General features: G+C 34.5%; 27 protein-coding genes and 1 pseudogene across 36 annotated transcripts; 14 read left to right on the forward strand and 14 right to left on the reverse strand.

The window, feature by feature from the left end:
* The first annotated feature begins 1,441 nt into the window (after positions 1–1,441).
* Positions 1,442–5,206, forward strand: LOC106394900 (beta-glucosidase 31). The gene is made up of 13 exons (XM_013835445.3): positions 1,442–2,094; positions 2,212–2,281; positions 2,446–2,501; positions 2,745–2,820; positions 2,947–3,024; positions 3,131–3,218; positions 3,336–3,591; positions 3,691–3,809; positions 3,888–4,105; positions 4,240–4,277; positions 4,378–4,480; positions 4,585–4,693; positions 4,786–5,206. Exons 1-13 carry the CDS (start codon positions 1,945–1,947, stop codon positions 5,024–5,026), a joined length of 1,602 nt encoding a protein of 533 aa, XP_013690899.1. The 5' UTR covers positions 1,442–1,944; the 3' UTR covers positions 5,027–5,206.
* A 2,281-nt stretch (positions 5,207–7,487) lies between these two features.
* Positions 7,488–10,638, forward strand: LOC106450792 (beta-glucosidase 26, peroxisomal). Its single transcript, XM_013892555.3, has 11 exons — positions 7,488–7,733; positions 7,814–7,904; positions 7,992–8,120; positions 8,209–8,284; positions 8,373–8,538; positions 8,627–8,882; positions 8,964–9,079; positions 9,171–9,388; positions 9,472–9,609; positions 9,697–9,811; positions 10,143–10,638. Exons 1-11 carry the CDS (start codon positions 7,726–7,728, stop codon positions 10,495–10,497), a joined length of 1,668 nt encoding a protein of 555 aa, XP_013748009.1. The 5' UTR covers positions 7,488–7,725; the 3' UTR covers positions 10,498–10,638.
* Positions 10,639–13,743: 3,105 nt separating this feature from the next.
* On the forward strand, positions 13,744–22,401 carry LOC106454579 (beta-glucosidase 27-like). The gene is made up of 15 exons (XM_013896697.3): positions 13,744–13,788; positions 13,921–14,008; positions 14,153–14,243; positions 14,372–14,441; positions 14,544–14,599; positions 14,674–14,749; positions 14,858–14,935; positions 15,025–15,112; positions 15,205–15,460; positions 15,700–15,815; positions 15,913–16,130; positions 16,282–16,316; positions 16,390–16,492; positions 16,588–16,696; positions 16,809–22,401. The coding sequence occupies exons 2-15, from the start codon at positions 14,001–14,003 to the stop codon at positions 17,035–17,037; spliced, it is 1,533 nt and encodes a 510-aa protein (XP_013752151.1). The 5' UTR covers positions 13,744–13,788; positions 13,921–14,000; the 3' UTR covers positions 17,038–22,401.
* Positions 22,402–26,641: 4,240 nt separating this feature from the next.
* Positions 26,642–29,235, forward strand: LOC106450791 (O-fucosyltransferase 20-like). Its single transcript, XM_048780431.1, has 3 exons — positions 26,642–27,589; positions 27,675–27,843; positions 28,123–29,235. The coding sequence occupies exons 1-3, from the start codon at positions 26,961–26,963 to the stop codon at positions 28,993–28,995; spliced, it is 1,671 nt and encodes a 556-aa protein (XP_048636388.1). The 5' UTR covers positions 26,642–26,960; the 3' UTR covers positions 28,996–29,235.
* A 2,065-nt stretch (positions 29,236–31,300) lies between these two features.
* LOC106450790 lies at positions 31,301–32,870 on the forward strand. The gene is made up of 5 exons (XM_048780432.1): positions 31,301–31,533; positions 31,609–31,725; positions 32,276–32,310; positions 32,415–32,515; positions 32,602–32,870. Exons 1-5 carry the CDS (start codon positions 31,361–31,363, stop codon positions 32,686–32,688), a joined length of 513 nt encoding a protein of 170 aa, XP_048636389.1. The 5' UTR covers positions 31,301–31,360; the 3' UTR covers positions 32,689–32,870.
* Positions 32,871–33,665: 795 nt separating this feature from the next.
* On the reverse strand, positions 33,666–35,542 carry LOC106450789 (endoglucanase 14). Its single transcript, XM_013892553.3, has 4 exons — positions 35,299–35,542; positions 34,565–35,218; positions 34,201–34,482; positions 33,666–34,101 (listed from the first exon to the last, which is right to left on the reverse strand). Exons 1-4 carry the CDS (start codon positions 35,512–35,514, stop codon positions 33,784–33,786), a joined length of 1,470 nt encoding a protein of 489 aa, XP_013748007.2. The 5' UTR covers positions 35,515–35,542; the 3' UTR covers positions 33,666–33,783.
* Positions 35,543–36,467: 925 nt separating this feature from the next.
* On the forward strand, positions 36,468–37,633 carry LOC106453364 (annotated as a pseudogene).
* A 320-nt stretch (positions 37,634–37,953) lies between these two features.
* Positions 37,954–39,850, reverse strand: LOC106454578 (endoglucanase 12). The gene is made up of 4 exons (XM_013896695.3): positions 39,578–39,850; positions 38,836–39,489; positions 38,476–38,757; positions 37,954–38,387 (listed from the first exon to the last, which is right to left on the reverse strand). Exons 1-4 carry the CDS (start codon positions 39,791–39,793, stop codon positions 38,070–38,072), a joined length of 1,470 nt encoding a protein of 489 aa, XP_013752149.1. The 5' UTR covers positions 39,794–39,850; the 3' UTR covers positions 37,954–38,069.
* A 2,464-nt stretch (positions 39,851–42,314) lies between these two features.
* Positions 42,315–45,970, reverse strand: LOC106454577 (endoglucanase 14-like). The gene is made up of 4 exons (XM_013896694.3): positions 44,173–45,970; positions 43,445–44,098; positions 43,088–43,369; positions 42,315–42,727 (listed from the first exon to the last, which is right to left on the reverse strand). Exons 1-4 carry the CDS (start codon positions 44,398–44,400, stop codon positions 42,410–42,412), a joined length of 1,482 nt encoding a protein of 493 aa, XP_013752148.2. The 5' UTR covers positions 44,401–45,970; the 3' UTR covers positions 42,315–42,409.
* A 4,855-nt stretch (positions 45,971–50,825) lies between these two features.
* On the reverse strand, positions 50,826–51,558 carry LOC106450788 (E3 ubiquitin-protein ligase EL5). The gene has a single exon (XM_048780433.1). It carries the CDS (start codon positions 51,468–51,470, stop codon positions 51,033–51,035), a length of 438 nt encoding a protein of 145 aa, XP_048636390.1. The 5' UTR covers positions 51,471–51,558; the 3' UTR covers positions 50,826–51,032.
* Positions 51,559–53,722: 2,164 nt separating this feature from the next.
* Positions 53,723–55,850, reverse strand: LOC106450787 (sister chromatid cohesion protein DCC1-like). Its single transcript, XM_013892551.3, has 3 exons — positions 55,533–55,850; positions 54,013–54,903; positions 53,723–53,938 (listed from the first exon to the last, which is right to left on the reverse strand). The coding sequence occupies exons 1-3, from the start codon at positions 55,688–55,690 to the stop codon at positions 53,836–53,838; spliced, it is 1,152 nt and encodes a 383-aa protein (XP_013748005.2). The 5' UTR covers positions 55,691–55,850; the 3' UTR covers positions 53,723–53,835.
* A 1,649-nt stretch (positions 55,851–57,499) lies between these two features.
* On the forward strand, positions 57,500–58,821 carry BNAA05G04170D. Its single transcript, XM_013896692.3, has one exon. The coding sequence runs from the start codon at positions 57,779–57,781 to the stop codon at positions 58,622–58,624; it is 846 nt and encodes a 281-aa protein (XP_013752146.2). The 5' UTR covers positions 57,500–57,778; the 3' UTR covers positions 58,625–58,821.
* Positions 58,822–60,874: 2,053 nt separating this feature from the next.
* Positions 60,875–63,458, reverse strand: LOC106450783 (ras-related protein RABH1b-like). The gene is made up of 6 exons (XM_013892546.3): positions 63,203–63,458; positions 62,490–62,560; positions 62,294–62,382; positions 62,042–62,153; positions 61,566–61,656; positions 60,875–61,312 (listed from the first exon to the last, which is right to left on the reverse strand). The coding sequence occupies exons 1-6, from the start codon at positions 63,317–63,319 to the stop codon at positions 61,166–61,168; spliced, it is 627 nt and encodes a 208-aa protein (XP_013748000.1). The 5' UTR covers positions 63,320–63,458; the 3' UTR covers positions 60,875–61,165.
* An 861-nt stretch (positions 63,459–64,319) lies between these two features.
* On the forward strand, positions 64,320–65,135 carry LOC106454573 (acyl carrier protein 1, mitochondrial). The gene is made up of 2 exons (XM_013896691.3): positions 64,320–64,578; positions 64,772–65,135. The coding sequence occupies exons 1-2, from the start codon at positions 64,378–64,380 to the stop codon at positions 64,946–64,948; spliced, it is 378 nt and encodes a 125-aa protein (XP_013752145.2). The 5' UTR covers positions 64,320–64,377; the 3' UTR covers positions 64,949–65,135.
* Positions 65,136–65,655: 520 nt separating this feature from the next.
* Positions 65,656–68,098, forward strand: LOC106450781 (protein TRIGALACTOSYLDIACYLGLYCEROL 4, chloroplastic). The gene is made up of 4 exons (XM_013892544.3): positions 65,656–65,995; positions 66,719–66,968; positions 67,040–67,720; positions 67,797–68,098. The coding sequence occupies exons 1-4, from the start codon at positions 65,724–65,726 to the stop codon at positions 67,986–67,988; spliced, it is 1,395 nt and encodes a 464-aa protein (XP_013747998.2). The 5' UTR covers positions 65,656–65,723; the 3' UTR covers positions 67,989–68,098.
* On the reverse strand, positions 68,056–69,459 carry LOC106450782 (10 kDa chaperonin 2, chloroplastic-like). Of its 2 annotated transcripts, XM_013892545.2 has the most exons (7): positions 69,279–69,459; positions 69,137–69,195; positions 69,021–69,071; positions 68,874–68,939; positions 68,738–68,788; positions 68,618–68,647; positions 68,056–68,244 (listed from the first exon to the last, which is right to left on the reverse strand). In XM_013892545.2, the coding sequence occupies exons 1-7, from the start codon at positions 69,370–69,372 to the stop codon at positions 68,176–68,178; spliced, it is 420 nt and encodes a 139-aa protein (XP_013747999.2). In that variant the 5' UTR covers positions 69,373–69,459; the 3' UTR covers positions 68,056–68,175. The 2 variants fall into 2 exon arrangements, with proteins under 2 accessions (XP_013747999.2, XP_048636391.1); XM_048780434.1 differs by having other exon boundaries at positions 68,618–68,788.
* Positions 69,460–71,087: 1,628 nt separating this feature from the next.
* Positions 71,088–73,436, reverse strand: LOC125609245 (probable dolichyl pyrophosphate Glc1Man9GlcNAc2 alpha-1,3-glucosyltransferase). Its single transcript, XM_048780435.1, has 3 exons — positions 72,611–73,436; positions 71,986–72,430; positions 71,088–71,630 (listed from the first exon to the last, which is right to left on the reverse strand). The coding sequence occupies exons 1-3, from the start codon at positions 73,325–73,327 to the stop codon at positions 71,278–71,280; spliced, it is 1,515 nt and encodes a 504-aa protein (XP_048636392.1). The 5' UTR covers positions 73,328–73,436; the 3' UTR covers positions 71,088–71,277.
* A 2,316-nt stretch (positions 73,437–75,752) lies between these two features.
* On the forward strand, positions 75,753–76,554 carry BNAA05G04220D (FCS-Like Zinc finger 3). The gene is made up of 2 exons (XM_013892543.3): positions 75,753–75,978; positions 76,083–76,554. Exons 1-2 carry the CDS (start codon positions 75,869–75,871, stop codon positions 76,246–76,248), a joined length of 276 nt encoding a protein of 91 aa, XP_013747997.2. The 5' UTR covers positions 75,753–75,868; the 3' UTR covers positions 76,249–76,554.
* A 440-nt stretch (positions 76,555–76,994) lies between these two features.
* On the reverse strand, positions 76,995–78,768 carry LOC106450778 (putative casein kinase II subunit beta-4). Of its 5 annotated transcripts, none has more exons than XM_013892541.3 (5): positions 78,441–78,767; positions 78,127–78,341; positions 77,932–78,041; positions 77,576–77,741; positions 76,995–77,473 (listed from the first exon to the last, which is right to left on the reverse strand). In XM_013892541.3, exons 1-5 carry the CDS (start codon positions 78,602–78,604, stop codon positions 77,340–77,342), a joined length of 789 nt encoding a protein of 262 aa, XP_013747995.2. In that variant the 5' UTR covers positions 78,605–78,767; the 3' UTR covers positions 76,995–77,339. The 5 variants fall into 5 exon arrangements, with proteins under 5 accessions (XP_013747995.2, XP_013747990.2, XP_013747993.2 ...); XM_013892536.3 differs by having other exon boundaries at positions 78,127–78,345; positions 78,424–78,767; XM_013892539.3 differs by having other exon boundaries at positions 78,127–78,339; positions 78,424–78,766.
* A 797-nt stretch (positions 78,769–79,565) lies between these two features.
* Positions 79,566–81,273, forward strand: LOC106450779 (rac-like GTP-binding protein ARAC9). The gene is made up of 7 exons (XM_013892542.3): positions 79,566–79,923; positions 80,017–80,104; positions 80,292–80,401; positions 80,500–80,563; positions 80,640–80,704; positions 80,793–80,858; positions 80,957–81,273. Exons 1-7 carry the CDS (start codon positions 79,783–79,785, stop codon positions 81,056–81,058), a joined length of 636 nt encoding a protein of 211 aa, XP_013747996.2. The 5' UTR covers positions 79,566–79,782; the 3' UTR covers positions 81,059–81,273.
* A 541-nt stretch (positions 81,274–81,814) lies between these two features.
* Positions 81,815–85,928, forward strand: LOC106450774 (RNA-binding motif protein, X chromosome). 5 transcript variants are annotated; one of them, XM_013892533.3, is made up of 12 exons: positions 81,815–82,166; positions 82,435–82,931; positions 83,011–83,100; positions 83,199–83,438; positions 83,688–83,909; positions 83,984–84,338; positions 84,421–84,743; positions 84,829–84,932; positions 85,005–85,111; positions 85,202–85,314; positions 85,390–85,530; positions 85,635–85,928. In XM_013892533.3, the coding sequence occupies exons 1-11, from the start codon at positions 81,899–81,901 to the stop codon at positions 85,480–85,482; spliced, it is 2,412 nt and encodes an 803-aa protein (XP_013747987.1). In that variant the 5' UTR covers positions 81,815–81,898; the 3' UTR covers positions 85,483–85,530; positions 85,635–85,928. The 5 variants fall into 5 exon arrangements, with proteins under 5 accessions (XP_013747987.1, XP_013747984.1, XP_022574767.1 ...); XM_013892530.3 differs by having other exon boundaries at positions 85,390–85,494; XM_022719046.2 differs by having other exon boundaries at positions 85,390–85,487.
* A 549-nt stretch (positions 85,929–86,477) lies between these two features.
* LOC106450777 (trihelix transcription factor ASIL2) lies at positions 86,478–88,104 on the reverse strand. Its single transcript, XM_013892535.3, has one exon. It carries the CDS (start codon positions 87,530–87,532, stop codon positions 86,621–86,623), a length of 912 nt encoding a protein of 303 aa, XP_013747989.2. The 5' UTR covers positions 87,533–88,104; the 3' UTR covers positions 86,478–86,620.
* A 228-nt stretch (positions 88,105–88,332) lies between these two features.
* LOC106453360 (ankyrin repeat-containing protein BDA1-like) lies at positions 88,333–92,080 on the forward strand. Its single transcript, XM_013895615.3, has 2 exons — positions 88,333–88,989; positions 90,837–92,080. The coding sequence occupies exons 1-2, from the start codon at positions 88,408–88,410 to the stop codon at positions 91,614–91,616; spliced, it is 1,362 nt and encodes a 453-aa protein (XP_013751069.1). The 5' UTR covers positions 88,333–88,407; the 3' UTR covers positions 91,617–92,080.
* Positions 92,081–98,638: 6,558 nt separating this feature from the next.
* LOC106453358 (ankyrin repeat-containing protein BDA1-like) lies at positions 98,639–100,092 on the forward strand. The gene is made up of 2 exons (XM_013895613.3): positions 98,639–99,052; positions 99,295–100,092. The coding sequence occupies exons 1-2, from the start codon at positions 98,639–98,641 to the stop codon at positions 100,090–100,092; spliced, it is 1,212 nt and encodes a 403-aa protein (XP_013751067.3).
* Positions 100,093–100,427: 335 nt separating this feature from the next.
* On the reverse strand, positions 100,428–102,055 carry LOC106454570 (cyclin-U4-1-like). Its single transcript, XM_013896688.3, has 2 exons — positions 101,565–102,055; positions 100,428–100,920 (listed from the first exon to the last, which is right to left on the reverse strand). Exons 1-2 carry the CDS (start codon positions 101,903–101,905, stop codon positions 100,659–100,661), a joined length of 603 nt encoding a protein of 200 aa, XP_013752142.1. The 5' UTR covers positions 101,906–102,055; the 3' UTR covers positions 100,428–100,658.
* A 3,183-nt stretch (positions 102,056–105,238) lies between these two features.
* LOC106454569 (probable WRKY transcription factor 12) lies at positions 105,239–107,021 on the reverse strand. Its single transcript, XM_013896687.3, has 4 exons — positions 106,680–107,021; positions 106,478–106,566; positions 106,030–106,200; positions 105,239–105,549 (listed from the first exon to the last, which is right to left on the reverse strand). The coding sequence occupies exons 1-4, from the start codon at positions 106,902–106,904 to the stop codon at positions 105,387–105,389; spliced, it is 648 nt and encodes a 215-aa protein (XP_013752141.1). The 5' UTR covers positions 106,905–107,021; the 3' UTR covers positions 105,239–105,386.
* A 4,182-nt stretch (positions 107,022–111,203) lies between these two features.
* On the reverse strand, positions 111,204–113,297 carry LOC106450773. The gene is made up of 5 exons (XM_013892529.3): positions 112,863–113,297; positions 112,419–112,778; positions 112,246–112,338; positions 111,849–111,988; positions 111,204–111,767 (listed from the first exon to the last, which is right to left on the reverse strand). The coding sequence occupies exons 1-5, from the start codon at positions 113,223–113,225 to the stop codon at positions 111,323–111,325; spliced, it is 1,401 nt and encodes a 466-aa protein (XP_013747983.1). The 5' UTR covers positions 113,226–113,297; the 3' UTR covers positions 111,204–111,322.
* Positions 113,298–114,930: 1,633 nt separating this feature from the next.
* Positions 114,931–116,187, reverse strand: LOC106454568 (uclacyanin-2-like). The gene is made up of 2 exons (XM_013896686.3): positions 115,923–116,187; positions 114,931–115,583 (listed from the first exon to the last, which is right to left on the reverse strand). Exons 1-2 carry the CDS (start codon positions 116,095–116,097, stop codon positions 115,138–115,140), a joined length of 621 nt encoding a protein of 206 aa, XP_013752140.1. The 5' UTR covers positions 116,098–116,187; the 3' UTR covers positions 114,931–115,137.
* Positions 116,188–119,104: the final 2,917 nt, after the last annotated feature.

Genomic DNA, 119,104 nt, shown 5'->3' on the forward strand with positions numbered 1-119,104 from the left:
CACTACGTTGCTTCCTCATATTTACTTTTTCTGACTGATTTATATTAATATAATTTATCTGGTATGACCAATTAATTTAATACTAGATTTTGACCCGTGCAACCGCACGGGTGTTCGTTTTCACTTTTCTATATATAAATTATTGTTTTAGAACATAAGTGATATATATTTTTAATGTTAATCATATACTTAAATATTTATATAACTATTTCAAATACGATAATTTTATAATTTACATGTTATTATTGTTTAAACTTTATGTATTTGCAACTTCTTATTATATATTTATCTTATTGTATTTGCATTTAGTTATTAAGCAAATTAATATATTCATGAGAAAATATATTTAAAAAATATTTTATATTTAATTTATGCTAAATTCTGACCCGTTTTTCAAAACTGGATTTTTTTTTACCAATATTTTTATGCTTATTCATTTTAGATAATTTATTATTGTATATATAAAAATATAATATATGTTAATTTTTAGACATGTATTATATAGTTTGTTAATTTTAAGTCGTTTGATCATCATATTATATTTTAAATAAATAGTTTATATTTATGAAAATAATATTTATAAATTTATCAATTGAATATAATTTTATCATATTTATTTTAGTATAATAATTATATTTTTACATGATCATGACTATAAAAGTAGATAAAATAGGATATAATTTATTTATTTTCATTTCTAAACGATAACTTAAAATACATTAAGTTACTGTTTAATTATTACACAGATTTATTAGAATTTTTAAAATATAATATATAAATATATATTATATTTAAAACGAAAATATATTGTGATTAAAGTAGTTACAAAGATTTTATATTATTAACTTAAAAGAAATACATGTTAATTTTTATACATGTATTATATAGTTTGATAATGTTAACCCATCTTACCAACATATTAGATTTTATTTTTGAACATACATATTTTATAATTTCAAAAATAAAATATATAAATTTAATATAATTTTATTATATTTAGCTCAATAAAATAATTTTAATTTAATATGATTGATTATGATTATATCATAACTAAAATATTATAGATTTTTTATTTTTCTTTTTATATAACTGAATATATTAATGTATAATAATATTTTAAACTAATTTCGAAATTATTGAAAATATTTAAATATAATTTCAAAAATGAAGATCTTGTAAAAATCTTTTTAAACAGATTTGTTTGAATTTTAAAATAAATATATTTATATTTAAAATGAAAAGATATCAAAAGATACTATGATTAAAATATTTTAAAAATTATATTTATTATTAGTCTGAATTAAAATATAGTATGAATTTCTATGAGTATGTCCATTAGGTCCATTTTTTTAAAAATCACACATGAATCAAGGTTGTGACTTCTATTTTAATATATAAGATGACCATCATCAATGACTATGCTAAAATAGACTCGAGAAGACTAATATCTGATGATAAGCTTGTTTAAAAAACATGTGACGATAATCTTGGGTTTCATTAAAAAAAAATTAATTATATTTAACTTTCATTCATGACAATTGGCGCATTGTGTACTTTCCACCTAACTCTTATATAGTGCTCAACAAACTCCGAAAATAAATCACATGTAAATATTAAAAAATGAGTCACATTAACGCTGGGGTTTGTCGTTCAGGATCTCCAGTGATATATAAAAAGTTTATATCACATGGAGTATTAATTAAAAATATTAAGTTTTTATCAAATAAAATAATAATAAGTCAATGAAAGCCAACTGGTTCACTCGGTAAAGATTATCAGTTCCATAGTCTAATAATCCCCACTCTTTACGTTAAAGCCCTAGCTTCCCCTCTCTCTATATATAAGCTATTCTAGCTACGGATCTTTTCAATTCTCAGAATACGATAAGCCCTAAATACTTTCTGCGTATTCATCATATTAGTTTTCTTAACTTGGCTTAGAAAAATGGCAATTAAGGTTGCACTTGTAGTCGCACTCTTTCTAATGTCATGCGCTATTTCAAAGGGAAGATCCCTTGGATTTTCGACCAAGCAACTTGATCGTTATAGTTTTCCTCCTAATTTCAGTTTTGGTGTTGGTTCTTCAGCTTATCAGGTTAGGTGGTTTTTACATTCTTTAACAATTTTATGACATTATATCTACTGCCTAACAATTTTACAAACTAGCTAGAGAAACTAATATTTTAATTATACCAAACGTTCATTGATGCAGTATGAAGGTGCAGTCGCAGAAGGAGGGAGGACGCAAAGCATTTGGGACAACTTCACACATGCATATCCAGGTCTACATTTAATCTCCTTACCTTTTCTCCAAAATATCAATCAATAAAACATTTTACTGTCTCCTGGGAGTTTTAGTTACAAATCTATCTTCGAACATGGTGATAAACTGTGAAATATTTTTGCTTTTATAAATAGTACGTGACACGGTAAATTAAACTTGCAGAAAGGACGAATATGGACAATGGAGATATAGCCGTTGATTTTTATCATCGATATAAGGTATGGTTTTACTTTTCTTTTTTTTAGTGAGTTTATTTTAATGTACTTTTTATTTTATTTTAATATACTTGCCCGCAACAAAATCATTTGGAACGTTTTTTACGAAAACAAATTCTTGAAAAGAGTAGGTGTGACTTTTCAAAAAAAAAAGTATATCGGACATCCCTAAAAATTAATCCAAACTTTGTCTTCTTTTGTGCGTTTAGCTAATATTTACCTTAAATTCCCGTAATAAACGAGCAGGATGACATCAAGTTGATCAAGGAAATGAATATGGATACTTTTAGATTTTCCATCTCTTGGTCAAGAATTTTACCAAGTGAGTACTACTTTAAATTTCGAAATTTATATATTGACAAATAATAACTTCATATTTCTATCTTATATGGATGCATATTTGTATATACTTAACCATTTGTTGATCTTTCAAATTTTGAATGTTCAGGTGGAAAACTAAGCGATGGGGTAAATAACGAAGGAATTCAATTCTACAAAAATCTCATTGATGAAATCCTAAAAAACGGTGAGAATCATATGCTCAAACCAGTGATTTCTGTCAAATGTTTATGTTCAAAATTTTCAATGATTTTTGATCATTAATCATTATATATATTCAAACATATACACAGGAATAAAACCTTTTGTAACTATCTATCATTGGGATATCCCTCAAGCTCTGGACGATGAGTACGGTGGATTTTTAAGCCCTCGAATCATGTAAGTAAAAAAGAAAAATATTCTACCAATAAAAAAAAAAAAAAAATATTCTACCATTACTTGCCAACGTAAGGTTATAATGTTTTAAAATAAATTTGTTGATGTTTTCGAAAACAGTGATGATTTCCGGAACTTTGCAAGAGTCTGCTTTCAAGAATTCGGTGACAAGGTCGATATGTGGATAACGTTCAACGAGCCTTATATTTATAGTGTTGCGGGTTATGACAAAGGCAATAAAGCAATGGGACGATGCTCAAAATGGGTAAACAGCTTATGTGTAGCTGGTGATTCGAGCACCGAACCTTATGTAGTCTCTCATCATCTTCTTCTAGCTCATGCTGCAGCTGTTGAAGAGTTTAGAAATTGTGACAAGGTATATATATTATCTGACTATGTTAATGGGTGGAAATATGTGTATAGTTAAATTTTGAAATCCTTTTGTGGTACTAATCAATTTGTTTTTGCAAAACAGATCTCCCAAGATGGTAAAATAGGCATAGTGTTATCACCATTTTGGGTCGAACCTTATGATGTTAATTCCCATGCTGATAAAGAAGCAGTTGAACGAGCTCTTGACTACTACCTTGGTTGGTAAGTTATCTCATTTACAATTTTTATTAATAACTTTTATTAATTCCCATTCTTTGTTTTTCTTTGTGATTTGTGTAGGCATCTCGATCCTCTAATCTTTGGAGACTATCCAAAAGCAATTAAAAGAAACGCTGGAAAAAGATTGCCTTCGTTCACCAGAAAACAGACTGAAATGATAAGAAACTCGTTTGATTTTATTGGAATAAATTACTACAGTGCTCGATATGTCACACGCCAGCTTCAGAGCGACCCTTCACGACTTCGTTTCACCACAGATCAACATGTGGAGTACAAAGGTGAGCACCTCGAATATTCAAAAATAATAAAAGAAAAACCGGCTAAGCAGTTTTCTAATTGGTAATGTATAATATATAGTAATTAGCCTAAACTTTTACTAAAACTGATAATATTTTTCTCCTTTTTCTATTAGTGACAAATCGTGACGGCGACTACATTTCCTCAGAATCGGTATGAACTACAACATCCCTCGAAAATATTCTTGGCCTATATGTACAATTTCCATGAACACAACTTAATTTAGATTTATTTTTTGATTTTTCAATTTCAGGATGAACTCAAATTTATCTATGTATATCCTGAGGGCCTACGAAAGCTTCTAAATCATATTAAAAATAAATACAACAACCCAACTATCTACATAACTGAAAATGGTAATATTTTAAAAATTACTCTCAGTTATCTTACTAATTGTCATCTAATTGTGAATTTCTTTATTTTATTAGTTCAGCTTAATAATCAAGTTAATAAAATGCAGGATATGATGACTACGATGTTGGGACAGTCCCACGTGAACAACTATTAAAAGACACAAAGAGAATAGAGTACCACGAGAAACATCTTCAAGAACTACATAAAGCCATCACGTAAGAAAACTTCAGTATCTATCAAAAATTGAATAAGTATAGTGACAACTAATCTTAATTGATAGTTAGCTAATATTAATAATGTATTGCAGTGAGGATGGGTGCGACGTTAGAGGCTATTCCGCATGGTCGTTGTTGGATAACTTCGAATGGGAACATGGATACACGATGAGATTTGGTCTATACTACGTTGATTATGCAGATGATCTAAAACGATATGCTAAAGATTCAGCCAAGTGGTTCAAAAAGTTCGTGGAGAGAAAGGAGCAAGCAACACCGTCGGATCTGTTCAAGAGCATCAAGAAATGGTGGTCTGCTTTGCAGATGGTCTAACTTCTTTGAAGAATGAATCAAAGCATGAGAAACAAACAACTAGAGTCCTTGTTCTATAGGAAATTATATATAGAAATTAGATATACATGTTTGCAACGTACACAATCATTCTTTTAAAAAGTTAATTTGTAATTTTTGTTGCAGTACTGCTCCAGACACAGTAAATATTGGATGTCTGTATAAGAATATACTACCGTGTTTTTTAACTTCCAAAATTTGTCTTTTCAATTTTGATAGTTTAATTTTTTATGTAGTTTTACTTTTATCTAATGAACTAAATTGGCTATATAATCTAATAAGAATCATTCTTTTTGTGGATAAAACAATTTTTTGCAAATAAGTTATTTAGATTAGTTAAGAGAATAAGAGTAATCGAACGGAAAATTAAGACAAACAAGTATAATTCCTTGTCTTGGTTAAGTCGCACAACTGATGTAAATAAAATTATGTTCCATACTACTAGATTTTAAACAAAAAAAAAGTTAAGCAAAAAATATATATTTAAAAAAGAAATAGAACATGTGAAAAAATAAAGTCAAATAAAATAAATGGAACCTAAATTTTTATAAAATGGAAATAGCGCACGAGTCATCTACACGGATTCACCCATAAAATAATAATAGTAAAAAAATTAATTATTGGTTTAGGACTTAAAAATAATAATAATGGGCTTTATTAAATGTTATTTCAAGTATGAGCTTCAATCAAATGTGGGTTTTTTAATTCCTTCCAGGGCCTCCCATTTTTATGTCTTGAACATATTTTAGGCATGGCCCAATCGTGCAACCAGTTCTCTATATGACCAGTAATTTCCTAGATTTTCTTAAATATTCAAAAACACTACTATAGAGGATCATAATTTTGTTGCATATATGAATCTATTATATAATTTCAAGATTGCCAATCACATTTTTGATAAAGAAACTCGCAGAACTAATAGGTCCTTTGATGTAGACTCTTTTGTACAAATGTTACTTGAAGAATCAAGAAAAGATTTCTAGTGTATAATCCAATCTAAGAAAATTTACTGGCTTGAGTAGGAGATACAATTTTTACAATTTATATATTAGATTCGTCACTGGTACATTGATCTAACCGAGTTATATATTTGATTTTTTAGTCTTCGGTTGTCGACGACCTGGAGATAAATTTATTTAGAGTTGGAGTCACCCACTTCTATGTACCATTTGATCAGCCATTATGAATACAACAACAATACACGAGGGATGAAATCATGAAACTGATCACGTCCCACAATTATTGACCTGTTTTGTAATTGTCTTTTTACAACAACAATACACGAGAGATGAAACTGATCACGTCCCACAATTATTGACCTGTTTTGTAATTGTCTTTTTCTTAAAAATCGCCGACGAGTTTGACCGGTTTAGAACCACGTCACCATCAAGACTGCTTCAAAATTGTCAAGTTACAAGTGGATCTCGCTAATACAGATCCAAGACAAAGTCCAAGACCAATAACATACTTACATACACCGTTGACTGTTCACGAACCTCTTCGAAATTACCAATATGCCCTCTTTTCTCAGTCTCTCGTGAACGATTCAAAGTCAACGACGATGCTCCTCTCGGCCCTTGTCCCAACGATTTCCTCTCCGTGTTTGTTCTCTAAATGAGAGAGCATTTTGAGCTTACTATATAATATAAAAACTGAGTGAGAGCATCAACTAGTAGAACATACATGATCATTCAGTATATGGATTATGGAGTGGACATAAGCTGAAATATGTTGTAAGCAATAGACGTGTAGAACGAGGAGGACTCTATGATATCTTCTTCACTGTTTTCAATGATAAGAATATCATTAGGCGCAAGCAAAAACGAAAAGGTTGGTAAGAGATTGAATGCTGTTACAATAGAAAACAGGAAAAGGTAGGTAAGTGAAATAAAGAAAGAAACAATTGTTTACCAAAAAAAAAGAAGAAAGAAACAATTTAAATTATGCATGGTTTTAAAGCATTTGCTTTTTTTCGTAACTTAAGTGGAAATTTAAGTTAAGAATCCATTCTATCAAGGATTAGGTGTAGTTGCGTGGGTCCAATTGAACTTATCTTCTGCCTTTTTATCGTAACACTAACATGTGCTGTTAAATTTGTTACTGCGGACTGAACATCGCTAACCTAAACCATGCTAATCAGAACCTAAACTGAAAACTGGTGGGTTTTACGCGGCATCTATAACATTGAAGAACTGCATTTTCAATTTAAAAATGGGGGGTGTGGACGAATTATTACAACGGGAGTAGACCATATTATAAAATAATGCGGTCCTTAATCAACTATATCGCCAAAAGACAAGTTTTAAAAAAAAAAATCGTGAAGAAATATATTAAAATTTTGCAAGTATTCTGAAAAATTGAAGTTGACTGACCTTATTGATATTTTTGTATTAGGCAAACGAGGAACGGTCTGCAATAGGACTCTCAATCAATTCGTTTCTTTTTTAACAATAATGCTGCATAAAAAAATACTTATAACCCCACTTTGACTTCTCAATTCTATATATCTCAATCACGCATTTATATATCATATCACTTTGAAGGCGCTTCTCAAGATCTATAAGCCAGAGAAGATTATTTCAAGATCTACCTCTTATCATCATTATTGTATCTTTCTTCTCCAAGAACAAATTTTAGAGAAAATAAATCTAAAGTTTCATACAAGACGAAACCCACCAAAGATGACACAGTAAGTGCTCTGTTTCTTTCTTTCTATTATCTCAATCATTCCAAGATTCATATTTAATGAATCTTGAAATTTATATGCAGTCTTCAAAGAACATATCCTACATCGATGTCAAAAGGTAGAGCTAGCTTTCCAAAAGGCTTTCTCTTTGGAACTGCTTCTTCTTCTTACCAGGTAACAAAAAATCAAGAAACTGAAAAGAAAAAAAAATATTACAAGATCAAATGATATTTACTTCAGTTTTCTGTTTTAATTATATAGTATGAAGGAGCAGTCACTGAAGGTGAGAGAGGTCAAAGCATGTGGGATCATTTCTCCAACAGATTTCCTCACAGAATCAGTGACCATAGTCATGGAAACGTTGCCGTCGATTTCTTCCATCGTTACAAGGTACTTTCTATCTTTAACCTTTTCGGTTTCTTGCTCCTCAAGGTAGTTAGTTACAATATTGAAGATCTATGATTAATTTCTTGTACAGGAAGATATAAAGAGAATGAAAGATATAAACATGGATTCTTTTAGGCTCTCCATTGCTTGGCCAAGAGTGATACCTTGTAAGTATATTAATATTTCTGAAACTTAATTATTGTGGACATTTATATCAATAAATATCCATGGTTGACTTTGTGAAAATCAAAACAGATGGCAAGAGAGAGAGAGGAGTTAGTGAAGAAGGGATTAAGTTTTACAATGATGTTATAGATGAACTCCTAGCCAATGAAATCACTCCTCTTGTTACCATCTTTCATTGGGACACTCCTCAGGATCTTGAAGATGAATATGGTGGTTTTCTAAGCGAGCAGATTATGTAAGCAAAATCGACTTTATTTGAAATTTTTAATATATGGTGAATGTATCTGTTCTAGAGATTAATGCTGGGTTATCTGCAACCACAGAGATGACTTTAGAGACTATGCGAGTCTCTGCTTCGAGAGGTTTGGGGATCGAGTGAGTCTATGGTGCACACTGAATGAACCATGGGTGTACAGTGTTGCGGGTTACGACACAGGGAGAAAAGCTCCAGGACGATGCTCCAAGTATGTTAATGGAGCTAGTGTTGCTGGTATGTCGGGATACGAGGCTTACATTGTGAGCCATAACATGCTTCTAGCACACGCAGAAGCAGTGCAAGTGTTTAGAAAATGTGACCATGTAAGTAGACTTTCTATAAATAGAACACAAGGAATCCACTGTTGTTTGTTGTTGTAGTGATCTGATTTAAATACTATGCAGATCAAAAATGGACAAATAGGCATTGCGCATAATCCACTTTGGTATGAGCCTTATGATCCAAGTGATCCAGATGATGTAGAAGGATGTAACCGAGCTATGGACTTCATGATTGGTTGGTAAGTGATTCAAAATGATAAATGAGTTAAGTCTTTTTGGTGTGAGACCGTTCTTGATTTGTTTTCTTCTTTGTCGTGGTGTTTCATACAGGCATCATCATCCAACAGCGTATGGAGACTATCCAGACACGATGAAGAAATCTGTAGGAGATAGGTTACCAAGTTTCACACCAGAACAATCCAAGAAGCTGATAGGCTCTTGTGATTACGTTGGTATAAACTATTACAGCTCGCTTTTCGTGAAGAGTATCAAACACGTGGATCCTACGCAACCCACTTGGAGAACTGATCAAGGCGTAGATTGGATGAGTATGTCTCTTGATGATAATAAATGATGATGATGATGGAAGCTTTGTGACTAACTTATGTCTCCTTACTAACACATGGTGCAGAAACAAACATTGATGGTAAACAAATAGCGAAACAAGGAGGATCAGAGTGGAGTTTCACATATCCAACAGGACTCAGAAACGTTTTGAAGTATATGAAGAAAAACTATGACAATCCTCGGATTCTCATAACGGAGAATGGTATTAACATCTTTTGGATGAGTATTTTGCATGTCTTCGCTGTTTCTGTATAGATCTTTAATGTAACATTGTCTATGATACTCTCAGGGTATGGTGAAGTAGCTGATCAGAGTCAGAGTCTGTTTATGTACAATCCTTCAATCGATACAGAGAGATTGGAGTACATAGAAGGACACATCCACGCCATTCATCAAGCTATTCAGTAAGTAACACATATGTTTAGAGCATAGACATGACCGTTTTTAGCATGTGTACGTGTAAGTAGAACGGTCGAATAAAGATCCAATACTAAAAAAGAAATTCTTATAATTTTAAATAAGTATAAAACCTTAAAAATTTATTTATAATTCTAAAGTTAAAACATATAATTATTAAAGAAAAACAAAATATGTATAGTCTCAACTATCAAAATTTTAAAACTTTATATTTATACCCTTATAAGTTTTTGAACAATGACTATAAATTATTTGAAACGGCACTATAGGTTAAGGGTGTTTAGTCACTTATGTGTTTGTTTTCATTAATATTAACAGTGAAGATGGAGTTAGAGTGGAAGGCTATTACGTATGGTCATTGCTGGATAACTTTGAGTGGAACAGTGGATATGGTGTGAGATACGGTTTGTATTACATTGATTACAAAGATGGACTTAGAAGATACCCGAAAATGTCTGCTTTGTGGTTGAAAGAATTCTTGAAGTTTGATCAAGAAGATGAGTCGTCTTCTTCTTCTGCGGAGTCTAAGAAGGAAGAGAAAAAGGAGAGCTATGGAAAACAGTTATTGCATTCTGTTCAAGATAGTGGTGCGCTACCTGCGGTTTTGGGGAGCTTGTTTGTTGTCACTGCAACTGTTGGCACTTCTCTGTTCTTCAAGGGATCCAATAACTGAAACAGATTGTTCTTAAAAAGTAAAACCTATAAAGCTGTTGCAAATTGTTGAAGATGAAGAATATTTTATGATTTGTAAACATTCCTTATGCTTGTTCAGTGTTATTGTAAACTTGTTTGATCTATAAGAGAATTTTACTTATTTTAGCATTTTCAAAATAAATCAAACGTCCTATTTCTCCTACGAGATATATTATATATCATATGTATCAGATGTCCACCGAACTATGATCTCTTACAAAATCTCCCCGAACTAAAAAGTATAGATCTATTTCTCCCTGAATTAATTGTTCGAAACTTAATTACCCATAAACCATGGTTTCCACTGGTTTATTATTAACCAAATAATTTCATCCAGCTAAACCAAAAAAAAAAAATCAAACCCAATAAATTTGTAACTTATATTAATTTTGTAACTTATAGGAACAATCCCGCACTTTGAAACCCAATAAATTTATAACTTATAGGAACAATCCAGTGTTTTGAAACTCAAATAAATTTGGTTAAATTATTTGGTTAATAATAAACTGGTTCAAACCATGGTTTATGGTTAAATAAGTTCTGAATTATCTATTCGGGAAGAAATAAGTCTGTACCTTTTAGTTTGGAAAATTTTAGAATGAGATCATAGTTTGGTGGACATCTAGTGCTATATGATAGTTTTAGTGGGAAATATAATTTTTATCCAAATAAATCTGTTACGTTATATTTTGGTTGAAATGTCTCCAATTGAGAGTCTCTTATTAGCGCTGTCAATATGGACTTAAACCATTAAGTTATTCTTAAAACTCACACATTGGTAGTAACTACAATCATGGGCTATATTATCTCTAAGATTGGAAATGACACCTTTCCCATTTTTTGATCTGCAGGGAGATGGAGAAAAATAGCTCATTTTTCAGTAATATTACTTGTTATATAAACTTTATTTATTGAAAAGTTTTTTAAATTTTATCGTATAAATTATAACCATAGTTGGAATTTAGGAGTAAAATTATTTATACGTAGGATTCGTAAGCACATCAATATAAAAACCCAAATTTGAAGTCTGTATTAAAAAGAGTTACAGCCCATATTGAGATGAGGCCTGAATATTTGTAGTCAAAGGCCCAACTTAATTATATAATACTATCTTAGAGAACTAAGATAGTTAATTAAGCAGCATGATGTGATGAAAAGTCTGATTCCTAATTCTTTGCCATCCTTTTTTTGGCACTTTTAGTTCTTATCAAACTCAGTTACAGACAGTAAGTCTTATTGCTGCTAGTGAAACTTCAAATCAAAACATAGTCAATTATTATAGGCAAGTGGGTTTTACTAATGTTGAGTTCTTTATGGAGTCGAATGAAATTTTACTTCTGTATGAGAGAGAGGGAGGGCGATGAAAGCAAAGTTTCCACGAATAATTTAAGACTACTCTACGGGGACAAACCAAATCAAGAGTACTACACTAGTACTTTTCTTTGAGTCAAGCTAAGTAATAAAGAAATAAAAAAATGTATATTTATATATTCAACATTCACGTTCCACGTTTCATGCTTCTACTGGTAGGCAGTCCAAATCGATGGGTGGAAATTGGCAACGTACAAAAAACGTTCGATACATCCGATTCCTTTTAAAGATATATTTTTTGGAAACGTTATCCGATATCTGTGCAGTTGTATTTTGACTGATAGACATCTATGCATGTAACATGTTCCCCCTATATTCAAGTTAAACAGGCGCAAAAAAAAAAAAAAAATTAAAATAGGCTCCGAGAATATTCACATTCAAACTCGAAAAGCGCGATACTTGGATATACATGTTTTTATTAATTCGTAAATAAGCATTTCATTTTTATTTTGTTTTTTGCTAAGAATAAATAAACATTCATCTTCACAGCTGGTGGTCATGCAGTTGATCTAGCCTTTCTAGCAGATATGAAGATAAGATAAAATAACATAAAATAAAAGAAAAAAATTAATTTTATTAAATCAAGTAAGACGGCGTTAAATAATCTACGACGCCATTCTATCAAGACTTTAATCTAGTTTGATTTTCACCTAGAGTTGCTTTTGTTATCTAAACTTTGTAATCTAAGTTATTAACAGGCATTAACTGGTTTATAATCTACCCCATGAAAAAAAGTCTAGAGAGCAAGACGGACCAAAGCTTTACAAGTTCCCGACTAATATATGTGTTTGTTCCATTAATCACGCCAGCGTCAACGACAATTGGAGACTATAGGATTATTGATATTTATGTAAACTTTATATATATATATATATTAATTATTGATTTAGGTTTATATAATTATATAGAATTCTATAAATTATTATTTTATCAAATTTTGTTATATTTATATTGATTCAATTTAAAACAAATAATTTTTTTTTTTGATAATTAGAGTGCTTTAACTTTCACCGAGATGAATGAGACTAGAGATCGAAACAATCACGAACCACACGGTGACCAGAGTCACACTAAAAATATAGGTTGTATTCGGTCTCGGGAGACTGCAGAACCGTATGTAAATACCACAGTAGTCAGAATTCAAATCTAAATGGTGAAACTCACAGTCGTGAATCTTTTACCATCAAAACCAAAAGTCTCGTATTTTTTTTAATTTATTGATTTATGAAATCACGATTGTACTGATTTTGTCTTATAATAAAGTTTCAATTGCAAACAGCTCGAATACGGGAGACTAGCTAGATTGGTTTTTGGTTTATAGATTTTTGAAATATACGAATCATTCTGTTATTTATGAAATTTGGTATATGGTTCTGTCTTGGTTCGATTATTTTAGTTTTTAGTTTGGTTCAGATAATAATATTACCCTAATACAATTATTTGAAGTAGATAATGAAGTCTCCTACCCAAAAAGGAAAGGACTATAATTCATTAACAGGGGTTTACATAATGAAGTAGACATGCATATTAGAAAAATTAAGATATTGCAGAGACTATAATTTTATATTAATAGTATTTAAATAAGTCTTATTAATTTTAATTGACATTTTATTAGGGTGGATTAATACAATTAAATAAAATCATAAAACATATATCTTTATGTAATAAATTCTTTAAAAAAAATATTTATCTTTTTAGAAAACAGAATGGGGGTAGTATATACGAACATTCTTAAACAACGTCAACAAACCGGTACATAATAATAGTAAACGCTGACGCTGGAGACAAAACACATTGCATAATAAACATTTTCCAAAAAAAAATTACTTTACCTCCGAGGTCTATAAATAGCTGCCCGGATCACATCATTTTCTCCCACTGACAGAAATCTTCGAATTTGGTATATATATCTTGCTTCAACATTTCTTAGATCCATGTTCATAAGCTGAACAGGACATTAGATACCAAGCCAACATTTAGTAAATTAGCTGTCACAACATATTATATATAACATATACATGTCTGTGTGCAGTTTAAAGAGCTAGCTTCTCCACATCAAAAGGCATTAAGTGAAACTCATTATCTCTTGAGAGAGTTCTACTGCTGTAAGCAATGAAACAGTAAGTGAATTTTGCGAGAGAGGATCGGTAGTATCATAATGTTGTTTATATATATATGTGTGTGTGTTTGTTTTTGTAACGTATGAGCATGCATGCAGTTTTAATAAATTTTTAACAATGTGTTTTTATACAACTTGTTAACAGAGGAAGGAAGAGTTGTGACCAAAAGAAATCATTCGTACGAGCTGATTTCCCCCAAGATTTCTTGTTTGGAACTGCTTCATCTGCTTACCAAGTAAGTAGTACACAATTATACGTTAAACGAATGCAATATTTAGAAACAGTTGAATGGGTGCGCCTACTGTCCACAGGACCACAACAATCGACTCAATCTCCGTGTTTTTATTTTTATTTTGATATAAGTATGAAGGAGCAGTGAAAGAAGGTTCCCGAGGAGAAAGTATGTGGGATGCTTTTGCTCGCAAGTATCCAGGTATCATCGACATCCCTTTAACTGATGATTGTTGCGTCAATCTTAAACAATCTGTAACACAAAAAATATATTTCATCTAATAATATTTGAATTATTTTTCAGAAAGAAATTGCCGCTCTAACGCGGACGAGACCGTTGATTTCTATCATCGTTACAAGGTGGGTATCATTACTTTGATGTGTTTAGATCTTAGTATCATCTAATTAAAATTAATAAATAATATGTGCGTCAGGAGGATATTCAAAGAATGAAGGATATAAATATGGATGCTTTCAGATTCTCCATCTCCTGGGTCCGGATATTACCTTGTAAGCTACAAACACATTTCTACTGATCTCTTTATTTAATTCCGATAATTAATGCAAAACATGGAATATGTATATCTCTAAAATTATTTTTATGTTCTAAATCACAAGATGGCAAACTAAGCAAGGGAGTGAACAAGGAAGGAATTAGATTCTACAATGAGCTCATTGACGAACTACTAGCCAATGGTAGATATATTGTGGTTCACTATAATACAATCAGTCAAATCATAAAATCAGTTAATCCAGTTCTTAATGACATCTTAAAACATCAACAGGAATTACACCTCTAGCAACTTTGTTTCATTGGGATACACCTCAAGCTCTAGAAGAAGAATATGGCGGATTTCTAAGCGAAAATATTGTGTGAGCTAAACTCCAAATATCTCGATAACATTGCTTTAAGCTAAAGTTATTTTATGTAATTTGATATGTATGTGGATGCTTATATTATGCAGAGTGGATTTCCGAGATTTTGCTACCATATGCTTTCAAGAATTTGGAGACCGAGTGAAGCTATGGTTAACAATAAATGAACCATGGGTCTATAGCGTAGGTGGCTATGATGCAGGAAGAAAAGCTCCAGGACGTGCCTCAAAATACATGAACGATGCAGCCATAGCTGGAAAATCCGGTCACGAGGCTTATATCGTTAGTCACAATCTTCTTCTGGCTCATGCCGAAGCCGTTGAAGCCTTCAGGAGTTGCCGTAATGTATGAACCACTAATCTTGTTTTCTCTTTTTTTTTTCCTGACTGTCGAAAATGATGGACCAAACAATTAACTCACACGATCAGTATGTTATATGGAGATATGGACCAAACAATATGTTTTGTTGACAAAAAAAATCAATACGTTATATGGTGAACATATGATATGTAGTGTCGATAAGTTAGTACTTTATTTGTATGTTAACATAGCATTATAATTCATTAATGCGTTTTCGTGTTCAGTGTAAAGATGGAAACATCGGTATGGCGCATTGTCCTTTGTGGTACGAGCCATATGATTTAGCTTGTGTTGAAGATAATGAAGCAGCCGAGCGAGCTATGGAGTTTATGTTTGGATGGTACGGTCGAGTATTAATTCTTTTTCTCATTATTATAATCAAAGTTTTTAATGAATTACGTGGATTACTAATACTTTTTCTCTTGTTAATTGTCTAGGCACATGAATCCAACGGTGTACGGAGATTATCCTGAAGTGATGAAGAAAATTGTAGGAAAGAGATTACCGTCTTTTACCGAAAGCCAATCAAGAAAGTTAAAAGGATCTTTTGACTTTATTGGTATTAACTATTATAGCTCTGTTTACGCTAAAAACGTTGCTGAAGTAGATCCCGACAAACCGTTTTGGAGAGCAGATCAACATGTTGAATGGAAAAGTATGTAGTCAATTAAAGATTAGTGAAGTTATATACGATACTATTATTTCTATGTTTAATTTAAAAATTCTTGAGAATTTTCTTCTTAGGGTTTGGTTCGTTTATTATGAGTATGACTCACAAACAATTTTTTTTTTGTATTTTAAAACAGAACAAAATAAAGCGGGAAAGGCCATAGGTGCACAGGTTAGTTCTCAAATAACTTCAAATTTATATAGCTTGTACTCTTTTACATACTTATTTAATTTTGCCTTCTCAGGGTGGGGTTGAGTGGAACTTGATGTATCCACAAGGATTACGAAAAGTTCTGAACTATGCCAAGAATAAATATGGAAACCCTAAATTTATAATCACTGAAAATGGTAAAATATAAAACTCGATCCATAGGCTTCAACTTGATCCCCAATATATTTCACAGTTCTTAATATTTAAAACAACTACAAATTTATTTGAGCAGGACATTGTGATGCATACGAAAAGAAGAAGCCAAAAATCTGTGAGTTGATGGATATGAAGAGGACTGATTATCACAAGAAACATATTAGCAACCTTCACAAGGCCATATAGTAAGCTCAGTTATTTTCAAAATTTATTTTCCTTACTCAAAGTAAAGTTAGTAATCCTAGCAAGATTTATATGTGGATCTTAATTGAAAAAAATAATGAAATACTTTTGTAGTGAGGACGGAGTCCAAGTAGGTGGATATTTTGCATGGTCATTGCTGGATAATTGTGAGTGGAATTGCGGATATGAAATACGGTATGGATTGTTCTACGTGGACTATGAAAATGGGCTTGAGCGTTATCCAAAAATGTCGGCGATGTGGTTCAAGGAGTTCTTGAAGAAAAGAGACGAAGACATGGTGAAAAGATCACAAGCGAAAAGGGTTAAGGTGTCGGAGTTTTAAAGCTAAGCAAGTGTAATGGAATAACCAATAAGGCTGATATGGCCGTTTGCTTACTACGTTAATGTTAATTTTCCTTTTTAATTTTGTATAGAAGGTGAAGAGTTTTCTCCTGCCTGAAATAAAATGTTTTCAAGATTCGGAATGAAATAAGATTTCAAAAGTTTCCTAATATGTATCGATTCAAACGAAACTTACTCTATTCTAGGTCGTGATCTATATTCACCAACTCAATGAATAAAATTGGCCTTGACGCAAGCATATGAAGCTCATTACGAGGATACATGTTCACTTCCAAGTCAATCCCATGATTTCATCACGTACAATTTTCACATTGATGTGCTTTTCTTATTCTAAAGTCACGATACGAAGCAATAAAGAGAAGTCATTAATATAGTTTGAAGAACGACTAGTATATTAATATAGTTTAAAGAACGACTAGTATATGTCAGAGCACTGATAGTTAGATTTCAGATAAAATATATATGTGAATCAGAATAAGATATTGCTTGGAAAAAATAACATATGAATACTTTGACTCTTCATAACGGTCATTAGCTTTGAACCAGCTGATCTAGATCAGGATTATCAGTTTGCAATTATTGCAAACTCTCTGTAGCAAGATAAAAGGGGGTACTGATACAATGCAATAAAGAAAGCACATGGGAAGTAAAGAGAAGACAAAGGTCACATGCCATAATTCTAGTGTTTGTTCCCTCTCTGCTAAGCCTCCATGCTTCTTGTTCCCTTCTTTCTTTCTTACTTTTCTTCTTATCTTCTTCCGTTTTTTGGACTTCTATTTTTTTTTAAATAGTTACTAAGAAACCATAGACATTTGTTTCTTTCTATATACTGTAATGATCTCTTATACAACACGTATATTTATACTGAAGTTGTTTTGTAATATATGGTTTGGTGACGATTTCCAGCGTCAAATCACTAATCCAAAATTGCCTTTAGAAATATAAAATAGCTAAAAGGGTAAACATGATTTAATTCTTGTTGGTCGTTAATAATAACAAAGCCAAACCTAAAACTTAGCAACAGAAAGGGACCCATATTAATGCCCCTAGGAATTAGGATGATAACATAACTTAATATATCGACAGAGCCAGATTCCTAGTCTAGTATCATTATGATGGATAAGACATTGTCGTCGGCTTTAAATGGGCCATGAACCCATATGCGAGACTCTCATGTGAGCCATCAAATTTTGGGACACCCTTTGTCTTTTTTTCTTTTACCTTTTCCTCCTTCATGCTGTTAAATTGTTAATGAATTCACATCTCTGCGTTGACCTTTTTAAATCTTCAAGTCAAAGGGCTTAATCGTCTTTTCCAAGAACAAGGGTAGAACTGGGAGAACAAATTAGTACAACAGTCGATGATGATGATGATGATGTGAGTGGCCGCCACTAAGTTTGGCCAATCGGCGTCTGTTAATGTCTTTGGTTTCCATATGATTGGCTTATTCTGAATGAGACCAAAAGACCAAAGCTTATATCTGTTTGGTCCATTCTATATAAAATTGGTTTATAACACTTATTACCTTTGCCTACTTAACAAGGCACCTTGTGGGGATCGTATTGGCCACCAATTATTCAGTTGTTACTCAATCCCTATATCAAGTATCATACAAAACGTGATTCTAATCTTCTTATCCACATAGACATTTAAGTGTGTAGTATATAATCATTCTTGGTATAGGTAGTTTACACAATACTTTGATGCTGTCCTGCTTAATTTGAGTTTAACTCCTAAAGTTTTCTTTTGTAACTACTGTTAAACTATTTTGTAGTTTTTGTTTCTGTTTAATCTTCATGAGGTAATCGTGTGTTAAACTGAATTGATCTTAATTATCTCATTAGGATGGATCTATACTTTTTTTCTTTTTTGTCAGAATTTATATCGATATTATTCCCATTAAAATAAAACATTTTTAACCATTATGTGTTAATGTGTAACGCATAGATCTGATCACTGAACAACTTACCATAATGTCCACATTATATCCTGAATAAATTAATAGAATGATAGAATAAACTAATAAAATGACACTACTACTTAAGTGTTTTTCTAAATTCATGATCTTCTCATCAATGTTATCTATAATATACAAAGCAAGTGAGAGCGATTCTACGATGGTGATAAGAGAAGAGAATGCTCAGTTTTTCTCACATGAGAATGGTCCCATCGTGTTTGCACATCTTTATTAAGAGTCTACCGAAACTTGGACCATCAACGTCTCGTCATAATGATATCATTATTTTTTCCGATCAAATTGAAACTTTGGATTTTGGGTTTAGTGGAAAGCCTTATCATATTTGTTTATTTCGTTGCAGTAATCATTTTCTAGTTACCCCAGCGATCGTGTTTACTTGTTTTTCAAGTTCTAAGTACCTTTGCACCTTTTTGTAGCTTTTACATTTACATCTACTTTTAATTTAGTTGTTTTCAGTCGTCACATCCAAGAAACTCCAAATTAAGCATGTGTTTTTGTTATCTCCAAAAACTCTGCGAATTTAAATGTACCACGTCGCACATTCCCACAAATCCACTGGACAAAGTAAACACGTAAGTATAAGTTTTTCATACGCAAAGAAACATCTCAAGTCCTCCATTCTCAGCTATGATTGCAATATTTGAACCCAATAGTGCTATTATTATTCGCAATTGAATTAAGAAGAATACAAAGCAATTACATACCAATATTTGAAATTATTTGCATCATCATTGTGTTTTTATTGTAATGTAAGGGGAAATCATGGTTACTCCATCATGTATATTTCACACGAACAAGTTTTACATATTTTTAGTCTACGTATTAACGATGGGCATGGATCAAATATCCAGATTTATGTACTATTCATGATTTGACATGTTTCGTCTAAACAATCAATTATTTGATTCGATTTGAATTTATTCGGATATTTTATATTAGATATCCTGTTTAATTTGTACCAATAAAATAAAAATTAAAAGAAATAAAAATAAAAATACAAAAGATTAGTAATTTATTTTAAAAATAAAAAAAGTATTTACTATTAAAATTGTAATAGCTAAAAATAAATTTAATAAATAAAATATTGTAAAACTTACATAAAATATGATAATTGTATAATTTATATAGATATATATTTTCAATATATATATATATGTGTGCATATAACATATAATCCATACGAGTATCTGGATTTTTCAGTTCAAATAAAAACAAATAAATAATCTAATAATTTTTTATGAATATTTTGCTTAGTCATTTACCAATACAAAGACATAGAAAAACTCAAGGTGTGTATGGATTTAATTTCTATTATTCAATAAAATAATCAACATCAAAGTCTTTATCAAACAGTGGCGCAATTAATATCTAATTGAGTTAATTTACTACTATATGAAGCTGTTTTTTTTTGAGAAAAATGAAGAAGCTGTTCTAGCCTAGAGGTCTAATAGAAAATGTCTTTGAGGTCATTACTGATCATTCAAAAGATTGCTACGTGAAACCCTCGATATCTTTCGAGCTACACTTATATGATATTGGTATATCAGTTATACCATGGCAGTAAATATAATTTAGAAAATTGAATATGTCGTCAAACATGGACATTATGAAACCACCACCCTTTCTTTATGATTTTCTTGGCCAAATTACTTTGAAATAGAAGACGGATCTTATAATAAGAAAGTCTATAGTTCGGACAGAATAAATTAAAATCAGAAGTCTTAATAGAGGTTTAACCATGGAAATGATGTCTTAATGGTGGTTCAACTTATGAACAAAAAAAGTCTTAATGGTGGTTCAACTCCTGGTTGTCATCGATATGTCCCATCGTAAATGCCTCAGCGCATCAGGCCAAGAGAAAATAATAATAATCCTAACTACACTTAATTCAAAGTTTGAGACTAAACCAATTAATTATTTGCAAACAAATAATTCCTAACTATAAGTTGATGTACGCATCCTCATCAATAACTTTATCCCTGTTGTATAATCTTAGATTTATTTTTTCTACCCTAAAACTTGATTTACCATGCATCTTCATCAACAACTTTATCCCTATTGTAGTTGATTATCCTAAAATACGTATTTATATAAATAAATCTAATCGGCATGCATATATAGATTTATTTTTATTTTATTTTGATCAAAAAAATAAATCTATATATGCATGCCGATTAGATGACTAAATGGCCGCTTGTGAAATTTAAATCATTTACAAAATTACACCTAATACTGTCACCAACCCAAGAACAAGAATTATAGTATTAATTGCGGATTATAGGAGTTGTTAAGCTAACTAAAATGGTTACAAATGACTGTTGAGTATAGAAATGAAAGAATTGGTATGATTAAGATAGCTTCGTCCTTATTGCTAAATAATTATGGTCTCGAGTCATCAGTTCTCTATAGTTAATTGATGAAAACCTCTGGAATTTTCTGTATCCGGTATACTATTATGTTGTTGAGACAGCGACATTGTACTAGCTTCGCTAGTGATCATAGGAGTCCTAGTTAGATGAATTTTTGTTTGTGGGAATACAAAAATCTTACTAAATTCTTGTAAAATGAAGTTTAATTCCCATATATACGATTCGGCTATTGCAATTATTACTAAGTCCTCTTTTATTTAGGCTGCTTAATGCAATGCATCTATGATCATAAGAATTCACAACTATTCAAAAAAAAAGTTGATTGATTGCGTCGATCAATATTTTTCATGATAAAACCGACAATTTGGATTGGTATCATTTTTTGGTGCATAGGTATACGTATGTGTGCACGCGTATGTATAACATGTCCGCGTACATATAAAATTGACTAGCTAAGCAGATTGTATGGAGCTAATGGGCATTAATTATTCAACTAAATTGCATATTTTATCGCATGTTATTTTCGTTTTTTTTTGCTTAAATTTAGGTTTTCGTATATTTTGTTGCACGTAAATAATACAAATACAATACCATAATGTTGCAGATTACCAATTTAAACCTGAATACGATAACGGTAGAATGGGAACATGAGGGCAGATCTGATAACACAGTAGCACAGGAAATCGTGATTAAACAACTAATATAATCATTTAGTGTGCTTTATAATCTTACGGTAAGATTCGCATTTTGTTGTAAGTTGAGGAAAAGGGGGTGTTGTACCGTTGTGCAACGTGATGACATTCTAAAACTCCAACAATTATAAGGTTCCCAAGAATTCCAACGAATATTAAAGAACGTAATATTCCTTGAACACAATTTTTTTCATCAACTTCGAATAAGTTCATTCGGATATGGATGAAGAAACATGGACTTATAGTCGTCTACCTCTCTCTGATCACAACGTAGTTAATACTAAACCAAAACAAAATTGTTGATCCTGTAAGGCTATAATTAAGGGTTCTATTATTAAATTTAATTATTTACTAGATTTTGACCCGTGCTTTTGAAGCGCGGGTTTTTTCGGTTAGTAAAAATGTTTAATTGATTTTGATATGCGTTATTAAGTTAAAAGTTGTATTATATCTAAGAAGTGAATGTTTTTTGTTTACGATTATATAATTGATCAATTTGTTTCTTTAAAATTTTGTATGTATATTCTATATTACAACATCATCTTTATATTTTGTGTGCATTTTATAAGAGTTATATATGTTGAGTAGGAACATATAATTTACACAACATATTATGGTCTAATTTAATGGTATAGATTTGTAGAGGTTTTAATAGTTTTTAGTCATGTTTTTGTAACCAACTCGAATCCGTGGTTGAACTGGTAAATCCTCGGACACATAGATAATTCAGTTCAAATATAGTTAAAATTCAATATTTAATAACCATATAAAACCCGGTAAAAACATAAAAACATGTCATTAACTCGAGATCCAGCCGGATTACCCCATAAAAACCCTTATAAATCGGATGACATTTTAAAAATATATTGAACTTTGAAATACTTTTAAAAATTACATAAATTTGTTTTGTGCTTTTTAAAAAAAAAATTGATAATGTTTTACAATATAACTTTAAAAAAATGAAGAAAATGGTTGTGGAAAAAAAAACTAAACTTTACTGTTATAATTCAATATTTTTATTGATAATATATTATAAAGTTGTCTATTTTTTTATATTAGATTTGGAAGTTTTTTTTATAATAAGTGTTATTTACTTATTTATATTATCAATAAAAATAATCTATTATAATTTTGTCTATTTTGTTTTACTATAGATAAACTATATTTTTGTGTTGGTATATTATTATCTAGTTTATATTAATAATGTACATATATGTATAATTGTATATATAGTTTTAATATATTATATATTATATTTTCCCCTTTTTATTTTATTGAAAATAAATTATTTTGGTTTAAAAGAATGTAATTTATATTGATGAAAATTAAATTGGTTAATCAATATATTTCGTCTATCTTGTATCAAATAAAATATTTTGTCCTTTTTAGTGGAACAACCTATAAAAATCAGTTATACTCACATTTGGATCAACTGAACAAACAATTATTTTTCCAGAAAACTCTATGTAAGACATGTCTTTCTAATCTAGATTTTCTGCAGAAACATATTATATCTTATAGATAAATTATAAAGTTAAATAACTAAAAATGAAACAGAAGATACGTTTGTTTTGCATGCATCCAAGTATTAGGGTATTATGTGATTGAATTGTTAAAAATATATTGTGTTTTATTTTAAAAGCACAGGTGGAAAGATATAACATTGAAAATAAAACATTTGAATCGTTAGATATAATTAATGTGGGTTAACAAAGATTTCATATTAATTTGAAATGATATGCTAAATTTATTTACGTAAATTTGGTTGATTATATTCCTTTGGAGAAAATGTAGTATATTTGATTGATTGTATTGTTAAATTAATTTATTATAGGACCAACAAATTAATAAATAGTAGTAGAGAGGTGTAACAATCTTGTATAAGTAGATTTTTTAAGAATGTTTCCCTTTTAATAGTATAGATACACGAGACGTTTGTACTCCTATATCTTAAAACTCGACTAATGTAAATTAACAGATAGATAAATTAGTTTTTTTTTTAATTATCTAAACGTCCTTCAGTTATGTCGTCGCAGATCAAACAATCAGGAAATATATTGTTTACGTAGAGGTATAGGCAAAATCAACTATTTGAGCATCTGAATTTAGCAACCAATATTAAACTAGCAGGTAAGCAAATTAGCTTCATTTTGGAAATATTAAGTATAGCTGTAATGAACAAACGCGAATCAAACTATAATAAAACAAATAACTTAATAAGAACAAAACATGTTGAGACAAATATTCATTTATAGTTTGAATATTATTATATGAATGAATAATTTTACAATTTTTAAATACATATTTATATCATCCTGAAAACCCTTAGGCCGTCTAAATTACACATTGTTTCTTTATTAACTATACGTATTTTATATTCTACGAAAGTAATATATTTTTGTTTTTGTAAAGTTTTAACTATTTTGCTTGTATATATATTATATATTGATATGCAAATGTTTATATTTTTACAAGAAAATACAAATGTTATATACTACATAAAAGTAACCAAATACTAAAATTAATTATTTCATAGCTCTCCATGACTCCATCCACTAAACCAGTCTGATTAGCTCATTATTAACTGTTTCATTATTGTTATGGAAAATACTCTTTAATGGGAAAATAATTAAATAATCTACATTAGCTCATTATTAACCTGGTCAACGTCCCAAAGTGTGGCTCGTACTGGCGTGTATATATACTTAACTAATTCAAGTGGAAGTGAAAAATACTTAAATAAATGGATAATCAGAGACTGAGGACAGACAGATCTAGGCAGGCCAGACGATAATACATACCCAATATTTTCGTTTTCAATAGCCAAACCAGAATAATAAAGTCCACACGAAATATATAATAGTACTATTTGTATCTCTGAACTTCTCAAACTTCTACATCAAATGATGTTCACAAGTTGCTAACCAATAGTTTTCTTAACAACTATTGACTCGTTTAGTCGTTTTCCTCTTCTTAATACTTTCACATTTTAAGCCTTAAGGGTGTAAAGAATAACTGAGGTTAAGCAACCACATCTAGTCGTTCTGTATATTCAGAGTATATAATATACTCGTGTGGTAATTATTAATTAAGCATCACTTGTTGTTTCTCAAATTCGACGAGTAAATACTCGGTGCTCGTACCATTTATATGATATGTAACTTCCAGTATTTTTAGTAGTCTGCAAATGGTATCGTTATATTCGAATATTATAAGAATTCGCATCAATCTCTATGTTCTGGTTAGTGAGAATATTAGACTGAAAAGTTGATACTTTAATCTTCCTCCATCTCGACCACACTCGTCTCGATACATGCCAGTGGTGCAGACGTACACGTGGCAACTGACAAGACGTTCTATTATATCCGACGTGGAGAGAATACGTCAAGTGGTTCCAGCTGGCATCCACTTGGATAAAACTGGATATAACTTGCTAAGTAATTAACAAAACAAAATTCCAAAAACAAAAACAAAATGAGTTTTAAGAAAAATCACCTTAATAACATGTGATTGTGAAATAGTAGTTGGCTTATCTTATTTTTGTCATAAGCTTTATTATATATTTTTTGTTTTTATTTTCATGTCACATTTTCAATCTTCATTCTTAAGTTAAGTTCTTTTTTTTTGAGCAAAAATTCTTAAGTTAAGTTCTCTAATTCACTTGTAGATACTAGATAATAAAATGCTCACTAAACTTGGATCATTTTATATTATTAGCAATCATTTTTGCTAGGGCATATTCGAGGAGCTAAAAGAAATATTTTTTGATTAGAAAAATATAAATAAATACTTTGAATAATAATTGTTTAGGTATAGGCTTATTAGGAGAAGTGTATTCACAGGCTGTCGTGTGTGAACTTTATTAATGTTTGTTGTTCTTCGAAATTCGAATGATGCAAGGAAACAGCTGGCCGTATCACAACAAGACACTGTCATCGTTGTTGGTGTACGCAAAGGGATATATATCTATCATTTTTGCGTTTCTATTTGAAATTATCATTCGTGAAATTTGTTAAAAAAATATTAAGAAATAAGTCTTTTTCAGAATCTTTTCATTATTCATCAGAATGAAAGCTGTTTTTAGGGTTCCCTTTTTCTCTGAGCTATATCATAAATCATATCAAGAAAATTAATAAAATTTCGAACTTTTTACAGTATTGGAAAAAAATGATCAACTAAATATTTAAAGGACATATATAGTTAGCATTCCTTTTCTTTTAATTTTTTGTAGAACATATATAAAAGTAGTATTTTTTATACGTTTTTTAAATTTCCAAATTTTTGATATGTTTTAACCGAAATTATATCCAGAATAGCTCGGTATTCATGTGAACCTAAAAAATTCGACGGACCCACCAACCCCCCTCCCCTCCCCCCCCCCCCCCCCCCCCCCCCCCCCCCCAAAATAAACATTAGCTATATAAATATTCCAAAAAAAACTAGTTATATATATATAGATAAATGCATTAAAATTCTTGTAATTACACATTTATTAAGTTACATCTTGTAAACACTTGTAATCACTTAAAGAAAGAAGTTTAAAGTCAAAATAAGAGATTAACTTCTGTTTTTTTGTTTGACATCAAGAGATTAACTTTAATTAACTACATACATACAGTTTAACAAATTAAAATAAATAAAAACTTCCATGTGGTCTCTTCTTCCTTCCTTCCTTTAAGAACGCGTTACAGACATTGATCAGACTTCGCGCCGCCCACCTCTCTCTTTTTCTCTCTCACACGTTTTTTTTCTCTCCTTCCTTCTTCATCGCCGGAGACTTTTGACTATTCACTTTTCTTTAAACCTCTCTTTCTCCATTACCCAAACCACAAGATCTCTCTCTCTCTCTCTTCTCTCTTCGAACATGGCGTTACCCAAGAACAGTAACAGCAGCAGCACCAAGAAGAAGGTCTCCTACATCTCAGTCCCTTCTCAGATCATAAACTCTCTATCTTCCTCCTCCTTACAATCCCTCCTCGTCTCCCCCAAGAAGTCATCGAGATGCACCAACAGGTTCACCTACCGAAACCCAAGAATCTGGTTCTTGACTCTCTTCCTCGTCTCACTCTTCGGCATGCTAAAACTCGGACTCAACGTTGACCCGATCTCCCTCCCTTTCTCACGTCACCCTTGCTCCACGGGTAGCTTCGACGAACACCACGCCGTTTCCCATCTCGCTTTCGCTTCAGAAAACGACACGCAGTCCAACTCGTCTTCTGTGTATCCAAAGAACGAGACTTTGCCCACGGAAGGTGACTTCTGGAAGCAACCTGATGGGTTAGGGTTTAAGCCGTGTCTTGGGTTCAGCAGACAGTATCGAAAAGACAGCAACTCGATTCTCAAGAACAGGTGGAAGTATCTTCTCGTTGTTGTCGCTGGTGGGCTGAATCAGCAGAGGAACCAGATCGTTGATGCTGTGATCATCGCTAGGATCCTTGGTGCTTCTCTCGTTGTACCTGTTCTGCAAGTCAACGTCATCTGGGGAGACGAAAGGTATATATAACACATAAGCTCTTTAATATTCATATTTAATGTTATGTGACATTTGCTGATTACAATTGTAATGTTTGAATTATAGTGAGTTTGCGGATATATTCGATTTGGAGCATTTCAAGAACGTTTTAGCGGATGATGTTCATATAGTTTCGTCTTTACCTTCAACACATGTAATGACGAGACCTGTGGAAGAGAAAAGGACTCCCCTTCACGCTTCTCCTCAATGGATTCGCGCTCATTACCTCAAGCGAGTAAGTACTCTGTTTCTTTGCTCTGTTTTATTAAGCTAACTCTGTTTCCTCTGTTTCTTTGCTCTGTTTTATTAAGCTAACTCTGTTTCCATTGTTTCTTCGCTTTGTTTATTAAGCTAACTCTGTTTCTTCGCTCTGTTTATTAAGCTAACTCTGTTTCTTCGCTCTGTTTATTAAGCTAACTCTGTTTCTTCACTCTGTTTACTAAGCTAACTCTGTTTCCTCTGTTTCTTTGCTCTGTTTTTATTAAGCTAACTCTGTTTTCCTCTGTTTCTGCAGATAAACAGAGAAAGAGTGTTACTTCTCCGTGGCCTCGATTCAAGGCTCTCCAACGAGCTTCCTTCTGATCTCCAGAAACTCCGATGCAAGGTAGCTTTCCAAGCTTTGAGATTCTCACCGAGAATCCTCGAACTCGGCAACAAGCTAGCTTCGAGAATGCTTAGCGAAGGACAGTACCTCTCACTCCATCTACGTATGGAGAAAGACGTTTGGGTCAGAACCGGTTGTCTCCCCGGTTTAACCCCCGAGTACGACGAGATAGTCAACAGCGAGAGACAACGCCACCCGGAGCTTCTCACCGGCCGTTCAAACATGACTTACAACGAGAGAAAACTCGCTGGCCTTTGTCCTCTCACCGCTCTAGAAGTCACGAGGCTTCTCAAAGCCTTGGAAGCACCGAAGGACGCGAGAATCTACTGGGCGGGAGGAGAGCCTCTAGGTGGGAAAGAGGCTTTGGAGCCGTTGACCAAAGAGTTCCCTCACCTCTACAACAAACACGATCTCGCGTTACCCGGCGAGCTCGAGCCCTTCGCCAAGAAAGCCTCGGTCATGGCTGCGATAGACTACATCGTCTGCGAGAGGAGCGACGTCTTCATACCGTCGCACGGCGGGAACATGGGACACGCGTTGCAAGGGCAGAGAGCTTACGCTGGTCACAAGAAGTACATTACGCCTAACAAGAGACATATGCTTCTTTACTTCATGAATGCTTCGCTGCCTGAGTCGGAGTTTAATAGGATTGTGAAGGATCTTCATCGTGAGTCTTTGGGGCAGCCGGTGTTGAGAACGGGTAGAGGTGGGAAGGATGTTACTAAGCATCCTGTTTCAGAGTGTATGTGTTCAGATAGACAGCAACAACAACAAGAACAATAAGTCTTGAAGAGTGGTTCGTGCAGAGTATTCTTTTAGTTCTTTTTTTTTTTTGGCCTTGATTTGGAGTATATATTATGCGTTTGTATTCTTTGAAGTGAGGTTATTTACGTGGGGAAAGTAGAATAGGAATGAGATATGATTCTTTGATTTGATTTATTTGAAACTGTAATTATATATTGCAGTGTTTGTATACGGTTATACTTGTACCATAACATAAATAAAAAGCAACATTTGACAACATTTAAGTATGGTTTCTCTTTTTGGCTAAAACGATAAGGTAACAACAATATTCCTTAAACCTGAGGATGATTTTTTTCTCTGAGGTAACTTATTCTCACATTACTTTCACGAGTTTCTTGTGTGAAAAGACGTAAACATTATATGTTGTGAAAAAAAATTGCACTTGCAGCTGAGTTCTTGGTCTTTCACATTTCCCTATGTGCTCATACCTCCGTGACTTCTCAAGAAGTAAGTTACTCTCTACAAGACTATACACATGGGTTTGATTTCAATCTATAATATTTGACTATCAGTTGATGGGTGTGGGTGTGGGTGTGGTTATGGCTGTGGATGGAGAAAAGGCTCCTGGATTCAGACAGATGTTGAATAATCTCATTAATAAATGAAACAATGATGAACATCTTCTAATGTTTTGTTGTTCATACATCAATCTTGTTTCTTTTGTCTGAAACAATGAATGTCTTATCATCTAGTCAATTCTCTTTTCCTTTCGGCCCCAAAGCCCAGGCCCATCGAAAAGAGTAGCGACTTCATTTATGGGTCAATAAGTGAACAATCATGGTCCATGTTGCAATACTTTTAATTTATTTACACAAATACCCTCATATTCTCTGGTAAATATTTGATTAAACCCCAAAACAAATATCTACGTCTCAATTTTCGAACACACCGACCGTGTAAAAGAAATGTCTGGCCGGAGACCGTTGCCTTCGGGACGTATCAGTGTTCCACACGCTGTTGCTTGGGCCGTGATTGCTGGTGCTTCTGGTGCTTGTTTGTGGATTCATTTCTCCAACTTGAATCACTTTTTTCTGATTTGTAATCCTACACAGGGGGCTTGACATCAAGCTGGTTTTGTCTCGAATCAACACTTCTCACAATGGGAATTGCTGCTACGGCGTTTTCATTCTACCGACACAGGACCATGGAAAAAGCGAGGAAGATGTTCCACGCCAGCCTTCTCTTCCTTCCTGTGTTCATGTCTGGTCTGCTTATACACCGTGTCTATGATAATAACCAGCAACCAGTCCTAGAAGTAGCCGGTTTATCAAACTCTGCATCAGGTGAAGTAATAAAAACTCAAAGAAGAAAGAAACGTGCTGCTCAGGCTCCTGTGGCTTATGCTTCTGCTGCACCGTTTCCTTTCCTCCCAGCTCCTTCCTTCTATTCTCCATAAAAAAAGCAAAGCTCTTGCAGAGTGATAGAACTATTCTAAAAATGATCTCGAGTTTAATCTTTGGTAATAAGGAATTGGAGAACTGCGTACTACAAGTTTTATGTATTTTTGGCTCCACAATATATATTTTATTGTGTTTAAAGTCTATGTTTCATATGAACAAGTAGTCAAATATTTCTATACCTGCTGTAAATATAATACACATAGATTAAATTACATAGATTAAATTGAGAGAAATTTTTCAAAATAGTCTTTTTAAGTTTTTGTCACAAAGTTTTTGTCACAAAAATAACATTTAATTAAGAAAATAACCAAAATAAGTTTTATTAAAAAGTAAAAATATATTTTTATCGTAGGGTTAACTAATATAGACTTATGGTTTAGATTTAAGGGTTGACAAAAACTTTGTATGTTTTTGGGATATGGTTTCAAAATTTAAAATTTGGGATATGGTTTTAAATTTTAAAAAATTAAAAATTAAAATTAAAAATTTTAAAATTAAAAATAAAAAAAAAAACTATTTTGGTCATTTTCTTTCTTGAGAGCTATTTGAGAGAATTACCTTTAAATTAATGTTTAATTTTGTGTGTTTTAAAACAAAAATACTAGTACTAATTATACACAACATTTAACTAATAGTAAAATAAATTGCAGAATATAAATAATTATATGATAAAAATACTAAATTTTACAATGAAAAATATCATCTAATTTGCAACAAAAAAAAATCTTTCTAAAAACAGGAGGAATATTAGAAAGTTTGGTTCATTTTAATACCAAAAAAGAAACCATTCATTCGTACTCGTACCGGCTTTGGTTTTGGGAATTAAAATCCGATAACCGGTTATTTGGAGAGTTAAGCTGACTAAACCGGTTGGTTAAATGTTTCGACGGCTACAATCAAGAGGATTCAGGAGAGGAAAGCTGGTGGTTGGAGGCTGAGAATCGATGGCGACGAGGCTGAAATCGATGGCGACTTTGCCAAAACTGATTCAAACCATGAGGAAAGAAGCTCCTAAGCATTCCAATCCAGTTTTGCCATCGTTAAGACGAGCTTTCTCCCTCTACGACCAGATCAATCTCATTGACAATGTCCCCGAAGACCAGCTCCGCTTCCAAGAGTAATCAATCAATTCGAAAGCATCTGCCTTTTTGGGGTTTTAGTGAATGATCTTGTGGTGGGTTGGTTTGTGTAGGTTTAATGAGACGAGCTTCACGGTGAATGGAGTCAAGTACGAAGGTAGCTTGCTCTGTGTCGGGAACTTGCTTATGTCGTGGAGCCCTCGTCAATTCTCCGACATCACCCCTGATAGGTAGGCAAAAAGCTCTTGGCCCATGACAAAAGGTTGAGACTTTAAGCTATGTAGATACTTGGTCTTGGATTCTAACCAATGCTATGTCACAAACTAATGTTTTGAGTGAAATTAAGTGTTTTCGATGTTCATTGTCATCAAAGTTATGTGCTTTTGAGGCTAAACGACTCTACATTTCTCTTTGGAGTGAAAGTTATGTGCTTGTTGATGTTCGATTTGATTTTGATGTGTTTGATCAAACATTTGGTATATGATTGAGTTAAAGTTTGAAACTTTAAGCTATGTAGATACATAGTGCGTTGGTTTCTCACTCTAAGATTCTAACCAATGTTATGTCACAACCTAATGTTGCTTTTTTAAACTGTTATGAGTGAAAGTTATGTGCTTTTTGATGTTGATTGTCATCAAAAGGGGTTTGATCATCAAACATTTGGTATATGTATGATTGATAGGTTGTAGTATGTGTTTGAAAGGTATGCTCGTTGTCTGTACAGTTTATGAATAAGTTCTTTCGATAAGCAGTTGCTAAACGTATCTTCCATGGATGCAGCTTGTCTATCTTCCAGACGGTTCGACCCATTCCAGGTGATAATACATCAAATACTATAGGTTTCTCGGTCAATTTGCATCAACATCAGGACTTATTATATATGTATTATGTTGAGCTGTGTTTTTTTTTTTCATTTCAGAGCTCTTAATTGTTGGTTGTGGAAGAAACATTCACCCTGTAACTCCCGAGCTCCGTCAGTTTGTCAAGTCTATTGGCATGAAGCTAGAAACCGTTGATTCTGTATGTTTTCTTCTAATCCCTTACAGCTTTCTCTAGTTCCACCCAAGCTTGCTTCTTATGCATTTATATTGATTTGCTTGATTCAGAGAAACGCTGCATCAACTTACAACATTCTGAATGAAGAAGGAAGGGTCGTCGCTGCTGCATTGCTTCCTTATGGAGTTACATCTTAAGGAATTAAAAAAAAGGCTAGCAGCTCTGAGTTCGGTCCTGTAGATCTATAGATGAATGTTGAGACTTCCTATTGTGAAAATAAACCGAAATCAAACGGCTTTTTTTTTTCTTGCTTCTCGAGCTTAATAACATTGTAACAAACACACATGACCGGTTCTGAGATTTATGGAAATTTGAAATATTTACAGTTTGTAACAAACAGAAACCTTTATTGCATTTTTCACTTTTCAATATGTTCCGTTTAGATATAAGTTTCAGAGAAAAAAATTGTTTCGCAAAGATAAATTTTCTATGCAGAAATTATAAGCTTCAAAAATTCATTTTAGTTTATTGAATCGCTATTAGTTGAAAGTTATTGGAAACGATAATTACAAAAAGTTATAACAATTTAATATATATTTTAGATGTGTGGAAACTCTAAAAAAAATATAAGAACAGATGTAGTCTAGAGTTTTCTTTCTGTGATGATTCTGTTGTGGCAATGTGTGATTAAAGGTTCGCTTTCAGTCTAGGATTCCGAGTGTTTGGTTATATAGATAACTAGACTGTAAGAATATAAATGTTGTCAGTGCCGTGCTTACATGAGAAAATAAGAAGCATTGGCCTAGGGCATCTTTTAAAAATATATAAAACACTAAAGGAATTTCTTATAATTTGTTTCATGTAATGGTATTCTATATAAACATGTAGCTTCGTTAATAGCTTCACGAGTTAATTAAACAAAAGATGAGACTACAACAAAAATATAGATTTTAAAGAAACTAAAAATTGAAAACATTTGTTAATTATTTAAAAGTTGTATATATAAAAAATTTTGTTGCACACAAAACTACAATAGCTTTCATATTATTGTAGATATTTTTTATTTGATCTTGGTTTTCGCTTGCGGCAGCTGTTAACGTTGGCACGGCTCTGAATGTTGTTGATGTCATATGGGATTCTGACAATACTAGTCTCTTGAAAGCACATTTCGAAATATTTAAAATTATTTTATTATATCAAGCCACAAAGTTACATATATTCCACATTAAAACTATATGTAAACGATCACAACCTATGACTTTTACTATGATACATAACGAAAAAGAGAAAGATCAAGCAACGGCGGCCAACACACCAACAAATGGACCAACTGTGGATAGGCCAGGCTCACCATGCTGAATATCAGTCCTCTCATCTCCATAACCATCGATCTCGTTGGGTCCTCCCACTAGTGCTCCAGTTAGTTCGTTAGGGTTTGGTGCAGGATTGTTATACCAATCGTTGAACCCTCCAGTGCACGTCACAGGGGTGCTGCTATTTTTGATCGACACTATAGAGGCTCCTCTATGGTGTGGTCTCTTTGGATAGTTGGTTCCGAATCCAACCATGTAGCTCATGCTCTTCGGGTTTGAACCAAGTATGTAGTCTGCCTATAAAATAAACCAATATATCATATGTAAATTGTTAGGCAATGTCGTTCGCGGTATAGGAAACACTGGTATTATACTATATATATACGTTTTAGCTACCTGAACACGGGCGTGGTGAAGAAGATCAGCAGCTTGAAAAGTTCCACTGGGACAGTCGATGGGTTTTTTGGTGGCATTAAGATACTTAGAATAAGCAGCGAGGACGAAGCTAGCGGTGGTGGTGTATTGGAAGTTGTTCCACGGCAAGAACCAAAGCAAACCACCCGGAGTCACCTTAACGTTATTGGAGCCCATTTGAACACAGTTGCAAATGAAATACTCAGCCATATCCTTGTAATCTTCCAACTTATCGTTGAACAATCCTTCCCTTTCGAGTGCAAGCTGCATTTTCAAACAAAAAATTAAAGTTTTGTTTGTTTCTTGTCACACAAGTTAATGAAAATCGACATATTGTATAACCTACCTTGGCTATCAAGACTTGTGCACCCACGAACTTATCATCCCATGCAAAAACAGTCCTTTGACCTCCGGTACCATATACGTCAGTTAAATAGTCGAGATAAGTCTGGCTCTTAGTGGCGCGGTGGAGCCAAGCCGCGGCCCAAAATAATTCATCTTGGTATCCGCTGCTAGGGTAGAAGCCACCTGCGTCGGTTATGGAGCTATGGTAGACGCCAGGGTAAGCCTTGGCGAATTCGAATAGATCTTTTGCGTGACCAATAAGTTCTTCGGCATATGCTTCATCATATTTCCGAAAGGCTAGCGAAGCTGCGGCCATAGCTGCAGCCGTCTCGCCTGCTAGGTCAGCACCTGGATGCTGAGCATCAATGCGGTAAGAAGGACGCGGAGTTGTCATGTCCTCGGGTCTCATCCAGCATGCATGGTCCGATTTGCCGTCTCCCACTTGTCCGTAAAGAACATTGGGCTCTGGGTGGGCTTTGATGAAATAGTCAGTGGCCCATTTGATAGCATCAAGGACGTTTCGGTGCTCTTTATGAGCCTTAAGCTCCGATTCCCACTCTACACTGCTCCATGCTAGCATTGTGGTCGTGAACGCCATTGGGAATCCAAACTTCATGTTGTCTCCAGCATCATAGTACCCTCCAGTGAGATCAACCTGTTTTTGTTACAGTCGTCAGCACATTTTGATATATTTTACTTACTATACTAAAATGAAGTGAGATGGATTTAAATTACATGGGCATCAGAACCGTCTCTAAGTGCAGAATCTCCTCTCCAGTTGACTCTTTGGTTCGGCGGCAATTTTCCAGAGCGTTGAGCTTCGAAATACAAAAGACTCTTTGTGAGAGCTTCTCCATAATTAGTCCCATGAGTCATCGGCATTGACAATAACACAATGAAAAGAGTACTTGTCCATAAGCATTGTGAAGAGCCACTTCTCAGTTGAGACATCGTTTTTCTAATTAATCTTATGACCAACTTTTACATCTATGTGTGCAACTATTTATAGGGAATCTATAAGATGGTACTATGGCCAATTTTCTAGTCAATCATTAATAAGATATTATCACTTTGATATGTGATTATCTGGATTGTATTTTGGTGTTGATAGAGAATCAAAGTCAAGTAGACTTACCATAATTTATTTATAGACTCATCCATATATATCCATAGTCATTAAACTAATAGTCCTCTTTCCAGTTTTCTATCTTACGTATATCCATAGTCCCTCTCTCTATCTTTCATATACTTCACATGTTATATTATATGACCATCAAATATAGAAAAGTAAAAAAAAAAAAACTACTTGTACTATATCAATCAGATATGCTTTTCACATGTTATATTATACATGTAAATATCCGTCCTACTTATAAATAAATAATACTATGGAATTAAAAGTATTCCATAGTATTTATGTTCGAAATGATCTATTCTATACGACATTATAAATAAATTGATATTTGATTGTTGTGTGTTATACAAACATTAACGCACTATGAAAGACTGCCATGTCTATTTATGTTGTAAATTGACACAATTTCCAAACTATAAGTATTTTGTTAATTATTTTTACTATGGTTATACTACAAATTCACTCTATAAGATATTATACTAATTTTTTATTTTTTCACAAAAAAATCAAAAGATAGTAATAACGAAAATACAAGAAAATAATTTAAACAAAACACATAACAATCGAAAAGACCTAAACGAAAAAAACACCAAAAAATTGAACGGGATGAATAATGAAAAATTTTAGGAAAAAATATCAGCTGAATAAACATTTAATTGTCACAAGCTAACAGAGAAAAAACACCCTCAGACCTTGAAACAATGGCTTATACAGCTTTTTGAAAAATCCACACATCAACAGCCGCTCTGAATCACAATCTCGAACCCGCATGTCCATCCAAGATTCCAACATCACCTCCAATAGTAATACGAGAGTAATCTCAATTCGAACATCTACCCTTTTCGGTTTTGGAGTTTGATTCTCAGTGGTTGGTTGGATTGTGCAGGTTCAACGAGACGAGTTTCATACGAAGGTAGCTTGCTCTGTGTCGGGAACTTGCTTATGTAATGGACCCCTCGTCAATTCTCTGAGATCACCCCTGTTAGGTAGTTGAAATGAAACCTCCCTCTTCTCTAAAAGACAACAGCTCGAGTCTTTAAGCTATGTAGATACTTTAGTCATTGGTTTCTCTGTCTTGGATTCTAACCAATTTGATGTCGCAACCTGATGTTGCTTTTTTAATTGTTTTGAGTGAACGTTATGTGCTTTTTGATGTTCATTGTCATCAAAAGGGGTTTGATCAAACATGTGGTACATGTATGATTGAGAGGTTGTAGTATGTGTTTGAAAGGTATTCTATGTTGTTATTGCTCTTATGCTCGTTGTCTGTATAGTTTATGAATAAGTCCTTTCGATAAGCAGTTGCTAAACGTATCTTCCATGGATGCAGCTTGCCTATCTTCCAGACTGTTCGACCTATTCCAGGTAATATTATTTGTTCGTGTTCATTTGAACAACTAGATTTGCATGTTAGCATCAACGTCAGGATTTATTATATATGTATTCTGTTGAGCTGTGTTTCTTTCATTTCAGAGCTCTTAATTGTTGGTTGTGGAAGGAACATTCACCCCGTAACTCCCGAGGTCCGTCAGTTTGTGAAGTCTATTGACATGAAGCTAGAAACCGTTGATTCTGTATGTTTTCTTCTAATCCCTTACAGCATACTCTAGTCCCACACAAGCCTAATTCTTATATTGATTACTTGATTCAGAGGAACGCTGCATCAACTTACAACATTCTGAATGAAGAAGGAAGGGTTGTTGCTGCTGCATTGCTTCCATATGGAGTTGCATCTTAAAGAATTTTTTAAAAAAAGCTAGCAACTCGAGCTCGGTCTGTACAACTGTAGATGAATGTCGACACTTTATCTCTTGTGAAAATAAACCGAAACACATCGGATTTTTCTTGCTTCTCGAGGTTAATAACAGACGTTGTAACAAACATGAACCTTTTCATTGCATTTCTCACCTTTCTATATATCTCGGAGTTTGCTTATGTGATGACTTTTATGGCGCAATAGGTCTAACACAATGAAAGAAATGTCCACAACCTTTTTAAAATATAATTCCTTCGTTTCAAAATGATTCATGTTTTCCAAAAAAATGTTTCAAAAAATACATTTTTATAATTCTGTAAACTTTGAAAACGTTAAATGCGTATTAAATTTTTATTGGCGAAAGATAGTTAAATTTATAATTAAATTTAATGTTTTACTAATGTGTGAATTTTTTTAAACATTAACCATTTTGAAACGAAAGGAATAAATGATGTTAACATGGGATTCAGACAATACTAATATAAAGCACATTTCGAGATATTTAAAATTATTTTATTGTATCAAGCCACAAAGTTACATATTTTCCACATTAAATCTATGTAAACTATCACAACCTATGACTTTTACTATGATACATAACAAAAGAGAGAAAGATCAAGCAACGGCGGCCAAAACACCAACAAATGGAGCAACTGTGACGGTCACAGGCTCACTTTGCTGAAAATTAGTCCTCGCATCTCCATAAGCATCGTTCGCGTCGGGTCCTCCCACAAGTGCTCCGGTTAGTACGTTAGGGTTTGGTGCAGGATTGTTATACCAATTGTTCATTCCGTCATTGCACGTCACGGCGGTGCTGTTCTGTTTGATCGACACTATAGAGGCTCCTCTATGGTGTGGACTCTTTGGATAGTTGGTTCCGAATCCAACCATGTAGCTCATGCTCTTCGGGTTTGATCCAAGTATGTAGTCTACCTATATAAACCAATATTATCATGTGTAAATTGTTAGGCAATAAATATCGTTCGTGGTACTAGGCAATACCATAGTACGTTTTAGCTACCTGAGTACGGGCGTGGTAAAGAAGATCAGCAGCTTGAAAAGTTCCACTGGGACAGTTGATGGGTGTGTTGCCGGCTTTAAGATACTTAGAATAAGCAGCGAGGACGAAGCTAGCGGTGGTGGTGTATTGGAGGTTGTTCCACGGCAAGAACCAAAGCAAACCACCCGGAGTCACCTTAACGTTATTGGAGCCCATTTGAACACAGTTGCAAATGAAATACTCAGCCATATTCTTGAAATCTTGCAACTTATCGCCGGTGTTTCCTCCCCTTTCGAGTGCAAGCTGCATTTGCAATTAAAAAAGTTAAAGTTTTGTTTGTTTCTTGTCAGACAAATTAATGAAAATAGACATATAACCTACCTTGGCCATCAAGACTTGTGCACCCACGAACTTATCATCCCATGCAAAAATAGTCCTTTGACCTCCGGTACCATATTCTTCCATTAAATAGTCGAGATAAGTCTGGTCATCAGTGGCACGGTGGAGCCAAGCCGCGGCCCAGAATAACTCATCTTGGTATCCGCTGCTCGGGTAGAAGCCACCTGCGTTAGTTATGGAGCTTTGGTAGAGCCCAGGGTAAGCCTTGGCGAATTCAAATAGATCTTTTGCATGACCAATAAGTTTTGCGCTATAGGCTGCATCATATTGGGCAAAGGCTAGTGAAGCTGCAGCCATAGCTGCAGCTGTCTCGCCTGCTAGGTCAGCACCGGGATGCTGAGCATCAATGCGGTAAGAAGGACGGGGAGTTGTCATGTCCTCGGGTCTCATCCAGCACGCATGGTCCGAGTTGCCGTCTCCCACTTGTCCGTAAAGAACATTGGGCTCTGGGTGGGCGTTGATGAGATAGTCAGTGGCCCATTTGATAGCCGCAAGGACGTTGTCGTGCTCTTTATAAGTCTTAAGCTCCGATTCCATCTCTACACTGCTCCATGCTAGCATTGTGGTCGTGAACGCCATTGAGAATCCAAACTTCATGTTGTCTCCAGCATCATAGTACCCTCCAGTGAGATCAACCTGTTTTTGCTACAGTCGTCAGCACATTTTGATATATTTTACTTACTATACTAAAAGTCTAAAAAGAAGTGAGATGGATTTAAATTACATGGGCATCAGAACCGTCTCTAAGTGCAGAATCTCCTCTCCAGTTGACTCTTTGGTTCGGCGGCAATTTTCCAGAGCGTTGAGCTTCGAAATACAAAAGACTCTTTGTGAGAGCTTCTCCATAATTAGCCCCATGAGTCATCGGCATTGACAATAACGCAATGAAAAGAGTACTTGTCCATAAGCATTGTGAAGAGCCACTTCTCAGTTGAGACATCGTTTTTCTAATTAATCTTATGACCAACTTTTACTTGTGTTTACTTGTATCTATCTATGTGTGCAACTATTTATAGGTAATCTATAAGATGGTATCTATAGCTAATTAAGAATAATATAATTACAATTTTCTAATCAGTCACTAATTACAATTTTCTAGTAAAAAAATATTATTATTTAGATATGTGTTATCCGTGAAATTGTGTTTTGGTCACATAGTTGACCATATATATAGTCAACTAGTTGACTATGGATATATATGGATGGATCTATATGACCAAAACACAATTTTACAGATAACACATATCTAAATGATAATACTTTTTGACTAGAAAATTGTAATTAGTTCTCTTTCTTATTTTATATCTTAAGTATATCCATAGTCAAACTATAGGGATTTTTTTCAAAATTGACTCAAAACTTAAAGTCAATGCAAAACTAATCCATGATTTTTTTGAAATTTTTATTTTCTTACTCACCTCAAAAATTTGGATTATTCACGAAAATGTTATTATTATGTTTTTCTTTACGAAAATAAGTATTTTACTCTATCATTTTCATCAATTATTTACAATATTATCATTGTCATCAATACACCAACCACTATTCACATTATTACTTAATTTAACAGATTAAAACCGATTTAGATCGATTTCAATCGAATTTTAAAAAAATCGCTTCGGATAGAACTGATTTGCCGCCTAGACGGAGGCGTAGGTGAAGCCTAGAACAATTTTTAGAACCAAGGTTATATCACAAATTCACCTAATTATATAGTATACCAAAGTTTTTTTTTTTAACAAAAGAAAACAAAGATACTAATAACGAAAAGTACAAGAAAATAATTTAAACAAATCACATAACAATCAAAAAGACCTAAACGAAAAAGACCAAAATTTTAACTTAACGAATAAAGAAAAATTTATGAAAAAGTATGAGAGGAATAAACACTTAATTGCCACAAATTAACAAGAAAAAAACACCCTCAAACCTTGAAACGATGGCCTATACAACTATCGAAAAAATCACACATCAACAGCCGCTCAAGAAATCACAATCTCGAACCCACATGCCCATCCAACATCACCTACAATAGTAATACGAGGAAGAGCAAGAACAAGATTTCCTTTTTCAAAAGTCATTACAAAAACATGTGTAACCAGCAAAAGAGGGTAACAGTCGTAAGTACCTATATCACTAAACCTTAAGATGTTAGTGCAAAGATGACACTACAATTGAGTAATGCAGAAGATAAATCAGGAGACAAAATAGAAACAAGCAACCAACTATTTCTTTATTAGAAATCGCCTAAACAATCTTTTACAATATTTGCATATCAGCTTTACACAGCATGTTAACACCCTAACAGCTGCTACTGAAAGATTTCTAATCTACCTAAACTTGTTTTTCTGTCGTCAGTACTTCAGCAACTGTTTCAGCATGACCCAAGAACACCCCTAAGGGATTTTCACTCTTCCTCTATAATAATAGCCAATGTCTTATGGAATTCACACGACTCATAGCTCTTTTATAGTGATCTCCACGTTCCTGAAACCCTAGCCTCCAATGAACATGGATATGGACAATTTTCATATCAATAAGTACACTTTCCTTTTTCTTAAAATGTACTTATTCCTCAAGACATAAACTTGCTCCCCAAGTTCAGCTCTTACCTTTTCTCCATGGTATAAACTTGCTCCTCAAGTTTATTCCACGCCAGCTCAGTTTATTGCTTCCACATGGTCTCTACCACTCCGCATGCCTTCTGGTTCACTCTTTGACACATATTGTCTCAACAACCTCTTCAACGATTACGTCAAGACATAAACCCTCAGTTTATCCTTCTCCATCTCAGCATATCTTGCATCCACATGGTAACCAATACTCCGCATGTATTATGTAGTAACGACTAATACATATAGTATCAGTGACTTCGTCACCTAGTTAGTCACGGAAAATTATTGACATCTACAAGCTCCCACTTGCATCTTCATCTTCAGAAGAAGAAAGAAAGAAAAAACAAAACTCTATAACCAGAAAAATAATTATTTGTTAAGATGAAAACCTTAATTAATAAGCATATTGTGCACCGAAAGCACATAATTTGTTAGTTAACCACCAAAAATGTACTACTGTTGCTTGTAGATGAAGAAGAGTCATGTCCTGATTTTCTTTTCTCGTAGCTTCAAATGCAATCAGTAAGCACGAGTTTCATAATTTATGGCACATGCAAACACTGTCGAATCAGTGAATAATAATTGTTTAGAAATAGTAATACATATCACTGGCACTCGCATATTTATGGAGCTCATGGGTTTCATCCTAATAAGAGGTGATGACTATGTAGAAAAACTCAAGAACTTCGTTTGATCTTTTGCACCTCGAGCTCGATCTGTATAACTTTAGATAAACGGAAACACATCCGATTTTTTCTTGCTTCTCGAGCTTAATAACAGAAGTTACATTTTCAAAATATCTATAATTATTTTATTTTCACGGCAAGTTACATTTTTTTGTTTTGAAACTTACGAAGTTACATTTTCCACTTTAAAAACTATGTTAATGAACAACCTATGACTTTTATTATGATATATATATAAAACAAAAGAGAGAGAAATCAAGCAATGGCGGCCAAAACACCAACAAATGGAGCAACGGTGGCTGGCACAGGCTCACTGTGCTGGAAATCAGTCCTCTCATCTCCGAAAGCATCGTTCTCGTCGGGTCCTCCCACGAGTGCTCCGGTTAGTACGTTAGGGTTTGGTGCAGGACTGTGATACCAATCGTTGAACCCTGCATTGCACTCCACAGCGGTTCTGTTCTTTTTGATCGACACTATAGAGGCTCCTCTATGGTGTGGTCTCTTAGGATAATTGGTTCCGAATCCAACCATGTAGCTCATGTTCTTGGGGTTTGAGCCAAGTATGTAGTCTACCTATATAAATTAATATAGCATGTGTAAACCAGTCACGGATATAGACAAGCGAAGATTAGTATAAGGTACTCTGAAATTTTAAAAGTAAATATACAATAGCCATAAGCGCCTTAATTATTAAAAACATTTTTTTATTAAAATTCTTACTAAGTTATCTATAACCCGAAAATTTCAGCGCAAAGCCTAGGTAACCACTTAAGGAATATATATATCACTATCAGTATATGAAATGTTTTTTAAGTTATTCATATGAGATAGAAAGTTATGAATTTTCATAGTGATGATTATTTGAGGAAAATTAATATCTTCTTTTAAAGGAAATGTTGTGTGGGTGCCACTATATATACATGTTTAAACTACCTGAGCACGAGCGAGGTTACGAAGATCAGAAGCTTGAAGAGATCCACCGTGACATTTTATGGATGCATTAGCGGCTTTAAGATACTTTGAATAGGCAGAGAGGACAAAGGAAGCGGCCGTGGTGTATTGGAGGTTGTTCCACGGCAAGAACCAAAGCAAACCTCCCTGAGTTATCTTAACGTTATTGGAGCCCTTTTGAGCACAGTTGCAAATAAACTGCTCAGCCATACTCTTGTACTCTTCCATCTTCTTGTTGATATTTACTTTCCCTTCAAGTGAAAGCTGCATTTGCAAAATAAAATTACGTTTTGTTTGCTTCTTGTCACAAAAGTTAGTGAAAATAGACATATAACCTACCTTGGCCATCAAGACTTGTGCACCCACGAACTTATCATCCCATGCAAAAACAGTCCTTGAACCTCCGGTATTAGATGCTTCATTTAAATAGTTGAGATAAATCTGTTTCTTAGTGGCACGGTGGAGCCAAGCCGCGGCCCATAATAGCTCATCTTCGTAGCCGCTGCTCGCGTAGAAGCCACCTGCGTTAGATATGGAGCTTTGGTAGACGCCAGGGTGAGCCTTGGCGAATTCAAATAGATCTTTTGCGTGACTAATGAGTTTTTTGGCATAGGCTGCGTTATATGGCGCAAAAGCTACAGAAGCTGCAGCCATAGCTGCAGCTGTCTCGCCTGCTAGGTCAGCACCTGGATGCTGAGCATCAATGCGGTAAGAAGGACGTGGAGTTGTCATGTCCTCGGGTCTCATCCAGCACGCATGGTCCGAGTTCCCGTCTCCCACTTGTCCGTAAAGAACATTGGGCTCTGGGTGGGCTTTGATAAGATAGTCAGTGGCCCATTTGAGAGCTGCAAGGACGTTTTTGTGCTCTTTATGAGCCTTAAGCTGCGATGCCATCTCAACACTGCTCCATGCTAGCATTGTCGTCGTGAACGCCAATGGGAATCCAAACTTCATGTTGTCTCCAGCGTCATAGTACCCTCCAGTGAGATCAACCTGTTTGTTGCAGTTAGCACATATGATGTATTTTACTTACTATACTAAAAAGAAGTGAAATGGATTTAAATTACATGGGCATCAGAACCGTCTCTAAGTGCAGAGTCTCCTCTCCAGTTAACTCTTTGGTTTGATGGCAATTTTCCTGAGCGTTGAGCTTCGAAATAGAAAAGACTCTTTGTGAGAGCTTCTCCATAATGTCTAGAGACAGCTCCAAGAGTCATCGACGACATTGATAATAACAAAATGCAAATATTACTTGTCCATAAGCATTGTGAAGATCTGTTTTTCAATTGAGACATTGTTTTCTAATTAATCTTATACGATTTCAAGACCAAATGCACAACTTTTTACTTGTGTTGACATATCTATGCGTGTGTGTGCATTCAATTATTTATAGAGAATCCATAAGATGGAATCCATGGCTAATTAAGGATCATTAATTACTTTTTCACTCAAAAAATTACTAGTTAAAAATTTAGCTTAAACCTCATAGTATTATAGATCTTCACATTATTCAAAAAGATGTAGATTTTTTTTTTTTTTTTTTTGTAACATTCAAAAAGATGTAGATAATGTTGTGAAAATATGAATTAAATGCCATTTGATATGTGTATGTGTGTGAATTTGTTTTTTGTCAACATCTGTACTATTAAAACAGAATTCATATTATGATTGATAAAATTTAACTTAAACCTCATAGTATTATAGATCTTTACATTATTCAAAAATATGTAGATAAAGTTGTAAAAACATTAATTAAATATCATTTGATATGTGTATGTGTGAATTTGTTTTTTTTTGTCAACATCTATACTACTAAAACAAAATTCCTATTAAGATTGATAAAATTTAGCCTATATCTCATAGTATTATAGATCTTCACATTATCCTAGTATTATAGATCTTCACATTATTCAAAAAGATGCAGATATAGTTGTGAAAATATTAATTAAATTCCATTTGATATGTGTATGTGTGTGAATTTGTTTTTTTTTTGTCAATATCTATACTATTAAAACAAAATTCCTACTATGATCCTTAAAACATATCAAAATAACTCATAATTAAATTATTATGTTAATAATTAAATATATGTAAATAACCTAATATATAAATTACTTTATATATTATAAATTAATATAAGTACTTATAGTTAAAATAGCAAAATAAAATATATTCAGTGATTCATATATCTAGATGGGAAAATCACATAAGATCTTATAACTAACTTGGTTTAATTGAGTTAAACAGTCTCACTATAAACTAAATGAGTTTAAATGGAACAATTTACTTATATTAACATCCATAACATTATATTTGATGTGTTTTTATTAGATTTTTATATTTATATTCCGCGTTTTTAAAGCGTGGATCAAAATTTGGTATGTATGTGACTTTTATTTATAGACCTATATTTATGCTCAGGGAAAAAAAAAACTAAGCTATCTTTAAACTATAATTTCTTAATCTAATTTTTCTATCGTATGTTTATCCATATTGTTACTGCAGTGAATCTTACATTTTGTATAAGATTTTAATTTCGTTTTTTTCTTTTTGACTTCTAAACTTATTTTTTTGACTTTTATTGATTCGTTTTTCTTTTCTTTTTGTCGACTTAAAGTATTCTCTAATTAGTTTTCCTTAAAGTTGCAATTACGAAAACATGTGTAAGCAGCCAAAGAGGATGACAGTTTTCAATACCTATATCACTAGACCTAAAGCTATAGAAAATCATAATCACAAAATCTCTATAACCATATGCAGAAAAAATGGTTGCATAGGCCATGTGTTCAGATGAAAACCTTGATTAATAAGCATATTATGGACCTAAAGCTCATAATTTCTTAGTTAACAACCAACAATGTATGCTGTTCAGCATGTTCTTGTATATGAAGAAAAGTCGTGTCTTTTACCAAAAAAAAAAAAAAAAGAGTCGTGTCCTGATTTTATTTTCTGGTAGGTTTAAATGTAATCAGTGAGTACGAATTTCATATTTGGCACGTGCAAACACTGTCGAATCCGTGAAGAATAAGTTAGCAACATAGTTGTCACAGAAATAGTAGAGAAGTCTCAAATAGTAATACATCACACACACACTGGCACTCGCATTTATGGAGCTCATGGGTTTCTTCCTAACATTATTAATATTGAGTAAGAAGTGGTGACTATGTAAATAACATATGATCAAAACTCAAAGTATTCTGCATATGTCAAAAAGAATATAAAACACAGTCGAGCTCAAATGAAATTTCAATATTCTTCTGTAACTTTTTTGTTATCACTATAAATTGTGTATAGATTAACTGTAAATTAATTAAAAATAATCCATAATCTAAACCAAAGATATAAATAAAGTTTACGTTGATAAATCATATACAAATATATGTTTTTTTTTGTCGACAAAAATATATGTATATATATTCATAGTATCAAACCATTTTGTTTGGTTTTATTCTTCAAAGAAGTAGTTTGCTAAATCAAAGTATATACATGTTTTACACAAGAAAAGCAAAGAAAAATCAAACCTTGTCTTGTCCTAAAAGACAACTTTCCTGGTAATAGTGACAACGTTGCTTCCTGCTATTTCGTGTGGAGGCAACCTAAGCGATGACTAAGGTGTGTTATAAATTGATAATTGAAAGAGAGGTTCCAATAAGCTAAACTCATAAGTCAAAACTAGTAAGTGTGAATAATTGACAGAAACTTTCCTAAAACTAATTCATAAACTTTATGCAAAATAACATATATCTAAGAGATATATCCGTCAAGAACTATAGGAGATTTCTAATGTATATCCAGAGCCGGCTCTTATCTATTGCAACATGGACATTTACCATGAGTCCATGAGTCTATAATTTTTTGTACTTTGTTTTAAAGGTCAATTCAAACAGTAAAAATTATCAAAAAAATTCACAATTAAGTAAATTTAATTTATTTATTAAAAATAAATAAAAATCTATATTTTTACCATTAGTTTTGAGATATTTTTTTATTTATCTCAGGTCTTAGAGTTCAAATTAAAAAAAATATAAAAAAGAAAAAGAGAAATTCCCTAGAATAACAATTTTTAAGTTTTTGTTACAAAATTAGGTCCTAATACATTTTTACCCAAATAAGAAATAAGTATTAAAATTTTTAAAATAAAAAGAGGTTATTTTGGTTATTTTCTTTCTTGAGTGCTATTTTGTGACAAAAACTTAAAAATACGATTTGAAAAAATTACCCAGAAAAATATAGAAAATATTTATAAAATGGTCTATATTTTGTGTTTCACCCAAGGCTATTACACTGTGTATATCTTATTACAAAAGTACAAGAATTCCTAAATGATTAATTAGAATAGTGTACGTTTAGTCTTACAGAGATGATTATTGTTCACCAAACCATTGTTTGAAAGACTAAAAACCACTTGTAGGAGACTTGGACCAACTTTTGTCGATGATGGCTTTAGGTATAGTGGGTAAGAAAATTGCAAAGTGGTGAAGAAAAAGAAATATCCGAGGAGTGTACCTGTAACGAAATCATTTATGGGCACTATTTAATACTCTCGTTCTCTAACTTTTACGACCTTACTTGGGCACAAGTCATTCTCTAACTTTATTCAGTGACGAATTTTTGTGGATGTGGCATCAATCGTATAATCGGTTGAAGTTACCATACATCAAATGGTTTCTTAATAAAAATCAAACAAACAAAGTTTTAAGCATTAGCTTTACGGCTTATCAAACAAGGATAAAATACAAATACTAAAATATAGATGCACTGATCTATACTATTATTTGCGAAGTAAATTTTTGAAATCGAGCTCTCACGTTAAAAGTTAGAGTGGTTAATAACGTTTATACCCTTAATGACTAAAATATATAAATAAATTAAAAAATAAAAACAAAAATTTAATTTATTTGATTAGATAATTGATTAAAGTTAATAATAGTAAGAATTATCCAAAATCTGAAAATATAATTTAAAAAGAGATAATTTCTATATATATTGTATTGTTATCTGAAAAAGTCTTTTAGTAAAAAATTAAAAACATAAACTAGATTAATAAATATTAATCAAATAAAATTCTTAATTATATAATTAAAAAAAGAATATTGAATTATCCAAATCTAAAAATATAATTAAAAGAATATATATTTTCTATATATATATATATTTAATTGTTATCTGAAAAAAGTCTTTTAGTAAAAAGTTAAAAAAAACATAAATTATATAATTAAATCTATACTATTATTTGCGAAGTAAGTTTTTGGAATCGAGCTCTCACGTTAAAAGTTAGAGTGGTTAACAACGTTTATACCCTTAATGACCAAAATCTATAAATAAATTTAAAAATAAAAACGAAATTTTAATTTATTTGATTAGATAATTGATTAAAATTAATAATAGTAAGAATTATCCAAAATCTGAAAATATAATTCGTTAAAAGTTAGAGTGGTTAATAACGTTTATACCCTTAATGACTAAAATATATAAATAAATTAAAAAATAAAAACAAAAATTTAATTTATTTGATTAGATAATTGATTAAAGTTAATAATAGTAAGAATTATCCAAAATCTGAAAATATAATTTAAAAAGAGATAATTTCTATATATATTGTATTGTTATCTGAAAAAGTCTTTTAGTAAAAAATTAAAAACATAAACTAGATTAATAAATATTAATCAAATAAAATTCTTAATTATATAATTAAAAAAAGAATATTGAATTATCCAAATCTAAAAATATAATTAAAAGAATATATATTTTCTATATATATATATATATTTAATTGTTATCTGAAAAAAGTCTTTTAGTAAAAAGTTAAAAAAAACATAAATTATATAATTAAATCTATACTATTATTTGCGAAGTAAGTTTTTGGAATCGAGCTCTCACGTTAAAAGTTAGAGTGGTTAACAACGTTTATACCCTTAATGACCAAAATCTATAAATAAATTTAAAAATAAAAACGAAATTTTAATTTATTTGATTAGATAATTGATTAAAATTAATAATAGTAAGAATTATCCAAAATCTGAAAATATAATTTAAAAATAGATAATTTCTATATATATTGTATTGTTATCTGAAAACGTCTTTGTGTATTTGTACTCTCTACACACAACTTCCCCCCAATTTGCACTCCATACCCTATTTCCCTTCAATTTTTTCCCCTTATCACTACCATTTTCCCCCAATTCAATGGTATCCCACTCTTTTCAGTATATTGCGCTTATTTGCTCAAAGTCTTTTAGTAAAAAATTAAAAACATAAACTATATTAATAAATATTAATCAAATAAAATTCTTAATTATATAATTAAAAATAGAATATTGAATTATCCAAAATCTAAAAATATAATTAAAAGAATATATATTTTCTATATATATATATATATTTAATTGTTATCTGAAAAAAGTCTTTTAGTAAAAATTTAAAAAAACATAAATTATATAATTAAATATTAATCAAATAAATTTTTTTAATTATATAAATAAAATAGAATATTAAGTTATTTTAAGATTTATTTTAGTAGAATGAATATAGTGTACAAATAATTTTTCAAAAATTTATGAAAATGTTTAAACCCGCATCGCGGGCAAAACACCTAGTATTATGTAAAAAGCTACATTACTTAAATTCTGATTTTGATACTTTCCTATCATCTAGTATGCAGCAATACATTTGTTCATTTTATTATATAAATGATGATTTTCTAAGGAATTTTTATATAAAAATAGCCAAAGCAAATCAGTTTAAACATTGGTAAAATCCAATTTTCAGAGTATAAATTCTTAGTATCCGCATTCATAAAGTATTTAATATATAATGTAAATATATTTTAGTTTGTTATTAATTTAAATAAAGAAATTTGAATCAGCAGTGACAAAAATAAATGTTTGTATTATTTCAATTAGTCCAAAATTTTCTATTTAAAAAGATTTTTTTCGTAGATGTGCTTCTCTCTCTTCTTCGTTCTCTTTCTAGGATCTTTCACGAAGAAAAGATCGAGATAAAACTTTTTGTTCTATCGTGCCTCTGGTGTATTTGGTCAGTTTGACGAGTACAACCGGCTTCTGATTCTGGTGGTTCATGGTCTTTTCGACAGAGTTGTCCGACTTTCGACTCCACGTCGTTTTCTTCTCGATGGCGACAGCAGCCTCATACCGGATTTTCCATGTTTTGTTGATTTAGATTTCCCGTTTTTCTATGTCCAATCACCTTTATTTCCTCAGCTTTGATTTCATTGCTTCCTCTCTTTGTTGTGAGCCGTTTCATTTTCGAGCTATTTTTTACCATTAAAAATGACAGATTCTCAAGCAGAAAGATCGACAGTGGTGGGATCGATTGTAGGCGATTCGTCTTTCTGGAAACATAGATCTGGTGTATGACTTGAACAACCGTGAAGATGGTTCCATAGTGAACGGTTTCTTCATCGGTATGGCTCTGTTTGATGATAGAGTTATGTTGAATCTCCCTTCGATCGTCGGTGGAAGATAGTTAGTCCTCTCTTTGTCCGTTTGTTGGATCTTTGTGTTTTTCTTGTCGGACTTATTCTCGTTGAACCATAATCCATAAATAAAATATTAGATGCAATTTTTTAAAAAAAATATATATTTTCTCTATTTCTATTTATTTTATTTTATTTTGAGATTTTGCTATTTATAATGTTTTATTCATTTGGCGGGTCCTACAGTAAGTTGTTTTCAAGATAAAAAATTAGAAGTTTTGTAGCTAACAGATAATATTTCGTCCTAATTCGGATAATTTGCGCCATTAATTTCAGTGTGACAGTACAATGAATACATTGATTGGCAACTGCGTATGTCTGTATTCCAAAGAAGACATTGCCGACAAATGTGGTAAAATATCGATAAACTTAAGTTTAAGCCTTTTAATTAATTAAAGAACAAATGTAATGACGACTACATAGCTAAAAAGCCTACGCATCGGAGGCGAAGGTTCCTTTCGTGAATAACTCAATCACGCCGGGAGGAACAATCAACGCAAGCAGAGGGTTTCCCGTCGGCACCGGCGGGACTTGAGCTCTGCACAGAGGACACGTGGACCGTTTCTCCAGCCACGGGTCGATGCAGCCGGCGTGGAAACAGTGGCTGCACGCCGTTAACCGCCTCATCTTCTCTCCCTCGGCCGCATCTTGAAGGCAAATAGAACAGTACGGCGACGAGTCATCTTCCTCCGCCGTTCTCTTCCCCCATCTCCGGCGGCGAATGGTGAATGTACGGTAGCGACGCCACGGACGGCTAGCGAGGAAACAAGCGAGTCTGAGGAAGAGACGGAGAGAGAAGACGACGACGGTGGCGATAATGAGGGATTCGCCGATCAACTGGGAGAATCTAATCACAGACTCGAGAAACATTCTCAGAGAAAGTGTTTTGAAGATTATGGCACAACTAACAAAGCTCTGTCTGAAGGTGTGTATTTATAAAGGTTTATCTTGATGAAACGGACGGTCTTGATTCAAAGTGTTGGGGCGTAACGGCGGCGATATAATATTTTTTTTTTGTAGCTTCGAAGCACGTACATAAAAAATCGTCAATTTTGATCGAATGGTTCGTCAATTGACTAATCATTAAATGTTTCAAAATGGTCACTGGTCATTAGAATTCTCCAGTCTACGTTTTATTTATATAACTAGGTAATAACCCGCGCCTTGCGCGGGATGTGATTATTAGTTTCGTTATTTTTAATAAAAAAGACAATAAATCTGTTTAATCTGGATATTGGTTAGGTTTTACGTTTTTTTGTTTTTAATCTTCTAAAATATAACTATTATTTTAAATTAATATTTATTTTAGTTTATTCGGTTAAAACATTTGATTTTTTGGTTTTTTCGGATAAAAACCTAAAATTAATATTATATGTTTATTTTCATATTATGAAGTTTAGATAGTTGTCATGTCGAACCAATAGTTTCATATTATAGTTTTTAAACAGATAATAGTTTAAGAAAAAGAAAAGAAAATTATTAAGACAAATCATTTCACTACAATTTGGTCGGTAGTGAAAGAAACATTAAGAAAAAATATTTCAACTTTCAAAAAAATTAGATACTTCAGCTGTGGTGAATACTTAGTTATAAGATGCTCACATCAAGGTGCACATGTATGTTTATGTAAGAAGTATATAAAAATAGTTAAAAAATATATAAAGATATTGTTAATTAATATTAAATGACATTTTTGTTTAGAATAATACATGAAAGATAAAATTAAAATTTATTTAAAATAAAAAAGACCTTGACATTAGTCATTTTTTCATTAAAAGAAAATAAAATTATATTCGTAAATAGGGGTGGACACATATCAAGTATCTGGATATTTGGAAGCATTCTTGTCAATTCGATCTTTAGCCACCTAGATATTCGGTGACTCCGATATCCGAAATGTTTTAGAATTTTAAAGAATATCCGATTTGATTCGTAAATAAAATAAAATTTTAAAAATAATTTAATAATAACATTTTATTACAAAAATAAAACATTATATAACCTTTTAATTTTAGTACCTAATATAATAAATTTATATTGTAAAACTGATATAAAGTATAATATATATAATTCTTTTCATATATGTATATATATGCATATAACATATCGAATTAGATATATGTTCCTAAAAATATTGGTATTAGTGATTTGCTTCTTTTTTGGATATTGTATTTTAGTATTTGATTTGTTTCGTAAAGTTTCAAATATCAAGATTTTTTGGTTCAAATCAAAACGGATAACAAATCGAATCAAAATTTATGAATACTTTGCTCAATTTTATCTGTAAACAATAAAAATAATATATATATAGTTTGGCTTTTGATTCGTTATCTATTTTTATTCGAACCGAAAAATCCAGAGTTTTATTGGAACTATGTATGTGAGTTTTATATTAAAAAAATCACAAAGTACATAGTGTGAACACATTTATGACTATAGTGTGAACGCGTTAGCATATTTATTATCAAATCATTGTGAGGCTGCCACGTGTCTATTATAATGTGAATGCATTTATTACAATGCTTCTCTTTTAATATATAAGGGATGGAGAGAATTGAGCTTAGCTTTAGATCAAATTAGTTTATTAACTAACAAAAAGCTCGTTTACAGTTATTAATAATATAAAAATCTGGTACAACAACAAACCCGCTCAACACACATTTAACGTAGTCAATTTTCCTACCTCTCGTACAAAATTCAAACAAAGTAACATAACTAACGTTATTGTCTCCACAAAACAAAAACAACGTTTTTCATTTATATAACGTTGGTAAGGGATATACGAAGCAGGCCATGGCTATTCAAATTAGGACCCAGCCAATAAATAATACTCCCTCCGTTTTTCTATATATGACGTTTTTGAAGAATTTTTTTGTTCCAAATTATTTGACGTTTTTAATTTTTTATGTAAAATTTATTACTAATTAATGCTAGATGACCAATGATATTATAGTTTCTATTTTATTATTGGTTAAACTGTGGTTAAATAAACAACTAATGATGTTTTTGTTTAAAAATTAAATATTTTTTAATCTATGTGCATAATCCTAAAGCGTCATGTATAAAAAAACGGAAGGAGTATATTTTTTTCGTCGGCTACTAGATTTAAACCAACAAGTGAATGCTAGCCAATAAAAAGAAAAACAGAAAGATAAGATATTGGATGTTTCTAATAACCATTAATGTAACATTAGTTTATAACATCAACAAAAAATAACACAAAACAAAACAAGCTCTACCTTGCACTAAAGATAGGTTCTGCATCAGGTCTAGACTGTGCTCTGCGTGTGTACTTCAGAAGCAAACCTTCCATAGAAAGTCTAGGAACTTGAAGATCCCTGCAACAACAACAAAACACAATCAATTTCATAAATCCCCCCAAAAAAACTCATAATCTGATCAAATCATTAACCTTAAGTAAGGCTCCAAGTCTTTCCACTCCCACTTCGGTCTATGTTTAAACAGCACAGCGAACCGTTCAGCTGGAGTTGACGGCAGAGACCTAACGCTAAACGTGTAAACCCTTGTCTCAATCCCAATCCTCTCAGTTAAAACCTCACCTTCAAGCATCTCGAACTTCTCTTCCATCCCTACTGGTATCTTCTTCTTCCACTCTTCCATAAACCTCTCTACCCTCATCTTCTCCTCTCTCAGTACCTGTCTAGCGAAGTGCAAGCACACAAGCCTCGGCTCCAACTTCCACTTGTTAGTCTCCTTCACCTCAGAGCCAAACACGCGCAAGCAGTGCCCCGCGAGTTGGGTAGGGAACTCATCAGCTACCAACGAACTCACAACTTCCTCTTTGTCTAGATCATCAAAAGACCAACTGTTCAGCACGCAGTTGTTAAGAAGCATTCTCAGAATCATGTCTAGGTAGCTCTCGTCTATAACCCTCCAGTAACCATCAATCTCAATAGCGGAAAGACTCTCCAACCCGCTGCGTAGCTCCTCATCGCTCGCTTGAATAATGTTAACCAAATCACTCCATGTGTACAAAACTCTATTCTTCTCTGACCCATCATCATCCATCATCATGGCATCTACTTCACCAGGACCAAAAGGGCTTTCCAAGAGAAGCTGCTTGAGTTTGTCGAGTTTGGGAGAAACCTCAACAAGCTCCATGTTACCAGGAGCAAGTTTGATGACGGATACTTTACCGTGAGCATCGTCTTGGATGAAGCCAGGGGAGTTTGAAGGAGGGATAAGGAACATGGAGTTAGAGTTGCCAACAAACTTGATTGCGTAAGTCTTGGACTTGGTGCAGAGAACAGCGTCCTCATCAGGAAGTCCTCTCAATGTTACCCTGAAGATCAAATACAAACAAATGGAATAGCTCTTAGTTCATGACCCTCTAATAGCACGTGCAAGTGGATCCGTTGAACATCCTCTGAATCTAAATCTAAAGATAAAAAATTAAATTCTAATTTTATAAAACTATATACATAATTTATAGTCTAAAAATTTAAAATTTTAAATATAGTGCTGATATTAAATTTGAATTTTATAATAGTCTAAAATTTAAAAATTTAATCTACAGGTCTAAAAATTTAAAATTAAATTCTAATTTTATAAAACTATATACATAATTTATAGTCTAAAAAAAAAATCTATGGTCTAAAAATTTAAAATTTAAAATTTAAAACTAATTCATTACATTTTAAACATACTGCTAATATTAAATTTTAATTTTGTAATAGTCTAAAATTTAAAAATTTAATCTACAGGTCTAAAAATTTAAAATTAAATTCTAATTTTATAAAACTATATACATAATTTACAGTCTAAAAATTTAAAATTTATGGTTTAAAAATTTTGAATTTTAAATTTAGAACTAATTCATTACATTTTAAATAAACCACTAATATTTTTTTTAAACAGAGTCTATAATGGATAATTAAATCAAACAAGGCCAAAGGCGTTCGGATCTTTTACCTTCCATTGAAGATATCTGAGACGAGATTGTCGTCAGCTTCGAGAAGAAGAAGATCATCGTGAGGTCCAAAGCACGGGTGATACGAAATCGGCACCGACGATCCGAGTCCCAGATTAATCACTGCTTCGGCTCCTCCACTGCTCCCACTTTCTTCCATCGCTAGGATTCGAGTAAAATCAAAGCGAAGATCGGAGCTCGCGACTGCAATCAAATCAAATAGCAGCGATGAGTCTAATGGTTTAGGGTGAGAGTGAGATCTAGAGGTTGGTTCTTCCCGCTCAACAGCTTCGCGCGCCTTTGTTGTGTTCAGCCACTTTCCGCTTAAGAGATCTAGAGGCCCAATTAATAGTAAGGCCCAATACTGCGAAAAGAAATACAAAACGGCACTCTGTCTATCATCTTGTATTCAAAACGGCACGGAAATTACAAGGACTCTTTATGCGTCGCAATAATCAATATGCAATTTTTGGTAGATTAGACCGTGATTAACTTCAGTCTCTTAACTGGAGTTCGTATAGTAATAGCATGATTAATAGAGATTTTTAGCGAAATATAAAAAATCGTCTCTTAAATTTTGTTTAAAACTCCACTATAAGAACCTCAATTCATGTTCTTAGTTTCGGTTAAAAGACGATTCTTAGCTTTTCTTAGATTTTAACTAAAAAAAAAATAAGAACCGTATTTTAAATAATATAAGAGTCGTCTCTTATCAAAAAAATGAAAAAATATATCAAATCATGAATTAAGAACCCCGACTAAAAGACTAAGGTTAATCATGCGATGCAAGATTGACAGTATTGTTGTAGGCATAACTGTCTGTTGTAGTCATGTGATACAGAGAGAACACTTCCATCGACCTTGAAATCATTGTTCACTAATATTTGTATGTAGTTGATCATAATATATAACAGAAACGGAGATTACTTAGTGATATAATTGACTATTTGATTGTTAAAAATATTTATAAAAAAAAACTCAAGTTTCACTATAACCTACACTCACAACTTTTAGCTATAGAGTAAATGACATGTAAGCCCAATGATAAAGCACTGTGATATAAGAGATAAAAGGCTTTAACTCAGGAGTGTCCAATACTGAGATAGAGAGAGAGCAAGGCCCAAAGTGAAGAATAGTAGGCCACGTGGATAAACCAAGAAGAAACAGACGAACAAGCGTGTGTGTAACGACGACGTATCGTATCACCTAACAAGTGTCGGCTTCCACCATCCACGAGCTCCAATCTTTTTTGTTTGCCGTCACATGCTTGTCTTTCCCTTTCTTTATAAAATGTATATACACTGGAATCAATTAAATAATTATTTACACAACTTATTTTTCTGTTATTCTCAATCACCACTAAGAATTATTTCATGATTGGTTTTTAAAAAAGCTGAAAGAAAGTGGAGTATTCTCATATGTTTCCTTGTTTATGTGGATTGCATTCATACTGTATCTTTACATTCACGATCATGTCACTTTTATATGGAATAATATATCATAGATATTTCTAATATCAACGAACATCAAGACTCGATAATTTCACAATTAGACAGACAATGATAACCATATATGTATAAATTAAAAATGTGTTTTGCATAAAGAATTTAAGGAAACTTCATTTTTTTTGTAGTTTTCCATGGAACTTTCGATGCATTGTTCAAATACTATCGTTGACATACTACGTCGCAAGCATAGTTTTAATGAGTCAAATTAAGAGGACGTTTAGTTTAAACAATAGTTTTGGTTAAGTTTACAAGGTAATCATTACATATGCCATTTTGCGATGAATTGATGTTTGTTTTGACAATGATAAGATAGCAAATGTCAACGACATAAAGAATCATGAAAACTATGAAAATGTTCATCTTCCCACTACAAGCAACAACAAGCACACCCATAAATAAAGTAAAAAAAAAAAAAACTATAGTGAGTCAGTGACGTTAATTAAATATGGACGAGATCTATCTTTAACCATAAGTATTAATCATCATCAACATTGCAACCAAACAGCATTGTAACCAAAACGGTAACGTGTCAAAAGCCTTTATTACCTGAATTGTATTTTCTTTTTTTTTTGTTCATTTACTCCCGGCGATTCTCTCTCTCTCTCTCTCTCTCTCTCTCTCTCTAAAAGAGAAGCTTCAGCCTTCAGACAACAGAAGAAGACAACTTTCTTGAACTCACTAGATCTTCTTCTTTGTTGTTGTTCTCTGTCCGTAAAGTTTTTTTCTACTTTTTTTTCCCGATGAGGTGTAAAAGACATATAGTTGATTTCAGCAGCAGCATCGGCGTTTGCGCTTCTTGCCTCCGTGAACGTCTCTTTTCCCTCGCCGCTTCAACCGCCGCGTCAGAAAGGATCTCTCCTCCTCCTCGTCCTCTCGTTTTTCCTCGCTCTGTTTCTCCTTACGTCTCCGCTAGAAAATCCGATGCCGGAAGAGCTTCTTCTCAAAACAGATTCTTCCCAACGCCGCAAGTCACCTCCACCGCCGGCGGCGGAGGAGGAGGAGGATCGTCGGAAAAAGTCTTCGACTCCGGCAGATCGTATAAGAAGAAACAGAGCAGGCTATCTCGGTTCTCTAGCTTATTCAGGTCAAGATCCGACGAGTTTCAAGACCCCTTCGTCGCGTCGACGTCGTCCACGTCGCGTTCTTGGCTCTCGAAGGTTCTCTCCGTCCGATCGAAAAAGCCGTCACCCAACGACACGTGCTACATCGAGGATTTGATCGCCTCCGAGTCAAGCCACCGACCGAGGCAGAGATACTGCAGAGGAATGTCACCCGCGACGGTGGATTACGACGACATCGAGGAAACTCCCGAGAGAGTGAAAAGAACGCCGGCGGCTGCGGCGGCGATGGGAACTCCGGGGAGAAGAAAGACGGCGATGATCGGTACAGGGATGGGTTTCTGCTTGAGTCCGTTAGTGAGAGCTAAACCTTCTAACTGGAAAGGGAAACTTCCGCCGGAATTTGGATACGCCACCACCGGGGAGATGAAGTCTCCGGCGAGGCCTCACATTTCGACGGCGGCGTCTTTTTGCGCGAACCGGTCTAAGAAGCTTGTCGATTTAGGACGGGTTGATCCTCGCCGTTGATGTGTTTTTTTTTGGTGTTTGGTCGTTATCAGACCGTTCTATATACGTAATTACTTAAATACCCTTCACAAGATTCATATGATAGTTTTTAGGGTTACTATACCAACAGATAATGAGTGGAAAATGTCTCTATTTTATAGTGCAACTATGAAAGTCGCAATACTCTCGTAGTATATTAAAACAGATTTTACCTCGGAGATTAGATGAAAAAAATCTAAGTGATAGATTTTAGAAGAATAAACGTATGACTAGTTCAGGTATGAATAATAGTCAAATATTACAATTTTTTCTTTTGAAGTATTCAAATCAAGAACCAGTGTGCTTTGAGTAAATTTCATTCTATATATTATAATAACACTATGAAAGTCTTTTGTATGGTATTTTTGAATGAAGTATAGTTATTTTTTGAATGAACTTTGAGAGTCTCGTTGTATAATGTACTTGTTATTTTATTTAGGAGATTAGAAGAACAAATCTTATATGAAATACTTTAGAAGAAGAAGAAGAAACCTATGACTATTTCATGTCAGAATTATCAAATATTACAATTTTTTAAAATAAATAATCAAATCAAGAATCAATGTGCTTTGTGAGTAAATAATAAATGTGACATACCCTTGTGTTTCCCTTAATCTAGAAAAACAAAGTCTGACTTTTTAAAAGAGTTTCTCACTTCTCCTAGACATGGAAAAAGTCAAAGTTAACCATTAAGAAATCCAATTTACTAGTCTCAGTAGACATCACACTTGAAAAGAAGAAACCTTGAAGAAAAGGGCATGTAGATCCAATATCATAGGTCTCAATTTCGACTAAAGTTGAAGACTTTTTTTAAGATCCAAGTACCCATCTAAGAGAGTTTCAAAGGTTATAAAGAGTAAAGACTATGTATGAATTTAATAAAAATATACGAGGTGGGTCCAAATTCGTTTTAAATTCGATGGGTCCAGTCCATAGCCGTGAATGAATAATATTGTAAAGAACTTGCAGTATAGATTTTTCGCCATCTTACACCATCAACGGTCATAAAAGGGAAGGTTGGCATTTAATGAGTGAGTTTTGAGGGGGAAGAGAAAGTGTTATATCGTGGCTCTACCATCTCCACTCTCACCTACATCTTCATTGATATCAAGTTACTCATTCTGTTTTTCTTTTTTTTTGAGGGGGTCTCTCTTTAATTATAGTCATTATTGCGAATTATGTACATTTGATAGTTGGAAAATTCAAATAAGAACATAATTGTCATTTATATTTTTAGTTATTAGTTGGCACTATAAATGGGCAACATACTAGATATACTATATTATTAATTGTGATTTGTGAAAGTCTCATTAGACAAATAAGCTTAACAAATTAAATTTTCAGATACTTAGTCATGTGATGCATAAATACAGAAATACTTCCAGCCTCAGGTGCAATAATGAAAACCAATCCTGCAAGTATTCTTTATTTTCTTGTATAATTATGCGGTATAATAATTTAAATAATATTAAAATTATTCTTTCCATTTTATTTTAAATTTGGACACACAGATTACGAAAATATTTAAAATTATATATTTAATATATAAAATATCATTACTAATACACCTAACCACATTTTAACAAATATAAAAATTTATTAAAATAAAAAATCAATAAATTTTGTATTTAAATTTTTAAAAAATACATTTATTTTGACACAAAAGTTTTAGAACGACTACTAAACTGAGACGTATGGAGTATTGAATTAGGACACTCTCTTTTTTTACAAGAAACATTTTATGTGTTTCTGCATGTTAAGAAAATGTATTAATACATCAAAACGTATAGAATAAGTTCATCAAAAGATAAACGTTTTTCTAAAAAATAAATGTTTAAATATTCAATTTACCTTCAGTAATTCGTCAAAAATGCATAGAAACCGTTCAAGTGTATTTTTCAGAAACAAACTTTTTTCGCAAAACACTTGCCTTAAAAAGAAAGGAGTATATTCTACATTTTTTTTTGTCAACAACATATATTCTTACATTGTTTGATAAAACAACTTTTCTAAATAATTAGTGGTTATGATAAATAGAACAAAACTATTTTGAACAAGGGGAATACCTGGGAACAGTGGGACTTTGCATTTAATTAGCTCATTAAAGCAGTCTGACCAAGAGACATGTGTTCGAACTTAATTCTATGTTTCTTTATGGGTAAAACAAAAAGAAAACAAAATATTATATTCTCTATTCACCTGTCTTCACATGGAAGGTAGAAACAAGTAGAGTGTGTTTAATTCACATAGCTCACAGTTATATCATTCAATTTCAACTCATAAACATACAAATCACAGTACTGAAGCAGAGCATTCGAAACTCCAAAGACCTGAAACGTTTAGGAGTTTGGGACAAACCATAAACTAAAACAAAGTCAGTTTTAAAACAATCTGATTGATAAAGGCAGGCAAAAATTTTACAGACGGGGAAGATAATTGCGGATATGATCATGCTATAAGGCTTGATAACTTTTTGGTGCGTGTTTTTGTTGTTGTTCTTTATCAGTTTATTTGTTGCCAGATCTAACAAGAGCATCCTCCTGATTGCTGCTGAGCCAATGATGCATTGGCATTGGAAGACTTGAGATTGACATCAACCATGTCCTCTTGCTTGGTTGAAGACAGTGTTTCCATACCGGGCAAAGCTGCTGCTATCTTACGGAACAGAGCCTAGTAATAAATAAAACGAAAACGGGATGATTCTAGTTGCTTAAAGAGTATCAAAGAGAAATCAACATGAATAAAGAGGACGCATAATTAGTCTTTAATAATCAGCAGATTAGTATTAAAACCTAGGTTAATTTACCTAATGATGGGACTACACAAGGTTAGAAATAAAATGAATATAGCAGGATTTTGTTGTTGCTGTCCACCAACTACTCTAAAAAAAATTGTGAAGAGAAGATACTACTACTCCTGTTACCTTTATGTTGAAGCCTGCTTTGGCACTGGTTTCGATAAACATTACACTAAGCTCACGAGCCTTAGCTTCTGCTTCCTCTATCGACACTTGCCTGAGAAAACAAACAATTTATTAGAAAGGCCCCAGCGACAGTAACAAATAGTAGTACCATACACCGTTAGGTGTCAAGCGTGTTGACCACAAAGAAGCCTTTAAGATTAGTATGCAGTTGAGCATCAAATGATTTTTCCATTTATTATTTTGTTGGGAAGTTTGGGAACATACTCAATGGCCACCCGAAAAATAAGACGTGGTTTAACAATGATTACTACTCTATTGTAAAAGGACACTCATTCGTCTAGGACACGTACTTACAAATTCGAACAGCGACTAAACAGTAGTTTGAAGTCTCAGTTACTGTTGAACAGTAATTTGCAGATGACGATTTAATAACAAAGATGTAGAGGAAGGAAGAGATGGTAGAGATCATTATATACCTTTTGTCCACAAGGTCGGTTTTATTTCCCACAAGGACAACTATGACATCACTACCACGTTCTGTCCTAACCTCATCGATCCACTTAGTAGTGTTTAGGAAGGACTGCCTGCCTATATGTGTCAAGATAAGTAAGGAACCGAAACGGGTTTACTCATAAGAGATTACTGAATATCACAGCCGCAACATATCAAGGAATGTATGTGCTTGAGAAGTTTAAGAAATAGATAAAGAGCGAAGGTGCTACACATACTTGCAACATCGTAGACAATAACAGCAACAGAAGAGTCCCTGATATAGCTGGGAATAAGACTCCTGAATCTCTCTTGCCCAGCTGTATCCCTGCCATATGTTTTTCAGCTCTCAATGTCAATTACCAAACCATGATCTGCTATTTCATTCTCTTTAGTGTTCAAAAATTATATAAAAAAAAGGGCTTTAGTTCATACCACAACTGCAATCTGACAGTTCGATCTTCAAGGTACATTGTCTTTGATAGAAAATCAATACCAATCGTGGCCTGGAGATTACAAAAAACAAAATAAAACTACTGAGAAAAGGAAGAACATTGCGTATAATGATGATCACTTACTACTACTAAAAGCCTAAACGTAAATGATCAAATCTACAAATCAAGGATCAGAAACAAAGTAAAACTACTGAAAAAAGGAAGAGCATTTGCCTATAATGATGATCACTTACTATCAAAAGCTTAAACGTAATGGTCATATCTACAAATCAAGATCAGAAACAAAGTAAAACTACTGAGAAAAAGGAAGAACATTGCCTATAATGATAATCACTCACTATCAAAAGCTTAAACGTAAGAGATCATATCTACAAATCAAGATCAAATGATTTTCTCGTTTCATCAACTGAGAACCACTTCGATTAGATAAACAATGACAACAAGATCAGCGTCAGTTAGTCAAATTCCTTCTAACGTTTCAACGATCTTCAACAGTAGTGAGTTCTCGAGCATGAACAACAACAAAGCCAAGATCACGAACTATGAGATCATAGCTATCTACAAACCAGATCACACCTAGCTTACAATTACAACAGAATCGAGCGCGAGAGATGAGGAAACCGTTAGAGAAGCTAGATCTCAGTATCTACAGCCCTAGATAACGAGCGAACGTCGAGAGTAGATCGGATTAACCTGGTAAGTGTTGTCGAATTTGTCGTACATGAATCGAGTGATGATGCTCGTCTTCCCCACGGATTGATCTCCCAGAAACACCAGCTTATACTTAGCGAGCGCCGAGACTGGAGCCATTGTTCCTCGAGATCAAACTAGCCGCACGGATCCGAGATCTCGCGGAGGAAGGAGTTTCCAGTATTCGCCGGTGAGAGAGATCCCGTCGCGCTTGGAATTGCAATTACTGTAGTTAGTGTGTGCGTAAGCTGATCAGAAACTATTTGGGGTTAATTTACAAATTACATAAAACTAAATTCAAAACATTATGGGCTTTATAACAAGGCCCACGTATTAACTTAGGCTGGGCTTGAACTAGCGGACAAATGATAAAAAGCAGACCAATGGCTCATTTATGTAAAATTAGAAACTATTGGGAATAAATTAGAAATAAATAGGAAGCTGGGCGCATGGGAAATGACCATTTAAATCCTAGATTATTTGAAATCAGCAAGTATCACTTGCACGATTTTATTCTCCAATTAATAGTTGACATAGCAAATTAGTGACCAAAAAAGTCAACTGTTAAATCATAAATGAATCTCATTAATTTTATATTAATTATCTTTGCTATTAAATCTGAACAATTTGAAATCCCCAGAATTCAAATTTTAACTTTGAGTGGAGAAGATTTCTGGTGATTGCAAAGGTAATTTCCAGTGATATTTGTTTCTGTAACTGGGTCGAATTTGCTATTTTATCACTGAAAATAGTCTTTATCATCGCCGAAAATCATTTTCACTTTAAGCTATGATTTGAATATGAAGATTTCGAGTTTTTAAAGTTCAATGACAAAGATAATTGATAAAAGGTTAACAAAAATCATATATAATTGATCAGTTGACTATTTTAGTCACCAATTTGTTAAGTCAACTATTAGTTTGGGAATAAAATTGTGTAAGTAATAGTTCGGTATTAAACTTGCCGATTTTAAATAGCTGAGGATTTAAATGTTTATTTTTTCTTGCTAGTTATTAAATTCACAACATTATGGGCTTTAGAACAAGGCCCACATATTTTATTAACTTGGGCTGGACTTAAAGTAGCGGGGACACGTGATAAGAACGTGCCATCAAGCTTTCCTTTACTCTCTTTCGTGTATCTCATCGAATCCCTAAAATCTCAGAACTCGACGGAAAATGGCACTGAGAAATGCAGTTCTTCGTCACCTGAGGGTTCCCGTGCAAAACCTAGCGGTGAGAGGTTCGAACCAGTCTCAAATTGGGTTCCTTGGCTCGATCCGTGCTTTCTCTTCGCACGATGATCATCTCAGCAAGCAGGATGTTGTCGACAGAGTCCTCGACGTTGTCAAGAGCTTCCCTAAAGTCGATCCCGCTAAGGTACAGTTTCGATCTTCGTTAAAAATTTACTCGGATTCGGACCAGACTTTCAGTTTATCGTAGTTCCTGTCTTTTTTTTTTCAGCAATACTGTAATAAAATCAGTTATGTCTTAATGGATAATATGTTGTGTCTTTTTTTTGGTTATGGCTTGTTTTGTTGTTGATGAGTTTTTCCACATTTGAATCTCACAGGTGACTCCTGAAGTTCATTTCCAAAAGGATTTGGGGTTAGATAGTTTGGACACGGTGGAGATAGTGATGGCTATTGAAGAGGAGTTCAAGCTTGAGATCCCGGACAAAGAAGCTGACAAGATAGACTCTTGCTCTCTTGCCATTGAATACGTTTTCAATCATCCTATGTCTAGCTAAACACACCTGTGTGCCATATCTCTCATGTTTTTTGTTCTTTCCTGATCATGGGACTTCCAAATAAATTCAGTTCTGTTTTGAGAGCCATTCTTGTCTCTTTTAACAGTTTCCTTAAGAAACCTTATGCCTTGATTATTTTGTAATTCGACACTTTTTCTGGAGTAATTACAATCTGTCTTTTATTCAACCAAATGGGTTTTTGTTCTCTTTTAAATCAAAAGTTTAGATCAAATATTTTCATCCCACAGAGATTCCAATGATAACTGCATCATTAACTCCAATCAAATCTAGTCATTCCACACTAGATTTCATTGTTTTGTTGAGATTTATGGGTTTAGGAATTGAGTTGTAGAACTAAAATGGAACTGAATCAGGTTTGATCAGTTTTCTTATATATTTTAAAAAAACTTAAATATTTTTTTTTAATTGTTCACATACTAATTTTTGAGAGAATATTTTTTATTTAAAAAGTTTAGAAAAATATAATATCAATAACTGCTGATACTAACCATAAGGGTGGGTCTCTCGGTTTGATTAATCTTCCGATCAAAAACTTTATTTCTGAAAAGGATTTAGTCCTTTACTTTTTTTACTAGTACATATCCAACATTTTTCAGAGTTACTACTTACTAATAAGGCCCATTTAACTTATGAAGAAGCCCATAGTGGTCAAAGAAAAAGGCCCATGATAAAGCTTAAACCCCTCCTGCCTCCTCAGGTTGGTAAGTAGTACACAGGAGAGATAAGGAAGGAGAAAACAAGAAGGAAGTTGAAAATGGCGAATCTCAGCTCAGCAATTGACTCAGTGTTCTGGGACCATAACCTCTCTTCACCGCAAACCCTCGAAGGCACAGCTCGTTCCGTTCCCGGCGAGCCGTTTCCCGTCGACGGTGCACGAGCCAGCCGCTCTCACCGTATTCAGCAGCTCTCTCTTCTCCGCGAAGGCTTCCCTCTCGGAGTCATCCCTGCTTTTGCTCCTTCTTCCGACAAGAGACTCGGCTCTTTCTCTCTCAACTCTCTCTTGCTCAGTCCTTCCTCTTCCAACTGGTAACAACAACAAATCTTTACACCTCTCTTGCTGTTTTAGTGAGAAACAATCACTTTTGTCTTTGGTGTTTTGAGTTAGTAAAATGCTTAAAGGTTTTGACTTTGGATACACAAAAAAACAGCAAAAAAGGCTGTCTTTTTTTTCCTCAGTGTTGTTGATGAGACATAAAGCTTGTTTGTTTGTTTGGTTTTTTCAATTAAATTATGTATCTTTAACTCCTTTCCTGCTGTCTTAGTGAGAACAAAACACTTTTGTCTTTAATGTTTTGAGTTAGTAATGCTTAAATGTTTAGACTTTGAATACAACAACAGCAAAAGAGGATTTTTTTTTTTGCCAGTGTTGTTGATGAGACATAAACTAGTTCGGTTTGTTTTTTTGTTCACTTAAATTATGTATCTTTAACTCCTTTCCTGCTGTTTTAGTGAGAAACAATCACTTTTGTCTTTGGTGTTTGGAGTTAGTAATGCTTAAAGGTTTAGACTTTGAATACAAAAACAGCAAAAGAGTCTGTCTTTTTTTTTCTCAGTGTTGTTAATGAGACATAAAACTAGCTCTGTTTGGTTTTAGTGAGAATAATCAATTTTGTCTTTGGTGTTTTGAGTGAGTAAAAGCTTAAAGGTTTTGACTTTGAGAACAGAAAACAGCAGTAGAGGTTGTCTTTGTTTCTCAGTGTTGTTGTTGAGACAAGACATGTGACTTAGTTCTGTATGGATTGTTTGAAGGTGGGCAGGATTGGTTGGGCAGTTCAAGCCAAAGAAGCTCTTTGCTGATATCAAAACAAGTATCAGCAAGGCAGAGGAGTGGGATCTCCAGCTTTTCAAGGATACAACAAAACACATTGTAGACAAATCTCTTTACTCGGTTGGTCTATGGACTCAGATTGCATTAGGCTCTTCTTCCTCTCTCTTGCTCAGCGCTGAGCGTCTTGGCGATAAAGAAGGGATCAGAAAGAAGCTCATGTTTGTTCATCCGGTACGCATCTATTCTCATTGATGGTTTTGTAATGTTATAAGCTCTTATGTTTTTTGTTTTTTTTTGAGCAGCTTGAGAAACATGATCTCACTGTGGAAGCAGCTTGGCCAGACCTGTTTCTGGACCATAAAGGACGCTTCTGGGATGTTCCCGAGTCGTTAAACTTTGATATCTCATCTCTTGCTCCAGAGACGACCGGGCTTCACTACCGTTTTGCTGTACACAAAAGCAAGGGCCATCCTCAGCAAGTGAACGCTGCTGAGACTAGTGGCGATGCTCCTCCTGCTTCTTTGTTCCCTGGCTTATGCGCCAAGGCTGCAGTTTCATACAAAGCAAGCAAAGACTTATGGAGGCCTAAAGAGAAAGATGACAACGCAAAGGAAGAAGAAGAAGATGATGATGATGATGAGTCACCTGTCTTTCTTCCTTACGACATACGCCTCAAGGAGCCTCACGCAGCAGTTTCAGGGATAGTAGGTAGCACCTTGGCAGCTTGGATCACAGGCCGAGACACGAAGAGGAGGAGTCCGATAAGCGCAGATGCGTTTGGTTCTGCTTGTTGTACGTTTCAGAAAGGGAGGTTTAGTAAGCTGTATGGTGATTTAACGAGGGTAGATGCTCGTGTGGACGTTTCCTCAGCTTCTGCTCTTGCTAAAAGAATCTTCCATGCAATTAAAAGATCTTCAGGGAGTAACAAAACAGATGATGACGCGTCAGGCTCTCCGAGGCTCAGCTTGATATTCCAGCAACAGGTACTTAAGCTTCTTGTTCCAAAGTAGTGTGATGAATAGAAAGAATCAAATTATGAGACTGTTTTGTATTTTGCAGGTTGCAGGGCCAATCGTTTTCAAAGTGGACTCACAGTTTGAGGTAGGTGCAGGGAAGTATGGTGCACAGATGGAGGATTTGATTTACAGTTTGAACTACTCGTTGAGGCTTCTTGAGTCTGGGAAAGTGGTGGCTTGGTACTCACCAAAGAGGAAAGAAGGCATGGTTGAGCTTCGAGTTTTTGAGTTTTAAAATATTTAGTTTCCTTATCACTTTGTTGTATCAGAAGATGCCATGTCATGGCACATATTGGTTCAACTAGTTGAAGATACTTTTATTTAAATGATTTCAAATGATTGAAATATTGTTTGTCACAAAACAAAGTCTGAACACATTAAAAATCTTTCAAGAAAACATTGGACGTTCTCAGACAAGAACTCTACTCCACGAGGGCCAACAGGTCGCTCTCTTTGCAAAAACAATGCCTAGCACCGGTCCCCAAATCGACCTGCACAATAATTGCACTTTAATTCATTGCAGAGGGGTAATTTCACTGTGGAGAAGTGATGTAGCGGAAGCTACGATAACACAATGAATCCTATTTAGTCTGAAAATACATAGGATCAAAGTCTTCTTGATTCGTTGAGAACTCTCGAGTTCTAGCCGTAACAAGTAAATAAAGGGTTTCAAACCTCTCTTTTATAAAAATACCAATATCAATAATTTCCATACAACTCTAGGCATAGACGACTATTTATATGAAAACCAAATAACCTTAAAACTATTAAAAATCCTTAAGATAATTATAACTAACTAAAATAAACACCAGAACAAATATCTCTCTCCATCAAGAAGGCAAAAAACATAACTAACTAACTAACCTCATATGCGCTCACGTCAGAGAACAGAACCTGAGAGAAAGGGAAAGGTGAAACGAATGAAGAAGAACGTTTACAGTACAAAATGGTTATTGACTTTAAGAGTTGAAGAAAGAATCTAACCTTGTTTCCAGGGCCAACTTGTTGTCCCACCTCAGAGCCAACAGAGACAACCTACAATATGATTAAAAGCTATAAAAACAGACATGTTAATTAATACGAAAAGTAACATAACACAAAGGAGCAAAGGCTTACTTACCTCTCCGGTTAGGTACCTCTCAAACTTAACAGCTGCTTTAGGTAACAACACTCCACCTGAGGTTGTCTGCATTCACAAAGTAACAACATAATAATCTATATAACTGTTGGCAATTGAATTCATAAAGAAGCTATAAGAGATAGAGACCTGAGCAAGCTCTTCAAGACGAACAAGAACCCTGTCTGCTTGAGGAACAACCTTCAAAAAAAAACGAAATGAATTCAACTTTTCTGATCAAATTAAAACAGAAAAAAAGACTGTACCTTTGTCGGTTCCCATTTGGTGGAAACAGCTTTGACTCTGAGACAACCTCTTCGGCTTCCTGAAGACAAGAAACATGAGGAAACAAACAAATCATTAAAAGGCTGAAGCTTTCCTTAAGTTTCAGATTTGTGTCAAGAGTACCGAGAAGCTTATGGTTAGCTATCGCAGGAGTGTTGGTTTTAACAGGAAAAGCAAAGAAGGGTTTTGGTAGAGAGACGAAAGTGGAAGTAGCCATTTGCTATGCTAGATAAGGTTTCTTTTCTTTTGCAGAAGCAGCAGCAACTACTCTCTTCTTCCTCTGTTTTGACTTCGGCTTAGAGAGGTTTCTCGTTGGTTCTTATGCTTTTGAGTTGGGCCAATGTTACGGCCCATTAGCTGTTTTCAACTATTCCATTTGAGCTTAGCTAATAAGATCCATTTCAGAAAGATCTCATAATCTTTTTACACTAACAATGATATACACATTCAGTGTTATAAAATCCGTATAGACTCTAAAATTAGACTAAAATTTTAAAATATATATTTTCTAAATCGGGTTTAATATCTAATCAATAATCCCTGTCTAGCTAAAACCAATTTAAAAATTTATAATAATAATATTATACGCCACACAAGTATTATTATAAAATTAGATAATATATAACATCAATTTTATTAATTTATTGATATATTTTATTGCATAATCTAAAATATATCAATATTAAACAAAACCCGCACGGTCGTGCAGGTCGAGATCTAGTACAAACTTAAATGAGCAAGAAAACATTAGAATATATTTAAACAAGAAAAATAATATATAATAAGTTAATACAAAAATTAAATTAATGCAAAAAAATTGTATGATATTGCTGTTTAATCGATTGCTTATTTGACTTTTATGTATTTTAGTTTCGCTATAACTATTACTTCGAATTGGGTTTGGTTTAAATTTTAGATATAAGTATTTTCTCTAGTACATAATACAAAGTTGATAACTATTTTGCATAATTATTAAAATATAAATATTAAGTGAAATTTATATGGGAAAATGATTTTTTAGTTCTAAGATTATAATAAAATGATTTGTTACTTTTATTTTCTACAGAATCAAAACATTAAACAAACTCCGACCCATATCTAGTATGGGATAAATCTAAAGGTTTACATATTGTATCCACATAATTATAGAAATTTTATGTCAAAATAAAAAAAAAGAATATTCACAAAAAAAACTTTTATCTTTTTACGTCTAGGATTAGTCTTGTTCATCAAGCAATTCATTCGATATAATAAAGCAATACCTCTTTAACATACGCAGAAAAGGGGAAAAAAAAACTTCAAGCATCTCTTTAGATCTTTTATTTAGAAGTACGTGTTTCAATATATGTTATTTAAGTTGCACGGATGAATGATTTCACTTATCAAAAGTTTGTAGGTTTCTCATGATACCAACATTCGAACTTCTATGAGATCATGCCGTATAGCTTCTCTTAATACACTCTGATGAGTTCGTTTTCTTCTTCCTTTTGCTAATTGTCAGAAACAGTATAAAGGCGATGCGTGGGAAGAGAAGAGAGAGCTCGGTGGCTTGACGATATTCGCAAATCGCCTTGCCTCTCTCACAAGAGCTACTAGTCCCTCCTCGAAGAGGAACAGATTGTACCAGTCACGTAAAGGGGACCGTGGCGACTACTTTTCCATTGGTGTTGAGGAAATTGGCTCTGCTCGCCGTTCGAGTGACTTTTATCCTAACTACATTTCTTGGGTGTTTCCTCCTCACAGCAACATGAATTTGTGACTTCACTCTTTATGTATTTTACTATTTTTTATTATTATTTTTTAAGTTGTGCTATTATATACAGTTTTATGTTTTATGAAAATTTACATCTAATGGTTATACATTTTTTGAAGCATTTATGTAGATTTTTTCTACCAATCTGGATAATTGTATAATAATTTTGCTGAGACTCAAAGTTCAAACTTGCTAGGTAAATTCATTAATGAAACATCTAAACAAATCACTAGATTAGGGATATGCTTTCACATATTTAAGGATTATGAAATAAAACAAAATCACAAGTTCATGATGAGAACAATACAGAAAACTACATGATTAAACATAGTATTAGAATCAAACTCCTCAAGTAACCAAAAATCTAAGTCATGTCAGGATCTTAAGAAGCTGCCAAATCCAAGAGTACATGATACCAACGGCACAGTAGGTCGAGATCAACATCAAAGGCATAAATGCATATCTGTCACCTAGAAAATAAGGATGCAAGAACTGAGACACTATCTCTACTAGAACCAAACCTATCAGGTAACCCTTCTCAATACATCCAATCTCAAACTTGCTCTTGCTTTCACCACCCTCCTTCTCCTTCAACGCCTTCTCGTCAGAGTATAGAGCCGTAAAGCCTAGCCACATTACCATGGAGTGCAACAACAGCAACAGAACTTTGATTGGATACTCCTGCGGCTCATATAAGAGTGGAAAGAGCGAGTAGCAATACACTGCATGAGATTATAGAGAGATCATATCAATACATGGAACGAGTGGTGGTTAGCGCATCTCCAAGGGAACTCTATTTTTTCCTCTATAATTTACACTAAAATAGAGTAACTCTATTATAGAGTTAGATTTGCTCTAATGGTTCACTCTGTAATAGAGTTACTCTATAATATAGTGAAATATAGAGTAATCTTATTTTTTTACTCCAAATATAGAGTGAAAAAACAAGAATACTCTATATTTCACTCTATTATAGAGTGAACCATTGGAGCAATTACTCTATTTTAGAGTGAAATATAGAGAAAATTATAGAGTACCATTGGAGATGGTCTTAGAACAAAAAAAACGTTATTATACCTATGGAAACCAAGAAGTAGTGTTTAGCATCTTCTAAACTCTGCACTGCAACAATTGCTAGTGGGATAGTGAAGTGAAGCGACGCTTTCTCATGTACATGCCATCCAAACAAAAACCCGCATGTATATGCATAAGCAATCCACCTACCCACAAGCCCGGGTTGCGGTTTCTTCCAAGCTTTGATCAGACACGGAGTAATGGCAAGTAACACCATCACAAACGTTGTCAATGGAGTGATCTGAGGGAGAACAGCAAACGGTGAAGAGTCCCCAACTAAACCTCCAGTGAAAGAAGCCGAAGGAACCTGAACGTCGAACCCGAGCTTCCGCAGCGTAAAGGCAAGACCTTTATCGAGTATTATATAGAAAACCCAAAAGTTAGGTGCCCAGTAAGCATGACACAACCCTCTCCCAAAAGGAAACATTCTACTTATCACTTGCTGTATCTGCAACACAACAACAACACTACACACCATAAGTTTGACTCAATATACAAAAAAGGCATTGACTTTCACTGCAAACCGGACAAATAACTCATGAAACTGACAAGTAACAGCGGTTTCTAAGACAGTATTCAATGTAATAAGACAGCAAGGCTTAAAAACTAAAACTTTCTTACTACTAACCTGTCCATTGTATATAAACGGTCCAAAAGCTGCGGCGAAAACCGCCACAACAACCGAACCAAGAGCCACAAGCCGTCGCAAACCGGTAGCTAAACCGGCCCAGCAGTAATGCCTAAGGAGATAAACGAAGTAAACCGGAGCAGCGACAGCGAACAAATGCTTGAAACACAACACAACAGCGAAGAGAAACCCACCAATCAGATCTCTCCCATCTTGCAGAAACGAAACCGACAGCAACAACCAACCAAGCAAGAACCCATTGTACTGAAAATGAACGTGATCAACCATCAACAGCCCCGGAGACCAAACCACCAGAACACAGATCAGGTTCCGCTTCAAAGTCTCAACCTTTCGAGTCAATCTGTAAACACCGAGGAGGAGAGAGAGATCGGAGAAGATAACGGTGATGCGCTGGAAGTAGACGACGGAGTCTGCGCTGTAATCGAGACCTTTGTGAAGATCCACGATCTTGGGATCGAGGAGACGAGCGAAGAAGGAGAGGAAGCGCTCGAAGTAGGCGAAGAAAGGAGGGTAGTCGAGCGTCCATTGGCTGGTCTCGTCGAAGTACCATTCGGAGAGAGGGAGAGAGTGTGTGATCGCGAGCCAGTTGCGGTGGACCTCGAAGTCGGTGCTTCTGTACGACGGGATTAGGAGGAGCTTCACTGCGGTCGCTGCGGCGAAGAACCAGAGGAGGAGGTGTCGCCGGTCGCCGTCCATCTCGGCTCCGATTTGACTGTAAACGTGTGTTGCAAAATCTATTAATGGGCCGAGGAAAAGCCCATGATGAAAGCTAGCGTGACGGAGTTTTACGTGGAGTTGTGTATATGGCGTTACTTGGTTGGTTGATAACATATGACATGGCACTATGTTAAACTAGACTTTCTGAGGTTGATCTACGTACGGCTGAGATTATTTACGACAGATAATCAACGGCTGTGATCATCAGTGCTGTTAAATCAAATCCTAAACCGTAGACTTAGCCCTGCGATTTCGGATACTTCTGTTTATTCGGATCGGGTATTTTCGGTTTTGGTTTATTAGGTTCAGCCACAGTTATACCAAAGTGAACTGAATAAATTGGTGCCGTTCAGTTTTTGGTTAGTTTTGGTTTTTAAGCTGATATTTTCGGTTAATTTTTAGTATAATTTTCTAAAGTAGTTAGATATTTCCGGTTAAATTTGGTTATTTCTGTTAAATTCGTTTATTTTTCGGTTATTTCTGTAAATCCAGTTTCAGTTTTTCAGGTATTTATGTTTTTTATATATTTTTAGAAAAATATTAAAAAGGAATCTAACCCAACCGAAATCTAAACAAAGTTTCAAAATCCTGCAGAACTAAACCGAAATCAAGACCATGACCAAATTGAAAACCGAAAATTTGGTTCCGTTCGGAAAAAAAAAACGGAGGACTACGTAGACTGTTATTCAATTACTATTGGGCCAATGAAAAGCCCATTATCAAAGGTATCGACGGAGTGTTACACATGGCATTACATAATTGATGCCGAAATTGACCTACAGCCGAGAGCATTTACGATGACAAAACAAAGGCTGTACCTGTATCCAATAATTCTAGTATTAGATTAAATATTAACCGTAGAATTAAAACCGATATAATTTAATTCCCATGCAACCTTAAGGCCTTTGCTTAACCGCCACGTATCACATACTCCCAGCTTAGCTGGCGCACGAACGAGGTTCACCACACGTGTCAATGGCAGGTGGGTGTGCAGTGAAAAATGGAAAAAAGTAGGAAAAACGGGGTACAAGGGCAGCTGTCATGGGCCCGAGAGACAAGAGCGTCGATTATTGGGCCTAAGAGAGGTGATGGTGGGGTCCCATTAATAATTAAAGGCCTTTTAAAAATGGTTTTGTGTAGTCAGCTCCTCGTTTTTGATATTCCCAAACTTCTGTGGGACCTATTTCCCCACTCGAACGCCTTGTTGCAATGACGACATATGACAAGTTGTGTGGTCCTGGCAACTTTCTCTTTTGGACTTTTATTATAATTCATTACAAAAGAAAATTATTTGTGTATCAATATACTTATTTTTTGTTTTGTGAATATATTGGTTTCCAAGTTCGTATGTGAATCATTGCTTACTCAGAAACATTGAGTGCTTGACGTGGTGGTCTTTGTTTAAACATATAATTAAAAGAAAACTAGTAGTGTGTTTCTTACCACGATTGATTTCAAAAGACAAGGTCTGCTGGTGTCTGCTAAATTTCAACTAGGAAAGATTATAATATGAACAAAAACGTATATATAGTACTAGCTCAAACTCAGTTTTGATATTTTTTTTAGAGAATTCCGCATAAATGACACGTATAAGTACGCAATAAAAAATTCTACAATGTATAAGTGAATTAAATACTTATTTAGAAAAAGAACTTCCTGCAGTAATTTCTTTGGATGCTTTTACCTTGAGTTTAACACGTGTATCCTGAGTTTTGTCTCATCACAACATAAAACAATTAATTAGTAATATAAAAAAACGTTACTGTCCATAGAGGAATTAATGAAATATTTTACAAGTACAATAAGTACACCAAGTAAACAAATGAGAGGCGATTATAAATTTTCACACAAGGAACGAAACATTGTCCAAGGGAAATGAATCCTAAGAAAGTAGAAAGTACACACTAGAACAATTTTAAAAAAAAAGCAGTAATATAAAAATTTATAACGTAGAAACTTTCATTTAATGTTAACTATTTATATTTAAGGAAAAGTCCATCAATCATGCGTTATGCATGTTATTGTGGCCAACGAATCTTACAAATGTTTACTTGTAATTTATTGTATAGACTTTTGTGTGCCTCATAAAATTAAAAAAAAATTAAATAAAAATAAGTAACTAGTACGGACAAAGAGAGTTTGGTTCATTGTATCTTACAACTTTATGGATGAATTCTCCCGGTAAAATTAGCAGAAACAGAATCTAGTACTTCGATTTACCAGACACACAAAAAAACATTATTAATAAAATAAAAGTAATGAACTAGCATTGAACTTTTAACGTATAGTTATTTCGAGACTGAAAGAAGGGTGTAGATGTATTGTAGACCACAGTAACGATAGTGGTCCGTAACACAGGTGATTAGTTCAAGTCAAGCAGAAAGTCCCAAGCTTGCCTTTATATACGTACACCAAATCAATCAGCTTCCACCTCCTCCTCTCTCATTCTTCTTCCTCTCTTAGCTGAATCTCGAATCTGGTTCAAGAATCTCGTCTTTTTTTTAGAGATTGGTATAAGCAATGGCTTCTTATTACGCTGGAGTTTTTGGTAGTGAAGAGCCACACTTTTTGGAGTCTTGCTCTCTTTGCCGTAAACACCTTGGTCGTAACTCAGACATCTTCATGTACAGGTACTTAATTAACACCGATCAAAAGTCATTGCCTTTTTTATATAAAATGATTAAATTAAAAATGCTTTTATTGAGATGTTTCTTGATTTGTTTTTTTCTTACAGAGGAGACAAGGCGTTTTGTAGCAACGAGTGCAGAGAAGAACAGATTGAGTCTGATGAAGCCAAGGAGAAAAGCTGGAAACTCTCTGCTAGATCTCTCCGTAAAAAATCTTCCGAAGCTGCTAAAGATTGCAAAACCGTTCGGACAGGAACTCTCGTGGTGGCTTAGTTGAGAACTTTTTATTACATAAGCGAATAGCTTTTTTTTTATATACCCTATTTTGGTCAAAAAAGCTATAATATACCCTTCTTAAGAATAACCTGCGAGGTTTTGCTATGTATCTGGATCAGAGATGAATATGGGATCTGAGAAACTGTAAAGATCTGGTTCTATGTAAAATGAACCTGGAGCTTGGGAGAGTGTTGATGGTTTTTGTTCATTGGAGGGGGGGGGGGGGGATTTAATTTTTTTTTGAAAATAAAACAGAGCATACTATATATATGTTCTAAATTCAATTTCTTTATCTTCCTCATCTTATGTTTTAATTCAACCAGAGCATACTATGTTCTTACTAATTATCGTATCTGCATCAAGTTCATCCACTGTATATTGATCCGCAAACAATTACAATTACAATTACAGTTTCTTTTTAATGCATTTTTCCGACACTAACTAATAACTCCGACAGTTCGGTTACACGTGGAAAAAGGATACAGCTATGTTTGGGCCTTAATGGGCTATAAATAAGCCCATTTTGGATTTTCTATTATCTTTACTAGCATCGAAACAAATGGAAAGATAGGCTGATTCATAATGTCTGGGCCATTTAAGAGCCTAAATAGACTGAACACATTGTTGAGTTCTTGCCTCTTTTGTTGATGTTCATACTGTCCATGATTCGAGAATCAAATTATTAAAACTGTCCATGATTCATGAGGTATTATATAGAGGAGACTAAAGTAAACACCACTTTGTAACAAAACGAGACCCATGCCAATGTCTATTAGAATAAAAGAGTCGAATATTAGTGATGCAACTTAGTTGCGTACGACACAAGAAACAATAAGGACAAATCTCATTTTACCTCAGCAATTATATTATACACAACTAACTCTGTTAAGCAAAATCAAAAACCATATCTGTAAATGATTTAAATGAATCCCCACGGGTGCCAATGACAGATTCTCTATAGATCAGTTTCATCCAAGATTACATACAGAGAACTCAACTTCTCAAGACCTTTTAGTCATTAGAGCACTTTTCATCCTCCGACCACGATACAGTATGATCATCCGTGACCATCAAGAAGAAGGGCTTCATCATTGTTTCTTGTGTACCTTAAAGCCAAATATCTTAGGAACATAGCTTTGACTCGGCTTCTGCGGTTTCATGTTCCCATGAGCCATGAGAAACAAATGTGGGAATGTAGTCCCAAAGTAAGCTCCATCAATGTCTGCAAAAATAACCATTAAGGAAAATAAAAAACACTAAGACAACAAACAAACACTCTTAACATCTCCCAAAGCCTTTCTAAACAAAGTGGAAAAAAGGATACTGCCTTCGTATTTAGATCGCGGGTAGTAAAGATCCTCGCATTTAGGGCAGTATATCTTCACCGTGCTTGACCTCGGTATATCAGATTGTCCCACCGGAAGACAAGACTGCCCGCTGCAGAACACTCTCGGACATCTGCCAAAATCACAGCTCTTGTACTTCTCCAACTACAAACATATTCAATCTCATTCAAACAAAGAAAACTAGTGTTCTAAAAATCGGTCTAGACGGCGCCTAGTCAGCAAATCAGACATAAACAAAACAATTTTTCTAGAATAATTCTAAATAAAGCACCAGCCTAACTACCGCCTAGCGATTTTCTCGAACATTGAAAAAAATAAACTTCTTTAGTAATACCATAGCAGCCATTCCTTTAGAAGTGAGAATGTAACGAACATGAATAAGACCATACAACATCTCAGCAGCTGATTCCACCAACTCATTCTGCTCTTCAGTAAACATATCACCTAAATGCACACACACACACACAATAAAAAAAAAAATCAGATCAAGTGCATAATCATAGTTTAAGGAAACTTGACACACACTTACCGTTTGATGATTCAATATCTAAGATAAGATCAAGTGCATAATCATAGTAAGGAACTAGACCACTCAACCCACACAGATTAAAATCATCTTGTACATAATCTTCATCCACTTCGCAGAAAAACTCATTCCCTCTCAAATTACAAAACCACGAGATCCATGACGTGTCTTCGTCCTCGCCTTCTGAGCCACTCACATCTGATCCTTCAGATTCAACTGTTGCTAACAAAAAAAGAAAAAAAAAATTAGACCAGTAACAAAAAGACAGAACATTAACTGATGTTTTTAAAAAGACAAAACCTTCTTGAAGGTGAGATTTATTAGTTGAGGTTGAAGGGAATGAATCTTTGTCTAAAGACTTTTTAAGATGTTTGTCTAAAGCTTCGTTGATTCTTTTCCGATCAGTAGCTCCGCCGAGGAGCTCCGATCTCGACGATGAGCCGCCACCGCCCATTGTGATTCCGCTCCGACCCTTGTGCATAACTCGATTAAAGTCTCGGACTTTATTATCAGGAGAGAGGCGGAGAGATCTGGGTTTTTCCCTTTTTTTTTTGATTTGGTTGATCAGAGAGGAGAGTAGACGAAAGAGAAGAAGAGGTAAAGAGTGCTCTCTCTGCTTTCTCTCTTCCTCTACTGTTTTGTTTTCTTCTCTTTGATTTTTTATTGTTTTATTTATAAATGGGCTTTCCTTATTGGGCTTTAATCTTGTGACTGTATTAAGGAAAATAAATAACACAAAAGATTCATATATACTAATACAAGTAAACCTATTTATTTGCATAAAGATGAGTATGATTCTATATCATATCTTCGGAAGAAAGGAATCACAAATTTATTTATTTTCTTTTTTGGCATAAACACGATAATAATGATTGACTTGCATTTCCTTCTTGTTAATAATGATGAGGGGGTTTGGTGGTCTATCCATTGTCTAAAACTCATAACAATTTTTTTAAAAAAAATATATTGTTTATTGAAACAAAAGTTAATTAGTTAAAATATATTATACAAAAACATTATGAGTTAACTAAAATTATAAAATTAATAAGTGAATATAATAATGTTATTACCAAATGTTACCCGCTAACAAATTGATGTTTCCACTTTTTTATTGATTGATTTTCTTATGCCAAAGTTGTATGGCTATCCTTTCAATAAAAATTCAAATTTGAATATCATATTGCAGCATCGAATGTTTTTTGTTGATAAGCTCTCTAAATAGTCAATAGTCTGGTACCAATTAATTCGTTTATTCCAAAGTGTTTCTCAAAAGAAAAAGCCTTTACAAGTTTAATGAATTTTTAACAACTAACTGCATTGTTTAGTGAGACCTCACACCAACACAAACTACATTTAATATTTTGTTTCTTTTGCTGAAAAGGCTGGACCTAATTTTTTGTATGTCATATTGAACAAATGGGTACATAAGAATTTTCAACAAAAAGATAAGCAATAAAGCAAAGTCTATGCATTCAAAATACTTTTGCCTCTCTGACAGCTCAAATTAAAGTTGACTCCTTTGTTTTCCACGCTTTCAAATTAGTCTTGCAGCTTTTCCTCTCAACACTCAGTTTCCTTTCTACACTTAAAACCAGAAGCACAAAAAGAGAAAGAAAGAGAAGCTAAACTCAGAGAGTACTATCCTCATATCTCAAATCAATGTCAGCTTCAGTGGCTGCTGCATCAGTATCAACAACAACAACAGCAGCTACAACGTTTATCAAGTGCGTCACTGTTGGCGATGGAGCTGTGGGCAAAACTTGTCTTCTTATCTCCTACACCAGCAACACCTTTCCTACTGTATCCATCTCTCTCTCTCTCTCTTTCTTTCTTGAACTTTTTTTTAAATGACTTTTGGGCACTGTTTGGTGAATGTTGTCCTCGTTATTACAGGATTATGTTCCTACAGTGTTCGACAACTTCAGTGCAAATGTTCTAGTCGATGGCAAAACCGTTAATCTGGGTCTTTGGGATACTGCTGGTAAATATAGTTCTTCACTTTCTTTCAGAGTCTTGTTCTTGTGCCAAGTTCTAATCTTTTGACCCTTTAAAAGAAATGTTGACTTTTGTTTCTCAACAATCTTGAAGTTTCTTGATAGTTGATAAAGAATGGATCTTTACTCAAACTAGATAGATTTTGAATTTGTGGTGTTATATTATATGTACAGGTCAAGAAGATTACAATAGGCTTAGACCATTGAGTTACAGAGGAGCAGATGTTTTCATTCTTGCCTTTTCTCTTATCAGCAGGCCTAGCTTTGAGAACATTGCTAAAAAGGTTTAAACTTTCTTTCTTTCCCTTTTTTAATTTCACTGCTGCAATGTAACTTTTTCACACACCATCTCATGTGCTTGTGGTTCATTTTTCTTTTGCAGTGGGTCCCTGAGCTGCGACATTATGCTCCTAACGTGCCTATTGTTCTAGTGGGAACTAAATTAGGTTCAAGAAATCACTTGGTCTTGAGGAATCTAGTAACATTGATAAGTGTAAGAGATCTAATGTGTGTTACTTGCAGATCTAAGAGAGGATAAGAAGTTTCCAATGAACTATCCAGGTGCTTGCACAATCTCAACAGAACAAGTATGTTTCCTTAATTACTATTTTATAATCAGAAGCATGTATTAAGAATCAAGCATTTTATAACATTAAAAGATTGTTTTCTTTATAGGGTCAAGAGCTAAGAAAAGAGATAGGAGCATTAGCATATATAGAGTGCAGCTCAAAAACACAACAGGTACTAAAACCATTAACGCCTTGAGTTAATTTCTACACTTGCTCAAATTTAATCTTCTAAAGAAGAGTGTTGATGACGCTATAATGATGATCTTACAGAACGTGAAAGCGGTGTTTGATGCAGCGATAAAAGTAGTTCTACAGCCTCCTACAAAAATTAAGAAACAAAAGAGAAGATTTCGTTTTTGCCATGCTCTCTGATCTCAAGCTTCTCTGGCTACTTTTAAATCTCTGGCTTGCTCTTTTTATTTATAAATCTTTTAGTGTGTTGCTACGAACGACTGTTAGTGTGATTTTGTTATCTTCTTTATGAGAGTTTGATCTTATAGTAGAGCGTGTGTTGTAATAATAAGCCAACTCTCGTCTATGTAAAAAATGTACATAAATCAATGTTATAAAAATCGGTCTAAACCCAAGGGTCAGTTTAGATGACAAATCAGTCATAACCAAATTTTTATGCCATTTAAATCGGTTTTAAACTATTCTAAATTTATTACAATCAATCAAATTTGATCTAAATCGATCTAAACTGGTCTAAAACTTTTAAATCAGAAAATAATACCAATGAAGATTCATCATTTTTTTTAGAAAATTCATATATCTAATTTTTATAATTTATCAAATAACTTAAAATTAAACATAAAAGTAAAATATGTAATATAAATGTAATGTATATATAATAAATTGATAATTAATTAACAATTAGGTTCTACATAAATATTAAATAATCCACTTCATTGCTAGTTGTATAAAGCTTATAGTTACAGGCATAACGATTTATTAAACATCCACACATAAACAATGATTCTCTTCAAGTCATCAGATCAAAACAAACCGGTATTAACCGATCAAAATTTAACCGGGGAACAAGATAGGAAACAAACGGTATTAACTAACCTATACCGAACGAAAACCGGACATTGGGCCTATCAGTGATATAAAAGCCGATCGAAACATAGATCCTTTGTGTACTTCTCGAATTAGGTCTCATTGGCTCAGAAACAGAAAAAAAAAACACAACAACAACACAAGAGGAAAGCTATGCCACCAAAGGTTGTCAAGAGAGGAGGAGGAGCCGCCGCGAGACGAGGCGGGAGGGTCACGAGATCGGCTGTCAAGGCTCAGAATCCGCCAATTGAATCCGCCGATGACGGAGAGACATCCGTCTCCGATGCTGTGGATGCGAAGGAAGAGACGCCGGAGGAGGAGGTGGATAAATCTATCGAGGAAGAGAATCAATTAGACGAGTCGAAGCAATTGGATGATCTCGAAGCTGCGGCGAATCCAAACGACGTCGTTCCGCCTCAAAGTAAGATGATTTTTCATTGTTTTTAACGGATCCAATCTTCGATTTGATGAAAAGTTTGTGACTTGTTGACCGTAGAATGATTTAGATTTTAGAGCTAACTGTTCTAACTTCTATTCGCCTAATCCCAAATATTTAAAATAAAATTAGATTGGCAAAAATTTTATTAAAACATTTACTAAATAGTCTACTGCTCCCAGGTCCGGCCCTGTTGTAGGTTTTGTTAACTTTAGGAATAGTGTAGATGTTTTACTCAGCTTTTAACTCGCAGAGGAGACTGTGGATGATTTGGGGAAAGATGAAAGATTGGATTTAGATGACAATGAGCCAGAGTACGACGCCGATGAGTACGGCGGGGAGGAGGAGTTTGAGGAGAGGGAGGAGGAGTATCATGAGTTGGTTAATCAGGAGGAGGATGAGTTTGAGGCCGAGGTAGAAGGTGAGGAGATTGGAGATCTTCAGGAGAGCGAAGGCGATGCTGAAGAAGAAGCCAAGCTTGGAGAAGCTGGCCATGTGGGAGAGGAAGAGGAGTATGATGATGTTCTCAATGATAGGCGTAAGAGTAAGGAGTTTGAGATCTTTGTTGGGAGCTTGGACAAGGGAGCTACGGAGGAGGATTTGAAGAAAGTGTTTGGTCACGTTGGGGAGGTGACTGAGGTTAGGATTGTGAAGAATCCGCAGACGAATAAGAGCAAAGGTTATGCTTTCCTGCGTTTTGCTACTGTGGAACAAGCGAAACGAGCTGTTAAAGAGCTTAAAAGCCCAATGGTAAACCCGTCTACAACTTTAGTATTTGATGGAGAGTTTGTGCTAGCTTTTACATTGTGTGTATACATTGGGACTGCAGATCAATGGTAAAAAGTGTGGTGTAACTGCAAGCCAAGATAATGATACTCTCCTCATTGCTAACATATGCAAGACATGGACCTCAGAAGCTGTAAGTATCAGCGTGTCCATTGATATGTCACAATTAAAACCCCAACTCCACAGTTCGTGGTGATTTTTGACCGTTGGGTCTTTTGCTGTGTGTTTCAGTTGAGGGAGAAGCTGAAACACTATGGCGTTGAGAGTATGGATGAGATTGCTTTGGTAGAGGACAGCAACAATGCCAACATGAACCGAGGGTATGCGTTTTTGGATTTCGCATCTCGCTCGGATGCCGTGGATGCTCACAAACGCCTTATAAGGAAGGAAGTGGTGTTTGGACTTGAAAAGCCTGCAAAGGTTTCTTTTGCAGATTCCTTCTTGGATCCGGAAGATGAGATGATGGCGCAGGTACTCACAATGCAGGATCATTTATTTGTTGCATGCAAACTTTCATCCTGCCATTGTCTTCTTTTGAGCGTTGGAGGAGTTTATAAGGGCAGGCATGGATGCCACCTACCTATTCACTTAAAAGTTTTTTCTTTTATGTCTCTGTATGGTAGCTTAGAATGCTTTCTAACAACATTTTAGATACTTGATTATTGATTGTTGGTGATTATATTTATCTGGCTGTAGTACTTAATTTAATTGGTGTTGCAGGTTAAGACTATCTTCATTGATGGACTGTCAACATCATGGAGTGAAGAGCATGTTAGAGACCTTTTGAAAAGATATGGCAAACTTGAGAAAATTGAGCTTGCGCGCAATATGCCATCAGCCAGGAGGAAAGACTTTGGTTTTGTAACTTTCGATACCCATGAGGCTGCTGTGACTTGTGCCAAAGCAATCAACAACTCAGAACTAGGCGAAGGAGAGGACAAGGTATATGCCTCTATTTTTATGGCTTATCCTTATTTACGCAAGTATATTGTTTCTAATTCCTCCTTTTTTTCCAGGCAAAAGTGAGGGCACGCTTGTCTAGACCACTTCATGGAGCAGGCAAAGGCAGGCAGCCCAGTCGCTCAGACCACCGGTCTAGTAGGCATGGGAGTAGACGATCTGGAAGGAGTTCACTGGCTCGTCTGCCACCTCGTAGCTCTAGAGGCGTTGGACCTCGAGCCCCACCTCCTAGTAGTGCAAAGAGAGTTAGTGGATCAAGAGGAAGACGTCCACGACCACCTCTACCTCCACCTGCAAGAGCTAGGCCCTCTAGGCCCTTGCCACCACCTGCAAGATCCAGGCCATTACCACCATCTGCAAGATCCAGGCCCTTGCCACCACCTGCTAGGTCTTATGACAGAAGACCTCCAGGTACCACTGGACTTTTTGTTTATCCATGTTCAGTTATCTTTTTTTTTTGTTCATTTATTTGAGTTTTTTTTTTATTTTGCAGTTCCTCCGTATCCAAAGGCTAGCTTGAAGAGGGACTATGGTCGGCGTGAGGATCTTCTTCCTCCGAGAAGCAGACCAGCTGTGAGCTATAGTAGCTCCAGGCTTTCTCCTGAGAGGCATCTGTCTTACAGAGATGATTATGCACCTCGTGGGTCTGGTTATTCAGATATTCCTAGAGATTCTTCTCGCTTAGAAATGAGGAGGCCGTACGGGGAAGACCTTTACAGTCCGAGGTTTGAAAGACCTCCTCCAAGTTACAGTGAAGGGAGATCTCGTGCTTATGATGAGCCTCTTCCTGGATCAAAGCGACCATATTCTGCATTGGTCTGATTTATTACTTTCTCTGACCATTTTGTTCTCTAATCAAACTATATGATTGTTTTCTTAAACAAGTGTTTATATCATTCAGGATGACATTCCTCCCCGTTATGCTGACGTCGATGCTCGTCATTCAAGAGCTCGTCTGGACTATGATCTTGGCCCATCTCAGTATGGAGAATCATATGGGGACCGGTATGTTCTCGTTCTATGGATATCTTTGTGATATGTGTATGTCTTGGTTTCTTACTTCCATGTTTATTTTAGGATTCCTAGATCTAGTTTAGGATATGGAAGCAGCCGAAATGCAATGACAAGTCATGACTCGCGTGGTCCATATAGCAGCAGTCGTCAGGGAATGGATTATGGAGGAGGTTTGTTTGATAACTCTCTGTTGTGGCTTAACATACAGCAATACTGCGTCGAGATGCAAACACTTACATGGCTATGTTTCTTTACTTCAGGTTCGTATAGTAGCAGCGATGTAGGAGGAATATACTCATCAAGCTATGGTAGTGAACCACCCAGAAGAGATGTAAGTTCAAGCTATGGTAGTGACATACCCCCCAGAAGAGATGTAAGTGGCTTCAGAAACATTCTCGTTTTCTCTTTTTTGTTGGAAAGTTGAGTTGAGAGTAACTTTTTATTACAGGGAGGTAGCTCGTATTCTTCAGTATACTCAAGTCGTGGACTGGGTGGTAGTAGTTACTCAGGTGGTGGTGGTGGTCCAGGATCATACTACTGAAGTGAGTTAGTGGTCATCTTTTGGTTCCTTCTTCATAACAAGTTTTAGGTTGTCTCTTGTGGTGCATTGTTTTGTTACTTGGAACGCCATCTAAGCAATGTGATTATGGAACAAATGGATTTACCAAGTGATTAAATTTGTAAATGGAACAGGTTTCGCCAGGAAGGAGGTTTGACCTATGCAAAGTTATGCAGGAGATAAGCAATTTGGTTGCAGGGCTATAAACCTGGGGGAGACTGTCGGAATAGAGAGTAGTAATAATGGATAATGAATTGGCTTCTTGTTTTAAGTGGCTTGCATCTTCAACTGCATTTGTATTTGAATCTGTTTTAGATGGTGTGACAAGCTTCAGTTATATAAACATGTTTTTTTGTTTTTTTATATATAGTAAAACTCTATTTGAGATTTATCATTTTTTATTTATTAATAAAGTTATCTTTTTATTATTTTTATAAACATACTTCTAGCCAATAAATTTATAGTAAATTATAATATTTTATTTATTTATTAACTTTTTATCAATTATTTATAAACATATTTCTTACCGATTAAAATATAATTTAATCAGTAATACAACAATTTACAGAATAAAAATGATTGAAGGTAACAAAATTAACTAATATTTATTTAAGTTGAAAATATAATACAGTTTATTCTTTAAAGGACACTAATTATTATTTTATGATATTAAGAAAAATATATACATGTATAAATTTCCTTAAAATTTTTATAATTTATTTGGTTATATTATATTTTAAATTGTTTAATTCAGGATCGAAAAGGTTATTAGTTTATTAACTTATGTAAATGTATCTCTCTTTTTGAAAAATTTATAGGTTGACAAAAAAAAAGAAAAAAAATTATAGGGATGTGTTTGCCCCATGAACCTTGTCAATGAAGGACCGAAAATTTAGCTGTAATTGTATTGCTCCCATCAGTTGCTAGAGGCTCTTCGTTTCAGCTTATGAGTTTTGGCTATCTATGTGATAAGAGAAGACAATGAAGATGGTTCTTACTCCATTGATGTCACTTTCAAGTTTTATCACAACAACAATTTCTCCACTGCATATTCATCTGAAAAGCCTAAAAGGTGGATACTTTATACACTTATTAAATAATACAACAACATAGATTAACATTACTCCACTGAAGATACTCTTCTTGCTTTCTTCATCTTCTTCTTCTCCTCCTCCAAATTCTCCGACATGGTTCTAGCAAATGCCTCCACAATCCGTTGCTGCGACTCCAACACCATCTTCGTCCTCTTCATCTCCATCTCCATCCTCATCCCTTCTATCTCCCTCGTCATCTCCATCTTCTTCTCCTCCGTTCTCAACATCGCATCTCCAAGTAGCTTTATCGCACTCCCAATTGTATCATCAGACATCATCTTCATCTCACTCCCTCCTCCGACAACCCTAGCTCCGTAACTGGATCCTGTTCCGACAACACGACCAGGTCTTGGATTTGTACTAATACCAAAGCTTTTCGGTTCGATCCTCGGACCGGGCTGCGCAATGCTCACTCCCGTCGGTATCCGAATCCTGATCCCGCCGCCGCCGCCGCCACCGTTCCTGTTAAAGAACCTCGGCGTCGGACCTCCGCCGCTGAATTGATTCTCTTCGCCGTCCGGTTTAGTAATCTCCATGGCTTCCATACGCTTATAATGGACCCAAGAGGAGACGAACCTCGCCACGGGAACAGACCTCGCCCGCTGGATCTCGGCGCGGTACCTCTGCCGGAGCTTCTCCATCTTGTGCCTACACTGAACCGCGGTCTTCCTCGGCGCCACGCCGGGACACGCGGCGGCGACCGCTTCCGCGACGTCCTCCCAGTGGTTCGCCTTGAGGTTTCCGCGGCCGAGAGCGTGCCATTTCTCGCGGTAGCCGTCGATGAGCGCGGTCGTCTCCTCGAGGGACCAGCACGGCGGAGGCAACCGCCTGGAGCTCTTGGGGACGGAGGGGAGCTTCGGATCGGTGGCGGAGGCCGGTTCCGGTTGATCCCGATCGGGAATTGGATCGTGAGTCGGCGGAGAATCCGGATCGGACATGGATCGGTTTCAGATCTCTCTCGTGGAGACTAAAATGGCTTTTCGCGGCGGCGATTTCACGTTATAATCGAGGAGATAAGGGAGAGAGAGGAGAGGCGCATGATAATGGTTGTTGGCGGAGGATAGGGTGTCAGTTAGAAGCGCACGTTAGCAGAGTTGGTAAGTGGTGGAGGGTGGTGTGGGCACCGTCGTGGACGATAATTACGACACGTGGGATAAATAGTAGAGGGACGAAGCCAACAAGCCACCGTATTCATGGTTGGAAAGATGGCTAACGTGAGCCGCGTATGACGGGAACGGTAGGTGGCGTACGGTAGACTTGCGAACCGCTCTTGCCATTTTAGAATCTGCTTAATGATCTTTTTCGGCGTCTTCATCTCTTTAATCTCCATAATTGTTTAATTTAAGGCCTTTAAACCAAATTAAACCCAATATGATGTAAGTGGGCCAGGCCCAACTATAATATACACCATCAACCTTCTCGACGGGGAGAATCTATTACAGGCTGTCATATACCAACGTTTTATTTAAGCTAAGAAGAAAGGAATCTCCCCGACAAACATGTGGGAACTAATCTATAGTGAAAGTGGAAGTGTTAAAACAAGCTTTTTACTAGTTTATTATACTGCCTTTGTCGATTAGTGAGAAAGACACTAATAATTAGGGTGATTTATAAGCTTTGTTCTTACCTTCAAGAATCTCATAGTTAAAAAATTCAAGAATTAAAATCGAGGAAGGTATTTTATCAGGGTAACAAACTTCATCATCACGCAGTCTCGTTTTCACACTATTATATATATATATATACATATGTGTACTTGTCTGAATGTGGATAAATATTTAAAGACTGGATATACCTTTGGGACCCTTACAAAATGGACCACAGATTGTTTGATGCAGCTCGGTCGGGAGACACAACAACACTTCACTTGCTACTTCAAGAAGATCCTCTTCTTCTCGACCGTTTTTCTATGTCTTCTCTAGAGAATCCTCTCCATATCTCAGCCTTCTCTGGCCAAGCTGCCTTCACGGCTGAAATCTTGCGTCACAAGCAAGATTTAGCTCTGGAGCCGAACCAACAAGGTTTTAGTCCTCTTCATATTGCTTCAGCCTCAGGGAAGATAGAGGTTGTGAGAGCTCTCCTAAGTGTCGGCCAGAAACATGTTCTCTGCCGCTTGAAGAACAAAGACGGTTCGATTCCTCTTCACTGCGCGGTGCAGAGAGGGAGAATCGAGGTCATGAAAGAGCTGGTTTCTTCTTTCCCCGAATCTCTCAAGGAAATAAATGCTTCTCTTGAGACACCTCTTCACGTTGCTGTAAAGAACAATCAAGTGGAAGCTACGAAGTTGTTGCTGGAAGAGATCAAGAAACGTGACATGTCGGAGAGGATCGTTAATATGGAGAATCGAGAAGGCAATACAATCTTGCATCTTGCAACACTTGGGAAACAGCTTCAGGTTCTTATTCTTTACTCATCATTTACATATCAACTAGGTAATAACCCGCGCCTTGCGCGGGATGTGATTATTAGTTTCGTTATTTTTAATAAAAAAGACAATAAATCTGTTTAATCTGGATATTGGTTAGGTTTTACGTTTTTTTGTTTTTAATCTTCTAAAATATAACTATTATTTTAAATTAATATTTATTTTAGTTTATTCGGTTAAAACATTTGATTTTTTGGTTTTTTCGGATAAAAACCTAAAATTAATATTATATGTTTATTTTCATATTATGAAGTTTAGATAGTTGTCATGTCGAACCAATAGTTTCATATTATAGTTTTTAAACAGATAATAGTTTAAGAAAAAGAAAAGAAAATTATTAAGACAAATCATTTCACTACAATTTGGTCGGTAGTGAAAGAAACATTAAGAAAAAATATTTCAACTTTCAAAAAAATTAGATACTTCAGCTGTGGTGAATACTTAGTTATAAGATGCTCACATCAAGGTGCACATGTATGTTTATGTAAAAAGTATATAAAAATAGTTAAAAAATATATAAAGATATTGTTAATTAATATTAAATGACATTTTTGTTCAGAATAATACATGAAAGATAAAATTAAAATTTATTTAAAATAAAAAAGACCTTGACATTAGTCATTTTTTCATTAAAAGAAAATAAAATTATATTCGTAAATAGGGGTGGACACATATCAAGTATCTGGATATTTGAAAGCATTCTTGTCAATTCGATCTTTAGCCACCTAGATATTCGGTGACTCCGATATCCGAAATGTTTTAGAATTTTAAAGAATATCCGATTTGATTCGTAAATAAAATAAAATTTTAAAAATAATTTAATAATAACATTTTATTACAAAAATAAAACATTATATAACCTTTTAATTTTAGTACCTAATATAATAAATTTATATTGTAAAACTGATATAAAGTATAATATATATAATTCTTTTCATATATGTATATATATGCATATAACATATCGAATTAGATATATGTTCCTAAAAATATTGGTATTAGTGATTTGCTTCTTTTTTGGATATTGTATTTTAGTATTTGATTTGTTTCGTAAAGTTTCAAATATCAAGATTTTTTAGTTCAAATCAAAACGGATAACAAATCGAATCAAAATTTATGAATATTTTGCTCAATTTTATCTGTAAACAATAAAAATAATATATATATAGTTTGGCTTTTGATTTGTTATCTATTTTTATTCGAACCGAAAAATCCAGAGTTTTATTGGAACTATGTATGTGATTTTTATATTAAAAAAATCACAAAGTACATAGTGTGAACACATTTATGACTATAGTGTGAACGCGTTAGCATATTTATTATCAAATCATTGTGAGGCTGCCACGTGTCTATTATAATGTAAATGCATTTATTACAATGCTTCTCTTTTAATATATAAGGGATTATAGCATAATTATTCCACGTTAAAATAACAATCCAATGAGACTATAATTAAAGAAAAATACAAATGATATACATGATTATTTATTACTCATTTCCGTTTTTTAGTATTTGGCGTTTAGAAATTTATTTTGTTTGAAAGTAGATGACGTTTTTAGCTTTCTACTAAAATTAGTTATTTTTATATTTATAACCTTTAATATTCTGCATATTATTACATTATTGGTTGAATTATGGTTAAATTGATAATTAATGATATTTTTGTTTAAAATATAGGAAATTAAATAGTTTTTTAATTCATTGAGTGTTAAAAGGGTCATCTCAAAAAACGGAGGGAGTATATAGGAATGATGTATAAGCTAGTTAACTATGACATGAACATGCATCATGCTACGTATAATATTTTTTATGTACAGATTGTGGAGATGTTGATTGGTGACGATGCAATACTCAGCGGAGTAGATGTAAACAGACAGAACAGAAACTGGTTAACACCAAAGGATATACTCGACGTGGTTATTGAAACCGAAGGAGGAAGTGTTTCTGAAATGTACAAGGTTGTTCAAATCTTTCAGACAGCTTCAGCAAATAACGCACGTACGGGACGTCAACGGCTTAAACGTAGTCATCATACTAGAAACCCTATTCGTATGATAAAGAATCATATCAACGACGAGATCAATAACTCCACACTCGAACAACGAGAGACCCTAATGATTGTTGCAACACTCATAGCAACACTTACATTCACCGGAGGTCTTCAGCCTCCAGGAGCTTTCAAGAGTGAAGACGCTAACGGTGGTTCAAACGCGACAAACACAACAAGGGCAACAACATCACTAGGCAGAACTTTAGATAACATTTTCGGACAAAGGAACAGCACTGCAGGGCAAGCGATCATGGCGGACAGACGCGTTCACTTCACTCTTTACTCTGCCTTTAACGCGATTGGGTTCTTGGTTTCGGTGGCTATGATCTCTCAGCTCACTAAAGGTTTCCCTCTGAGAAACTGGATGAGGCTTTGCATTATCTCAGCCGTGTCTACGTATTGTCTTGCTATCGTCTACTTAGCACCAGATGAGGATGTGTTTTGGGTCGTGGTTCTTGCGGCAGCGTTGCTCTTGGTTCTTCGTGAGCTTTACTTCTTCATCAAATCGTTGTGCAATGGCATTAAGAAGGCAACGAGTGAAACTTAACTGATCACATCCTTTTGTTGTATTTTTATTTCTTTTTCATGTTTGCTTTTATGTGTATGTTTTTCTTTTTATAATGTGTTTTCTTCTCATGTTTGTTTTTTTGTAACATCTAAATTCTATAGATATTAAAACAGATGGTTTTACAATATCCCCAAAAAAAACCGACAGAATAAACAGATTTCTCAAAAATAAGTCGATAGAAAACTAGCTTTCTCCTCAATGACACATATTAATTAATTTTTATAACAATTATATAGAAATAATATAAATTATTTGTGATTTTTAAAGTTGCTTTTACAAGTTTTGTAAAATTTGGTTGCGCAAATTAGAAGTAATAGAAATATTTAAAATAAGCTATTCAACATACTTTGTTTTGTAGTGCTTAGAAACCTGTAACTAAAAAATAATTAGATATATAAATCTCTAAACAATAGTATTGCTCTCTTTTATGTTTGTGTTTTTCTTTATATAATGTGTTCTTTTCTATGTTACATGGAAACGGAAGCGGGTACGTGGAAGCGGAAGCGTAAGGAAGCGCAGAAGCGAGATTTTTAAAAATATTAGGAAGCGGGTACGTGTTGGAAGCGTATATCCATATATATATATATATATATATATAAAACTTTTAAAAAATTAGGACTAAAAATTATATGATTTAAATTTGAAATAAAACATTTATTCATTTATAATAATTTTGAAATGATTTTATATTAAAACTGTAAAAGTACACATAAATTATGTTTACAAAAAATATTAAATTAATTATTTTTAATACTTCATAAATAATTGACACAATATTTTTCAATATGTGCTATATCTTTAATAAAAAATCTCAATGCATAAAGATAATTTATAGTATTATTTTTGATATTTGTATATTTATAACTCAATATTCGTTACTATTAATTTTTTTTATTTTATATAGATTAAAACTATGGTTTTATATTTTATTGATATACATTGTATTTTTTTTTAAAGCGGAAGCGAGATTCCAAAACGGAATCATAAGCTTCCAACAGGTTTTTAAAGAGAATATTTTAGAAACGTTTTGGAAGCGAGATTCCGCAAGCTTCCACAAAGTTCCGATTCCGATTCCGGTTCCGAAGCGGGAAGCGGACGTCCGATGAAGCTTCCGTGCAATGTAGGTTCTTTTCTCATGTTTGCTTCTTCTTTATCTAATGTTATTTATTTAACATTGTAAACCTGAATCTTGAAAATGAATTTTCTTCTCTGATCTTTGTCGTGTGAATTTGACCTTTTGAGATTAATAAATACAAAATCTTGAAAGACGTGTGAAATTTTGAAATGTTCTGTTTCTCCTAACGCTTTTGACTTGCCAATGTTGAAAGTATAATCTGATTAATCTTGAATTCGCAATGAGGTTTCTCTTTTGACCTAGCACAGGAGAAGAGAAGACAGAGAGAGATGGAGAAGAATCCTTTAATGGAGGCTGCTCGAAAAGGAGACGTCGAGTCTCTACTCCGGTCAACGAAATCAGATCCCACTCTTCTTGAAGTTATTATCATCAACGGCCAAGAAACGCCGTTACACGTTGCCTCCATGTACGGACACTTGACTTTCGTCAAAGAAATGTTTTTTTTTTTTTTTTTTTTTTTTTTTTTTTTTTTTTAATTAACTTTTATTCATTTTTCTTTTTACAAAATGGGAAAAAACTCCCCACCCAAACCCAAACTACCAGGCCCGATCAAGCCACATACGGCCCATCTAACATACCTGATTCACCTTCGAAACCAAGAACTCTACTTCCTCAAAAATCAAAGAACAAAAACCAAGCTGCAAGCAAGGAGTTCTGCCCTGGCGTCACTACCTGTCTACGGGTTAGAGGATCCAGCCGGAGTCTTACTATCTGCTGAACTTCACTAATAAGCGCACTTGGAGGCTTCTCCACAGCTGAGTGTATTCTTTTGTTCCTCTCCTTCCAAACCAGATACACTACTGCCTGAAAGATGAGTCTAATCATCATGATCACATTATTATCCCTTGACGGAGCTACTAACCACCTCAACACTTCCTCAAAGCCACGCGGGGGGTTCAATTGTAAGCGTGAGACAAAGAAACCCCACACTTGATTGCTGTAAGCACAATCGAAAAACAGGTGTTGGCGATTCTCCTGATTTCCGACGCATAGCACGCAGGCAGAAGGAACCGTCAAGCCCCATCTCAAGAGTCTATCCCTTGTAACCATTCTATCCCTTGCTGCTACCCAAGAAATAAAAGCGTGCTTCGGTATTCTTCCGGAGAACCACACTGCCTTATGCCAAGCTACTTCTACTGGATAAGGATGCAAGGCCCTCCATGTTTCTCTAGTTGAGAACGTACCTGTACCAATCCCCGGCTCCGGGTACCAGACGTACGTATCATCCACTTCAGAGCTCATAATTTCCTGTGCATTAGGCAAACACTCCTTCAGTAAGGATATTATAGGGCTCCTGCTTCTACTTCGATCTAACCACCATCCCTCCGCCGTTAAGGCATCTGCCACCACCGCATCTATACTTAGTCCCGCCACCTGCGGCCCCCTCTCTCCTACCAGATCAATCAGTGGACCTAATGATGTCCAGTTGTCTAGCCAGAAACTGGCAGTGATACCTGAACCAACCTCACAAACCACCATTGGTCTCGCAAGAGGTCTCAACTTGCAAATGGACCGCCATATCCAGCTCCCTCTCCTAGCTGGATCTAAGACCCAAAAATTTTCACCTCCAATTAAATTCCTCCTCACCCACGAAACCCATAATGAGCCTCCGGCAGTGAATATAAGCCAAATCAGCTTCAGACCTAGCACCTTATTCCAATCTGCTAGACGCCTCAAACCCAAACCTCCAGCTTCTTTTGGAGTACAAACTGAATCCCAAGCAATCTTTGCTCCTCTAGCTGAGTTAGGAGCTCCACTCCATAGAAAGGCCCCGCACATTCGCTCCAAAATGCTCACACACTCCGCCGGAATAATAAACATCGATGCCCAAAAGGAAATCGTGGAATAAATCACTGCTTGAATTAACTGGAACCGTCCAGCAAAGGATAGGTGCTTGACAGTCCATGAACTGAATCTTGCTGCTATCTTATCCAAAAGAGGCTGAAAATCCGAGCGGGTCATCTTTTTTGGAGATAAAGGCACACCCAAGTACCTCAGCGGTAAAGCTCCTTGCGAGATACCCAATTCGTTCGCCAAATCTCTACACCTACTCGAACTTCCTCCATCCAACAGCAACTCCGACTTCTGTCTATTAATTTTCAGACCCGAGATCAATCTGAACTCTTCCAGAATTTGCAGAATGCCCCTGAGAGAGTCCGCTGTACCATCAAAGAAGATCAGGACGTCATCAGCGAAGCTAAGATGAGTAATTAGCGGCGCATCACACTCTGGATGAATTCCAAATCTTCCTTCAATGGCTCCTCTGTCCAACATTTTCGAGAGCACATCCATAGCTATCACAAACAATAGAGATGATATAGGATCTCCTTGTCGAAGCCCTTTCTGCCCCGGAAAGAATCCTTTCAACTCTCCATTAATCGCAATGCTGTAGGAGGGAGTAGAAATGCATTCCTTTATCCAATCCACGAACATCTCAGGCAGTTCGAGAGCCGTCAAAACCTTCAGAAGAAAATCCCAATGTAGGTTATCATATGCCTTTGAGATATCAATCTTAAGACAACCCTTCGTCGTAGGACCCTGCTCATTAAAGTCCTTAACTAATTCGGTCGCAAGTAATACGTTTTCACACAGCAACCTATCCTGTACAAAACCCACTTGATTCCTCTGAACTATCTCGGAGACACAGAGCTTCAGTTTCTTCTTTAGTAGCCTAGCCATGACTTTGTAGACCGTTGAGCATAACGATATTGGTCTAAACTGAGTCAGACTATCAGCTCCCACTACCTTAGGAATCAGAGAGATAGTGGTTGTATTAAACTGCCTCAACAATCTACCGGCTGTGAAAAACTCCTTAACTGCCCCTATCACATCCGCTCCCACTATCTCCCACGTCTCCCAAAAGAACTCCGCAGAGTACCCATCTGGCCCAGGTGCTTTGTTCTTTGGCATTGCGAAGAGAGTAGTCTTGATCTCCTCCTCTGATGGTATAGCAGAAAGCTGAACAGAAACCTCTTGAGTGCACCTATACGACAGTAGTCCTCTCAACTCTTCTAGAGAGGTATCTCGTACTGAGCCGTCTACAGAGCCCAAAAGATTTTGAAAGAAAGCCACCACCATTTCGTTGAGTTGAATCTGGTTAAAAACTCTGTTACCTCCTGCATCCAGTAGATAGCTTAGACAGTTTCTCATCTGATGAGCCACCACCGCTTTATAAAAAAACTTGGTGTTCGCATCTCCACAATCCAACCATCTCACTCTAGCTTTCCTACAATAAAAAAGCTCTTGCGCTCCTTCCAGAAATCGCCATTTCTTCCGAGCTACAAATTCCTGACGGAATAGAGCGTCCGAAGGCGATGTCAGCAACTGCAGCTGAACCGCTTTCAAAGCTTCTAGAGCTTCCTTAGCTCTTTGTTGGATGTTCCCAAAACCTTCTTTATTCAACCTCCTACAAATGACCTTCGCCCTCTTTAACCTCTGCCCCAGGGAAAACAATTTTGAACCCACCGGAATAGGCTCCTCCCATGACCTCAACATCTCCGCCAGATACCTAGGATGCGTTGAGATGAATGAGAAATACTTGAAGCTACATTTCCTGACCTGATTGATCGAAGAGAACTCTACTACTGCAGGAGAATGATCAGAGTCTCCCGGCTCTTCAAATACACTTACTGACTCCGGATATGAATCCCTCCACTTCTCATTGCACAGTACTCTATCCAATTTTCTAAGGATTGGATCTTCTGGTCGATTATTTGACCACGAAAAGAAGGTTCCTCTGATATCCAAATCTGACAGGTGACTCTGTTGCAGACACTGTTGAAACTCCTCCATCCCTCTCACCGGGAGATCGTACGGCAGCAGAGAAAAGTGTTCCGCAGCCGTCAAGATTTGATTAAAATCTCCCATTACCACTAGCGGAGACTCAGCCACCAAGTGATTACTAGAAAGCGTAACAAGATCTCTCCACAAATAACTTCTTTCTACCTCTGTATTATGCGCATACACAAAGGCTACTGTGCACTCTACTCCTGTCGCGGGATCAATCACCCCACAGACAATAAACTGATCCGTTTTTAGATAAACCACTACTGATAAAGACGGTCTCCACAGAAGCCAGATTCTACCTCCTGCGGCCTCCGCGTAATTATTCTCGAACCTCCACCCTGGAGCCACTTCCCCTAAAACACTGAGAAAATTTTCCTCCTGTACATGCGTTTCAAGCAAAGCCCCAACAGATGACCCCAAACTCTGTAACCAACTTCTCACTACCCTCTGACGACCCCTACCATTCACACCTCTGATATTCCAACTAAAAAGCTTCATATGTACAAATTGGACTTCAGGAATTATTTTCTAAGCTTCCTACTCGAGGAAGATCCCCGCATAAGAAACTTAGATGATCTTAGATGAGTACCACCACCTCCACAAGCTTTCCGTAGTTCTTGCTGTCTCAAAGCCCGCCGATAGCTCTTAGAGTGCTTAGTAATCCACACTGAGTCCTCCTCTTTAGACTCAAAGTCACCTTCCTGACTGTTCTTCGAACTGTTATTTTTGACCTCTTCTTCAACGTCTTCAATCTCCCCCTCCTCTAAAGAGTTCTCTCCCGCAATTACTGGTTTCTCCACTATAACTGACTCTAATTCCGAATTCAGAACAATCATCGCTGACTTCTTACTCGCTTCCAAAGACCCTATCACCTCCTCCACCACCAGAGTTTCTCTATCCACCACTCTAGCTCCTTCAGTAGGAGAGCTAAGAGCCCTTGCTCTAGCTCTCGCTCTCGACTGAGACCTCCTACGCGACCTTGAACGCGCTCTCAAACTCACTCCAATACACTCCTCCTCTTTCCTTTTTTGATCGTCTCCCTGATACGCTTCTCCCAAAGAAACTTCTTCCCCAGACTTCACCACACTGACGACCTTCTCTTTCTTCTGCACCTGAGCTTTCTTCACCAAGGGTTTATGGCATCGATTCATCAAATGACCATACTTCCCACAGTTTATACACTTCGGCGGGAGATTAGGGTACTCAACATTGATCCTAACCGAATTACCTTGAGTATCTCTAACCTCTACTACCTCAGGAGGAGTTTGTGACAGATCAATTTCCACCTTAACTTTCGTATCACCGAAGTGGTAGGGATCTAGCCGTGACTTCTCAGTGTGGAGCGGTTCTCCAATCCCGCTAGCAACAACACTGATACCATCCAAAGAGTACAACTGAGGAGGAACATTCTTCAACACTGCCCACGTCGGAGCAAAGAGGAGTTCTTGCGCCGCCAGATTCCCGTCAGCAGTCCATGGATACACCGAGAAAGCGCATCTATCAGCTTGCCAATACCCAACCTGCAGCACCCATTCTCTTGTCTGAACCGAAGGGATGTAGATCAGCACACAAGTGTCGGACACCGTACGGACCGTGATACTCCCGAACTTCCCCCAAACTGGGTTAAGGTCCGTGATTATCTTCGATGCCGAGGGTCGGCGACCATGGAAATGAGCCACCACATGATCTTTCCAGAGCTCCGATGTTTGTAGAAGGACAGATTCCGGAGCTTGCACTACCGGAGTACCGTCTTCCAGAAAGGTAGGAGCTTGGATCTTGCGGAGGTTCCGCAGAGAAGACTTCAGCCTAGCCGCATAAGAGGGGACTTTAGCAGCTGGAACCACCCTTGGAACCGAGGGAGACTGAAGCTTTATCTCCAGATCGCGATTTAGGAGGCGACTTTCGCGATCTGAAACCTTGGAAGGAGAAGCCCCTCCTGGGTCGATTGGAGAGCTCGAGGACGGAGATGAGACTGGAATCATCTTGCCCGTGACTGGCGATCTGGAATGACTTCTCATTCGACCTTCAAAGTCTCTCTCTCTTTTTTTTTTGTTTTACTCCAAAAGAAAGGCCCAAAGAAATGTTAAACCTAAGAGAAGATCTCGGAAGAGAGCTGAACAAAGACGGGTTCACGCCTCTGCATATAGCAGCATCAATGGGCCACGTTGAGATCGTTAAAGAGCTTTTGGAGAAGCTAAGTGGCGAGATATGTTTGATCAAAGGTAAGGAGAGAAAGATTCCTCTTCATTACGCTGCTATGAGAGGGAGAGTTTGTGTTCTTGATGAGTTAGTGTCAGCGAATCCTCAATCTCTTGAAGAAGTCACCGCTCGTGGAGAGACAGTGCTTCATCTCGCCGTTAGGTTCTGTCAGTTTGATGGGTTCGTTGCTTTGTTGGAATGTCTTAAAGACTTTGATAAGCTTTGCGTGTTGAATAAGCAAGATCATGGTGGGAACACGGTTTTGCACTTAGCTGTTCAAAAACGACAATTTGAGGTATGATTCATTCATCTTAGTAATGGCTTTTGGGGGTTATAAATAATTTAGTAAGAATAAAAAAAATTTACAAATTTGATAGCCTATATATATTTATAATTTTTTTTATCTTTTTTAAAAAAAAATTGGCGATCGTATATACTAATGTTTCACTAGCATATGCTCATAACCGGTTCTGAACTTGTTTGGTTTGGATCGGTCTAGTTTATTTGAAATGTGTATCCATTGATATGATATTACAGGTGATTGACTTGTTGCTTGGCTCTAGAGGTTCTAGTAACACACTCCCAAGAGATTTCATTGAAGTGAACTCTTTAAACTCAAACGGCTTCACACCTCTTGATGTGTTACTTAACTTTGGAGGTGAACCAGAAGACTCAGAGATTCATCAGCTCCTCCTCCAAGCAGGAGCTGTAAGATCTAGAGATCACAACACAACACAACCAGAAACACCAACAACATCAGAAGAATCTCTGATGACACACAAGCAATGGCTTGATTACTTCAAGCACAAGAAAGACAAAGTCTCACCTAACGAAATCCGCAATGTCTTACTAGTTATCGCGATTCTGATAGCCACAACTACTTATCAAGCCGCGCTAAGTCCACCTGGAGGTATCTGGCAAGAAGATTATTACTGCATTGGTAGATACTGTCAAGAGAGTGAGACAAAAGGAAACAAGACCAAACCGGTTTATTACGCAGGAACAACTATAATGGGATCAAAGAGTTGGATCTCTTATGGCATTTTCATCTTCTTAAACTCGGTTGGTTTTTTCACTTCTATTGAACTAATCTCATTACTCACAAAAGGTCTACCTTTCTACCTTGAGCTACAAGTTTCATTGACTGCTCTTGCCTTGACCTATGGATTTGCAATGGCTGCACTTTCTCCTAACTTCGGACTAGGCTTGTTCTTCATGGTGATCTCTGTGGTATTACCTTTCGCGGTAGCGAAAATCCCGAGTTTAATCCATAAACTTGCCAAGAAAACAAGAATCTACCCTCTCAGACGTACTACTGAAACAACCACCTCCTAAAATTACAATTATCATGTGTGTTTTTCTTGATAGTTTTGTGTTTTTGAGTTGCTATGTGAAGAGATGAGAGTCAAAAGGTTAATAACTTTTCCCTTTTTGTATTTTTTATTTATCAATATCCATTGTTTGTATGAGCTCTCTGAGCCTCATTCAAATTTAACTGTGATTTCATTATTGTTACACTCTGTCTCTGCTCTGCACATGTTCTTTTGTTCCTTTTATAAAACTTGGAACAAGAAATCTTTTTCACCAATCCCAATCATTGTAACTTCTAGCTACTACTATTTCTAAAACAATAACCCATGTTATGATCTGACTTGGGTAAGATCTGAACATCATCAGAAAAAAAACATAAATAAACATAACACTTGAGGTTAACATTTATAATTCTTTAGCCAAGCCAGTCTGTAAAGATGCACCATCACATATGTCAACATCTAAACATATATATTATATATATAGAAAGAAATGGTAATGAACTTACTGGCTTGATTGATTAAGACAAATAAGAGTGTCCCTGCCGACTAATCTCTACACTACAACTTAAAAAAAAAACATTTTTGAAATCAAACAGCGAGTTGTTGTTGTTGTTGCTGATGAGAAGCTTCTTCGTCGTTGAAGGTAAGGACAGATCTTGTTGGGCCAAGAACGAGGGAGAGAGGTTGAAGAAGAGTCATTTCCTTTTTAAGATAAGAGAAGTAAGCGTGGAATGTGTTTGGCGTCACGTTTAAATCAAAACCTAACCCGAATAAGAAATCAAGCTCCAGAAGATTCATCTCCTTCGTGCTTATCCCTCCCACTTTCGCGTAGTACGCATTGTTGTAGTACCTGTTTCAGAAAACCAACTCATTTCTATAAAAGATCGAACCTTTATTCGTATAACAGAGCAGACATCTTGATATTCAGACAAAAACAGAGCAGCCATCTTGAGATTATGAAAAACAAAACAGAGAGAAACAGAGTAGCCATTTTGAGACGCACACAAAAGCAGAGAGAAATAGAGAAGCCATCTTGAGATTCAGACAAAAACAGAGTAGCCATCTTGAAATTCAGACAAAAACAGAGAGAAACAGAGTAGCCATCTTGTAGTTCAGACAAAACAGAGAGAGAAACAGAGTATCCATATTGAAATTCAGAAAAAAAAACAGAGAGAAAAGCAGAGTATCCATATTGAAATTCAGACAAAACAGAGGGAGAAGCAGAGTATCCATATTGAAATTCACGCAAAACAGAGAGAGAAACAGAGCATCCATATTGAAATTCAGACAAAAACAGAGAGAAACAGAGGATCCATCTTGAAATTCAGACAAAAACAGAGAAAAACAGAGCATCCATCTTGAGATTCAGACAAAAACAGAGAGAAACAGGGGATTAGCTGATCATCACTCATTAGCTTGTGATATTGAATTCGGAGCTTGACCCTCGACTCAAAAACTTTCGATTATAATTATAGAAAAAACGAAGAAACTTACCGATCATCAAGAAATTTAGCAGAGACCATGACACTGGTAATGAGGAGACGATGAACGTTAAAGGAATTGATGGGAAGTGAAGGTTGTCTGTGAGTGAAGCGGTCGAGATAAACGTAAGCCACGACGAAGCAAGAAGGACTACAATTCGCGTATTTGAAAATCCTCTCGAGGTAGCTCTGTATCGTAATGGGTGGTCGACTCAGTCCCTCGAACACGGAAACGCTCTGCGACTGAGTCGTGACTCGTCGTATTAGATCGTTGGTCTCGGAAACTCGTTCTAGCAATGAGGATAGGAAGGATATTAGCTTCGGCATTACTCCTGGGTTCTCAAGCTCAGCCATTTTGTTTGTGTGTTGAGAGAGAAAATTACTTTTATTTTCTTCTTTTGTGTGATCTTTGCTCTGTTAATGGCATGTGTATAAGTTGGTCGTTATATTGGGTAGTTAATTCAATTTTAAAATTTTATTTTTTATTTAATAGGTAATTATTTTCTGTTTTTATTCTATTTTATTTTATTTTATCGGTAGGTACTATCTTTTTTATTATCTAATAAAATTTTAGGAATAAGTCCTTTTTGGATTTTTTTTTTTGATCAAAAGAGTCATTTTTGGATTTTTAATTGTGTTATTCACTACTCTTGTTTTACACCGTTGGCGGTGGAACCGAAAAAAATATAAATATTTCAAAATATATAAATAAATAAAGAACTCATTTGAATGGGCTAATGGTTGTTAATGAATTTTAAAACTTGGGATGTGACCAGAGGCAGAGGGAAACATAATTAATGCATTAAACATGAAATATCAAATCCACGAAGATAAAACGTACTATCGCATCTCTAGTGATGTGCACGCAATTATGAAAATATTGGTGTGATTTGGGAGAATTGTAAATTGTAAAATGATAATAATTAAAGCCTTTCTTCAAAAAAAAAATGATAATAATTATGTGACTTATAAGGAAAAAATGTACTATAACTATGTGACTTATAAGGAAAAAATGTACTATAATTATGTGTGATTTATTTTTTGGTTTGTAATGTGGAGATGGTATCCCATCCATACTCATCACGTTACATGACATGTGAGGAAATTTATTTAAATTAGAAAGTCACGACGATAGTGATCTTACGAAGTGCATGTGTTGCTAATAATGCGAAACAATTCCCATCTGGTAACCTTCCTTTATAGCCAAAATAATTAGGATTGCTAAATATATATATTGAATACGTTACAGATCAAATGATCAATCTATGAATAAATTTGCTTTTTTCGTTTTGAACTTTACAGGAGGACATGTCAACTTGTGTGACCATCACCATTTAGAACGTTTCGAGTAATGCCTTTGAATTACTAGCTACATAAAAACTGATCCATTTTGTAGTTCGTTAGTATTCTATTTTCTAAATAACATTATAGTAGAAGGTCCTAGCTACATTCATGAACCAGAAACTGAAGTTGACAAAATTTGAGAACTAGGGTACACGCTAGGGCTTATGCCATTGTTTTATGTGTCTAGTTTTTTTAATGATGCGAATACTGATCATCGTCTACTTGATTAATGCCTTGCGTGTCAGGAAAAATAATTAAACATGACAGTTAGGTTAGATTTTAACTGATTGGGATATGGAGTGATGGAAAAGTAAAGCATGTCTCGTGAGAGAACTAAGAATAAAGATATATGATATCGATACAATTTAAATTGTAATAACATACTAGTATATGTTTTTGGAGCATTGGGCGATCACCACTAACTGCGTAACGTGTCTCTCGCTTCTCGTATCTTTTTTTCGTAATCAATTTCCATGTGACCCTTCCCATCCAATTCAAATACTATATATTTTCTCAAGTTTAATTCATATAACATTATATATAAAGGACAATAATTATATAATTCACATTTAATATGTTGATGTATATAGTATAGGTCTACTCTAGTTGATACATAATGTGTTAGAATTATATGAAGATCGGTGGACTACATTAGTTGGTAGCTAGTACAATTTACCAAATTTCTGAATGCGTTTGTAAATAAGTTTTTTCAGTGAAATAACAACAAAAATCATATGTTATGGGCCTATCATGGGACGTTTATTGAGTATTCTCTACCTTATGAAAAGCCCAATTAAAAGTAAATATTGGAATGTTGAGCCCAGAAATTTTGAAATGAAGATAAACATTAACAAATGTAGACATATCTCTCTTACTCTCTTACTTTTCCAATAATTCTAATTGTAGAGAAAACTATTGTAATGTTGATCTGAGAGGAATTTTTTTTTTTTACAATAATAATGTTGAAAGGAAGATAAACCAAAACAAATCTAGACATCAGATCATAAATCTTTCTTTTTGTCCCTCTAGGTTCTATGCATGATGACATGATGTTGCTATTGGTAGAGGGAATCAATACCCTACGATATATTTGTTGCTAAAGTCCAAAAGAAAATAAAAATCTTTATGTTTTTAGATCTTTACTTAACAAAGTTTATTATTCCATGAAAAACTATGTCATAATGAAATGAGAAGTATTAAAGAATCGTGTAATAAGAGGTGGACCAATAATGTAAAAGTAACGGATGTGTCAGGGCACAAAATAGGTGGCTTACTCAGTTTTTCACACTCCACCTGTGTCAGGCACACATTATAAGCAGCGAGTCACATGTCCTGATTCAGTTTTAATGAGTTCATCGTTCGCCATTAGCTTTTCAAATCTATAAATATGTGAAGTGACCTAGTTTTCTTCCATAAAGCTTATTTTCAAGTAGTTTGCACTGAGTAGAGAGTGATCAATAAAAGAGAATGTATGCATTGGTAGAATTTGACTTGGTTCTCCATTACAATGGTCACACTGCCTTTGCAATATCTTTCAAGAACGAAGGTGATGATGACGATGATGTAGTCTATGATTACGCTCCGGCTGCATGAGTCAAATCATCTATAGTAATGACATCTTCACGATCAGCAAGAGAGAAGCTTTTCTAGCTAGCTAGATTCATACAACCCTAATTAGCAATTTATGTGTATGTAATATATATACCATAAATAGACCATGTGCTAGTTTGTAGCTAGGTTGGCCTGAGTGTTGTTACTATTTATAACATTGTAATAAAGTAACGAACTCTTTTTGTAAATACTCTTCGCCTCATATTTTAAACCCGTCTTACAGTTCCATAATGTTTATATCGTGGATCATAATCTCTCGCTGACGTTTGTGAAAATATTACGATATGTCTTACACTAATCAACTATTTCAGATATGTATAGTTCTTTGACAGTGCTGAACTCGTTTGTTATAAAGCAAAATGAATAACAGAATTGTACACTATTGAGTTCGATTATAGTGGAATCTCGGAACGACATAAACGAAACATAACTTAAATCTGATAGTGTCATGTAGAACCAATTTAAATCGTGTGTGATAATTCTTTCAGTCCAATTTTGGAACCTAAATATACACGAGATCGATTATGTTGGAGCATGCTCATTTTTCTTATAAAGAACAAGACCTTCCACCAATATATCTATTATCTTCATCCGGTATAAGTATTTTGCTTCAAAATCACTTTACTTAATGATCGTATTATCCGTCTCACCTGATCAGCCGCAGACTATCCACTGAGAGTATATATATATATATATATATATATATGTATATTACAAACGGAAATTCAAGAATATATGTAAAGCATCTGATGATATACTCTTGAAAACACATGCAGTTTGACCCCAAAAGTACACATGCAACATAAAATATGCAATATATCACACATCTGTGTGCATATGTCTATGTATATGTAGGGAGAGAGAGAGATAAGGATAGATATTAAAAGGAAGAGAGACAATCATGGTCAGGAGAAGTGGATTCATCAGAGGGAATGTGGCTGTGACGACCTTCGTAAGTAGTAATCACCATTCTACAATCTTCCGACAGCCGCTCCACTCTCTTCTTCACCCTACAGTTGTTGTGTGTGCATCTGTAATAACTCCTGTATATATATTCATTTATTAATAATCATCATTATAAACAATTTAATATTCATTTTACCATACGAAAAAAACATGATAAATTTTTGAATATCACTATCCTTACTTATAGTGTATAAAAACAAAAATAATTGAGAATATGTGTAGGTATATATTTCAAAATAAAAATAGAAAATATTGTTTATATTCTTAATGATGGACAGCCTTCGAGGGACGTACGATAAATACTAAAAATGCAACATACGTACAAAAAGACTCTAAATGTATACCGATGTATAAGCAGTCATGTCTAGTACTTCGAGCTAAGGTTCGGCAACAGTTAAAAGAGAGAATATCATGGATACCGCAGCTTTTACGAAACTATATCGATCACCAACCAATGTGATTATACGAGAATCATAAGCACATGTAATCGGAAGTATTAATTAAGAGAGTTTATATATATAGACACATAAATATGGTTATGTTAATGAACTAATTACCTGGGGTGAAGGCTGTTCTTGACGATTTTCTGACCGTATTTACGCCATTTGTAGCCATCGTCAAGAACGTCTACATCGCTTTTTGTCTGGAAACAGAATCTTGGCTCTCTTAGCTTCCTCCTTATCTTCACTTTGTTCTTCGACTCTCCACTCCCACTACTTGATCTCCACCTGCAAATGTAACCACTCATTATTTGTACCCCATGTTTAATCTTATGTATAAATCTTTGTATTTAGTCTAACGTTCTATTGGATCTCAGATATTTTCAAGGGAACCTACAAAATTAATAATATGGTTGTGTTGGGGACACCATGGAGAGAAAGAGAACTAGAATTAATTTCTTGAAGAATTTATGGCAATAATTAAACTTTGTTAGTTAGCTATTAGTTGGCTGTAAAAGAAGAAGAAATGAGAGGATTCATCTTAGAACTTAAAGAGCTAAATTACCAAGAACTAGAATGGGCATCATTGTTAATTCCACCTCTAAAATTATCTTGATCATCATTAAGCACCTTTGATCCCAAGGGTCCTCCACCCTACAAAACACATATTAAAACCCTCAAAACTAAGATCAATCAATACTTAAACCATGAAAACAACTTAATCACATATTTGCATATATGTATAGAAAGAGAGATCATAGCTATACCTGAAGATTATTAGGAAACCCTAGAGGTGCATGAGTAGTATTAGTGGTTGAAGAAGAGTTGTGGATGGGGAAAGAAGGAGATGAGAGAGAAGATGAAGAGGAGGAAGAAAAGAAGGTTAAGACATTGGTTTCTTCAAATGGAATGAGGAAGTTCATATTCTCTTGGATCGTCACTTGTTGTAGATCGTAATTATTAACTACTACTCTTCTTCCTCCTCCTTCCATTTGATGTAATCACAATCTCCCTTTTGTTGACTATTGTGTATCAGTTTTTGAATAGTGTATCACACTAATTTTGTCTATATTTAATCTTATAAATTACGTTATAAATGTTTCTTAGACGATTTAGCTTCTCTTGCTTACATATAGAGAGGTAGGGTTTCGTGTGTACGTCCCACACGTGTGAAATAACCTGTAAACGTATCATCTAATACCTTTCGTGTCTTTGGCAGTCAACTTCATCATGTGAAGTCTTTATATATAGTTCTATAATCATATCCTGAACAAAACAAGAAATTATTCTGCTATATACCCGAACATATCCCTTATATATTAATTGAGGAACATTTGAAAAGATGTAACCTCAATTTTGTATTAATTAAAAGAGGCCCCAATGCATAGGTGGCACTCAATTAGGTAGTCAATTACATTCAATTGAAAAATAAGTAGGTCCACATTCGATTTTTATATGTTGTTAGATACATAAGTTGGTCAAACTATATGATATAATGATATGATATGATATTTTCTTTCCTTAAATAAAACCTACGGAATTACCATAAATGACTAATATATATATGACAATTAATGAGTTTAATAATAAAGATTTGATAACAACGTATATCTCCTCCATCATTTTTTGTTTAATTTTATATTATTAAAATAAATTAAACAATCAAATTAGCTATAAAAATAAAATTTAGATTTTTTCGTATATGTTATATTTTGAATTTTTAAAAACGACAATAAATGACTAAAACTATTAAAATTATTATGTTAAAAATTAATGATCAATGGTTTAACATTTTTATTATAAGAAGATACACATGATTTTAAAACCATATGAGTAAAAAATATCATTTAATAATAAAATAAATATATATATATATATATATATATATTAAACACTATATACCATAAGATTACATAAATATTTTAATATTAAAACTTTCAATGAATTTTCAAGAACATTTATAAATTATAAACTTATTAAAGATTTCAGATTGAAAATTTTGTTATCGATGATTTAAATATTTTGTTATAAAACGATATGAATGATCATAGAACCGTATGATTATAAATTCTTATTTAATAAATAACTATACAAAATATATTATTCCTAGAAAAATAGGTTGGTCCATCTTAACTTATATTACACTTTTTATTAAACTAACTATCGAATTGATAAATAACGTACCAAAAAATGTTTTGCACTTTCCTTAAATAAAAGCTACGAAATTACCTAATATGATTAACGTATATGTGAAAATTAATTATAATGAATAATAAATATTTGATAACAATTTTTGTATCTTAGTTCTTTTTTTAATTTTATATTATTAAAATATATTTAAAAATCACATTAAATATATAATAAAAACATTTATAATTTTTTTTATATGTTATATTTTGAATTTTTCAAAACGTCTATAAATTATTAGAAATTTGAAGATCCCCACTCTGAAAATTTTGTGATCAATAGATTATTTTTTTTGTCATAATAAGTTACAAATGATCATAAAATTGTATTAATATGAACTTTTATTTAATATTATAAGAAGATACACATTATTTTAAAACCATATGAGTAAAAAATATCATTTAATAATAAAACATATATATTTATATATATATATAGATTATACTATATACCATAAGATTACACAAATATTTTAATATTAAAACTTTCAATGAATTTTCAAAAACATTTATAAATTATAAACTTATTAAAGATTTCACATTGAAAATTTTGTTATCGATGATTTAAATATTCAGTTATAAAATGATATGAATGATCATAGAACTGTATGATTATAAATTCTTATTTAATAAATGACTATATAAAATATACTATTCTTAGAAAAATAGGTTGGTCCATCTTGACTTACATTATATTTTGTATTAAACTAACTATCGAATTGATAAATAATCTACCAAAAGTTTTTTTGCACTTTCCTTAATTAGAAGCTACGGAATTACCTAATATGATTAACGTATATATGAAAATTAATTATTATGAATAATAAATATTTGATAACAATTTTGGTATCTTAGTTCTTTTTTTTTTAATTTTATATTATTGAAAGATATTAAAAAATCACATTAAATATATAATAAAAACATTTATATTTTTTCTTATATGTTATATTTGAATTTTTCAAAACGTCTATATATTATTAGAAATTTGAATATTCCCACTCTGAAAATTTTGTGATCAATAGATTATTTTTTTGTTATAATAAGTTACAAATGATCATAAAATATAACGCATATGAATTTTTATTTAATAAATATTCAAACTAAATAATATATATATATATATATATATAAACACTAATGATTTAAAACAACAAGATTGGCTGATCAATTTAGTCGTCCAGTTGAAATCTTTCAAAAGTATGTGAAAGACTAAAGTCAAAGTAAATATGGATTTAGAATAGTAGTTATATTTTACTAACCAAATACCGAAAAAAACCGAACCGAACCGAAACCAACCCGATATCCGGATTGAACACCCGTAATCCAAATGAAGCCAAACTATTGTTTCATTCTCCAAAATATAATAAAAATAATAACTTAATCCCGCCTCTTATCCTAGTATGTACTAATTCTCAATTTATCTTGGTGAAATAGTAATGTTTTGTGTAATTTTCATCATCTTTCACCGACACATTTTTGTTTGCGCCGGTTGTACAATAAGTTGATAATGAATGGTGTGGAATTTCATTCCTAGCTATCAACTTTTTTTTTGTTCAACCATTCCTATCAACTTAATTAGACAATTAACGATTTTAATTTCATTTATTTAAGCAAGTAACCTACATCATCACTCATCAATTAAACCCAAACATTCCATAATGAGACCAAACAAGGGTTTGGAGTTTGGACTGATTATTTTTTATCAGCTTTCTGAAACAACCCTAGGAATAACAATTTTAAGATAATTATTAAAGTAAAGACTTATCTGAATTAATTAAGAACTTTGAATATTTTCCTTTCACATGACAAGGTAGAGACTAGAGAGAGAACTTTCAAGGAGGTAATTGAGTGTGGTGGAGGTACATCAAAGCTTCCATCCATCTCAAGATGTGTCCTAAAGCTGATGATGGAAACGACTCCCAGAAAAGTTACCCCTTCCCAAATCATATCGAATCCACCTTCATAAGTTTTGTTTGTAAAATATTCCATTTTATTTTTCTTGGTTGAATATAATATCAAGAAACTAATCCAAGCTGATCAGCGTCGCTTCTTTTATATTTGCTTCAGTTATTGAAATTATACCGGGTGATGAAAATGTTTAAACCTGTCAAACCTTGCATATAGTAAAACACAAGTGTTATACTTTTTTATAGTATAATGAATTTGATAACTACACACAACTACACAAAAACACCTCAGGAAAAGAGCATGCCAACTTCCTTTTACAAATAGCATCACAAAGCAACAATGACTAGTGAAAAAGCATATAATATAAACATATTTAATCTTCTTTATGACAATATCATAAGACATGATTAAGGTGGATTAAACAAAGTTTCAAATTTACTTTACTGGTCGAGTCAACTCTGTAATTAACCACCTACTTAATGAAGAACAGTAGCTTAGTTAGCCATTAAAGGAACTATAGTACCATTAGTTAGTTTATTCATTTTATTTCACCGACACCAGCCAACCATTAACATGGCCAAGTTAAGTTTCAATACCTAAAGAATTCATTTTTTTTTTAATTTACTTATAGCATTAGTATGATTTTTGGGGTAAAAACTAGCATGTATGTAAACAAAATCTTGAAGTGTAATTAAACATATTTTTTGTAAGATGTATATGCAAATACAAACATATATCATTTGGAAGAAACAAACGATGCCAATGAAAGGAGAAATTAAGATGAAATAATGACATTAGTTAATTGTAAGGTCATAGGTTGAGAAAAGAGACAAAGAGGGGAATAATAAAAGTTATATATTAGGAGATGAATTCCATGCAACAATGATTACATGTTTCAATCAAATCCCTAAGGAAAATTTTCAAATTTTAATGATGGTGAGAGATTTCTAAGGCATCTTTCTCTCTTGTAGGTGCCCACTTTGTCTCCTCCCCTCATTTTCAGTCTTTCTTTTTTCTCTTCTTTGTTTTTCCTCTTTTCTACTTTCAAATTCAAGTGGACATGGAAAGCAAATCTTTATCCCTTGGGCCTTGGTTATATTGTAACCCAACAATAATTAACCATAGGCTTAATGAACCATAACCCACTTATAATTCAGGCCCAATAGTGGCCTATCAAGCCATATCCCAAGTTAGATAGATCAGAAAAGACATTTTATTATAGCTTTACCAAACATCAGCTAGTGTTACTTACATGTACTAAAGATTAAACATCAGTCTGAAACAAAGGAAAACACACAGAACATAGAGAGAGAGTTTCACTTAGGTTCTTCAGTCCATCTTCTCTTCACTTCAGTATTGGATCTAACTTCTTTAAGATTCCCATCTAAACCATAATCTCTCTCCATCACAAGATTAATCCCTTCATCAGAATACCATCCTATTCCAACGCACAAGACTCCATCTTCCTTCACGTCCACGTAAGCAGTCACGCCACCCGGTAGCCACATCACAGACACATCCTGCATATCTACCATCTCCTCATCTCCAAAGGAAACCGAACTTTCCGGTAAGTTCCTCCTCTTTAAAGCCTCTGTGCATAGGTACACATACGGAGTGGTCTCACCGCTTTGATCTAGGTCTTCTTCTCCGTAGATTGGAGTTGCGCTCACTTCAAACACTTTCCATGATCCTGTTAGCTCAGAGGGCTGCGTGCGTTTCCTCTGTGAGAAGGGTTTTAACTCCAGTGGTGCATCATTGTTACTGAGACATAAATGACTCGTTATAGCCAGAGAACATTAACATAACATAGAGAATGTTAAAATCACATGTCAGTGTAACTACCTTTGGTCTTCATAATTTGAAGGACTAACCCACTGTTCTTCATAAACACCAACTCTCATAATCTGTATATCTGCACCACCATTGGCGAACTCTATGGTGTGTACTACTCTCAGTCTCTTATGACAACCCTTCACCAAACACTAGCCAAAGAGAAAGGAACAATGAGTAAAAGGACCAAACTAAGACTCCGAATGGTAACGTGCTGAATAACTACGGTGCGGTTCTAATAGTAATAAAAAATATATAAATATACGTATATGTGTGGTTCTGATAGTAATAAAAAATGTATAAATATACGTAACTATGTAGAGGTTTTTTGTTACTATAACTGTGGTGCGGTTCAGGTTCAGAGCCAAAATAAGAAACAAAACCTCAAAAGCAGACATCACACACATACCTGTTCAAACTTGAAAGTTGGTGTGAGGTAATAGTTAGACTCACTCATCTCCCCAACAGGGATTGCAACAGGACCTCTAGAATAGGATCCATCCTAAAACACCAACGAGACAAATAAAAAACAAAGTCTAGTACTTGTTGTAAGAAAAGAATAATCAAAACCCAAAACCAAACCTCGAAGTAAACAAGACCAGGCTCATCTCCCATGGAGTCCTCTTCCATGACATCACTCGCTTTCAAGTTAAAAGACTCGAACTTTGGCAACAAGCCAGTCTCATCAACCAAAACGTCGTCGTTCTGGAAAAACTCTCCGTGAGGATTGAAGGTAACCCAATTGATCTTCCTCTCTATCTCAGATGAAGGCGAGGCTTCGATCCGTGAGAGAGTGTAGCAGTCGTGAAGACTCTCGTTCTTCTTCCCGATCTCGAGAGGTTCCATCTCTGCTGTTATGGGAGAGAACACAGCTCCTACTCCTTTCCATATCCCACTTACACTGCTCGCGAACGTTCTCCAAATTGGCTTTATCACAGGCTCCTTTACAAAAAAGAAACGATTTTTATTTTTTAAATAATAAAAATCATTACTTTATAAAACGAAATTGAGACAAAAGAGTGAAACCTGTGTCTGAAGAACAGTTTCTGTCTCAATCAACATGGTTCCCGAAACCAAGACTCTACCTTTCCTTCCTCCGGCACCTAATCTCTTCCCTTTTCTTCTCCCCTTTGGCTTCCTTTTGCGCTTCTCGTTCTCGGCCATCTCGTTATCGACGCTCCATATGTTCTCTTTGTTACCCTTTAGAGTCACTTTCCCTTTGTTTCTGTCGTTTGGTTTGAAGCTCTGTTGCGCGACGATTCTTCTCGGTCGCCGGGAGATTGAGGTGGCGAGAGGAGCGTTGTGGAGTCCGGAGAATAGGTTGGTGGTTTGACGTGGGAGTGGAGATGGAGTGAAGGTTTTGGAGAGATGGAGAAATGGGGTTTGCATCTTCTTAGAGAGACGAGAGAGAGAGAATCATACAGACAGGATGATGAGAGAACTTTGGCTTCTCTCTTTACACAATCGGCGATGAAACAGTTAGATTAATAGTTAAATGGGCCTTTAGTGTAACTTTAGGCCCATTGTATTCAATATTTTAGCCCAAATGAGTCCAAAGTTAATGGACCACTAAGAGTTACAAAGCAGGTTACTTTCTTTATTTCTTTCAGGTTTAATAAAAATATTTTTTTTAAAAGCTTTCATATTAGGTATTTTTGTTTTTTTTAATTACAGAACAACTTGCAAAAATAAATAAAAAAGAAAGTACATAATAAAATGATGTTGATGGCTTTTTGTGTATTACTATTTACTATTAATTTATAGAAGTGTGTAATGGTTGTTTCGAGACAATGAAAAACCTAAACAATGGGTCCGATTGGTAATGGCTGTAGCTTTAAAATTTTTGCCGTAGAAAAAAATCTGTAGATTTTTTGCTGTGGCTTTAGATTTTATTGCTGTAGAATTTTATTGAAAGCACTGAAAAATTGCTTTGGATATTTGGCTCTGCAGAGCACTTGTACAGTTGTAGGTTATTTTAAGAGTTGTGGTTTCAAAAAAATAATTTAAAGCTTGATTGCTCTGAATTTGATGCTGTAGAAATAAATAGGACTCTAGACAGCACCTACAACAACTACCAATCACCCCCGATAAGACGGATTATCTTGTTGTAATTTTACTACTATATAATTTAGTAGTAGCATTTTTGGGGTCAAAGGATGATTGAGCAGGTTTTTGATTAGCTATTATCAAAGATCTGCTTAGCTGTTACTAGTCTATATAGAATTCAATTAATTTACACAATAATCATGTCAAATACGAACGGCTGACCATATCAACCTGAATACAGATAATTTAAACGCGTAAACTGATTTAGATGCATAGAGATTAGAACATGCAATGCACTTGCCACTTCTACAGCACCAACGAATTGGAAGAATAATAATAATTTTAGTTATACTAGATAGTCTTATGATGGTAACTATGATGGTTGCATATCGTAAATAAATGATGGATAAATATTTATATGCTAAACAAAACATACGAAAGAGAGGCGCAAGAAAGACTAAAGAGATGTTGAGCATAAGGGAATGTAAGCAAAGTTTCATCTTCTTAATTATTGGGTTATATCACTAAAGGATCTCTTTAATTAACTAGGTACACAAATCGCATTGGCATTGCCTTGTGCTTCGTCTTCCCCACATCTTTTCTCATATGTTGAGAATTTGGATATAGGTTAAAGTTGTGGTTGACTAAATAGTTAGTCACCCACATAAAGTCCTACGCCATCATGCTTTATATTCAAAAATTATGTTGAAAAGGCCTAAATTTCATATATACATTGAATATGTTATTTATATATAGAGTTTAATATGTATCTAGAGTCTTAGAATTAAAGCTGCAGCTAATTTAATACCAACTATGCCAATCATGCCAAGTTGTATTTCTTAATCATATAGCATTGGCAACCACCATTCGAATAAACATTGCTAACAATCATTTTCTATGTGATTTGATCATTTCTCGTAGCTGTTGTTGATTCAGCTATAACGTGTGTATCATCATTGACAACATAATTTTAAAAGTCAACTAAATTAGTTTACACTATGTATAGTCTACGTACGTGAAAACGGTAGAGAAGAACTGTACATGCATGTGACTCCAAAACCAATAAGATGTTATATATAACGACTGATGGAAATGAATAATAACTTATTACAATAACAGAAATAAGTGAATGTGATAATGATGAGGTTGATAACGATAATCAAATGCCTAGATAATACGAGCTGCTGACGTGACACACAAGTTTACAACCAAAACCAAATAGATCAAAAGCAACGCACTGGCTCATCCCTGGCAATTACATCCACAAACCATAACCCAAAACCATCGACGCTCCGACCAATACGTAACTCATCACTCCCTTAGAGGCGCCACTCGGTGGAGGAGAAGAAGTTGGTGGTGTGGGTGTGGCGGGAGTTCCGGAAGCCGGAGGTGAGTCTGGTGTGGAAGGAGGAGTTCCGGCAGCCGGCGGTGAGTCTGGTGTGGAAGGAGTTCCTGGAGTTGAAGACGGCGGCGTAGGAGCCTCTGGGGTTCCGGAAGAAGCGGCAACGACCGTAACTGCTAGCTTCATGCCACTGATACAGTGACCAGGTGTAGGGCAGATGTAATACTTGGTTCCTACTGTCTTGAGTTCGATTTTGGTGTCTCCGTCGGAGTGATTATCTGTTGCTGCTGAACTGTCGCAGTTATCATATCCGGCTTTGGTAGTCACATCCACCGAGTGTGAAGAACCATACTTGAACTCTGTTTTAAATTAAACCACCAGAATAAAAAGAAATGAAAACCTAATTGAAGAAACTTCTATTATGGGAAAAAACCCCAAAAATACTAAAACAAACTGAAACAAACAAGTATGTATTGAAAAACCAAACTAATAGATTTTGTCCTTACATATTTTATATTCAAGAAACTGAACCAAAGAAACAAAATCATACATGTCATTTTTTTTGTCTTGCTACTAAAGCAAAACAATACCTTATCAAACTAGATGTTAATTCAATTAATTTATTATATCGAAAACATAGCTTGAAGCTATAGATACATATAAACGTTATAACTAATGTGGCTCGGATGATGGTTTACCTAGAATGTCACCAACCCTGAAAGTCTTTCCTTTAACCCAATCTGTGTAGTCCACACCACTGGACCACTCTAGAGCGTCTCCTACTGTGTATGTCACAGCCATAGCGGCTGGGACAATGGCCAGGACTAAGAGAAAAGCGGTTGCAGCCATCTTGGACAAACCATTCATTTCCATTTTTTTCTTAGAAGAAACTAAGATAACTGTACTACAGATATAAATAGAAGATAGAGGTTGTGAAAAGAGGAACGGCGATGATGTTGAATTTATAACAAAGAGATGTGAGAAAGATTATGATAAATTAAGTGAATATAATGTATGAAAAGTCGCCGCCTAGCCAACTCATTCAACAACTTCATCCTCTCTTTTTCATTTTATAATATACATGTCTTTGTTTTCTAAGACATTGTCAGTGTCGTGCGAAGGATTTAGGGGCCCAAGGCAAGTTTTAATTAAAAATAAATTTATATACAACTATAAAGAAAATAATTTTCTAATATGATATATCATATTCGCGAAATACATAAATTTAACACTTATTACGTAAATATGTTATATTATGTCCTATAAAAAATATATATAGATTTAGAAATTGAGTTATTCGATTCTCATTGAAAGTTTTTTTTAGAAATAAGTTTAAACAACTAAACTAGAAATTATTTTAAATTTTGGGGCCCTAGAAAACGTAATATTATTTGGGGGCCTAAGGCGAATGCCTTTTTCAATACACCGTAGGCACGCCTCTGGACATTGTCATGATGCGTACCAACTATTTGTTCTTATACATTCAAAGGAAAGGATAAGTAATCCAATTGCTCTTTGATGTAAATTATCTGATTCCATCATCCTAATGAGAGCTTCCTAATTGTTTTTTTAAATGTTTTCTACCTAAAAGTATGCTGGGAACATGGGGTTTGTTAGTATCCATGTATGTATAATGCAGTTAATGAATATCATAACTATAGTATTTATTAGCTGACGAAAAAGAATTGTATTTATTACTTAATTAACCTGTTACAGAATCTGGAGGTGCCGACAATTTTCTTAAAACAGAAGCAAATATCAGCTAAAGAGAATTCAAGTATAATACTTTAAGCTATGTTTTTCTCTGCAGAATATCATTAAGACACATTTATTTTCTTAAACAGTTATATTCGTGAATTTTACACCCATTGTAACAATATATATGAGGTTACTTTCTATTCTTTTATTTTATATTTAATGTCTAACTGGGATATATATGTTTAAGATATTAATTTTCTCATTAAAAGATTTTATATCTTGTAATTTATGAGTATTTTGCGTTGATTGAGTTTGAACAAGACTTTATCAATAGTTCAATACAACTTCTATTAAAATTTATTTGGTCAATCATACAAATAATATGAAAGCTTTGTGTATAAAGTCTCATTATAAATGGAAGGTTTACTAAAAACTTAGAAGCAATTAGCAATGTGTTGACCATTGACTAAGTTCATTATTCAACAGTTTAAAGTTTGGAAAACATTGTCCAAGCCACTGGGTCATATTCTTTTGCATTTTGGTTTTTAGCTTCTTGGTTCGACCCGATTGGGTCAGAAGTTTTAGAAAAGAAAAAGATGAAAAAGTCGAAAAAATCACATCCTAACTCTTTTAAAAACAAAAGTGAGAATTATATAATAGCAGAGAGATATGCTTAACACGTTCCAAGGCCATTATAGTATAGATGTCAATAATCAAAGAGGGATATGGTCTTCAGTGAAACAAATATTTATAGTATTCGGTTCTTTTTTTCTTGAAAAGATCATTACATATAAACCGAAATAGATTTGAAAGCAACCCATAAAAGCGAAAAAGTCAGCGTTAACCCATACAGGTAATCACTATGTATTACCTATGTGTTCTCTGACCAAAGAAAATATTATGAGATCGAGTAAGGAAGAGCAGATTTTAGAAGATTGATCACAATGTCAAAGATGAGTGACTAAAAATATATGTTGAGTTAGAGAGGTAACTTCCAGAGGTGGTCCAGAGCGTGCCATGTTGGCCTGTTGGGACTTGATGGTTATAATCGTGTCGTCCATTAGCTTCATATTTTTTTGAGTAAAGAAGAAACTACAAAACAACTAAATATATCACAACTATTATTAAATAAACAAAATATTCAATTAAGTATTACTTTTACTGACATGATGAAATTCTATTTTATTTTAAAATTATAGAAGTATAACAACCTAGTGATGAATCCAATTACCAGATAAAACAATGTTTTTTTAAGCTAGCAGATAATCACTTTGGTAGAAATATGGTCTTCTTTTAAGCTATGCACGTTAATGAAGGGGATTAAAAGAAAAAAGTTAAGGTGACTGATCTGGTAATAGTCGTGGCAAATGTAAAACTATTCATAATAAATAACTTTTTGATGACTATAAAAATTAACAATAACCATGGTTGAGTGGTCAATGCGTTCCGTGGATAAGGGATCCGAGTTCGAATCCGTACCGTACCAGATTTCCACAGCGCATGACCACAGAGGTTTTCACATTCTCTCTCCGGAGAATGGTTTATTATTATTTTTAATGAAAATTAACAATTATGAAGCATGTAACAACTTACATGTAACAACTTACATCTGCTTCAAAGAAAAACTTACATCTGCTCCCAATGGTTAAGCTCCACAATTCTAATTCTGTTTTCGGCCTATTATGGGTTTATAAACATGGGCCGATAATGGTAAAACTAGGCTCACGATTCGGCCATGACGGGATTGCTGGGCTCATATGCAACCTACGTCATGAAACTGGGCTTATGAACGGCCTATAAATATAAACATGGGCTTAAGAGCGACCTAACCGACTTTACCATATCAAATGTCTTTTTTTTTCGCTTAATCACCATATCAAATGTTCTGAACAATTTAAATAAAGCAATGATGGCCTCTCTCTAGCGTCTACCAAAGAATGATGTCACTACTTTCTCTCTCCCCCAACGCTACAGGAACTCAACATACGAATGACCTGAGGAAAAAATACAGCTCATAGATCTTGTACAGATACATTTTGACATGCATGTATCCTTTCCAATTCTCAGTGGGCCTAAAAACTACTCCTATTAGTTTAGGTATCTATATATCAAATAATACTATACATCACCCTTATTTAGTGCTGGTCTATCTCGACCGATACTCTACCTCATAAATGACGTA

The sequence above is a fragment of the Brassica napus genome, chromosome A5 (assembly GCF_020379485.1).
Source record: "Brassica napus cultivar Da-Ae chromosome A5, Da-Ae, whole genome shotgun sequence".
In the NCBI taxonomy this organism is placed as follows: domain Eukaryota; kingdom Viridiplantae; phylum Streptophyta; class Magnoliopsida; order Brassicales; family Brassicaceae; genus Brassica; species Brassica napus.

What these genes read in the sequence shown, in the direction of transcription:
- LOC106394900 (XM_013835445.3), top strand. Translation starts at nt 1,945, where the DNA reads ATGGCAATTAAGGTTGCACTTGTAGTCGCACTCTTTCTAATGTCATGC. An exon ending in TGATGAAATCCTAAAAAACG is followed by an intron (nt 3,025 to 3,130) that starts GTGAGAATCATA and finishes ACATATACACAG; the next exon opens with GAATAAAACCTTTTGTAACT. An exon ending in GAACTACATAAAGCCATCAC is followed by an intron (nt 4,694 to 4,785) that starts GTAAGAAAACTT and finishes AATGTATTGCAG; the next exon opens with TGAGGATGGGTGCGACGTTA.
- LOC106450792 (XM_013892555.3), top strand. An exon ending in TTGGCCAAGAGTGATACCTT is followed by an intron (nt 8,285 to 8,372) that starts GTAAGTATATTA and finishes AAATCAAAACAG; the next exon opens with ATGGCAAGAGAGAGAGAGGA. An exon ending in GATTCTCATAACGGAGAATG is followed by an intron (nt 9,610 to 9,696) that starts GTATTAACATCT and finishes TGATACTCTCAG; the next exon opens with GGTATGGTGAAGTAGCTGAT.
- LOC106454579 (XM_013896697.3), top strand. An exon ending in ATTTCTATCATCGTTACAAG is followed by an intron (nt 14,600 to 14,673) that starts GTGGGTATCATT and finishes TATGTGCGTCAG; the next exon opens with GAGGATATTCAAAGAATGAA. An exon ending in CTGGGTCCGGATATTACCTT is followed by an intron (nt 14,750 to 14,857) that starts GTAAGCTACAAA and finishes CTAAATCACAAG; the next exon opens with ATGGCAAACTAAGCAAGGGA.
- LOC106450791 (XM_048780431.1), top strand. Translation starts at nt 26,961, where the DNA reads ATGGCGTTACCCAAGAACAGTAACAGCAGCAGCACCAAGAAGAAGGTC. An exon ending in GTCATCTGGGGAGACGAAAG is followed by an intron (nt 27,590 to 27,674) that starts GTATATATAACA and finishes TTTGAATTATAG; the next exon opens with TGAGTTTGCGGATATATTCG. An exon ending in GCGCTCATTACCTCAAGCGA is followed by an intron (nt 27,844 to 28,122) that starts GTAAGTACTCTG and finishes CTGTTTCTGCAG; the next exon opens with ATAAACAGAGAAAGAGTGTT.
- LOC106450790 (XM_048780432.1), top strand. Translation starts at nt 31,361, where the DNA reads ATGGCGACGAGGCTGAAATCGATGGCGACTTTGCCAAAACTGATTCAA. An exon ending in GACGGTTCGACCCATTCCAG is followed by an intron (nt 32,311 to 32,414) that starts GTGATAATACAT and finishes TTTTCATTTCAG; the next exon opens with AGCTCTTAATTGTTGGTTGT. An exon ending in AGCTAGAAACCGTTGATTCT is followed by an intron (nt 32,516 to 32,601) that starts GTATGTTTTCTT and finishes TGCTTGATTCAG; the next exon opens with AGAAACGCTGCATCAACTTA.
- LOC106450789 (XM_013892553.3), bottom strand. Translation starts at nt 35,514, where the DNA reads ATGTCTCAACTGAGAAGTGGCTCTTCACAATGCTTATGGACAAGTACT. An exon ending in CACAAGTCTTGATAGCCAAG is followed by an intron (nt 34,483 to 34,564) that starts GTAGGTTATACA and finishes TTGAAAATGCAG; the next exon opens with CTTGCACTCGAAAGGGAAGG. An exon ending in TTCACCACGCCCGTGTTCAG is followed by an intron (nt 34,102 to 34,200) that starts GTAGCTAAAACG and finishes TTTATTTTATAG; the next exon opens with GCAGACTACATACTTGGTTC.
- LOC106454578 (XM_013896695.3), bottom strand. Translation starts at nt 39,793, where the DNA reads ATGTCTCAACTGAGAAGTGGCTCTTCACAATGCTTATGGACAAGTACT. An exon ending in CACAAGTCTTGATGGCCAAG is followed by an intron (nt 38,758 to 38,835) that starts GTAGGTTATATG and finishes TTGCAAATGCAG; the next exon opens with CTTGCACTCGAAAGGGGAGG. An exon ending in TTTACCACGCCCGTACTCAG is followed by an intron (nt 38,388 to 38,475) that starts GTAGCTAAAACG and finishes TGGTTTATATAG; the next exon opens with GTAGACTACATACTTGGATC.
- LOC106454577 (XM_013896694.3), bottom strand. Translation starts at nt 44,400, where the DNA reads ATGTCTCAATTGAAAAACAGATCTTCACAATGCTTATGGACAAGTAAT. An exon ending in GAGACGGTTCTGATGCCCAT is followed by an intron (nt 44,099 to 44,172) that starts GTAATTTAAATC and finishes TGCAACAAACAG; the next exon opens with GTTGATCTCACTGGAGGGTA. An exon ending in GTAACCTCGCTCGTGCTCAG is followed by an intron (nt 42,728 to 43,087) that starts GTAGTTTAAACA and finishes TAATTTATATAG; the next exon opens with GTAGACTACATACTTGGCTC.
- LOC106450788 (XM_048780433.1), bottom strand. Translation starts at nt 51,470, where the DNA reads ATGTTTCTCGAGTCTGTGATTAGATTCTCCCAGTTGATCGGCGAATCC.
- LOC106450787 (XM_013892551.3), bottom strand. Translation starts at nt 55,690, where the DNA reads ATGGAAGAAAGTGGGAGCAGTGGAGGAGCCGAAGCAGTGATTAATCTG. An exon ending in TCAGATATCTTCAATGGAAG is followed by an intron (nt 54,904 to 55,532) that starts GTAAAAGATCCG and finishes TTTGATCTTCAG; the next exon opens with GGTAACATTGAGAGGACTTC. An exon ending in GACTTGGAGCCTTACTTAAG is followed by an intron (nt 53,939 to 54,012) that starts GTTAATGATTTG and finishes TTGTTGTTGCAG; the next exon opens with GGATCTTCAAGTTCCTAGAC.
- BNAA05G04170D (XM_013896692.3), top strand. Translation starts at nt 57,779, where the DNA reads ATGAGGTGTAAAAGACATATAGTTGATTTCAGCAGCAGCATCGGCGTT.
- LOC106450783 (XM_013892546.3), bottom strand. Translation starts at nt 63,319, where the DNA reads ATGGCTCCAGTCTCGGCGCTCGCTAAGTATAAGCTGGTGTTTCTGGGA. An exon ending in ACCGACCTTGTGGACAAAAG is followed by an intron (nt 61,657 to 62,041) that starts GTATATAATGAT and finishes TTGTTTTCTCAG; the next exon opens with GCAAGTGTCGATAGAGGAAG. An exon ending in AAGCAGGCTTCAACATAAAG is followed by an intron (nt 61,313 to 61,565) that starts GTAACAGGAGTA and finishes ATTTATTACTAG; the next exon opens with GCTCTGTTCCGTAAGATAGC.
- LOC106454573 (XM_013896691.3), top strand. Translation starts at nt 64,378, where the DNA reads ATGGCACTGAGAAATGCAGTTCTTCGTCACCTGAGGGTTCCCGTGCAA. An exon ending in CTAAAGTCGATCCCGCTAAG is followed by an intron (nt 64,579 to 64,771) that starts GTACAGTTTCGA and finishes TGAATCTCACAG; the next exon opens with GTGACTCCTGAAGTTCATTT.
- LOC106450781 (XM_013892544.3), top strand. Translation starts at nt 65,724, where the DNA reads ATGGCGAATCTCAGCTCAGCAATTGACTCAGTGTTCTGGGACCATAAC. An exon ending in AGTCCTTCCTCTTCCAACTG is followed by an intron (nt 65,996 to 66,718) that starts GTAACAACAACA and finishes GATTGTTTGAAG; the next exon opens with GTGGGCAGGATTGGTTGGGC. An exon ending in GCTTGATATTCCAGCAACAG is followed by an intron (nt 67,721 to 67,796) that starts GTACTTAAGCTT and finishes TGTATTTTGCAG; the next exon opens with GTTGCAGGGCCAATCGTTTT.
- LOC106450782 (XM_048780434.1), bottom strand. Translation starts at nt 69,372, where the DNA reads ATGGCTACTTCCACTTTCGTCTCTCTACCAAAACCCTTCTTTGCTTTT. An exon ending in GTCTTGAAGAGCTTGCTCAG is followed by an intron (nt 68,940 to 69,020) that starts GTCTCTATCTCT and finishes TTGTGAATGCAG; the next exon opens with ACAACCTCAGGTGGAGTGTT. An exon ending in CTGACGTGAGCGCATATGAG is followed by an intron (nt 68,245 to 68,617) that starts GTTAGTTAGTTA and finishes ATTATTGTGCAG; the next exon opens with GTCGATTTGGGGACCGGTGC.
- LOC125609245 (XM_048780435.1), bottom strand. Translation starts at nt 73,327, where the DNA reads ATGGACGGCGACCGGCGACACCTCCTCCTCTGGTTCTTCGCCGCAGCG. An exon ending in CGTTTATATACAATGGACAG is followed by an intron (nt 72,431 to 72,610) that starts GTTAGTAGTAAG and finishes GTTGTGTTGCAG; the next exon opens with ATACAGCAAGTGATAAGTAG. An exon ending in CTACTTCTTGGTTTCCATAG is followed by an intron (nt 71,631 to 71,985) that starts GTATAATAACGT and finishes AATCTCATGCAG; the next exon opens with TGTATTGCTACTCGCTCTTT.
- BNAA05G04220D (XM_013892543.3), top strand. Translation starts at nt 75,869, where the DNA reads ATGGCTTCTTATTACGCTGGAGTTTTTGGTAGTGAAGAGCCACACTTT. An exon ending in TCAGACATCTTCATGTACAG is followed by an intron (nt 75,979 to 76,082) that starts GTACTTAATTAA and finishes TTTTTCTTACAG; the next exon opens with AGGAGACAAGGCGTTTTGTA.
- LOC106450778 (XM_013892536.3), bottom strand. Translation starts at nt 78,604, where the DNA reads ATGCACAAGGGTCGGAGCGGAATCACAATGGGCGGTGGCGGCTCATCG. An exon ending in AGATATTGAATCATCAAACG is followed by an intron (nt 78,042 to 78,126) that starts GTAAGTGTGTGT and finishes GTGTGCATTTAG; the next exon opens with GTGATATGTTTACTGAAGAG. An exon ending in CTAAAGGAATGGCTGCTATG is followed by an intron (nt 77,742 to 77,931) that starts GTATTACTAAAG and finishes ATATGTTTGTAG; the next exon opens with TTGGAGAAGTACAAGAGCTG.
- LOC106450779 (XM_013892542.3), top strand. Translation starts at nt 79,783, where the DNA reads ATGTCAGCTTCAGTGGCTGCTGCATCAGTATCAACAACAACAACAGCA. An exon ending in GGGTCTTTGGGATACTGCTG is followed by an intron (nt 80,105 to 80,291) that starts GTAAATATAGTT and finishes TTATATGTACAG; the next exon opens with GTCAAGAAGATTACAATAGG. An exon ending in GCAGCTCAAAAACACAACAG is followed by an intron (nt 80,859 to 80,956) that starts GTACTAAAACCA and finishes ATGATCTTACAG; the next exon opens with AACGTGAAAGCGGTGTTTGA.
- LOC106450774 (XM_013892533.3), top strand. Translation starts at nt 81,899, where the DNA reads ATGCCACCAAAGGTTGTCAAGAGAGGAGGAGGAGCCGCCGCGAGACGA. An exon ending in AAGATGAGATGATGGCGCAG is followed by an intron (nt 83,439 to 83,687) that starts GTACTCACAATG and finishes TTGGTGTTGCAG; the next exon opens with GTTAAGACTATCTTCATTGA. An exon ending in GGGAATGGATTATGGAGGAG is followed by an intron (nt 85,112 to 85,201) that starts GTTTGTTTGATA and finishes TCTTTACTTCAG; the next exon opens with GTTCGTATAGTAGCAGCGAT.
- LOC106450777 (XM_013892535.3), bottom strand. Translation starts at nt 87,532, where the DNA reads ATGTCCGATCCGGATTCTCCGCCGACTCACGATCCAATTCCCGATCGG.
- LOC106453360 (XM_013895615.3), top strand. Translation starts at nt 88,408, where the DNA reads ATGGACCACAGATTGTTTGATGCAGCTCGGTCGGGAGACACAACAACA. An exon ending in CACTTGGGAAACAGCTTCAG is followed by an intron (nt 88,990 to 90,836) that starts GTTCTTATTCTT and finishes TTTTATGTACAG; the next exon opens with ATTGTGGAGATGTTGATTGG.
- LOC106453358 (XM_013895613.3), top strand. Translation starts at nt 98,639, where the DNA reads ATGTTAAACCTAAGAGAAGATCTCGGAAGAGAGCTGAACAAAGACGGG. An exon ending in TTCAAAAACGACAATTTGAG is followed by an intron (nt 99,053 to 99,294) that starts GTATGATTCATT and finishes ATGATATTACAG; the next exon opens with GTGATTGACTTGTTGCTTGG.
- LOC106454570 (XM_013896688.3), bottom strand. Translation starts at nt 101,905, where the DNA reads ATGGCTGAGCTTGAGAACCCAGGAGTAATGCCGAAGCTAATATCCTTC. An exon ending in GCTAAATTTCTTGATGATCG is followed by an intron (nt 100,921 to 101,564) that starts GTAAGTTTCTTC and finishes TTTCTGAAACAG; the next exon opens with GTACTACAACAATGCGTACT.
- LOC106454569 (XM_013896687.3), bottom strand. Translation starts at nt 106,904, where the DNA reads ATGGAAGGAGGAGGAAGAAGAGTAGTAGTTAATAATTACGATCTACAA. An exon ending in GGTTTCCTAATAATCTTCAG is followed by an intron (nt 106,567 to 106,679) that starts GTATAGCTATGA and finishes TGTGTTTTGTAG; the next exon opens with GGTGGAGGACCCTTGGGATC. An exon ending in GATGCCCATTCTAGTTCTTG is followed by an intron (nt 106,201 to 106,477) that starts GTAATTTAGCTC and finishes TTACATTTGCAG; the next exon opens with GTGGAGATCAAGTAGTGGGA.
- LOC106450773 (XM_013892529.3), bottom strand. Translation starts at nt 113,225, where the DNA reads ATGCAAACCCCATTTCTCCATCTCTCCAAAACCTTCACTCCATCTCCA. An exon ending in AAACTGTTCTTCAGACACAG is followed by an intron (nt 112,779 to 112,862) that starts GTTTCACTCTTT and finishes TTTTTTGTAAAG; the next exon opens with GAGCCTGTGATAAAGCCAAT. An exon ending in TCAAATTATGAAGACCAAAG is followed by an intron (nt 111,768 to 111,848) that starts GTAGTTACACTG and finishes TTTATGTCTCAG; the next exon opens with TAACAATGATGCACCACTGG.
- LOC106454568 (XM_013896686.3), bottom strand. Translation starts at nt 116,097, where the DNA reads ATGGAAATGAATGGTTTGTCCAAGATGGCTGCAACCGCTTTTCTCTTA. An exon ending in CAGGGTTGGTGACATTCTAG is followed by an intron (nt 115,584 to 115,922) that starts GTAAACCATCAT and finishes AATTTAAAACAG; the next exon opens with AGTTCAAGTATGGTTCTTCA.